At 42.7% G+C, this 144179-nt stretch overlaps 6 protein-coding genes, 1 long non-coding RNA gene and 2 pseudogenes across 10 annotated transcripts; 5 read left to right on the forward strand and 4 right to left on the reverse strand.

The window, feature by feature from the left end:
• The window catches only part of LOC109875104 (transcription factor HES-5-like), a 3126-nt pseudogene extending 929 nt beyond the window's left edge, over window positions 1–2197 (forward strand).
• A 3036-nt stretch (window positions 2198–5233) lies between these two features.
• LOC109875034 (transcription factor HES-5-like) lies at window positions 5234–6931 on the forward strand (annotated as a pseudogene).
• Window positions 6932–14757: 7826 nt separating this feature from the next.
• On the forward strand, window positions 14758–17097 carry LOC116360579 (uncharacterized). Its single transcript, XR_004207026.1, has 2 exons — window positions 14758–14871; window positions 14985–17097. It is a non-coding gene; the product is annotated as an uncharacterized LOC116360579 (long non-coding RNA).
• Window positions 17098–25814: 8717 nt separating this feature from the next.
• On the reverse strand, window positions 25815–27000 carry LOC109906423 (transcription factor HES-5-like). Its single transcript, XM_020504150.2, has 2 exons — window positions 26896–27000; window positions 25815–26782 (listed from the first exon to the last, which is right to left on the reverse strand). Exons 1-2 carry the CDS (start codon window positions 26956–26958, stop codon window positions 26381–26383), a joined length of 465 nt encoding a protein of 154 aa, XP_020359739.1. The 5' UTR covers window positions 26959–27000; the 3' UTR covers window positions 25815–26380.
• An 11402-nt stretch (window positions 27001–38402) lies between these two features.
• Window positions 38403–39490, forward strand: LOC109906340 (transcription factor HES-5). The gene is made up of 2 exons (XM_020504041.2): window positions 38403–38557; window positions 38668–39490. The coding sequence occupies exons 1-2, from the start codon at window positions 38504–38506 to the stop codon at window positions 39100–39102; spliced, it is 489 nt and encodes a 162-aa protein (XP_020359630.1). The 5' UTR covers window positions 38403–38503; the 3' UTR covers window positions 39103–39490.
• A 5123-nt stretch (window positions 39491–44613) lies between these two features.
• Window positions 44614–53887, reverse strand: aldh4a1 (aldehyde dehydrogenase 4 family, member A1). The gene is made up of 15 exons (XM_020490741.2): window positions 53710–53887; window positions 52303–52396; window positions 52064–52156; window positions 51647–51694; window positions 51392–51547; window positions 51090–51239; window positions 50858–50932; window positions 50528–50715; window positions 50327–50400; window positions 48946–49142; window positions 48701–48748; window positions 48438–48590; window positions 45414–45535; window positions 45064–45182; window positions 44614–44862 (listed from the first exon to the last, which is right to left on the reverse strand). The coding sequence occupies exons 1-15, from the start codon at window positions 53748–53750 to the stop codon at window positions 44750–44752; spliced, it is 1671 nt and encodes a 556-aa protein (XP_020346330.1). The 5' UTR covers window positions 53751–53887; the 3' UTR covers window positions 44614–44749.
• A 3404-nt stretch (window positions 53888–57291) lies between these two features.
• On the reverse strand, window positions 57292–101716 carry iffo2b (intermediate filament family orphan 2b). Of its 4 annotated transcripts, none has more exons than XM_020490716.2 (9): window positions 100708–101716; window positions 71085–71145; window positions 65664–65759; window positions 64847–64897; window positions 64171–64341; window positions 63669–63811; window positions 62824–63022; window positions 62435–62533; window positions 57292–62014 (listed from the first exon to the last, which is right to left on the reverse strand). In XM_020490716.2, exons 1-9 carry the CDS (start codon window positions 101208–101210, stop codon window positions 61781–61783), a joined length of 1557 nt encoding a protein of 518 aa, XP_020346305.1. In that variant the 5' UTR covers window positions 101211–101716; the 3' UTR covers window positions 57292–61780. The 4 variants fall into 4 exon arrangements, with proteins under 4 accessions (XP_020346305.1, XP_020346318.1, XP_020346310.1 ...); XM_020490721.2 differs by having other exon boundaries at window positions 57630–62014; window positions 62824–62992; XM_020490729.2 differs by lacking the exon at window positions 64847–64897 and having other exon boundaries at window positions 100708–101714.
• A 7196-nt stretch (window positions 101717–108912) lies between these two features.
• On the forward strand, window positions 108913–112354 carry LOC109896446 (mRNA turnover protein 4 homolog). Its single transcript, XM_020490706.2, has 8 exons — window positions 108913–109033; window positions 109311–109369; window positions 109481–109584; window positions 109725–109806; window positions 109894–109961; window positions 110103–110254; window positions 110457–110533; window positions 110655–112354. Exons 1-8 carry the CDS (start codon window positions 109006–109008, stop codon window positions 110793–110795), a joined length of 711 nt encoding a protein of 236 aa, XP_020346295.1. The 5' UTR covers window positions 108913–109005; the 3' UTR covers window positions 110796–112354.
• On the reverse strand, window positions 111093–115819 carry akr7a3 (aldo-keto reductase family 7, member A3 (aflatoxin aldehyde reductase)). Its single transcript, XM_020490696.2, has 7 exons — window positions 115343–115819; window positions 114836–115023; window positions 114613–114717; window positions 113743–113839; window positions 112130–112229; window positions 111866–111995; window positions 111093–111568 (listed from the first exon to the last, which is right to left on the reverse strand). Exons 1-7 carry the CDS (start codon window positions 115641–115643, stop codon window positions 111407–111409), a joined length of 1083 nt encoding a protein of 360 aa, XP_020346285.1. The 5' UTR covers window positions 115644–115819; the 3' UTR covers window positions 111093–111406.
• Window positions 115820–144179: the final 28360 nt, after the last annotated feature.

Genomic DNA, 144179 nt, shown 5'->3' on the forward strand with positions numbered 1-144179 from the left:
TGCTCTCGAGCGGTTGGATGTTATTTACCATTCGGACAGATTTGCCACCAATGCTCCTTATAGGACACATCACTGCACTCTATACTCCTCTGTAAACTAGTCATCTCTGTATACACGTCACAAGACCCACAGGTTGATGCTTATTTATAAAACCCTCTTAGGCCTCACTCATCCTCCACATACAACACCCGTTCTGCCAGTCACATTCTGTTAAAGGTCCCCAAAGCACACACATCCCTGAGTCACTCGTTTTTTCAGTTCGCTGCAGCTAGCGACTAGAACGAGCTGCAACTAACACTCAAACTGGACAGTTTTATCTCAATCTCTTCATTCTTAGACTTAATCATGGACACTCTTACTGACAGTTGTGGCTGCTTCGCGTGATGTATTGTCTCTACCTTCTTGTCCTTTGTGCTGTTGTCTGTGCCCAATAATGTTTGCATCATGTTTTGTGCTGCTACCATGTTGTGTTGCTACCATGTTGTGCTGCTACCATGTTGTGTTGCTACCATGTTGTGTTGCTACCATGTTGTCACTCTGGGATTAGCAATATTTGATCTATTTTAAGATCATACCTTGGTTGTGAAATGTCATCGCTATTATAATTATGTGTATACTTCATATGAAAGGAAACTGTTCTGTCTTATTGTAAAACCTCTTGTTTATTTTAAACAATATGTTGTCTTTTATCAAGACAGTAATTGTGTGTTATATAGCCTACTACTCTCTTAGAGATATGTCCAAGTTCTTGTTGTGATGTTTAATCACTATTTCTATTGAAATATTTAACTTAAATTAAGGCTTTCAAGGATGTCAATCTGAATAAATACACAAATTATAAAATTACATTTCTCATTTGTTACTCTATTCTACTCTTGACAAAGACATCCTTCCATCACAGTTACATTACTGATTTGTGAAATTCCACATGTAGAACCAAAAAAGCCTACTATGACCCATTACTGTAAACAAGGATATTGAATACAACACTGAATACAAATTCATTTGTACGTCTCTTGGTGCTTCATTCAAAATCTACCACGTAAGATAAAAGTTAAGAGACATTTTTATCGACACAGAATTGTATGATATTCATTGTTTTATTTGACATGTGAAATTGACTATAGAGAGATAATTCATCATAAATGCGAATTCCCCAGGAAGCATGAGAGATTTTTTTTACTGATGCACCTGTATTATTTTTTGGGATAATCAAAATGTATTACAATTGCATATGTGTTTGTTTAGTTTGGTTATCAGTTGGACCCAAACTGCTGCTGTCATCTTAGTTCTCTGAAAATGTAGGGCATCTATGCCACTCAAACTCAAAAGCTAATGTTATGTGTAATAAGACACACTTCTATTGTTCCTCCATTGAAAGCACTGAATGGAGAAAGTGTGGGAAACCCAGGAAAACTCACTCACAGAGCTCCTTTGGGACAATAGACTGGGACTTTCAGAGGTTAGAGGGGGAGACTGGGTCTCTATGGGGAAATCATTGGATCTATTGCTAATGATCCCATAAATGTTCAGTATTTGGGTCTTGGGTATAGGCAGAAGACACCTACAATAAGGCCTAAGTACATAAGTAATGGCATAAAGCCATTTGTATGTGGGACATGGTTGAAATGTGCAATTTTGTTTCTGTACAGTACACAAACACACACTCAACTTGAATTGATTCTCTGTAACAGTGAGTCTGTTTCCTATGATCAATATTTAAATAATGAGCTTTACCCCCAGGGGCTCGACGGGAACTGTTTGTTTAAAGCCTCCTTACGTTTATCACCACCCTGATCAACAAGTCCCTCCTGACCATAGAGGTGCCATCGATCTTCAAAACAGCTGCTGTCACCCCTTTACTGAAGAAAACCAACCTCAACCAGGACATCCTATCCAACTACAGGCCCATCTCCAACCTCCCCTTCCAAATCCTCAGAGATTATAACATCAACTGCTAGGCTACCAATACCCAGGTCTACATTAACACCAAACCTGACACCATCTCTGCCTTAGCAAAGCTCAGCAACTGCCTAGAGGGCGTCAGAAAGAGAACTTCCTCCAGTTGAACAGTAGCAAGTCTGAGGCTATGCTTATTAGGACACCCAAGCAGGTCACCAGTGCTGGAAACATCTGCCCTACAATCAATGGCCAGGCCATCCACCTGTCCCCTGTCATCTCCAACCTAGGAGTCTAGTTTGATCCTTCTCTGTCCTTCTCTGTCCTTCGATGCCCACATAAAACAAATATGTAAAACATAATTCCTGGGTTATACCATCACTCTCCCAGCCAGATGCAGAAAAGCTCATCCACGCCTTCATCTTCTCTTGGATCGACTACAGCAATGTACCATTTGGGGACCTCCTAGCCAAATTACTACAGAGGCGCCAACTTATCCAGAACAGTGCTGCCAGGGTCCTGACCAGGACCAAGAAGTCAGACCACATCACACCTATCCTGGCCTCCACTGGCTACCGAGCAACTACAGGATCGACTTCAAAATTCCCATGCTTTTATTTAAGGCCCTGAATGGATTGAGCCGCACCTACAACAGTGACCTCATCTCAATCAGTGAGCCAACTTGCAGTCTCCGGTCGAGCCACTTCCTACTGCTTCAAGTCACAACTCCGAACTGTAGAGGACAGAGTCTTCTGCTCCCTTGCCCCTCGCCTATGGAATGCTCTCCCTGACTATCTGAGAGCCGCTCTATCACTCAGAACTTTTAAAACCTACTTCTACAGACTGTCTTTTTCATAGTCCTAGGCCCAATCTAAAATATATTTAGCAACTAGCCCACTTTTGCTATTTTACCTGCCTTGATTCTAAATATGTTGTTTATATTGTATATATAGTGAACAATAATATTAACGCAATCCTGATCAACATCCTTATCAATTCCTATAAGGAAATCAGTCAATTGGAATAAATCAATTAAGCTCTAATCTATGGATTTCACATGACTGAGAATACAGATATGCATCTGTTGGTCACAGATACCTTTAAAAAAAAGGTAAGGGTGTGGATCAGAAACCAGTCCCTATCTGGTGTGCAGCGTGACACATCTCCATCACATAGAGTTGATCAGGATGTTGATTGTGGCCTGTGGAATGTTATCCCACTCCTCTTCGATGGCTGTGCGAAGTTACTGAATATTGTCGGGAGCTGGAACATGATGTCATACACATCGAACACGTACACGCATCCCAAACATGCTCAATAGGTCTGGTGAGTATGCAGGCCATGAAAAGAGCTGGAACATTTTCAGCTTCTAGGAATTGTGTACAGATCCTTGTAACATGGGGTAGTGCATTAGGTGATCGCGGAGGATGAATGGCACGACAATAGGGCTCAGGATCTCATCACGTTATCTCTGTGCATTGAATTTGACATTGATAAAATGCGATTGTGTTCATTGTCCATTTGGACACACCTACTCATTCCAAGGTCTTTATTTATTTTTACTATTGTCTACATTGTAGAATAATAGTGAAGACATCAAAACTATGAAATAACACATATGGAATCATGTAGTAACCAAAAAAAGTGTTAAACAAATCTAAATGTATTTTATATTTGAGATTCTTCAAAGCAGGCACCAATTGCCTTTGTTTAACATTTTCTTGGTTATTACATGATTCCATATGTGTTATTTCATAGTTGTAATGTCTTCACTACTATTATATAATGTAGAAAATAGTACAAATAAAGAAAGCCCTCTGAATGAGTAGGTGTTCTAAAACTTTTTACCTGTAGTGTGGGTCAAGGACTAGTTAAAGTGTATATTTACCTGGATTTTTTCCTTATTGTAGGCTACAACTTTAACCAGTTTTAGTCTTGAAATCTTTGGTTGTTTACTACACTACTTATTCTGTTTAGCACATGTCCTGACATGTGAATCCTTAAAGAACTATGCTGAATGGGTGTAGACAAAGAAGAGCTCTCCAGTAGGGGTACCAAAACATTCAAGGAACATTTTCTCAAAAGTGGGGTTACAAGTTTATCAACTTCCAAAGCAGAGTTGCTTTCCCATTGTTCCTCAACTGTAGTGTATGATATACCATTTTCTAGCTCTGAGTCTCGACTTTTATCCAATGTAAAAAACTACATTTCAAATGTTCCTACATAGGACCAAATCCAGGTGGTTAGTCACATTTATGAATGTGTTATTCAATGCTATGGGATATAGGTGTTACAACCAAATGCAATATTTTATCAAATATTTTGTAAATCTTTTTTTAGGGTACCTAAAGAGGTCCTAGAATTCAAAATGAAATAGCTAAATGATCCATGGTATGACCATCTTAAAACAATTCCATATGTTAGCATAGTCCCCCAGACTATGTTTCCCTCCAGAATCTAGATGGTCTGTGACGTCAGGCTCTGTCTACAGTACAACACAGAGCCAATAGCTGTCACTAATTGTCCACTGGGCAGGTTTTGTAGTGCATTGATCACAGCACACAGGAGTCAGTGTGGGAAACTCAGATCAGCTCTCTAGTCACACTGACCAGTAGCTCCAAGACCGAGGACACATCTGCTGCTTCTGGACTCCCAATACAGGAAATATATTCCCTCCCAAAAACGTTATATCCTATTTTGACCTAATATTGTCTAATTGTTTTATTTTTCGGGTTTAAAAGAGGTGAAATACTGAAATCACAAGGAATTACCAAATGGATATTGTTTAGAAATAAAGTAAAATAATGCAAATCATTCATCAAATCAGATTAACAGGTCATAGTTCAAAATCATTTAAAGTGCCTAAACTTGACCAAAACTACACTGTATCAAGGAAATAGTAGGCTGTTCTAAAAAAAAATAACAATCAAAAGGATTTGGGTAGCACCAAGAGTTTTAATGTACAGGATTTGTGTCAGTCGCTAGGATTTGTGTCCGAGTCATTATTTTATAATGTGGTGTTTTAATGAATTTTTGTAAATTGTGATGATGAGCATGTGCACTGTCTGTGTCATTGATCCCAACATCAGGCAGCAGATCTGGGAGTCACCACTTTCCCAGATTCACACAGCGCTCTGTGAGACACTCTCCATCACCCCCCACCTGTTCCCTTGAGATGTGACCATTGTCCCCCAGCAATAAGAACACTGAGCATGTGGCAGCTCCACATTACTCGTTGTCCTCCCAAGCTCACCCATTGGCTACAGTCTGTGAGATTCTCCTACAAGCCCAAGACACACACATTCATATGCAGATTTGGGAGTATATATAGGAGATGAAGCCAGTAGAAATCAGATTCTCTCTACAGAGGCCTCTACAGCACAGACATCCAGCCAAGGCACCTACAATAACTTCAGCTATGATCCTCTGAGGAGCACCTGACTCTGACCAATAAGGTAAATTGAAGATTCAAATTCAAGGAAATTAATTTAATTTGATTGATTGTTTGTGTTTAAATAATGTCATTTCCAGAATAAGGTTATTAACTTGCCTCTTCTCTTCTTGCAGTGAAGAAAGCCATTGGTGGAGAAGCATAGATCGTATCAACAGCAGCCTTTCCTGGGTCCAGAGATCCTCAATCAGCAGCCTGACTCCAAGCTAGAGAAAGCCGACATCCTGGAGATGACAGTTTGCTTCCTGAAACGACAGCAACAGTACCAGCCAGTGAGCTCCTCCTCCTGTTCAGCACCTGTCAATCAGGGTTACTCCAGATGTGTCCAAGAGATTGTGCACTTCCTGTCCAAGGATGAGGTGAAGACACAGTCCCAGAGAAGACTGCTGAGCCACTTCCAGAGCCTGCAGCCATCCTCTGATAAGAACAGAATGGAAAGTGACCTGCCTCAGCTCAGCTCACCAACCCAGCACAGCATGAGCAAAGACTAGAGTCCAATCAACAGCGCCCTCTAGAGGCCCTGGTAGAGTCCTACAGAATGGAGCTCAACTCGCAGACAATCACAATGGACCATGTTGGTCTAAAATGTATGTCATGGACAGTAGTGAGAATAGGAAGGTATATTCCTCATATTCTGTTTATGCATGAGGTTTTAAACATCTTGTGACTAAGAACATTTTAATGAAAATTTAATTGAACAATCCATTTTTGTCGTTTTATTTGAAATAATAACCTTTATGTTTTATGAAACGTGTCATGTTGATCATAAAAAATAATAACTTGAATGGTCCTCCATGAGGATTTTTAACCAAAAATAGGTTTTATATCAACAAACGGTTTGCAATTGTCAATTTGACTCATGTTTTAAGCTCAAACCATATAGGAAAACATTTAGTTACCACTACATTTTTCTCATGATAAGGTAATATTGAAAGGTTATTGAGTATGTATCAGTCTGAGTATTTACCCCAAAATGCTAGAATTTGCTTTATGTCAATGTTATTCTGATAATTTCAGTGAAGATATTGCAGAGAAACGTGTGTTCTCTCAATGTAAAACCTCTTGTTTATTTTAAACAATATCTTGTCTTTCATAAAGACAATAAATGTGTTTCCTGTACTCTGTTGGAGTATCATAAGAACTTGGGACAATTATCCAAGACTTGTTGTGATGTTTAATCACATGTGTCTATTCACCTTGAGGTGATGTCTCATTGAGTCAATTTGAATAATCAAAAAAAAGTTATGAATTGATTGATATCTTGTTCTTCACTTTTTTCCCCAGTCTGTGCTAGTTACTCATCCCCTCATGCAAGAACAAATTGGAATGTGTGAGTGAAACCTACGCGTGTGCTCTTAGAGTTGTCCATGGTGCTAAACTAGAATTGCCCACCACTGAACAATGTAGCACCGGAAGCAGTCTTTCTAACCTAAGCTACTAATGCCATTGCCAGCTCAGGTTGATAAATGTTAGCCTCCCTACATAATTATGTTGAAAGTCATTCCACCATTGACAGTGTGTAACTTGAGTCACTGTGATAACAGTGAATGACATGCTACACGATATTACAAATATAATTAAGAAAATAATCAGGAATGTTTAAGTGGTATCAATGACAACATGTAAAAATAATCATTGCTGAACTTGAAATGAAAAGTAATATCATGCAACAAAACAGAGTATAAAGCCTTCATAAAAAGTTAAATAATTTGAGAAGCTTAATCCCTATAAGAATAAAATTGCTTTGAAGTGTATTCATCATACACTGTAGACAATTTCATGGGTAAATTAAAACAAGATATATTTTTGAATACGTAGTGTTATTGGATTCAGCTATTTCAGCCACACTCGTTGCTGAAAGGTATATTTAAAAAACAAACATTTTAAAGCACACAGCAACGCAATCTCCATTGACAAACACTGAAGAGCTCAATGACCTTCGACATGGCACCATCATAGGATACCACATTTCCAACAAGTCAGTTTGTCAAATTAAAGCATTGCTAGAGCTGCCCCGGTCAACTGTAAGTGCTGTTATTGTGAGGTGGAAAGGTCTATGAGCAACAACGGCTCAGCCGCAAAGTGGTAGGCCACACAAGCTCACAGAACGGGACCGCCAAGTGCTGAAGGGCGTAGTGCATAAAAATCATCTGTCCTCGGTTGCAACACTCACTACCAAGTTCCAAACTGCCTCCGGAAGCAACTTCAGCCAATAACTGTTCTTAGGGAGCTTCATCAAATGGGTTTCCATTGCTGAGCTGAAGAACACAGGCTTAAAATTGCCATGCGCAAAGCCAAGCATCGGCTGAAGTGGTAGAAAGCTTGCTGCTATTGAACTCTGGAGCAGTGAATCATGCTTCACCATCTGGCAGCCTGACGGACGAATCTGGGTTTGGTGGATGCTAGGAAAAAGCTACCGGCTCAAATCCATAGTGCCAACTGTAAAGTTTAGTGAAGGAGGAATAATGGTCTGGGGATGTTTTTCATGGTTCCGAATAGGTCCCTTAGTTCCAGTGACGCTACAGCATACAATGACATTATAGACAATTCTGTGCTTCCAACTTCGTGGCAACAGTTTGGGGAAGACCCTTTCCTGTTTCAGAATGACAATGCCCTTGTGCACAAAGCGAGATCCATACAGAAGTGGTCTGTCGAGATCTGTGTGGAAGTACTTGACTGGCCTGCACAGAGCCCTGACCTCAACCCCATCGCCACAAGCCAGGCCTAATTGCCCAACATTAGTGCCCGACCTCACTAATGCTCATGGCTGAATGGAGGCTGTTATTGCAGCAAAGGGGGAATTAATGTTCATGATTTTGGAATGATGCTTCAACAAGTAGATGTCCACAAACTTTTGGTCAAGTAGTGTATGCGCAAATGTTGCACAACTGGCATAACATAATCATGCCACAAAGATAATATGCATTGGTTGTTAGCCTGAGGTGCAAATCTGATCCAAAATGTTGAGATACTTTCTCCAGTCTTGTGGCCATTGTCAGTATTACCACGGTCTATACAGAGAGCCTTCGGATCGCGGTGATGATCTCGATGTTGACCGCTTGGCAGGGCTTTGCTTGGACGGTGGTGTTCTCTGGAGCACTTAGAACCGTTTGATCTCCCCTCGTTCTGCCGCCTGCAGGGACACGTGAAGGGACAGCTGCCGGAGGGTCTCCTGCAGACACTGGGAGAATCCCTGCGAGTAGTTAGGTGAAACACTCGCAGTGGTTGTCTCCTATAGGAAACTCAATACCATCTCTAAAATATCGGCTTTCTCCAGTTTGGATGCGGGCTGCCGATATTGCTGGCTACACATCTGTCCACTGTGGAAGTGTCCTCAGCTGCTATAGATTAGTCTCTCCGAAAATTCTCCGCAATTACTTTCCGTATCTAAAGGAAGGAAACAGAACAAGATTAGGCTATTACTCATGATAAACTTCGATAAGCACAAACGTTCTGAAATTGAGTATTAGCCTATACTTACCTAATTGTTGGATGAACAGAACGAGTTCAACAGAAGTATTACTTTTAGCAAAAGTAGCCATGGCAGTTACCTGGGAGCTGTAGAGTGGCTGTTCTTTAATGAGCCCTTTCAAAGCGTATCCGCACAGCTCTTCAGCAACCCAACCTAGATAAATCTGTGTTAAGTCTGAGGACTCAGTATTTATACCATGCGCCGCCTACTTAATTGCGTAGACTTTCAACACCTGAGACTTTCCCCCACACTCGACAGGCAACCGTTGAGCCAACGATCTGCAATATTATTTTGGTGACGTATATTTGATTACATCCCCCATCTGCCATGTGAGTCACGCCTTTGGAAAGAACATAAGCGTGTGGGTTAATCACACCTTACAGTACATTGGCGCCTTACTATTGAGAAAAAAAAATATTTCTTGTTTGACTGGTCTTTGTTGTCCACCACATGGTGAAATAGAGGGGAAACATGAGCAGCCAGGCACACTTAACATAAAAAATACATGTTGTATTCATATAACTCAGCTATATCCATGCGTTGTTCCACAGGAGATCGAATGTGTGTTTGCCTTCCACTTTCCGTTCGCCTACCATTGTGTTTCCTGCACCATCTGAGGTAAATCAGTTAAACAGGGAGTCACATTGAGATTAAAAATCTATTTAACAAGAGACCCCCGTTTAAAATATAATTCAGCACACAATAACAAAATAAACATTTAATAAAAGCAATCACATTCAGTTACGTAGAGGTCCTCATCAATATTTTAAACTGACTGAGTGGCACCAGCACATGTAACTGCATTGAACTCTGCAAATTGTTCTGGGCAAAAAAACAAAACGCAGATTTTCCCAAATCTGTGTAGACTGAAGAGATCTCTAGTGTTATCCATTCTTGAGAACGGATTTGGTAATTTATGAGTATTAACTTAATTAATGAAGTTACATATGAAGACATTTTCTGTAAGATTGCTTAGTAAATAATGTGAATGCAGCTGTCACGTTCTGACCTTAGTTCCTTTGTTAGGTATTTTAGTATGATCAGGGCGTGAGTTGGGTGGGTTTGTCTATGTTCCGTTTTGTGTTTTGTGTTTGGCATGCTATGGTTCTCAATCAGAGGCAGGTGTCGTTAGTTGTCTCTGATTGAGAATCATACTTAGGTAGCCTTTTCCCACTTGTGTTTCGTGGGTGTTTATTTTCGGTGTCTGTGTGTTCCACATGGAACTGTTTCGGTTGGTTATTTCACGTGTCGTTTATTGTTTTGTTTCATTGTTCTATTGTTTTAATAAAGAGCATGAACACATACCACGCTGCGCATTGGTCCTCTGATCCTTCCTACGACAGCCGTTACATCAGCTCTCTTCTTACAGAGAGGCCCATCCCACATTTTTATACAGACTACAATGATGAGCGCTAAAATTGTCCCCTGTGATAAAACGTATTGCGGAATGGTAGACTGCGCCCAAGGGTTTTAAAGGTTGCCGCATGCTGGTAAACAATATCACCAAAAATCCAATACAGGGAGAGGCGTTGTTTGAACCATCTCTCTCCTATTTTCAATACTGAGGCATGATTTATTTTGAATATATATTTTTTTTAACTAACTAAGTAAATACCCCACTCCCAGCATATTTCTCTGGAGTATTTATAAATAAGAGGTCAATCAAAGTCAATTTCGTAGGGTCCTTTAAGTTTGGACGAGTAGGCTTTGTAATCAGTTGGGTCAAATTTAGATTAGTACAAAAATCCTTTAAACAGTCAGCATCCTGCGTTCCCCATGCAATATTAAAATCTCCAGCGATTAACACCTCTGGGGCAGTAAAAATGGCAATTAAATCAGTGCGTTTGTTTAGTACACACTTCTTGCCGGAGTGTGGAAGATAGATTCCTATAACTGTTACTTTTGAGATTGAACCCACCTGAAGACTTAAATCCATGTTTAGGACTCGAGGTAGCCTTTAACAGAGACACAGAAAGAAGATTATTTGTGTAGCAACACCACCACCTTTGCCTTTCCTGTTAGCCCTAAACACATTGTAACCATTCATAGCAATATCAGAGTCCAGAGTTTTATCAGTTAACCAGGTTTCAGATAAAACAAAAATAGCAGGGTCTGCCTGAGAGAACCAGATCTTCACATGATCCATTTTAGGTAATAAACTATGAATGTTAAGATGTAAAAATGTCAAACCTTTTCTGAATTTACAATCACATAGAGTACAAGTCAGATTACTTTGAGATTTCAGAACAACAGGAGACTCAAAGATTGGTTTATACCTATTACGGAAAGAAAACAAAGTAGGAATAGCAATTACATTTCTCTGGTTAGCACCATTAGCACCAATTACATTTCTCTGGTTAGCACTTTCAGACAGTGGCAGATTTAGGCATAGGCGACACGGGCAGCCGCCCAGGGCAACATCTTGCCGGGGGCAGCATGGGGCACCCGCACAATTATTATTATTTAAAAAAAAAAATATATATATATATATATAAAACTCAGCAACAAAAAAAACATCCTCTCACTGTCAACTGCATTTATTTTCAGCAAACTTAGCATGTGTAAATATTTGTATGAGACATAAACTGAACAAGTTCCACAGACATGTGACTAACATAAATGGAATAATGTGTCCCTGAACAAAGGGGGGTGGGCCAGAATCAAAAGTAACAGTCAGCATCTGGTGTGGCCACCAGCTGCATTAAGTACTGCTGTGCATCTCCTCCTCATGGACTGCACCAGATTTGCCAGGTCTTGTTGTGAGATGTTACCCCACTCTTCCACCAAGGCACCTGCAAGTTCCCGGACATTTCTGGGGGGAATGGCCCTATCCCTCACCCTCTGATCCAACAGGTCCCAGATGTGCTCAATGGGATTGCGATCCGTCTCTTCGCTGGCCATTCCTGTCTTGCAGGAAATCACGCACAGAACGAGCAGTATGGCTGGTGGCATTGTCATGCTGGAGGGTCATGTCAGGATGAGCCTGCAGGAAGGGTAGCACATGAGGGAGGAGGATGTCTTCCCTTTAACGCACAGCGTTGAGATTACCTTGCAATGACAACAAGCTCAGTCCGATTATGCTGTGACACACCGCCCCAGACCATGACGGACTCTCCACCTACAAATTGAGCCCGCTCCAGAGTACAGGCCTTGGTGTAATGCTCATTCCTTCGATGATAAACGGGAATCCGACCATCACCACTGGTGAGACAAAACCACGACTCGTCAGTGAAGTCCTGTCTGGTCGTGTCTGGTCCAGCGACGGTGCGTTTGTGCCCACAGGTGACGTTGTTGCCGATGATGTCTGGTGAGGACCTGCCTTACAACTACAAGCCCTCAATCATCCACTCTCAGCCTATTGCGGACAGTCTGAGCACTGATGGAGGGATTGTGCGTTCCTGGTGTAACTCGGGCAGTTGTTGTTGCCATCCTGTACCTGTCCCGCAGGTGTGATGTTCGGATGTACCGATCCTGTGCAAGTGTTGTTACATGTGGTCTGCCACTGCGAGGATGATAAGCTGTCCGTCCTGTCTCCCTGTAGCGCTGTCTTAAGCGTCTCACAGTACGGACATTGCAATTTATTGCCTTGGCCACATTTGCAGTCCTCATGCCTCCTTGCAGCATGCCTAAGGCACATTCAAGCAGATGAGCAGGGACCCTGGGCATCTTTCTTATGGTGGTTTTCAGAGTCAGTAGAAAGGCCTCTTTAGTGTTGGAGGTTTTCATAACTGTGACCTTAATTGCCTACCTGTTAGTGTTCAACAGGTGCATGTTCATTAATTGTTTATGGTTCATTGAACAAGCATTGGAAACAGTGATTAAACCCTTTACAATTAAGATCTGTGAAGTTATTTGGATTTTTACTAATTATCTTTGAAAGACAAGGTCCTGAAAAAGGGACGTATCTTTTTTGATGAGTTTATATATATTCTGAATGGTGACATATGTGCGATCGGTTTTCTATCGCTCATTTGCATGTCATGTCAATGATATTATGTCACTGTGTGGGACTGTGGGTCAATTAACCTTGTCTGAGTGGGTGCCCTGATTCAAGTTTGTGAGCAAGGCTGGCAGTGCCTGGGAAGGCCTCCCACTCAGAAGTATGAGATGGGGAGGGGGCGGGTGTAAGGTTGACCTCAATTCTCCCCACTGGAAGCCAGAGGTAGGGGGAGCGAGGGAATCTATCAAATAGCACACGTATAATTGCACAGTACTAATGCAATGCAATTAGTTGTGCAATTCAGTTTGTGTGTTTCTTGTTTGAAGTGCAATAGTGTAATAATCAGGTTCTCTTCTTTATAAGTGTGTTATTCTATGATATAGGATTTGTGCAATTTTGTTTTATTCGTGTGTTTTTTGTTAGCAATAGGGTAATAGTATAATAATTTGATTCTCTTTTTCATTTGTATTTATATACTACAATTTGTTTCTATTTGTCTTTGTTACTTCTTTTTGATATTTATGAGTGTTATTTTTGTATAGTTTTTATATTTATATAATTTTAAATGTTATGATTATTTCTTTGTGTTGTTCCAAATGTCTGAATAAAACGTACAGTTAGTGCAGAATGTGTATTTTTGTGGGTTTTGTCAGGGGGAGGGCTGAAGGGGGGAGGTTCACCCTGTGAGTCATACAAGCTAGAACCGCCACTGCTTTCAGATATAACATGTGGAACTCTCACAGTGACCAAAGAGGAGATGGTAAAAACGGACTTACATGTAATGCTATTATTGTCCTCACATCAATTTAGTTGACCAAGAGCCTTTCCAATGTTTGATGACAACAGCCGGGATCCATTTTCACCCAGGTTAATTGCGCCTTCCACAGAGTAGCCAGGCCTATTCCAGAAGGACTCAAAATTGTTGACGAAGGACACACCCAAGTCCTTGGTCAGAGGCATTAACGACTGGTGAAGAGACCAAAGACGGCTAAAACACTGGGATAACTGGGATGAAGCATTATAGAGATGATGAAACATAATACATGACAGCTATCAGCTATCCAGTTTGTTTATGCGTTCATTTATTTAAAAAATATATATATACAATTTAATTTAAAAGATCATAATCATCTCTGTAGTGTGATTATTCTGTGCATATCTGCCTTGTGAAGTGTGCTGTGTCGTATCTTTTTTTAAATGTATTTGATTTCACCTTTATTTAGGCAGGTAGACTAGTTGAGAACAAGTTCTCATTTACAACTGCGACCTGGCAAAGATAAAGCAAAGCAGTGCAACAACAACAAAAACAACACAGTTAGTGCAGAATGGGATAAACAAAAGTACAGTCAATAACACAATATAAAAATCTATATACAGTGTGTGCAAATGGAGTAAGCAGGTAAGGCAATAAATAGGCCATGGTAGCGAAGTAATTACAATTTAGCAAATTATCACTGGAGTGATAGATGATGATGTGCAAGTAGAAATACTGGTGCTCAAAAAAGTAAATAAAAACAATATGCGGATGAGGTAGGTAGTTGGATGGGCTATTAACAGATGGGCTACGTACAGCTGCAACAATCGGTAAGCTGCTCAGATAGCTGATCCTTAAAGTTAGTCAGGGAGATATAAGTATCCAACTTCAGAAATGTTTGCTATTCGTTCCAATCATTGGCAGCACAGAACTGGAAGGAAAGAAAGGGTCCCTTATCAAGTCTACCATTTTGACCCAGTCCCCATCTGCAGAAGCCTGATCGAGAATGTTCCCAGGTAATACAAGTGTAACGACCTGCTTGTGTTCAGTCTGTGCCTCTGATATCTGCAGTACCATTCCTTTGTTGGCCAGTTAACCATGAGATAACTGATGCCTCTCCCATTGTTGTGTTTGCCTCGCCCACTGGCCTCAGAGTGTGGGAAAGCTAATCCAGCCTGGGACTCATGGTTTTGTAATGATAATGTCCTCCTATAAATAGAGGAGTGGGCTCCTCTCTCAGCTCACAACTCAACTTCCTCAGAGAAGCACACACACTCTCTCTCTTTACCAGAATGGCTCCCACCTACACAAGTGACTCTGCCAACACCATGCTCTCTGCTGAAGACAAGCATAAAGTAAATATTATTTATAACATATGTTTGTGTCATTGTTTACTATTGAATCACTTTCTTAATGATTTGAACTTTAATTACATAGAACTAACCTAATGCTCTCTTCTCTTCATCAGCTAAGGAAACCAGTTGGGGAGAAGATGTGTAGAGACCGCATCAACACCTGCATAGAGGGAGACCCTGCACTTCCTGTCTTCCAGCTCCATGAAGGACATGATGCTTCAGGACCTCCAGAGAGCTGGCCAGGACGTCTGCCCCTCCTCGCCACTCTCCTCCCAACATCAACACCACAGCCAGGGCCCAGTGAAGCAGGCCACCAGTGGTCACAAAACAGTGTGGAGGCCCTGGTAGAGACAAACTATTTAACAAACTGGATGAGTGTTTACCGTCTTTCATGCTGTAAGAACTCTCTATTTCCAATAGTAATATCTACTTAGGTCCTTTATGAAGGATAGCGAACATCATATGACAAGCGTTATAGTTTGTTGTCTCCTTTATGGAGCTGTCTGTAAAAAATAATTTTTCTGTCATGTGGCATATGACTCCTATGGAGTCGACTCAAGTATTGATTTGAGTGTGATTCTGTGATGAATATAGAATCAATAGCATTCAAAATGCTAAATATTTATTGGAGATTCATTCTCATGTTTAAGTGTTCTTAAAGGGAAATCAGATTGTGTTAACTTTTGTAAAGGAACTGATTGCACATAATGCATATTGAAACATTTGTATTTTACATTTTTACAGTGGATGTGCATAGACTTTGTATTTTGACATTGTTGGTGTTTAACCTAAACTTGATGCACAAGTGGATATCAAACCAAAATTAACAATGATATTGACCATGCATATTGGCAGGCTGCTATTGATTATTTTATTGTCTGAAGTCTCTCTCTCTGTCTTTCTCTATCTCTCTGTCTTTCTCTATCTCTCTCTCTTTCTCTCTCTCTTTCTCTCTCTCTCTCTCTCTCTCGATTTCTATCTGTCTTTCGCCATATTTCTCTCTCTGTCTCTGTCACATTCTGACCTTTATTTCCTTCTTGCCTGTCCGGCGTTGCCGGAGTCTCCCTCCTGTCCGGCGCTGCCGGAGTCTCCCTCCTGTCCGGCGCTGCCGGAGTCTCCTTCCTGTCCGGCGCTGCCGGAGTCACCCTCCTGTCCGGCGCTGCCGGAGTCTCCCGTCAGCCCAGAGGCGCCAGAGCCCATCAGCCCAGAGGCGCCAGAGCCCGTCAGCCCAGAGCCCGTCAGCCCAGAGCTGCCAGAGCCCCTGCCCCTCTGTCCCGAGCTGCCAGAGCCCCCGGGTACTGTCACGTTCTGACCTTTATTTCCTTTGTTTTGTATTCATTATTTAGTATGGTCAGGGCGTGAGTTGGGGTGGGCAGTCTGTTTGATTTTCTATGATTTGGGGATTTCTATGTTTCGGCCTAGTATGGTTCTCAATCAGAGGCAGGTGTCATTAGTTGTCTCTGATTGAGAATCATACTTAGGTGGCCTGGGTTGCACTGTTTGTTTGTGGGTGATTGTCTATGTTAGTTGCTTGTGTCAGCACAGTCCTTATGATAGCTTCACAGTCTTTATTTGTTTATTGTTTTTGTATTCAGTGCTCAGTTCTTTCTTTAATTAAACATTCATCATGAACACATACCACACCACATTTTGGTCCTCTGATCCTTCTCGCCTCTCCTCTTCAGATGAAGAGGAGGAAGATCGTGACAGTCTCTCATACTGTGCCACACATAAATCATGTATTCTAAATCTTCTTCAATCTGTCTTCATGGGTGTTTTATTATTTATTAATTTGCATGTGTTGACAATATGTTGACATTGCTGGTATGACACCCCGAATAAGAGAGCATTAAATGCATAATAATATATTGTCGCGACTTCCATCGAAGTCGGTCCCTCTCCTTGTTCGGGTGGCGTTCGGAGGTCAACGTCACCTGCCTTCTAGCCATCACCGATCCACTTTTCATTTTCCATTTGTTTAGTCTTTGTTTTCTACACACCTAGTTTCAATTCCCCTCATTACATGTTCATTATTTAACCCTCTGGTTTCTCCAATGTTTGTGTATGTTTGTTTTATTGTTAGGCTGTGTCTTACGGCTGGTATTATTGTTACCGGGTTTTGTTGTTATGCCTGTTTATTCGTGGTACCGGTATTTTTTCCTGCACCATAGTATTGTGTTTTGTACGGTTGTTTTCTTGAATTAAATACCTTGTCCATGCATCTCAGTTCTCCTGCGCCTGACTCCTTTCACGAGTGACCCACAGCCTTGACATATATGGACGATGCATTCTGAAAGTATTCAGACCCCTTCACTTTTTCCCTCATCAATCTACACACAATACCCCATAATGATAAAGCAAAAACACGTCTTTAGACATTTTTTCAAATGTATCAAGTAAAAAAACGGAAATATAACATTTACATAAGTATTCAGACCTTTTTCTCAGTACTTTGTTGAAGCATCTTTGGCAGCGATTACAGCCTCAAGTCTTCTTGGGTGTGACACTACAAGCTTGGCACACCTGTATTTGGGAACTTTCTCCCATTCTTCTCTGCAGATCCTCTCAAGCTCTGTCAGGTTGGATGAGGAGCATTGCTGCACTCCACAGGGAGTGGCGCTGAACAGCTATGTTCAGGTCTCTCAAGAGATGTTTGATTGGGTTCAAGTCTGGGCTCCTGCGTTGTCTTGGCTGTGTGCTTAGGGCTGCTGTCCTACTGGAAGGTGAACCTTCGCCCCAGTCTGAGGTCTTGAACGCTCTGGAGCAGGTTTTTATCAACCATCTCTCTGTACTTTGGGGCGGCAGGGTAGCCTAGTGGTTAGAGCGTTGGACTAGTAACCGGAAGGTTGCAAGTTCAAACCCCCGAGCTGACAAGGTACAAATCTGTCGTTCTACCCCTGAACAGGAAGTTAACCCACTGTTCGTAGGCCGTCATTGTAAATAAGAATTTGTTCTTAACTGACTTGCCTGGTAAAATAAAGGTAAAATTAAAATTAAAATACTTTGCTCCATTCATCTTTCCCTTGATCCTGACTTGTCTCCCAGTCCCTGCCACTGAAAAACATCCCCACAGCATGATTGCTTCACTGTAGGGATGCTGCCAGGTTTCCTCTGGACGTGACGCTTGGCATTCAGGCCAAAGAGTTCAATCTTGGTTTCATCAGACCAGAGAATCTTGTTTCTCATGGTCTGAGAGTCTTTAGGTGCCTTTTGGAAAACTCCAAGCGGGCTGTCATGTGTTATTTACTGAGGAATGGTTTCCATCTGGCCACTCTACCATAAAGGCCTGATTGGTGGAGTGCTGCAGAGATGGTTGTCCTTCTGGAAGGTTCTCCCATCTCCACAGAGGAACTCTGGAGCTCTGTCAGAGTAACCATCGGGTTCTTGGTCACCTTTCTGACCAAGGCCCTTCTCCCCCGATTGCTCAGGTTGGCCAGGCGGCCAGCTCTAGGAAGAGTCTTAGTGGTTCCAAACTTCTTCCATTTAAGAATGATGGAGGTTACTGTGTTCTTGGGGTCTTTCAATGCTGCAGGAATCTGTTGGTACTCTTCCCCAGATCTGTGCCTCTACAAAATCCTGTCTCGATGCTCTACGGTCAATTCATTCGACCTCATGGCTTGGTTTTGCTCTAACATGCACTGTCAACTGTGGGACCTTATATAGACAGGTGTGTGCCTTTCCAAATCATGTCCAATCAATTGCATTTACCACAGGTGGACTCCAATCAAGTTGTAGAAACATCTCAAGGATGATCAATGGAAACAGGATGCACCTGAGCTCAATTTCGAGTCTCATAGCAAAGGGTCTGAATACTTATGTAAATAAGGTTTTTCTGTTGTTTTTTTGTAATAAATGTGAAAACATAAAAAAAAAAAACATTTTTCGCTTTGTCATTATGGGGTATTGTGTGTAGATTGATGAGAAAAAATATATATTTCATCCGTTTTAGAATAAGACTGTAACGTAACAAAATGTGGAAAAAGTGAAGGGGTCTGAATACGTTCTGAATGCACTGTATATACAAGCATGATTCGAATGAGAAAGTGAGCGTCCGTGCACATGCATGTGTGTGTGTGTGCGTGCGTGTGTGTGTGTGTGTGTGTGTGCGCGCGCGTGTGTGTGTGTGTGCGCGCGTGTGTGTGTGTGTGTGTGTGTGTGTGTGTGTGTCCAACGTGCCTCTCTTGGGGTTTGTATGTTAACCCCTAGGCTAACGTTGGGCAGTCAACTCCGTCAGCTCTGGTTTCATCAAACAGCTGGTGATCCAGGGCGCAGCCTACCTGCCTGCTGGGCTGTGTAACTGTGTGGCACGTCTCTCCTGTGTGGGGCCTACCTCTCCTCGGCTTTCCCACAAACCCGTTTCATTATCCCCTTTCATTGAAGGGACAAAGGAAGTGTGCCGCCCTAAATTATCCTCTCGGCATGAATGTGAGAATCCTGATCCCCCGTCCACTTCCTGCCGCTCCCCTTCAAACCAGCTTATTCATTTAATCATCATGTCCTTCTAAAACATTAAACACAAGTGATTATCGTATTTAAAAAAATATATATTGGCTGTACAAATTTCAAATTTCACAATTCATGAAACTAGCATGCATTTATGTTTCGATTGAATTAATTCATCAATTATATTTAAACTAGTATGAATTTAAACATATATTATATATTTTTTGCTTAATATATTACACCTGCATTTATGAACCTGTTCTGTAATCTATCAGTGTGTATAAAATAAAGTCTGAATTCACATGACTAGAGAATTTATTTTATTTATTTATTTACATAGTGACACAACAGTGCTGTGAAGGGTAAGCCTCGCTTTGAAGACATTGTGAATGTTAGTATGTATATGACAGGATGCGCCTGTGCCTGTAGCCAGGCCTTGCTGTGTTTCTCCGTGGGAAACCTATCTTATCTGCCAACTCAAGCAGGTGTCAGTCTGGAGGGCAAGTCTGCTCCCAGGTGATAGATTAAAGTCTACACACCTTGAGCACACACACACCATCTCTCACCCACACAACTACCACCATTGCACACTCCCTCTTCTAGCCTCACTAACTGCTTCTCCACCCATAGCCCATGCACGGGATCTCTCTCACTCTTTGTCATGCATGTACACGCACACACTCAATCACATTGACACTCACACACTAAGTCATTGATGTTATCTATTGTCCAAATCAGGGCTGTTAATGGTTGAGGAGTGTGGGAAAGCATGGTGAGCTCCAGACCTACACAGTCAGATGCAGACACTGTGGTACACCGAGTAAGCCACTCCCAGGATCATTGACCTCTACAAACTATTCAAGACAAGCAGTTCCATCACCAACAGATACTGTATGTCTCATGACAATAAACACGTTACAAAGCTTTTATATCTTTATTCAGATCTCTTGATTATTCCAATTACTGTACATTACTTCCAATTAATTTAACCTTTGTTTAACTAGGCAAGTCAGTTAAGAACAAATTCTTATTTTCAATGACGGCCTAGGAACAGTTTAGTGGCAGAACAACAGATTTTACCTTGTCAGCTCAGGGATTTGATCTTGCAACCTTTCGGTTACTAGTCTAACACTCTAACCACTAGGCTACCTGCCACCCCAATCATTTTTCTCGAATATGTTCATGTAAAAGTCCAGATAAACTATATGCAAGATTTACAGGTTGGTGTCGAGATGTGGATCACGATATTCTGTCAGGCAGCTATTTTTAACACTTACATTTGAAAATAGGTGCCCCCCACAGCAATGCAGAATTCTCCAAGAGCTTCAATGTAATGGGCTAGATAGGGAATTCCATGACAGTAATTGCGACCATACAACTTAGGTTTAAGGGCATTAAATGGATAATTTAGTGAAAGATTATAATTTACGTTTTTTTTTTACATATGATCCTTCCTTTATTTTTTCACCAATCAGAAGTGAGGCTGTTCTCTGCCCAGGAGTAGATACATTGCACTGATAAACACGATAATACATCCTCATTTATTTTATTTTATTTTATTTTACCTTTATTTAACAAGGTAGGCAAGTTGAGAACAAGTTCTCATTTACAATTGCGACCTGGCCAAGATAAAGCAAAGCAGTTCGACAGATAAAACGACACAGAGTTACACATGGAGTAAAAACAAACATACAGTCAATAATGCAGTATAAACAAGTCTATATACAATGTGAGCAAATGAGGTGAGAAGGGAGGTAAAGGCAAAAAAGGCCATGATGGCAAAGTAAATACAATATAGCAAGTAAAATACTGGAATGGTAGTTTTGCAATGGAAGAATGTGCAAAGTAGAAATAAAAATAATGGGGTTCAAAGGAGCAAAATAAATAAATAAATAAAAATTAAATACAGTTGGGAAAGAGGTAGTTGTTTGGGCTAAATTATAGGTGGGCTATGTACAGGTGCAGTAATCTGTGAGCTGCTCTGACAGTTGGTGCTTAAAGCTAGTGAGGGAGATAAGTGTTTCCAGTTTCAGAGATTTTTGTAGTTCGTTCCAGTCATTGGCAGCAGAGAACTGGAAGGAGAGGCGGCCAAAGAAAGAATTGGTTTTGGGGGTGACTAGAGAGATATACCTGCTGGAGCGTGTGCTACAGGTGGGAGATGCTATGGTGACCAGCGAGCTGAGATAAGGGGGGACTTTACCTAGCAGGGTCTTGTAGATGACATGGAGCCAGCCAACGAGAGCGTACAGGTCGCAATGGTGGGTAGTATATGGGGCTTTGGTGATAAAACGGATTGCACTGTGATAGACTGCATCCAATTTGTTGAGTAGGGTATTGGAGGCTATTTTGTAAATGACATCGCCAAAGTCGAGGATTGGTAGGATGGTCAGTTTTACAAGGGTATGTTTGGCAGCATGAGTGAAGGATGCTTTGTTGCGAAATAGGAAGCCAATTCTAGATTTAATTTTGGATTGGAGATGTTTGATATGGGTCTGGAAGGAGAGTTTACAGTCTAACCAGACACCTAAGTATTTGTAGTTGTCCACGTATTCTAAGTCAGAGCCGTCCAGAGTAGTGATGTTGGACAGGCGGGTAGGTGCAGGTAGCGATCGGTTGAAGAGCATGCATTTAGTTTTACTTGTATTTAAGAGCAATTGGAGGCCACAGAAGGAGAGTTGTATGGCATTGAAGCTTGCCTGGAGGGTTGTTAACACAGTGTCCAAAGAAGGGCCGGAAGTATACAGAATGGTGTCGTCTGCGTAGAGGTGGATCAGGGACTCACCAGCAGCAAGAGCGACCTCATTGATGTATACAGAGAAGAGAGTCGGTCCAAGAATTGAACCCTGTGGCACCCCCATAGAGACTGCCAGAGGTCCGGACAGCAGACCCTCCGATTTGACACACTGAACTCTATCAGAGAAGTAGTTGGTGAACCAGGCGAGGCAATCATTTGAGAAACCAAGGCTGTCGAGTCTGCCGATGAGGATATGGTGATTGACAGAGTCGAAAGCCTTGGCCAGATCAATGAATACGGCTGCACAGTAATGTTTCTTATCGATGGCGGTTAAGATATCGTTTAGGACCTTGAGCGTGGCTGAGGTGCACCCATGACCAGCTCTGAAACCGGATTGCATAGCAGAGAAGGTATGGTGAGATTCGAAATGGTCGGTAATCTGTTTGTTGACTTGGCTTTCGAAGACCTTAGAAAGGCACGGTAGGATAGATATAGGTCTGTAGCAGTTTGGGTCAAGAGTGTCCCCCCCTTTGAAGAGGGGGATGACCGCAGCTGCTTTCCAATCTTTGGGAATCTCAGACGACACGAAAGAGAGGTTGAACAGGCTAGTAATAGGGGTGGCAACAATTTCGGCAGATAATTTTAGAAAGAAAGGGTCCAGATTGTCTAGCCCGGCTGATTTGTAGGGGTCCAGATTTTGCAGCTCTTTCAGAACATCAGCTGAATGGATTTGGGAGAAGGAGAAATGGGGAAGGCTTGGGCGAGTTGCTGTTGGGGGTGCAGTGCTGTTGTCCGGGGTAGGAGTAGCCAGGTGGAAAGCATGGCCAGCCGTAGAAAAATGCTTATTGAAATTCTCAATTATGGTGGATTTATCAGTGGTGACAGTGTTTCCTATCTTCAGTGCAGTGGGCAGCTGGGAGGAGGTGTTCTTATTCTCCATGGACTTTACAGTGTCCCAGAACTTTTTTGAGTTAGTGTTGCAGGAAGCAAATTTCTGCTTGAAAAAGCTAGCCTTGGCTTTTCTAACTGCCTGTGTATAATGATTTCTAGCTTCCCTGAACAGCTGCATATCACGGGGGCTGTTCGATGCTAATGCAGAACGCCATAGGATGTTTTTGTGTTGGTTAAGGGCAGTCAGGTCTGGGGAGAACCAAGGGCTATATCTGTTCCTGGTTCTAAATTTCTTAAATGGGGCATGTTTATTTAAGATGGTTAGGAAGGCATTTTTAAAAATATCCAGGCATCCTCTACTGACGGGATGAGATCAATATCCTTCCAGGATACCCCGGCCAGGTCGATTAGAAAGGCCTGCTCGCAGAAGTGTTTCAGGGAGCGTTTTACAGTGATGAGTGGAGGTCGTTTGACCGCTGACCCATTACGGATGCAGGCAATGAGGCAGTGATCGCTGAGATCTTGGTTGAAGACAGCAGAGGTGTATTTAGAGGGGAAGTTGGTTAGGATGATATCTATGAGGGTGCCCGTGTTTAAGGTTTTGGGGAGGTACCTGGTAGGTTCATTGATTATTTGTGTGAGATTGAGGGCATCAAGTTTAGATTGTAGGATGGCTGGGGTGTTAAGCATGTTCCAGTTTAGGTCGCCTAGCAGCACGAACTCTGAAGATAGATGGGGGGCAATCAGTTCACATATGGTGTCCAGAGCACAGCTGGGGGCAGAGGGTGGTCTATAGCAGGCGGCAACGGTGAGAGACTTGTTTTTAGAGAGGTGGATTTTTAAAAGTAGAAGTTCAAATTGTTTGGGTACAGACCTGGATAGTAGGACAGAACTCTGCAGGCTATCTTTGCAGTAGATTGCAACACCGCCCCCTTTGGCAGTTCTATCTTGTCTGAAAATGTTGTAGTTTGGAATTAAAATGTCTGAGTTTTTGGTGGTCTTCCTAAGCCAGGATTCAGACACAGCTAGAACATCCGGGTTGGCAGAGTGTGCTAAAGCAGTGAATAGAACAAACTTAGGGAGGAGGCTTCTAATGTTAACATGCATGAAACCAAGGCTATTACGGTTACAGAAGTCGTCAAAAGAGAGCGCCTGGGGAATAGGAGTGGAGCTAGGCACTGCAGGGCCTGGATTCACCTCTACATCGCCAGAGGAACATAGGAGGAGTAGAATAAGGGTACGGCTAAAAGCTATGAGAATTGGTCGTCTAGAACGTCTGGAACATAGAGTAAAAGGAGGTTTCTGGGGGCGATAAAATAGCATCAAGGTATAATGTACAGACAAATGTATGGTAGGATGTGAATACAGTGGAGGTAAACCTAGGTATTGAGTGATGAAGAGAGAGATATTGTCTCTAGAAACATCGTTGAAACCAGGAGATGTCATTGCATGTGTGGGTGGTGGAACTAATAGGTTGGATAAGGTATAGTGAGCAGGACTAGAGGCTCTACAGTGAAATAAGCCAATAAACACTAACCAGAACAGAAATGGACAAGACATATTGACATTAAGGAGAGGCATGCTTAGTCGAGTGATCAAAAGGGTCCGGTGAGTGGAGAGGTTGGTTGGTGATTTAGACAGCTAGCCAGGGCATCGGTAGCAAGCTAGCATAGGATGGAGGTCTGTTGTTAGCCACCTCCTGCGCTCCGTCAGTAGATTAGTGGGGTTCCGTGTGGTAGAGGGGATCAATCCAAATCACACAACAACAACAAAAATAAAAACAATAGATATAGTTATAGAGGCCCAAGAAGAAAACATAATAATAATAATAATAAAAAAATTTTTTTTAAAGAAAATTAAAAAAATATTAAAAATTGTCCGATTGTCTATTCAGATAGCAGCCGGTAAGACAGCTAACGGTTAGCAGGCCGCAGATGGGCGTTCAGGTAACGTCGCGACGGAGGAGCCAGCCGAATAACTCCTTCGGGTAGATAACGTCGGCAGTCCAGTTGTGAAGGCCCGGTGGGGCTCCGCGAAGGCAGCAAAACGGGTCCGGATAGGCGACTGCAGCCCAGGTGCGATTGATGGAACTCAGGAGTGATTGACGGAGCTTGCTAGCTCCGGAACAATTGATGTTTGCTCCGGAATCGACGAAGGCCGATAGTCACACGGATAGCAGCTAGCTAGCTGTGAGATCCGGGCATGAATGTCCAGAGAGCAGTCGAAATCCAGGGACATGGAGAGAAAAATTGGTCCGGTATGCTCCGCTCCGAGCCTCGCTGCGCCGTACAGAACTGGCGATAGACTTTCGAGCCAAAGGATAGCCGATGACCACAAACCGTGGTTAGCTGAACACCAACGACTTGCCAGTAAAGGAGTCAACTAGCTTCTGAACTAGCTTCTGGATTAGCTTCTGGCTAGTTTCAGGCCAGCCTCCTGGAGTTTCTGGCTAGCTTCTTGGAGGATTACAGATCTGAGGTAAATAATACTTTTTTATAAATATACATTGGTGAGGCGGGTTGCAGGAGAGTGTTTTGAAGATGAGTTGATGGAAAATAAAAATAAAATGTATGTGAAAAAGTTGTAAATATATATATATACAGGACACGACAAGACGAGGACAAAAGACGTCTGAACTGCTATGCCACCTTGGAGCGAACCATAATCAATGTGCTGATGTGTACAGATACCTGCACTTCTAACTACAGTATTTACCAGTACACTGCCTGTTTGCATTATCTGTCATTTCCTGTTCATTTCCACTTCAGTTAAATTTGTTACATTCCATCTTCCCTCTACATTGATTTTTATACATTATGTCCCATTATCCCCCAGTTAATTACAGCTCCTTTAGAAACACACAAACACAGTATGGTTACTTTCCAAAACATTAATTGGAATACTTTTTGGATGCATGTTCACTTTATCAAGTGAGAATAAAAGACACACAGTGTCAACAATACATTTCACAGCACAACATTGCCTATGGTGGAACCACAATGTCCCAAAAAGCCTTTACAAAAGGCATATCAAAGCATTTGTAAATACCCTTCAATAGGTCAGTACATACAATATGGTTAACGCAAGATTTCAGTTGGCTAAGCAACCATAAATGTAAATATATAACCTTAACAATCCTCTTCAAAGAAAATGAAAGGACTAAAGGACACATTGGTGCATCAAGTGAGCACAAAATGCATACACGTGTAAACATACACATAAAATATTAAACATATTCTTCATTATAAAGTTATACATGTGATACATGTTTTTCAGCTTCTTCTCTGAGAGAGAATAATAATCACATCAGTAGAAATCATTTCATATACAACAAGAAAATAATATCATTTCAATATAACGTTTGGAAATGTATTTCCTACAGCAAGAAAGGTGGTAAACACCCATCCAGTTTGTGAGATAAAGAGTCTCCAAGTAGTGGTTCTACCAGGGTCTCCACACTGTTTTGTGACCACTGGTGGCCTGCTTCACTGGGCCCTGGCTGTGGTGTTGATGTTGGGAGGAGAGTGGCGAGGAGGGGCAGACGTCCTGGCCAGCTCTCTGGAGGTTCTGAAGCATCATGTCCTTCATGGAGCTGGAAGACAGGAAGTGCAGGGTCTCCCTCCAGCACTTGGAGTAGCCCTCACTGTGGGCCCTCTGGGGGACTGGGCTCTGAGGCTGCAGCTTCTGCGTCAGGAACCCGACCGTCATCTCCAGGATGTCAGCCTTCTCCAGCTTGGTGTTGGGGTCCTGTTTGTGGAACTCCCTCTCCAGCAGGGTCTTGAGCTGCTCTATGCAGGTGTTGATGCGGTCTCTACACATCTTCTCCCCAACTGGTTTCCTTAGCTGATGAAGAGAAGAGAGCATTAGGTTAGTTCTATGTCCTTAAAGTTCAAATCATGAAGAAAATAATTCAATAGTAAACAATGACACAAACATATGTTATAAATAATATTTACTTTATGCTTGTCTTCAGCAGAGAGCATGGTGTTGGCAGAGTCACTTGTGTAGGTGGGAGCCATTCTGGTAAAGAGAGAGAGTGTGTGTGCTTCTCTGAGGAAGTTGAGTTGTGAGCTGAGAGAGGAGCCCACTCCCCTATTTATAGGAAGACATTATCATTACAAAACCATGAGTCCCAGGCTGGATTAGCTTTCCCACACTCTGAGGTCAGTGGGCGAGGCAAACACAACAATGGGAGAGGCATCAATTATCTCATGGTTAACTGGCCAACAAAGGAATGGTACTGCAGATATCAGAGGCACAGACTGAACACAAGCAGGGTGTCACGGTCTTATTACCTGGGAACATTCTTTATAAGACCTTTGCAGATGGGGACTGAGTCAGACAGTAGACTTGATAAGGGACCCTCAAGGCATATAAACTCAGCAAAAAAAGAAACGTCCCTTTTTCAGGACCCTGTCTTTCAAAGATAATTTGTAAAAATCCAAATAACTTCACAGATCTTCATTGTAAAAGGTTTAAACACTGTTTCCCATGCTTGTTCAATGAACCATAAACAATTAATGAACATGCACCTGTGGAATGGTCATTAAGACCTTAACAGCTTACAGACGGTAGGCAATTAAGGTCACAGTTATGAAAACTTAGGACACTAAAGAGGCCTTTCTACTGACTCTGAAAAAACCCAAAAGAAAGGTGCCCAGGAGGCATGAGGACTGCAGATGTGGCCAGGGCAATAAATTGCAATGTCCGTACTGTGAGACGCCTAAGACAGCACTACAGGGAGATAGGACAGACAGCTGATCGTCCTCGCAGTGGCAGACCACGTGTAACAACACCTGCACAGGATTGGTACATCCGAACATCACATCTGCGGGACAGGTACAGGATGGCAACAACAACTGCCGGAGTTACACCAGGAACGCATAATCCCTCCATCAGTGCTCAGACTGTCCGCAATAGGCTGAGAGAGGCTGGACTGAGGGCTTGTAGGCCTGTTGTAAGGTAGGTCCTCACCAGACATCACCGACAACAACATCGACTATGGGTACAAACCCACCGTCGCTGGACTAGACAGGACTGGCAAGAAGTGCTCTTCACTGACGAGTCGCGGTTTTGTCTCACTAGGGGTGATGGTCGGATTTGCGTTAATCGTCGAAGGAATGAGCATTACACCGAGGCCTGTACTCTGGACCGGGATCGATTTGGAGGTGGTCATGGTCTGGGGCGGTGTGTCACAGCATAATCGGACTGAGCTTGTTGTCATTGCAGACAATCTCAATGCTGTGAGTTACAGAGAAGACATCCTCCTCCCTCATGTGGTACCCTTCCTGCAGGCTCATCCTGACATGACCCTCCAGCATGACAATGCCACCCTACTGCTCGTTCTGTGAGCGATTTCCTGCAAGACAGGAATGTCAGTGTTCTGCCATGGCCAGTGAAGAGCCCGGACCTATTGGATCAGAGGTTGAGGGTTAGGTTCATTCCCTCCCAGAAATGTCTGGGAACTTGCAGGTGCCTTGGTGGAAGAGTGGGGTAACATCTCACAGCAAGAACTGGCAAGTCTTGTGTATTCCATGAGGAGGAGATGCACTACAGCACTTAATGCAACTGGTGGCCACACCAGATGCTGACTGTTACTTTTGATTTTGACCCCCTTTGTTCAGAGACACATTATTCCGTTTCTGTTAGTCACATGTCTGTGGAACTTGTTCAGTTTATGTCTCAGTTGTTGAATCTTGTTATGTTCATACAAATATTTACACATGCTAAGTTTGCTGAAAATAAATGCAGTTGACAGTGAGAGGATGTTTCTTTTTATGCTGAGTTAAGATATTGCCCACTTCACATTGCAGAAATTAATGTTAACCTATTAAGGAGACAATTACTATATATCAGAACACATAGTGGTAATTGAAATCAACATTAATTCAAATAGATCAAATTGAATGTACTGCAATATTGTGTTAATACTGTAATTGTGCTATATCAATTAAATAATGTATCTCCCCTGACATAACTGATTTACCATTTACATCTTCTCTGTCTTTCACATGTACAAACAGAAAGCATGAGAAAGGTACACCAGAGGGGGGAGAGAGAGAGAGGGAGAGGGAGAGAAACATTCCCATTGTTGATGCCAATTAATACAATTATCCAGCGCCCTCTGGGAAGGCACACTTCTATTGTTGGACACCTCGCCCCCCTGCACTCAGCCCCCACAGAGAATATCTAATAAATGAGAGTGTGGGAAAGCAGGACAGGATCCTACTCACACATCCTCCGATCATTAGAGCACACCCCACTGCTCCTCCATCCACCGCCCCTTCGCCCCCCTCTAGGGACACCCTTTCAACATGCTGCCCAGATCAGAGGCACCACTGAGCCAGGGTGTGCGCGTGTTCCCCTCTTACACCCTCGTTCACATGCCCTGGCCTGTGTGTGTGCACACTTACCTCCCACTGATTACACCTCTCCTCTTTTAATCTCCTCTGGCCTCACATACATAGAACCTGCAGTCAAACATCTTCTCCCACTGAAGCCTCCAAACAGTACAATACAGTGAACATCACGTAGTTTAGCATTTTTCGTCATGGAGGCAGCTCTGCAGTGGTCACTAGCTAGCACAGTCATAAAGTAATACAATCGTAACCTCACTGTTTACCCTAATGCCTAACCCCAACCTAAAATTTATGTTTTTGTTTCCATAAATTTTTACAATATAGACAATGTTGACTTTGCAGCTGGCCTATCTAAGGAGGAATCACTCAGTTCTGCCTTCAGGACAAGATTCATGACAATACAAATCAACCTACAAACATCACACATCATTCAGAGGCCATCATTCAGAGGCTATTACTAAATACTGTTTCTCCTATCGCTACTGAATAGTCAATAGAATTTGTATATGTCTACATACTTCAATAACTTACTAGACACTTGACTCAAATGGTTGTTCTAAAATAAATGGACAAAAAGTTTTAGTTTTTTGTCAATGCTTGATGTGCTTTATAAATAGCCATGCTAATATTTGTGTAAATAGACAGATGGCAAGGGTCTTTTGGAGGGAAATCCTCTCTGGTCCGTCTTTTCCATTTTAAAGATGGGGCGGCAGGTAGCCTAGTGATTAGAGCGTTGGGCCAGTAACTGAAAGGTTGCTGGTCCCTGGTAGGCTGTCATTGTAAAAATAGTTTATTCTTAACTGACTTGCCTAGTTAAATAAAGGTTTAAAAAAAAAACATTTCTAAGTGAGACATGACTATGCAGATGAAAACCCATCATTTGAGTATGAACACATTCCAATGTGTACATTTCATCTCTTTACGAAGAAAAAGTGATGGCTTCATTATGAGCCCCTCCACACACACACACACACACACACACACACACACACACACACACACACACACACACACACACACACACACACACACACACACGCCAAACAGTCTCTATGGCTTTGAATCCAGATGCCTCTGTCTTCAGCCAAAGCCCTCTCCCTCTCCAGTGAGGAATGTGTGAGAGCTCAGACCTGTCCCTCTTTCCCACACTTAAGCCCCCATTCAGGGCTGCGGCCACCACTGATCCATACACCCTCATTATGCCTGGACCTCAATAGACCATCTGGACCTCTGCTGGGGGAGCCCAGGCCTCTCACAAACTCCACACACCTAGAGGAAGTAACAGGTAGATCATACTGGAATAAAAATAATCAGACTTGTGACTGCTATCATGATGTGAAGCCAATGAAATGTTAGCTGTTTGTTATTTGTTAAGTCATATAATGGAATAAACACATGAACATAAAGTAAATACACAATCCAATGATACCTTCAAAATATTGAACCTGTACACTCCAGGTCAAGTTAATGGAAATAACCTTCTGTAGTACATTGCAGAGCTAGAGGATGATGTATTATGTGTGCGTGTGTTAATACCTCTTATAACTGGCCACCAACACACTGCCCCAGTGACAATACTAAAAGAGGCCTTGATTAAGACAGAAGGCGTACATTTGACAATAGCACAATTTCCCACTTCAAGTGGCTTTGTCCGCTGCACGCCTTTACTGTGAATTTCATGTCCATGGAATGCCATAGACCGGCGCACACATCAAGGGGGATTTCTCTGGTATAAAGAGAGGTCAGGCATTTCCCAGGTTCCCTGTGTGGTTCAAGTCACAAGGATACCCCCCTACTTGATGAGGCGCGTGATGCCAAGCACCTGCCCCTCTCTTTGTGAGAGAGCTGTGCCCTCGTAGGGGCACCCAGAGTCAAAGCCTGGTTCAGCAAAACAGCCAGGAATGCATTATGCCCTTTTACATGGCCCAGTTCGGCGGGAGAGAAAGAGGGCTACATCTGGTTAAGACAATCTCACAATCTCCAGTAATCCTGAAGATAGAAAAATACACAGAAACAGGGTGAATAAAAGAAATGGCTGGAGGGCTGTCCATTTAATTTTTATAGAAGATCTAAGAGGATTCAGCGGCACCCAACTATTTTTGAAGTAGACAGGCTATTGATTCAGCATGTTGTTTTCTAGCTACATTATCTTATGCAGTATAGGCATACACACACACTTAAGGCCATGATACATTGGCAATTTTTTTTGCCAATTGTTGCTGCACACTTTTCCCATTGAAAATAAACAAGTCTTTATTATCTGGGGAATTTTGTGGATGTTAACAATACCAATGAAAATTGCATTGAAATTCTAACATTCCACAGTTGTTGCACAACCGGACTGATGCCCTAAGAGCCACTTTAAAGCGAATTTATGCTTGATCCTGTAATGCTCCGGGTGTCGTGGGTGTGGAGTCAAACGCAGGAGACAGAGAGTGCAATGCTGTGCTTCTTTAATAGCACCAACGCACCACAGGGTGCTCACAATAGTAACGGCCCCAAACACAGGTAATGAAAATGTACAACGGAAAAATGCACGACCTGGCACTAACACGTACCTCTACAACAGAGCCGAAGGTTACACTGAATAATCCCGCACAACAACCAGGTGGGCCGGCTGTCTAATAAAGACAAACTAATCATTCATAAACAGGTTGAATCCATCCATGTTGAGGGATTTCTATCGCCTCCACCCGGATCGCCCTGCACCTCGTCCTCTGGGGCGACCTCGAGGCCGGTGTCGGCGCGCTGCGGGAGCCGTGCGTCAGGGGGAGCCGCGCGTCAGGGGGGGGGGTACTGTCACGAGTCCGACTGAGGGTGGTTTCCCTTCCCGGGCGGGTGGCGCTCGGCGGTCGTCGTCACCGGCCTATTAGCTGCCACTGATTGTCTTTCAGGGGAGGAAAGACAATCAGTGGCAGCTAATAGGCCGGTGACGACGACCGCCGAGCGCCACCCGCCCGGGAAGGGAAACCACCCTCAGTCGGACTCGTGACAGTACCCCCCCCCCCCCTGGTACCCAGCACCTCTCCTCCGAGCCGAACCCCTCCCAGTCCACGAGGTACTGCAGGCCCCTCACCCGGCGTCTTGAGTCCAGAATGACCTGGATCGTATACGCCGGGGACCCCTCGATGTCCAGAGGGGGAGGAGGGACCTCCGGCACCTCACTGTCCTGCAGGGGACCAGCTCCCACCGGCCTAAGGAGAGACACATGAAACGAGGGGTTAATACGATAATAGGAAGGGAGTTGTAATCGATAACACACCTCGTTTATTCTCCTCAGGACTTTAAAGGGCCCTACACACTGCGGACCCAGCTTCCGGCAGGGCAAGCGGAGGGGTAGGTTTCAGGTCGAGAGCCAGACCCTGTCCCCCGGTACAAACACGGGGGCCTCACTGCGGTGGCGGTCAGCACTCCTCTTCTGCCGTCCACTAGCTTGTTGTAGAGATTCCTGGACGGCCCTCCAGGTCTCCTTGGAGCGCTGTACCCATTCCTCCACCGCAGGAGCCTCGGTCGATGGAACAGTAGTGGAGAGGGTAGCAAGTTTTAAGTTCCTTGGCATACACATCACAGACAAACTGAATTGGTCCACTCACACAGACAGCATCGTGAAGAAGGCGCAGCAGCGCCTCTTCAACCTCAGGAGGCTGAAGAAATTCGGCTTGTCACCAAAAGCACTCACAAACTTCTACAGATGCACAATCGAGAGCATCCTGGCGGGGTGTATCACCGCCTGGTATGGCAACTGCACCGCCCTCAACCGTAAGGCTATCCAGAGGGTAGTGAGGTCTGCACAACGCATCACCGGGGGCAAACTACCTGCCCTCCAGGACACCTACACCACCCGATGCTACAGGAAGGCCATAAAGATCATCAAGGACATCAACCACCCGAGCCACTGCCTGTTCACCCCGCTGTCATCCAGAAGGCGAGGTCAGTACAGGTGCATCAAAGCTGGGACCGAGAGACTGAAAAACAGCTTCTATCTCAAGGCCATCAGACTGTTAAACAGCCACCACTAACATTGAGTGGCTGCTGCCAACACACTGTCAATGACACTGACTCAACTCCAGCCACTTTAATAATGGGAATTGATGGGAAATTATGTAAATATATCACTAGCCACTTTAAACAATGCTACCTTATATAATGTTACTTACCCTACATTATTCATCTCATATGCATATGTATATACTGTACTCTATATCATCGACTGCATCCTTATGTAATACATGTATCACTAGCCACTTTAACTATGCCACTTTGTTTACATACTCATCTCATATGTTATACTGTACTCGATATCATCTACTGTATCTTGCCTATGCTGCTTTGTACCATCACTCATTCATATATCCTTATGTACATATTCCTTATCCCCTTACACTGTGTATAAGACAGTAGTTTTTTGGGAATTGTTAGTTAGATTACTTGTTCGTTATTACTGCATTGTCGGAACTAGAAGCACAAGCATTTCGCTACACTCGCATTAACATCTGCTAACCATGTGTATGTGACAAATAAAATTGGATTTGATTTGATTTGATTTGGTCTGGCTCGGATGCCATGGTGCCAGGACCGGCTGGTACCCCAACACACACTGAAAAGGGGACACGTGAGTGGCGTAGTGAGTTCTGGGCCATTTCAGCCCAGGGAATGTATCGTGCCCACTCCCCTGGCCGATCCAGGCAATACAACCGCAGGAACCTACCCACCTCCTGGTTCACTCTCTCCACCTGCCCATTACTCTCAGGGTGATAACTGGAGGTCAGGCTGACAGAGACCCCCAAACGTTCCATGAACGCCCTCCATACCCGAGACGTGAATTGGCATCTCTACTCCCAGACGGACCCCCCCAGCACCGATCAGACGTGTGTCCTCTCCGACCACAGTTGGTGCAGGGAAGGCCTCCTCCTCCGGTACCCCTCGGCGCAGCCCCTCCCAACTCCATCGGAATGGGCCTGGAGGGGCTGGGTGGTGGAACGCACAGGACCCTCTCTGAACGCCCGCGGGCAGCCAGCAGATTGTCCAGTCGAATGGACATGTCAATCAGCTGATCCAGTGACAGAGCGGTGTCCCGACACGCTAACTCCCGGCGGACGTCCTCTCGGAGACTACACCTGTAGTGGTCCATAAGGGCCCTGTCGTTCCACCCAGATCCTGCTGCCAAGGTCCGGAACTCCAGCGCGTAATCCTGGGTGCTCCTCCTCTCCTGCCTGAGATGAAATAGTCGTTCTCCCACCGCTCGGCCGTCTAGAGGGTGATCAAACACTGCACGGAAGCGGCGGGAAAACTCTGGGTAGTGCTCCCGCGCTGAGTCTGGGCCATTCCAGACTGCGTTCGCCCACTCCAGAGCACGACCCGTGAGGCAGGAGATGAGGACACTCACCCTCTCCGCTCCTGAGGGAGTGGGTCTGACGGTGGCCAGGTATAGCTCCAGCTGAAGCAAAAACCCCTGGCAACCCGCCGCCGCTCCATCATAAGCCCTCGGTAGCGTCAGACGGAGGGTGCTGGAGTCGGGAGATGGGGAGTCCGGAGCCCGGGGGTGCCGAAGGTGGAGAGAGGAGACCACTCCTCTCCCATCAGTCCATTCTCTCCATCACTTGATCCATCGCGGATCCGATCCGATGGAGGACGGTGGTGTGGTGGAGAACCCGTTCCTCCATCGATGGGAGAGGGTTGGCTGCTGCTCCTGCTGACTCCATTCAATTTGTGGTGCGGGATTCTGTAATGCTCCGGGTGTCGTGGGTGTGGAGTCAAACGCAGGAGACAGAGAGTGCAATGCTGTGCTTCTTCCCGGGAAGGGAAACCACCCTCGGTCGGACTCGTGACAGATCCGAAAATGGCGGAGCCTCCGGAGGCATACAGAAGCCAAAATGACCTCCGTACTGCATCGTTGTGCGCCACCCAAATTTCGTAAAAATAGCTCCACATTGACATGATTGGTTGATGGTAGGTGAGGGCAAGGGGTCCTGTATAAACACAAACTCACTTCCTTGACAACTTCCTTCACAGCAACTCTGCTCAACAGCTCTGTGCTGCTCCTCGAAGTGCAAGAAGTATGAATGCCCTGACTTCTGCAGAGGCCATATCCCTGTAAACGCTGTACGGCTAATTCAGACATCAGATTGACCATGCAGCATCTTTTATGCTTGATCTGAAAATGTGATCAGAGGCTCCGTATGGAGGGTGTGACACAACTGTGGAGGTTCTGGATCCATGCAGAGGCCAAATTGAGCTCTGTACTGCATAGCCGTACGCCTCCTAAATTTTGTAACAGTGCTTGCTGTTTGGGGTTTTAGGCTGGGTTTCTGTATAGCACTTTGTGATATCGGCTGATGATAAAAGGGCTTTATAAATACATTTGATTGATATAGCTCGGCTTAGACATTAATTGGTTGATGGTAGGTGGGGGCGGGAGGTCCTGTATAAACACAAATTCACTTCTTTGACAACTTCCTTCAAAACAGCTCTGCTCAACAGCTCTGAGAAAGAAGTATGAATGCCCTTACGTCAGCAAAGGCTGTACACTACATGACTACAAAAGTATGTGGACACCAGCTCATCGAACCTCATTCCAAAATCATGGGCATTAATTTGGAGTTGATACAACATCCTCCACTCTTCTGGGAAGGCTTTCCACTAGATGTTGGAACAGTGTGTTCTCCTGGCATCCTCCAAACCCAAATTCGTCAGTCGGACTCCCAGATGGTGAAGCGTGATTCATCACTCCAGAGAAGGCATTTCCACTGCTCAAGAGTCCAGAGTTCAATGGCGGCCAGCCGAAGCTTGTCATTGCACATGGTAGTTTTAGACTTGTGTGCAGCTGCACGGCCATGGAACCCCATTTCATGAAGCTGTCGGCGAACAGTTCTTGTGCTGACGTTGCCTCCAGAGGCAGTTTGTAACTGTCCTATTCTGTGAGCTTGTATGGCCTACCACTTCGCGACTGAGCCATTATTGTTCCTAGAAGTTTCCACTTCACAATAACAGCACTTGTTGGAAAGGTGGCATCCTACTGTATGAAGGTGCCACGTTGAATGTCACTGAGCTCTTCAGTAAGGCCATTCTACATCCAGTGTTTGTCTATGGAGATTGCATGGCGGTGTGCTCGATTTTATACACTTATCTGCAATGGATGTGGCTGAAATAGCCAAATCCACTAATTTGAAGGGGTGTCTACATAATTTTGTATTTATTTATTTAATCTTTATTTAACTAGGCAAGACAGTTAAGAACAAATTCTTATTTACAATGACAGCATACCCAGGCCAAACCTTCCCCTAACCTGGATGATGCTGGGCCAATTGTGCACCGCCCTATGGGACTCCCGATCATGGCCGGTTGTGATACAGCCCGGGATCGAACCAGATGCACTACGATGCAGTGCCTTAGATGAAAAAGATGCATATAAATGCATATAAACCCTGGATTGCCATGCTATGTATTGGCCATTGAGAGGCTTTGAAGCCACCTGTCGGCCATATTGACACTCCAGTAGGGGCAGTCCTCCATAGAAATTAATGGAATTTTACAGTGTTTCAACTAAATGTTTCAGGGGCAAAATTAAATGTATTAAAATATCTTTTGTTGTTGTGGGGACAGTAACACAAGTAATTATACTTGAAGGAAAATGTTTATAGACAGACAGACAGACAGACAGACAGACAGACAGACAGACAGACAGACAGACAGACAGACAGACATATAATTTAAAAGTATACATTAAGTTGTCTGTAACATAATACATGTGACAAAAATTAATGTAGACATTAATAAATGCATTTCTATAACTTCCAAAATATTTTTACAATGCTGGGGGAGTGCCAAGATGGCGGCACGGTGGCTTCAACACAGTGCACCCAAATAGTATTCTAGTGGATTTATAAATCATTTGGGGGAAACAGGTCTTGTAAAGTTCACCCGAGCTGACAGAGGTTTCCCGCGCACAGAAGCCAGCTGCTCCTCTCTTCAAAAACTAATCCTGTAGACTGTGTTGTTCCAACTTTCCCACAGCACACTTTCAACAGAGCAACAATGGAAGTGTGCCTTTCTCAATACCGCATTACTCACGGTCCTCAATGAGGCATCTAATTCCCAAGGGGCCATATGGAAAAATATTATGTTGATACATTGTTGACCAATTCCTGAAAAAAAATGAACTAAGAGAAAATAGTAGTTTACAAAGGTTCACATAAGCTATCAGACTGTTTCTGTATATCCTATATCGAAAAAATATATAATTACAGTGACAACATACATATATATAATAATAGTAAAAATAATAACAATTTATTTTAATTTTATTTCACCTTTATTTAACCAGGTAGGCAAGTTGAGAACAAGTTCTCATTTACAATTGCGACCTGGCCAAGATAAAGCAAAGCTGTTCGACACATACAACAACACAGAGTTACACATGGAATAAAACAAACATACAGTCAATAACACAGTATAAACAAGTCTATATACGATCTGGGCAAATGAGGTGAGATAAGGGAGGTAAAGTAAAAAAAAGGCCATGGTGGCGAAGTAAATACAATATAGCAATATAACAACAACAACAATAAGATGAAGAACAATAATAATAATAATAGTTTTAGAATAACATAATTATAAGCCTACATTTATTATAATACTGTTGTAAATATTTTTATTATAATACAATAGTAGGCCTTGTAAGAGTTGCTATTAGAATCCTAATAATATGCGCATTTGAAATATGTTGTAAGGTTGAATGAATTCATCAAAATAACTGATTTATCCCCAAAAATGCGGTAAAAAGCAGTAAGGTCCCTTGATACTGAATAATCTTCTGGGTGACCATTCACTTATTCAGGACTTGTTTTCCCGCCTTTTGGTCTGAGTCTTTCATGAGAATGATGCAACATCTTGGAATGCAGTTGCAAGCAACAGAGTCAACTACTTCTCAGCACTCTTTTATTGCACACTCCACCTGTTCCCTTGGGACACGCTCATTGTCCTGAGGCAATAGACAGTCAATTTAGCATGAAGTAATTGAAGCCTCTTCATTGTACTGTCTGCGTTCCTGATTGGCCAGCAAGTGTGTGAAACTCCTGTCAAACTGAGACCCACACGGGTTTACAGTGTGATGAGTGTATAAATACAGAAGCCCTGTCGAGATGGACAAACCACAGTTCTAACATCCGACGACTATCTACCAAGAACAAACAACTGACCGACAGCAATGGCTCCTGTCAATATTTGCGACATGGTGATGACCACGAAAGATAAAATCAAAGTAAGTACAAATAGGCTACCTCTATCTTCATCAATTTAATACGTTATGTTTGAATTTTAACATGATTTTTAAAATACAATTAAACTAATCAGATCCTTTATTTTCTCCAGCTTAGAAAACCAGTGGTGGAAAAGATGCGCCGAGACCGCATTAACAGCAGCATCGAACAGCTCAAGACACTCCTCAAAACCGAACTTCAAGCACACCAACCCAACTCGAAACTGGAAAAGGCTGACATTCTCGAGACAGCTGTGGTTTACCTGAAAGACAACAGCATGCGCCCTGCTGCTTCATTCAACGTAGCGTCACCTGTCCAAAGCTACGCGGAGGGATTCACCCGCTGCCTGGAGGAGACGCTGCGCTTCCTCTCAGCGAAAAACCAGCCGACTGGCTCACAACAGAAGCTTCTCAATCACTTCCATCGCGCTCAGAAACTCGGTGATAGAGTCGTGCTGAGTCCAAACCGCGCAACGGTCCCTCACAACAGCAGCACTCCGAAACGTGTCACCCCAGGTGGAAGAGGGCCCATGTGGAGACCCTGGTGATGCTCATAGCCTATTTGGAGACTTTCAGTAATTAAACTTTCGATGTCAAAACCAGATAATATTTTGGTCTAGCACGACCCTGTATGCTCTCTTCTTGTTGGAAATTATTCTTCCCTATACAATTTTATCTTTTGTTCGTAAAATATAAAATTATTGTTATTCTTCTGTGTAGAATATCCTCTATTGTGCATGTATTATTAACTTTACAATTGCGAAGTAAAATGTTTTTACATATTGTAAAATATATTATTATAATATATTGGTGTATCTATTTCTGGGAAAATACCTCAGCCCTATGTTGCTGAATTGTAATTTGTCCTGAAAGAAACTGTGATTGGAACATTGTCTATCACATTGATGTGGCAATATTCCCAATAAATAAATGAAATGACAATTTATGTATGAATCTCTAACTATTGTATAGTCTAACCATGCTTTGTAGACACAACACTTAGGCTACAACTCAGCAGAGCACATACAATAAAGTGGCACCTGAGGGTCAGGTATGTGATTTGACGTCATGGAATGAAAAGACAATGTTACACATTACAAAATTATCTACCAATAGGCCTACACAATTATTTAGACCTAGTAATACTTTAGATAATGACTTGGGTAAATGAAGCCATGCCAATCTACAGGTGGTCTTCTCATTTTCTACTGAAAATCCAAATCTTATATTGTGTAAAGCTCATTCTTTTTAAGAGCTGAGGGCATTAATTACTCCCCGGTAATTTCGTGGTTCTTGTTTGCAGTGGTCTATTTTTCTAATATAACCCGACCAGAAGAGCCTCTAAATGTGTTGTCACTCCAGAAGCGGCAGAAGGTTGATTTTGGGCGGGAGAATGAAGGCATGAATGACTCGAGTCTGTTGAGTAAACATTTTCAAATTGAATGGTACAGCTGCTGTTTAGAACACAAAAGCTAGCACAGCCGCCTCCGGAAAGCCCTACCTAACCTGCAACCTGAGCTGCTTTCCCACAGTCGCCCATTCAGAACTCAATTAGAAGTGTGTGTCGAATTTCGCTCCAACATTCTCAATCCCACGCATGGCATTTTATTGCTGGTATGAGGCCATAAGGTAAAAAAAGGAATCTGATAAAAATCTCCATGTGAATATGGCATAAACCTGAAATGTACAACAATACCATAAACAGTTGGATATGACCAGTGAATATTAATAGGCCTACTGATCATTGAAGGGAAGAATGGACATCATATAATTCAAAGGGTGATGGGGATTTATTTGAAGCATCACACATTGAGCTCTCCCAATTGTGCTGCATAACAGACATAATGTTATTCCATAAATCTGCATAACAATGCCTTCCACTGCAGTATGTATCACAAATTAGATCAGCCCCTGGAATACTTGGCGTAATTTTGTAATGACACTATAAAGTACCCAGGATTTGTCCTGAATAATTTTGACATGATTATACTTCAGACTTCTTTCAATATGAATAGTAGGTCAACACTTCATTTGTAGTCCAGTACAGATGGTTTGGAAATGTTCAACTAATGAGTTTCAAATATGCTTGTGAAGAGCTTAAAACATTAGGTTTGTTTAGATGATGGATCCGATCCATTTCTTTCTATTTCCCTCTAGGTAATCAGCACCATTGCCTACGCCTGCACATTGGCTCTGGTTGTCTGATCTCATTACAATTCATAAACAGTGGAATAAGTTGTGATGAGAAAGTTGAGTATAAAAAGAGAGCAGGTTCTGTAGGCCTATACACTGAATGTACAAAACATTAGGAACACCTTACTAATATTGAGTTGCACCCCTCCCCCTTTGCCCTCAGAAAATACCCAATTCATTAGGGCGCGGATGGACTCTACAAGGTGTTGAAAGCATTCCACAGGGATATTGGCCCATGTTGACTCCAATGCTTACCACTGTTGTGTCAAGTTGGCTGGATGTCTTTTGGTTGGTGGACCATTCTTGATACACGTGAAACTGTTGAGTGTGAATAACCCAGCAGTGTTGCAGTTCTTGACATAAACCGGTGCGCTTGGCACCTACCACCATACCCCGTTCAAAGGTACTTAAATATTTTGTTTTCCCCATTCACATTCTGATTGGCACACATAAAGTACACAATCCATGTGTCAAGGCTTAAAGATCCATCTTTAACCTGTCTACTCCCATTCATCTACACTAATTGAAGTGGATTTAAAATGTGACATCAATAAGGGATCATAGTTTTCACCTGGATTCACTTGGTTAGTCTATGTCATGAAAAGAGCAGGTGTCCTTTATGTTTTGGTGTGTCAGGCAGGCAGTTCCCTTTCCCATGTCTACACTTACAGCACTGACGCTTGGCCTTGTGTGTGGAAGTGTCTCTCTAACACTTTGAACAATGGGAGAGCATGCCAGAGGCCCAGTAATGAGGTCTCCTCACATCTGACTTTGATGTGACAGGAGTGTGACACTAAAGACACCACAGTGAGTGTGACAAGGTAGTGTGCTGGGACACACTCCAACAACAGGCAGTAAAAACCTCAGATTTGTACTTTGACACCTCAGTGTGGAACAGTGCGCCCATTTCCCACTGGTCACATTCATTTCAACTCGTCAAATTGGTTAAAGAAACTGAAGGAACACCAACTTAAAAATGTGTCAGTCTCATTAACAATAAGAAATGGTCAAGCAAGCCACATTCAGAAACAAAAAGAAGACATTAAAAACAAGTTTAATATCATTTCTGAAATTATGAAAATGTATAATAATGCTAATTCAATTAAGGTAAATCCCTAATATTGCCAATATAGGCACAATAGACGACAAATAATTTATATTAACATTTAACAGAAAACACATTTATGAAAATATATCCTCATCAACTTTTGTTTTAAAAGCAAGATGACATGAAATTGAGATTTAGACTGAGCAATCATATGCAGTTGAAGCATATATTTTTTTAAATGGACAAACACTCAGTAAAATTTGAAAACAGTTAGTGTGCTGTTGCTGAAATAAACCTGATTAGATGGCAAAGCAGGGTTTAAGTAACAAGGCAATGGCACCCTCAAAGCCAGATACTGTAGGCCAAGCCATAGCTCAAGTGTAACAAGTGCATCACCTTCCTATCAGAGACAGTCAGGGGGTTGAGTATTACAGTGCGATAACACAGCAAACCAAAACACAGTGAGGAAAACCACATTATTGCAGTTTCGATACACACAACCATGTTTACTGAATATAGGTTAAGAAGGATGGTTAGTAAGGACTTTTTTAGCACCAAAAATGGATGGTAGTAAAAGCCATCCTCTTTTTTTACAGTCATAAGGAACAGAAAACCTCAAATGATAAACATTGGGTTTTCATACTTGTACCGTAGCGGTCATGAAATATTATCGAAACGTTGGGTGATTGTTTTTGTCATGGCAGATGGTCAGCTAATACTTACAATATATAGTGAGTTTTGTATAATAGAAATACAGCAGGACATGTGAAACAGTGACAACTTAACAGCCTCAGGACCAGTCAGTACTGAGATTGTCAGAAACGGAGGCTCAGATACAGCAGTCATTTAATTAAAAACAGAAGACTGATTCATCAGAACTAATAGTAAATATCTGTAGAATCTATGGTAGACCAAACAGTTTAACTACAGTACCAGTCAAAAGTTTGGACACAAGTACTCATTCAAGGCTTTTTCTTTATCATCACTTTTCTACATTGTAGAATAACAGAAGACATCATAACTATGAAATAACACATATGGAATCAGGTAGAAACCAAAAGTGTAAAACAAATCAAAATATATTTTTCATCTGGAATTGCATTCCAATTAACAGGTGTGCATTAAAAGTTCATTTGTGGAATTTCTTTCCTTCTTAATGCGTTTGAGCCAATCAGTTGTGTTGTGACAAGGTAGGGGTGTTGTGACAAGGTAGGGGTGTTGTGACAAGGTAGGGGTGTTGTGACAAGGTAGGGGTGGTACACAGAAGATAGCCCTATTTGGTACAAGACCAAGTCCATATTATGGCAAGAACAGCTCAAATAAGCAAAGAGAAACAACAGTCCATTATTACTTCCAGGTCTGTCAATCTGGAAAATTTCAATAACTTTCAAAGTTTCTTCAAGTACAGTCACAATAACCATCAAGCGATATGATGAAACGGGCTCTCATGAGGACTGCCACAGGAAAGGAAGACCCAGAGTTACTTCTGCTGCAGAGGATAAGTTCATTAGAGTTAACAGCCTCAGAAATTGCAGCTCAAATAAATGCTTCACAGAGTTCAGGCATATTTCAACATCAGGCCTTCATGGCCGAATTGCTGCCAAGAAACCACTACTAAAGGAACACCAATACGAAGAAGAGACTTGCTTGGGCCAAGAAACCCAAGCAATGGACATTAGAACAGTGGATCTGTCCTCTGGTCTGATGAGACCAAATTTGAGATTTTTGGTTCTACCCACCTTGTCTTTGTGAGATGCAGAGTAGGTGAACGGATGATCTCCTCATGTGTGGTTCCCACCGTGAAGCATGGAGGTGGTGTGATAGTGCTTTGCTCAGTGATTTATTTAGAATTCAAGGCACACTTAATCAGCATGGCTCCCACAGCATTCTGCAGTGATACGCCATGCTATCTGGTTTGCGAATAGTGGAACTATCATTTGTTTTTTAACCGGACAATGATCCAAAACACACATCCGGGCTGTGTAAGGGATATTTGACCAAGAAGGAGAGTGATGGTGCTGCATCAGATGACTAGGCACCACAATCACCCAACCTCAACCCAATTGAGATGGTTTGGGATGAGTTGGACCGCAGAGTGAAGGAAGAGCAGCCAACAAGTGCTCAGCACATGTTTGAACTCCTTCAAGACTGTTGAAAAATCATTCCTCGTGAAGCTGGTTGAGAGAATGCCAAGAGTGTGTAAAGCTGTCATCAAGCCAAAAGGTGGCTATTTTGAATGACTTTAAATATATTTTACTTTGTTAAACACTTTTTTGCTTACTACATGATTCCATGTGTGTTATTTCATAGTGATGAAGTATTCACTATTATTCTACAATGTAGAAAATAGTTTAAAAAATGAATAAAAACCCTTGAATGAGTAGGTGTGTCCAAACTTTTGACTGGTAAAGTCTGTGGATCCATGGGACGTTTCATAGTGCCATTCTTCTGTACAGCTAGCAGGCCATCTGATCTGGCTCAGCTCCTGCTGATCTCATGAAGTGCCAGAGAGGGGCACCTTTGCTCCCCCTTTTAATTTAGAACGGCTAATAGAGCATTTCCCCAACTCGGTCCTCGGAACCTCAAGGGGTGCATGTTTTGGTTTTTGCCCTAACACTACACAGTTGATTTAAAATAATCCAAGCTTGATTAGTTGATTATTTGAATCAACGGTGTAGTGCTAGGACAAAAACGTGCAGCCCTTGGGGTCCGAGGACCAGGTTGGGGAAACCCTGAGCTAATAATTACATTTGTACTTGTGTCTAGCTTCAGTGCAGGCTTGTAAGGGCTAAAAAGGACTAAAACTTGGACGAGTAAGGAGAGGGGTTCCCCTCTTCATTTCATTGTAAGTCTTGACTGGAGAGAGGGATAGGAGAAAAAGCCAACAGATTCCTCTACAAAGCTAGGATTGGATGAGGGCCACATGGTTGGGGAGGGGGTACAGTACTGTCTTTTTAACCCATGTATGGGTACTTCCATTCTTTGAGCGGGACGTGGGTGGCCTTGACCACCTGTGGGGATGTCCATCGCAGGACGTAGTGAGGACCACCAGGTTTGTCATTGGTACCTATGCAGACAAGAATGTTCACGTTTTAGCTGTCATAAGTGCTTATATTCATCCTATTTCATATGAATGAAAATGATGTTGGCAGAAGGCATTATGTCAGACACAGAGAGCTCATCAGGAGTCATGAAAAGTCCTGCTTCATAGAACTGTTGACAGTCAAATGAATATCAAAGCTTTGGAGTGGTGTGTGGGTCATTTTACCTGAAGCTCTGGCGCCACCAAATGGCTGCTGGGCGACAATCGAGCCGGTGGACTTGTCATTCACGTAGTAATTTCCTGCAGCGTTCCTCAAGGCCTTAGCTGCCTCATCTACAACATTCCTGGAACAAATATGATTAAAGGATTAGGACGTTTTCTTGACAAGTGTCAATTTCTGTGTAAAGTCAAATCTATTAACAATGAGCAGATCATAGTAGGCATGGTTGGCATCCATAATAAATCTGAAAAGTTAAGGGATAACTATATTATGTTCAGTCTTCATGGAGCAAGCAACCCTTTCACAGTAAAATTATGCCACACCATAAAAAAACAGATGGAGTGTTCTAACTTACTTGTCAAGAGCGAAGACCGCTCCTGTCAGGGCGTATGGTGATGTGTTGTCTATAAGGTTAAGAACCTCCTTGTAGTTGTTCTCAGGGTAAACATAGACAGACAGAACTGGGCCAAAGATTTCCTACAGGACGTTCATCGAGAACAGAGTTAAGAAAGTTAGTTATACATTCCTATATTAATTGACCTACCTTAATTATTAATTACCTTAATTAAAAAAGAAAAGCTGAAATTTCTTGAGTCAATAATTATTCAACCTCTTATGGCATACCTAACTATGTTCAGGAGTAAAAATGTGCTTAACTAGTCACATAATACAGCTGAATTCAGAAGTTTACATTACACTTTAGCCAAATACATTTAAAAACTCAGTAGAGAATGATTTCAGCTTTTATTTCTTTCATCATATTCCCAGTGGGTCAGAAGTTTACATACACTCAATTAGTATTTGGTAACATTTCCTTTTAATTGTTTAACTTGGGTAAAAATGTTTCGAGTAGCCTTCCACAAGCTTCCCACTATAAGTTGGGTGAATTTCGGCCCCCAGAGCTGGTAACTGAGTCAGGTATGTAGGCCTCTTTGCTCACACTCGCTTTTTCAGTTCTGCCCACAAATTTTCTGTAGGATTGAGGTCAGGGCTTTGTGATGGCCATTTGCCACAACTTTGGAAGTATGCTTGGGGTCACTGTCAATTTGGAATACCCATTTGCGACCAAGCTTTAAGTTCCTGACTGATTTCTTGAGATGTTGCTTCAATATATCCACATAAATTTAATTCCTCATATTTTGTGAAGTGCACCAGTCCCTCCTGCAGCAAAGCACCCCCACAACATGATGTAACCACCCCCACGCTTCACAGTTGAGATGGTGTTCTTCTGCTTGCAAGCCTCCCCTTTTTCCTCCAAACATAACAAATGGGCATTATGGTCAAACAGTTATATTTTTGACCAGAGGATATTTCTCCAAAAAGTATCATCATTGTCCCCATGTGCAATTGCAAACCATAGTCTGGCTTTTTTCTGGCGGTTTTGGAGCAGTGGCTTCTGCCTTGCTGTGTGGCCTTTCAGGTTATGTCGATATAGGACTCGTTTTACTGTGGATATAGATACTTTAGTATCTGTTTCCTCCAGCATCGTCACAAAGTCCTTTGCTCTGGGATTGATTTGCACTTTTCTCACCAAAGTACTTACCTCTAGATGACGGAACGCGTCTCCTTCCTGAGCGGTATGAAGGCTTCTTGGTCCCATGGTGTTTATACTTGTGTACTATTGTTTGTACAGATGAACGTGGTACCTTCTGGCATTTGGAAATTGCTCCCAAGGATGAACCAGACATGTGGAGGTATACAATTTTTTTCTGAGGCCTTGGCTGAATTCTTTTGATTCTCCCGTGATGTCAAGCAAAGAGGCACTAAGTTTGAAGGTAAGCATTGAAATGCATCCAATTGACTCAAATTATGTCAATTAGCCTATGACATCATTTCCTGGAATTTTCCAAGCTGTTTAAAGGCACAGTCAACTTAGTGTATGTAAACTTCTAACCCACTGGAATTGTGATACAGTGAATTATAAGTGAAATAGTCTTAAACAATTGTTGGAAAAAATGACTTGTGTCCTGCACAAAGTAGATGTCCTAACTGACTTGCCGAAACTATAGTTTATTAACAAGAAATTTGTGGAGTGGTTGAAAAATTAGTTTTGACTACCTCATCTCTGTACCCCACACATACAGATAATTGTAAGGTTCCTCAGTCGAGCAGTGAATTTCAAACAGATTCAACCACAAAGACCATGGAGGTTGTTCTTATGCCTCGCAAAGAAGGGCACCTATTGGTAGATAGGTAAAAATGATTGAATATCCCTTTGAGCATGCTGACGTTATTAATTAAATGGGCAAATGTTGCACAATCCAGGTGTGGAAAGCTCTTAGAGACTTACCCAGAAAGACTCACAGCTGTAATCACTGTCAAAGTTGCTTCTACAAAGTATTGACTTAGGTGTGCAAATACTTCTGTCAATTAGATATTCCTGTATTTCAATTGGCAACATTCGTTATAAATAATCACTTTTTCATTATGGGGTATTGTGTCTAGATGGGTGAGAGAAAAAAACTATTTCATCAATTTTGAATTCAGGCTGTACCAACAAAATGTGGAAAAGGTCAAGGGGTATGAATACCTTCTGAAGGCATTGTACATGTATATAAATTAATCCAAGCACTTAGCCCTCAGCCTGACTGCTGGCCTCAGTTAAAATTGATAAAATAATCCTGCTCCTTTTCTCCATAAGACAGCAATATCTATTAGACAAGGATAAATGAACAAGTCAGTCATTTTCAGCAATTCAAACCAAACGGAGTCTGTCAAGTAATTCTGACATGTTCGGTATGTATGTCTGGTATAACTCTGGTAGGTTGGTTCAAAGAAGTGAGAACACATGGTTCTCAGATGAGATCTTTCAACTGGAAATGTTATGTAGTAGGTATGTGTGGTAGGCCAGTTAGTCAGCACACAGTCAGGCCACAGTTACACATCCCACCCCTTGGGGAAAGTGGCACTCTGGGCCATTCAACGAAGCTCAGGTATGCATAAGAAGTCTTTGGTGTGTGCACAGGTGGGGGGATTACCAAGCTAATCAGCTAAACGAGGTTTATCTACTGACCAACAGAGCTTTTGGATCTTCTGTTTGACATGCCCTTTTGGAGTTTTTAAATCACCAACCTTACATCAACGACCCCCTTGTGCTGGCCCGACCAGTCACGCTGGAACTGTCCACCCAGATCCCCAGTAAGCAAACACTCTGTTCCCAGGCACAACCACACCCAACCCGGACCGCACATTCATACTTTCACAGTAATGCACCTGCCTAGTCAGGTTACAGAACAATTAGGCAAGCGTAGGGCCCCTACACACAACAAGTATAGTATCACAGTAGGTTGTCTAATCGGGTCCATAACAGAGTCACATTATGAAGTTCTATAGGCTAACAGTGATGGGGAAAGAAGTGATCTACAATATCAAGTCTTACCTCGGCCATGATGGCTTCCTGTGGGTCTGTGCTCTCAATGATGGTCGGCTCCACAAAGTAACCCTTCTTGTCATCACAGTGGCCCCCAGCAATTATGTTCAACTTAGGGGATGACTTGGCATGGTCCAACCACTTCTTAATACGAGCAAAGGACTAAAAGAAGAAGAAATCATTTTGAAAATATAAACATTAATCTTGTTCAGAAGTAATAAAGCTGGTTCTAATCAAGCATACAGTGTGGTGAAAATGTCACAGTACTGTACCTTGTCATCAATCACAGCAGAGAAGAATGTACTCCAGTCCTCCACAGGCTAGACAGGGGAGACAGAAAGACACTTAACAACAACCTGACATCGAATGAACACTTACAGTACAAACTTCAACGGTTTTAAAGAACCGCTACAGCAGAACAACTCAACTGGCTGTATCTATTCCCACCAAAATAACCCTAGTGCCAGTCACTGATGAAACTGACAGTCCTCAGAGCTAAGGTCAGTTGCCCACTCACGTCTCCAACTTTGAGCTGCTTGTGGATGTCCAGGAGCCCCTGTTTGATCTGGGGCCACAGGGAGTCTGGTACATACATCCTGGAGCAGGCTGAGCACTTCTGCCCTCCGTACTCAAACGCAGAGCGGATGGTCCCAGTCACCACACTCCGCACATCCGCAGACTTGTGCACAAAGTGGAAGTTCTTACCGCCGCATTCTGAAAGACATGACAGATGAGAACGTCAGTGAAGCAATGTGTAAAGAGTGATATAGGTTAGGGATGTGACAAATGGACAATTTAAACAGCTAATAAAACCATAATTATAGTGGCGCAGAGGTCTAAGGCACTGCATCGCAGTGGTCTAAGGCACTGCATCGCAGTGGTCTAAGGCACTGCATCGCAGTGGTCTAAGGCACTGCATCGCAGTGGTCTAAGGCACTGCATCGCAGTGTTGCGGCGTCACTACAGCCTGGTGTTCGATCCTAGTTTGTGTCACAAACGACCATGACCGGGAGTCCCATAGGGCGGCGCACTATTGGCCGGGGGGGCTTTACTTCGCTCATCGCGCTCTAGTGACTCCTTGTGGCAGGCCGGGCACCTGCAGGTTGACTTTGGTTGTCAGTTGAACAGTGTTTCCTCCGACACATTGGTGCAGCTGGCTTCTGGGTTAAGCGAGCTGGTGTTAAGTGTGGCTTGGCAGGTCATGTTTCGGACAACACATGACTCGACCTTCGCCTCCTAAGGTTCAGAATTTTTTAAACGGAGGAGAGTGATTAGTTGCCGTAGTTCCGAGAACACAAACACTTGCATCTTTCATAGCGAGCTAGCGAGGGATGAAGAGAAAGAGGACAGGCACAGTATAGGCAGCTCGACTACCAGGCAAACGGAGTCAGAATCGTGCACTTGGCCTAACTATTGGCAATCAAAAGCTGTATCTCACAATGGAATGTTGTATCGCAATATCAAGGCTTGAAATGTCTCTGAAATTAAGTAAAGCAGGGCCTATCATCAATGAATATGCTAAGAACAAAAAGCATTTAACAATCCCAATTTTGTTGAAGTGTTTTAACATTCACACCACAACATAGGCATAAGAATAAAGATGATATTCCCATGTAATGTTCAATGGACAGCTAATTAAACAGCTAGTGTGTTGCGGTGTATGGGCTGTACAGCTAGCGCCTGGCGGTGTACAGCTAGCGCCTGGCGGTGTACAGCTAGCGCCTGGCGGTGTACAGCTAGCGCCTGGCGGTGTACAGCTAGCGCCTGGCGGTGTACAGCTAGCGCCTGGCGGTGTACGTGCTGTACAGCTAGTGCCTGGCGGTGTACGGGCTGTACAGCTAGTGCCTGGCGGTGTACGGGCTGTACAGCTAGTGTGTGGCGGTGTTGCTCCAACCCACCTCCTCCCACCCGAGGGAAGTTCTTGTAGATATCCAGGTTCTGGGCCACTTGTTTCCACAGGCGCTTGAAGGTACTGAAAAAGATGAATGGGTTGTTAAGAAAATACAGGGGTTATCACACATTATGTGAAACTGGTCTAAATGAAAAGTGGCAGACAGTTTCAGGTTAATATACATAAACGTATACAGACAAACACATACGGGACACTGCCGGTAAAGTTGATGCCAGCCAGATGTTCAGAGGAAGTGATGGTGTCTCCAAACACTGGTCCGTCGGCTGGCACAAACTGGATGATGTTGGGGGGTAACCCTGACTCCCGCAGAACATTGTATACGGCGTAGCTAGCTGACATGGCTGTGTCGCTAGGCTTCCACAGAACTACATTACCCTGACAAACACAGAGCCAGGGCAAACAAAGAAAGTCCAGTTCAATTCAGACTATAACCAACAAAACACACAAGGAACTTAATGTCAAGTAAATTACAACTATAAGGAAATGTTTGTATTGTTGTTAGTAGGAGGGGACTTACCATGAGAGCAGGTGTACCTGCTAGGTTTCCACCAATTGCAGTGAAGTTAAATGGGGCGACAGCAGCTACAAAACCCTATAGTTAAAGGGGAAATAAAAGTGTTGACATAAAAAGTCCTGGAATATAAGAGTTACAGAAATCAATCCTAACATATCCCCAAGTATACAGGTTTTTGTCTGTGACTGACTATTATTAAATTGAACAGATAATGCTAGGACCAGTGAGTGCTCACCTCCAGCCCACGGTAGAGCATGGTGTTGGTGCTACCATCACTGTCCAGGGGCTGCTGGCTCTCCAGTTCAACAGCGTGCTTCGCATTGAAACGGAAGAAGTCTATTAGCTCTGCAGCCGCATCAATCTCTGCCTGCACCACTGTTTTGCCCTAGAAAAAAAGGAAAAAATATGAAATAGAAAGCAGAGGGGATGAATATCACTCAATTTAAACACAGGAGATCCCCTTGGTGATATTCAACAATACCACAAATATACAGTAAGACTATGAAAACCCCATGGAGGCTAAATAGTTCACTGTACCTGGCCTATCATGGTCTTGGCCAGAATCTCAGCTCTCTTAGGTCCACTGATGATGTCAGCAGCCTTAAAGAGGACCTGGGCTCGGTCCTGGATGGGTTTCAGGTCCCATTCTCTCCTCGCCGCCACAGAGGCTAAGATAGCTTTGTTGAGCAGGTCCTGTATCAATCATACCGAGGTAACACCATCCAGTCATGTCATGTAAATCTTGGAAAATGTCTGACACATAAAAACAGAAGAATTGTACTCTTAGTTTACCTTGTCAGCATAGCAAAACTTGGCCAGTTTGTGTGAGTGGTTGAAGGGCTTTGAAAATAAAATTACAATCGGTTATAATACCTTCAGGAAATAAAATGTTAAAAAAAGTGTGGTACTGGTCTTTATCAAAAGGTAGAAATAACAGGCAGGCCTCCAGCAAAGTAGTATGTTAGTTTATGATAGCCAATGGATCTTATCAGAAACAGAAGAAAACACACAGCTGATAACCCAACGGTTTTACAGTCATTTACAGTTTGACAGGCCTTGAATGCTTCGGTTTGGATTAGACAGTATGCTGTGTATCTGAGCAGCAGTGTGAGTGAAAAGTGAGAGATTCAGTCTCCAGGCTCCCATATTTGCAGGCAGCATGGAGCAATAGTTTGCTCAGATTAGGGACATGCTGTTGACTCTACTCACTGATAGCTGGTATCTGATGTCTTTGGTCCACACATGTTCATCTCCAACCACACAGGGAATCTCCTCTGTCTTCCCCTTCAGGTCATCCAGGGCCTATCACACACACACACACACACACACACAATTATTGTGCCCCACCTTTTAGAGAGATGACCTTGTTGTAGGTCACAAAGGGCATATACTGAATGGTGCAGGTGGATGTTGCTTGAGAGTGTGTGCATGTATGATTGTGTGTGTACCTTCTGCAGCTCGGCTCTCTCTGGACTGCCCTCGTTGAATCCCAGGATGGGCTCATTCTTCACCTCAACAGCTGCACAGGGGAAGGTCCTGAAACTGCACACAAGCAGACACACATGCTAGGACCAATGCACACCAAGTGAAGACAGACATATGCATGCAGTAGATATTTCCACATAGTATCAGATTTCTGGATGGAATGTGTCTCATCCTGAAAAATGTGTTCCTCAATGTGTTATATTCCTATACCTGAGGTAGCCTACTGGCCATTCATTCTCTTAACCCTTTATACAGCTATGTTTTAATATGTTGATGGATAGGAATGAATGCCATTTAAGTTTATTTTGAGGCAAGTCCAAATCCTCACATTGTATAAATCAGGCACAATGCTTTGGACCCGAATAAGGTTTTACTGGCCATGTAGATTGTGGTCATGGTACAATGTTGAACTCAGTCTAATGAGTATACCGGTGGTCTCCATGCTGATTCCATCCTGCCTCTTCACTGCTACATGTTGGCAAGCTGCCGTCTTGTGTCAGCTGGAATAAGTCATTTACTAGAGGTAATTTCACATGAGTTATTCTGGCCGAGACTCCCTATAGCAGCAAGCAAACAATTGCAATAAGGCTTTTTTTCTTATTACACTCCTCTCTGTGAGTCAGGGTGAAGTGTCTATTTAAAAGTTATTTGTGGAAAAGTTACAACACCGCCAAACTAAACAGTCAGTGAAGGTCAGAGTTTCAAACCGGGGAGACAGGGGCTGGTATTCAAATATTTAAAATGGGTGATCTGGTGTACAAAAGACAACCTTATTAAATGTTTATTGATCTTCACCACCATAGACCTCTAAAGAGACTCAAAATTCCTATAATGTTTTAATTGGGGTTACTGCATAAACAAACATGAGTAGAAATTCAGGCAGCTGGCTTGCCCATATCAAGGTGTCTTGAGTCCATTTCTTGCAGAACACCAGTCCCACTTCAGGCTTTTAACTAACCAATTTTTTTTTAGCTCAAGTCATGTCACAATGCTGCTTGTTGAATGAATGTGCACTTCCGCGAACTGTTACCTTCACGCACGCGCCTTGGAATGTTAACCAGAAGAAACAAAATCATGAAGAACTTATTTAAACTCATTTAGCTCGCGTTGAAAGGGTCTGGTGGCTGGCAAGGAAAGAAATTCTTAAATCATTACATAACACATTCAGCATTATTGCCTTTAATTTGAAGTTTATTTGTAATTGTCCTAATTGGCAAATTGTACAGTGTGGAAAAAAACGTTCTGGTTAAGCAACAATCATAAGTCAGAAATCGACTATCAACTACCGAAATAATGCAAATGACATTAGGCTACGAAAAGTCAAAGCTAAGGTAAGTTGGTATCGTGTATGTTAATGTGAAATTACATACCCCCTCCAAGAATGACACAATGCCGATCTCACACGCAGCATGTTTCAATGGAAAATATGTAGAGAGAAAGGGCAATCTAATAATAACACACTACTGCCAGCGATATAATGTATCAAGAACTGATAAGATACATCGAAACTGTCTGATATCTTGAGAATGTAGCCTACTGGTTACATGTATCGCGAGTTTAGAGGATTCAGGCTGTACCAATATCCGATAGGGAGCCCACCATCGTTATTACCATCATTGCATCTAAATTGTCACAGTATGTGATAGTGTTGCATCAGAAGAATAAATTACATCATTTACTCTTAAGATTTAGACTGTGAAGCTGTTTTAAAATCGTACTTGTTCATATTTCAAAGAAATAAGTATTGTAAACACACCTTTAATTTCCAGAATGAAACTTACTGGAGGCAAGGAGGGGCGAGTCTGTGAATAGCCATTTAGCGCTAAGGAGAAGACATCCCTAGCCAATCAGAGTAGCGCTGTCATGTCAGAATCGAGAAATTCTATTTCTGACTGATCAAATGTGTAGTGTACATCGTTTCTCTTGGAAGGTTATGTCCTTCGTCTTTTGCACAATTACGGATTTTCCCACTTAACCTGAATGTTTTTAATTGTGACAAATGTAGAGGATGTGTAGTCTACTGTTCCCCTACCTGTTTAGCTAAAACATTTTTTTTACTGCAAGTGTTGCAAAGCAATCCATATTTTGCTTCCCCTGCTATTCGGTGGAGGGTGTGTGCTTCAAGTCAGGGTATAAGGGTATAAGGGTCTCTTTTTCTAGTTTAAATGGATAAACATTCACAGGCAACACCATGGGCCAGAAAAGGTTTGAATACATTCGCCATGCTATCAATACAGCATAATTTCTGCTGTGTTCAAAACAACTTGGAAATCTCAGACTTCAGTGAGTTAATTAAAGACAAGTGGGAATACGTTTTGAACGGTCATCCAACTCGGGAGCTCGTGCCTCTTTCTAGACCTGAAGATCACCGACATGTTTCAATCTTGTTTTTTCCGGGTTCCCTGTTGTTTTGAAAGCACTATAAATCCAGAGAATGCCAGACTTTGATGAAAAGGTTCATGACAAAATGTGCCCACAAGAAGGACCACCTTCCTGTTCAAGTGAGCACAGCACAACGAGTCCAAAAATGTCTTATATGCTGCTGCATTAATTATGTAATATGCCAGGGAGGTATGTACAGTTGAAGTCGGGAAGTTTATACACCTTAGCCAAATACAGTTTCAAAAATTCTTGAGTCAATAATTATTCAACCACTGTTATGGCATACCTAAATTTGTCCAGGAGTACAAATGGACTTAACTAGTCACATAATACAGTTTAAAAACATAAATACATTTAAAAACTCAGTTTTTTTTACATTTAATCCTGGTAAAAAATCCCTGTTTTAGGTCAGTTAGGACCACTTTATTTTAAGAATGTGAAATGTCAGAAGAGTGATTTATTTCAGCAGAATTTGACATACACTCAATTAGTATGTGATAGCATTGCTTTTAAAATTGTTTAACTTGGGTCAAACGTTTTGGGTAGCCTTCCACAAGCTTCGCACAATAAATTGGGTGAATAATTTTCTATGGGATTGAGGTCAGGGCTTTGTAATGGTCACTCCAATACCTTAATTGTTTTCCTTAAGCCATTTTGCCACAACTTCGGAAGTATGCTTGGGGTCATTGTCCATTTGGAAGACCCATTTGCGACCAAGCTTTGACTTACTGATGTCTTGAGATGTTTCTTCAATATATCCACATACATTTCTTTCCTCATGATGACATCTATTTTGTGAAGTGCACCAGTCCCTCTTGCAGCAAAGCACCCCCACAACATGATGTAACCACCCCTGTGCTTCACGGTTGGGATGGTGTTCTTCTGCTTGCAAGCCTCCCCCTTTTTCCTCCAAACATAACGACAGTCATTATGGCCAAACAGTTCTGTTTTTGTTTCATCAGACCAGAGGACATTTCTCCAAAAAGTACAATCTTTGTCCCCATGTGCAGTTGCAAACCGTAGTCTGGCTTTTTTATGGCGGTTTTGGAGCAGTGGCTTCTTCCTTGCTGTGGGGCCTTTCAGCTTATGTCGATATAGGACTCGTTGTTACAGTGGATATAGATACTTTTGTACCCGTTTCCTCCAGCATCTTCACAAAGTCCTTTGCTGTTGTTCTGGGATTGATTTGCACTTTTCACACCGGAGTACGTTCATCTCTAGGAGACAGAACACATCTCCTTCCTGAGCGGTATGATGGCTGTGTGGTCCCATGGTGTTTATAGTTGCATACTATTGTTTGTACAGATGAAAATGGTACCTTCAGGCATTTGGAAATTGCTTCCAAGGATGAACCAGACATGTGGTCTACCATTTTTTTTCCTGAGGTCTTGGCTGATTTCTTTTGATTTTCCCATGATGTCAAGCGAAGAGGCACTGAGTTTGAAGGTAGGCCTTGAAATACATCCACAGGTACACCTCCAATTGAGGTTAGCCTATCAGAATCTTCTAAAGCCATCATCTTCTGGAATTTTCCAAGCTGTTTAAAAGCACAGTCAACTTAGTGTATGTGAACTTCTGAACCACTGGAATTGTGATACAGTTAATAAGTGAAATAATCTGTCTGTAAACAATTTTTTGAAAAATTATTTGTGTCATGCACAAAGTATATGTCCTAACCGACTTGCCAAAGCTATAGTTTGTTAACAAGAAATTTGTGGAGTGGTTGAAAAATGAGTTTTAATGACTCCAACCTAAGTGTATGTGAACTTCCGACTTCAACTGTTATACTGTAGCTAAGAAAGAAATACTAAGTGTGTGTTGTGTAGTAAGGTGTTAGTAGCCCATGTGCCTCACCCTAATAATTTGGTCCCTTTCCCCCTCATAACTTAGGCTGCTGTTCTGACTTGGTGGTGCACATGTAGCCTATACTAGCCTGTTTTAGAGAAATCATAATTGAATATTGTACGAGATTTCATTTACTGCTTATATGCCCCCTTTATTCATCCTACAGTTCTGACTTGGTATACAGAGAAAATAGTGGAAAAACAGCCTATGTTCTGAATTCTGTCACTCTACATTTAAAAAATGCTAAACAAAAGTTTTAGCTCTCTCATTGTCTTAATCAAAATTACAGATGGCCTTTTATCCACTCATCATTCCCTTATGCCATAGTTTGTGCATCTCAATTGTCATTAGAAACCACATTTATTTAAGCAGGTCAGCCATATCAGCTGTGTTTTAAAAAAAGGCAGTAAATGATGCTGAATGAACTGTTTTGCTGCCAGACAAGGATCTGCTGATTAGCCAAATGTAGCAGTTTGAAGGATTCACTCCATGGTGCTGAGAAGAAAGCACTCCTGTTGAAACAGCTTTATGTAGGCCCTAACCGCTTGTGGGCACCATTTGTCACCATTATAGTGCAATTAATGTATTGTTTAGTGTTTAGTGTCTAAAAAATGCATGCCAGCATGGGTGCATGACGTGGGTGCAATTACATACATATTACAATGTTTGATGTGCATAATTAAACATGACAGGCTACATCTCCAAAGGAGAACAAAGACTCAAGCTAAAGGCAATCCCCCATTTTATTTTATTTTCCCCCCAACACCAATAACAGTGTACATTCTTTTTTTTTAACAACAGTATATCCTAAATCCCCATGAATGCAAAGTTTTACTGATAGATGACATAAAACCAACATTGTACTTTACAATGCACAGAGGTATGCATTGAAATAAGATGCAGGGACAGAAATGTGAGTTAGAAACAGCAGGCTTGAAATAGCATCATCATAATGTGATGTGTCGAAAAAAAATACACTGACATCAATGGTCATAGTAAAGACAGTACTTTCCTCAATGGCTACTTTGACTGGGGATTCTGACCTACTGCTATCTCTACAATACTCTATAACCACCCACTACAGGCAAGCTCTGTATGTTATGGTGACAAAGCAATATAAAATACATATCAGCAATGGCTAATGTAACACTTTAGACCCTTGCACTACATTAATAAAACCCACTCATATAAAACACCCATGAAACATTTAAACCCAACCATTGCAGGTTCCCATATAGGCTCAATGAGCCAGACTTTCTAGATGATCGTAGTCCTGTAAGGGTAGGCTACATACAAGTTCAATTAAACATTTACAATTTGTGTTTGCTTGCTGGACAGAGAACAATGTGTCAGGTCCAGGTCTCACGGCATGAGATTTTTTTTGCACCAGTTCTGATAGTTAGGTTGGACTGTACTCAGAAGACTGCCCCTGGATAATGACCACACATTTATCAAAGAAAGGGAGATACCTAGTCAGTTGTACAACAATGCATTCAACTGAAATCTGTCTTCCGCATCTAACACAACCCGTCTGAATCAGAGAGGTGCGGGTGGCTGCCATAATCAACATGTCTACAATCTGTTCAATGGGAAATACCCTACATGGCTAGAAGTATGTGGACACCTGCTTGTCGAACATCTCATTCCAAAAATCATGGACATTAATATGGAGTTGATCCCCCCTTTGCTGCTATAACAGCCTCCACTTCTGGGAAGGCTTTCCACTAGATGTTGGAACATTGCTGCGGGGACTTGCTTCCATTCAGCCAGAAGGGCATTAGTGTGGCCAGACACTGATGTTGGGCAATCAGGCCTGGCTTGCAGTCGGCGTTCCAGTGCATCCCAAAGTTGGGATTGAGGTCAGGGCTCTGTGCATACCGGTCAAGTTCTTCCCCACCAATCTCGACAAACCATTTCTGTAAGGTTCTCGCTTTTCCACGGGGGCATTGTCATGCTGAAACAGGAAAGGGCCTTCCCCAAATTGTTTCCACAAAGTTGTAAGCACAGAATCATCTAGAACACTATGCTATAGTGTTAAGATTTCTCTTCACTGGAACTAAGGGGCCTATCCCGAACCATTAAAAACAACCCCAGACCATTATTCATCCTCCACCAAACTTTACAGTTGGCACTATGCATTGGGGTAGGTAGTGCTCTCCTGGCATCCGCAAAACTCAGATTTGTTGGTCGGACTGCCAGACAGTGAAGCGTGATTCATCACTCCAGAGAACACGTTTCCACTGCTCCAGAGTCCAATGGCGGCAAGCTTAAACCACTCTAGCCGACGCTTGGCATTGCGCATGGTGATCTTAGGCTTCCATGCGGCTGCTCAGCTATGGAAACCCATTTCATGAAGCTCCCGACAAACAGTTATTGTGCTGACATTGCTTCCAGAGGCAGTTTGGAACTTGTTAGTAAGTGTTGCAACCAAGGATGGACCATTTTTACACGCAGTCCCGATCTGTGAGCTTGTGTGGCCGACCGCTTCGCGACTGAGACGTTGTTGCTCCTAGACATTTCCACTTCACAATAACAGCACTTAAAGTTCACCGGTGCAGCTCTAGCAGGGAAGAAATTTGACAAAGTGACTTGTTGGAAAGGTGCCACCCTATGACAGTGCCATGTTGAAATTCACTGAGCTCTTCAGTAAGGCCATTCTACTGCCAATGTTTGTCTATGGAGATTGAATGGCTGTGTGTTAGATTGTATACACCTGTCAACAACAGGTGTGCATGAAATAGCCCGAATCTACTTATTGGAAGGGGTGTCCACATACTTTTGTGTATGTAGCGTATGTTATCTGATTTGTTCTCTTTGTAGAAATGACATCCTGAGACATCATGAGAAATAAGGGCATAGGCCTAATGGTTACCAGCCTACACTGTATGGTGCAACAAAGGACGAGCAAAAACATGGCTTACGTCATGCTGGTTTTAAATCTTATACAATGTATTTTGATGGTTAGCTGGGAATAAGGCCTCTCCCTGAATGTTATGTGTCTGAATATTTTACTATGGTTTAGGAAATAATATACACTAGACTGATTGGGCCAACCTTTTTGTGTCAGATGAAATAGTTAAGTGTCCTGACCATTTTGACCATCCATGATGTTAACGGAATATGATACATATGTTAACAGAATATGATAGAGAATATTTCATTTCTGCCTCAACACTCACAATTCAATCTGTAGAATGCAATTTCATGGGCTATAGGCCCATTTAAAGCTACAGGAATTGATTTCGAGAATTGCAACACTATTGTACTGCAACTATGATGTGCCTCTAGTTCAAATGTAAAACAATTCAGAGAAACAACCAAATGCAATAGCCCCTCTTCCCCACAGAGACAATGCAATGACAAATGTAATTATTAAAACCCTCATCATACAAATAGCACTTTTGTCCTTGATTCTGCAAACTAACAACATTTCATAAACCAATTGAAAAATAACTTGCAGAAAACTTCTCAATCCTTGTGCGTTCATCAATTTTGTTAATTGATTAGTTCAATGAAAATCATTAGACTGAATGTAATACAACAAAATGAATTAGGTATAGCGCATTATGAACAGAAAGGCATCTAGGGTATACGATCACATGCCAACAGCCCTCTTATCACAGGAGGCTGCTGAGGGGAGAACGGCTCATTGAATGGCATCAAACACCTGGAAATCATGTGTTTGATGAATTTTCCCATTCCATCTATTCCACTCCAGTCATTACAATGAGCCAGTTCTCCCCAATTAAGGTGCCACCAACCTCCTGTGTCTCTTATGTATGTACAAACTATTCTAAGCCCAATCCAGGGCACATGACAATGGGACAACGGAATATGATAGGCTGGACAGAAGGGAGGGGAGTTTTTGTGAGATGCCATTTGAGGTTAGTCGCCCAGATTGGCAAAAATATTACCTAAATATGGCATTGTACAGTGTATAAGTTAGGAATTGTATTAGCAACCAATGTACATGGTGTTGCCAGTTTCCGTGATTGTTTTGTGTAATACATCTTCCATACCCTCTCTCTGAGAGGACAAACAGATTACCAATAACTCTCAACAGACCTTTGGACTTACCAAAGAGTAGCCCAAGGGACAATCAAGAACTTAGTTCTACCAATCATAACATATACATTTTAGGGGGAATTACACAATTTGGCTGAAGCTTAGTATGATAGTGATCAGCAAAAGGCAATACAAATCAAAAACAGCATATTTGCTGGCGCCTTGTTCCATATTATTTTCGATCATCTTTTCCATGTTTACAGACATTAAATTAACATGGGTAGGGAGGGAAGGGGTATGACTTTGACAAAGACAACTAGGGGTCACTGTTCCAACATTTCCCTTTTTTGAGACAATTCTGCACCTTCTACTTCGGAGAACACACATGAGCACTCTGAATGACAACTAGAAAACACCTGCCCAGCTTAAAAAGGCTAATCATAAGGGAAAAGAAGGGTAGGGAAGGTCATCCTGAAATAAGGCTAGCTAAATTGCATAGAGCTTGAACAAAGCATTATGCAGCAAAGGGCTGTGCTCCGTTCCCCAGTAAACACTGGTAACCATGGAGAGTCCAGTCAGGCTGTTTTGTGTTGACTCTGGTGAGAACATTTCAATACCCAATTGTACATGTGCATGTACTGTATGTGAATGATCCATCTGCATCCATGGGGCACATGCAAGTAGAAAATTGTGTGATTGCTCTTGATTTGTGATTATTAAAAGAACTCAGGCATATATTCTCACTGGTGAATATTGTTGTATATGTTGTTCCCTGTTGACCAAATGGACTGTCCACCTCAGTCCAACAGATTGACGATGGTGACAGTGCAACTGTTTCGAATATGCTAATAGTGAGCCAGTACGACTGGTTTGATAAGGTTGACTGTTTTGCTGGATGTTCTTGTGGAGCTCTGATTAGGTTGAAGAAACCAGCAAGGCAGCACTGAGGAAGAGAGCACAGCTGACACTGTATTGTATGTGCCACCTCTGCCTTATAATACTTGTGAAGCAAAGGAACACCGTCCCCCTCCATCCCTATGAGAACAGAGACAATAAGCACCAGTTGGGAGAGTGGGACAGACCCTTAGGACCATCAGGACCCCCAGCCAACAGTGCCAAACGGGCCAACCCCCAAGCAGGGTGGAGCTCTGTGAGCAGCTATACGTCAGTGAGTGGAGGAGTGAGGGGCGGTGCCAGGCAGGACAGCCATCAGCTGATTGGCACCTCAGCCTCTCCGTCCTTGTCCAATAGTTCTTCCTGGATCTCGTCAGTATTCCCTGAGTCGCTGCTGGCCACCGAGCTGACAGAGGGAGAGTTTCTGCCCCCTTTGATCATCCTCCTGCACGTCTCCATCTGCACATCCAGGCCACGCTTCATGCTACACATCTCCATGTACTCATGCAGGTGTCTGTTCATGTCACTCTTCGCTGTGGCTAGCTCCATCTGAGTGAGGGAGAGATGATAGAGAGAGGAGAAGGAATCCAGAGAAATAGAAGGGGAAAGAGTAAGGAGGACAGAAGAGAGAGGGTAGGGAGGAGAGAGAGAGAGAGAGACATCAGTGACATTGAGCTGGGACAGGTGCCAGCCCTGCCAGGCACTGAGTCACTCTGGCCAGATGAATGGTCACCGGAGTCACAAATCAAAACCAAACAGCATGAGGGACAAAACAACCACCAAATCAAAAGGCAGTCGTTGTCCTCCCATGTCCTGTTACTTGACAGGTGTTTCTGTTGGATACAATAGATCTCTAACAGGCAGATACATCTCAGGGGATTTCATTCTCCTCTATTTGTGTTACTGTACCTCTGTTTCTGTCACATTCTCACTCTCAGACACACACGCAGGCACACACAGCCTGTTCACCTCAATCGCGCCAATGGTCTCCTGGTACTCCTGCTCTCTGGTCTTGAATAGTGATTCTGTCTCATCTATGAGGCTGCCCAGGCTTCCATCCTGAGAGACCTGAGAAGAAGCAAAGAGGATTAGCTGAAACACTCTCATTCACCGTTTGGAGCATAACAATGGGCAGAATTTGACCTCCAAGTCAAAATGAAAAAACGTTATTTTCCTGAAAACATTTTTGTTTGCCGAATATGAATGGATGGAACGTATGGGAGGTAACCGACTCCTCAATGCCCTCCTGTACCCTTGACCATTAGTATATCAGTAGGTAGTGGTAATTTAACTGTTTTAGATTTTTCCTGTACATAAGTATCCTTGACATTTGCTGTGTGGTGTCTAATCCGACTCACAGGCTCCTCTGTGTTGCTGTTGGCTGCGCTGGTGGCTGTGCAGTTTGATGCGGTGATGGCACTGGGTTGTATGTTATAGTTGGTGAAGTCCTCCCATAGCAACAGGGTCTCGTCATTCTCTTCCCACGTCAGGCTGTCACAGTCGTCATCAATGTCAAACGTCTCCCTCCTGGCAACACAATTATCATCTGAACAATGTCTATGTGGCACAGAGACAGGAAGGAAAAGAGGGAAGAAAGGAGGAGAAACAACAGGCAACACATTTACAAGAGGTTCAAACACAGGAGGAGAAGGAAAGATCCATAGAGAAGACATGCAGGAAAACAGAATGCATACAGTGTTTGAGAAAGACTTGAGACAGTGACAGAAGTTTTAGTGGAACACAAATTATACTTTTATTATTGACACTGATATTCAAAACTACATTTTAGGCATACATTTACACAATGAAGACATTCTGTAATGTAATGTCCTCATCTAGCTTTTGGTGGCCCTACTGAAAACAAAATGAATGTCGCACTCTGCATTAACACTAGATGGGAGTAAAGGACAACATTATATAAATACAATGCATCACTGGGGTGTGTGTGTCACAGGAGGTTGGTTGCACCTTAATTGGGGAGAGCGGGCTCATGGTAATGACTGGAGCAGAATCAGTGGAATGGTATCATATGTCAAACACATGGCTTACACAAATTCCATATGCTCCGTTCCAGCCATTACTAAGAGCCGTTCTCCACTCAGCAGCCTCCTGTGATGTGTGTGCACGTGTGGAGGGGGTCATAACGAAGCCAGCTCGTCTTTCTGGATGGCTGTAATGAGTGTGCGTGTGAAGGCTGACTCACAGTTGGTTGAGCATTCGTTTCATTTCATCAGTGATGTTAAGAGGGACCTCCTCCTCCTCTGAGGTGCTGGGGTCTGCATCCATCTCAGAGCTGTCCTCATCAGACACAGGCCTGCGCTCCTTCCTGCAGCACGCTGTGGCGCCCTGGAACACACACACCCCCAACCAGGTTACTCACGCAGTGCATCAATGCAGAACAGAATTTGGGGCAATTTGTCTATTCTGATATTAATAATTTAGGCAGTACCATACACCACCTAAAAAGCCTCTGGTCTGATTCTGGCTGGATTAATATTTTGGCTTTGGCCAGCAATGTCGGCGCAATGGAAAGTCAAAGCTTCAGTTCACCACTGAGCAGCGACTGTGTGTGTATTTGGTATGGTGGAAGGGTCAGTGAGCATTGTGTTTGTGGCTGTGTGTGTCTGCCTATGTAGAAGAGAGTGTAGCAGCAGTACACTGTTAGCTACTGCAGACTGAGGCCTAACGTACAGATAGATACACACCCTCTCTGGGAGTGACCTGGCCGGGCTGACATTGAACATCTTGGACATGTCCTCTGAGTTGCGCTGCTGAGCCACGTCACACAGTTTGGCGGTGATGTCGATGCGCCGGCAGATGTCCATGTCCACCCGCATGGCTTTCTCTTGGATCTTAGAGTCCAGGTCAGACATTTGCTGGAAGGGAAGGAGAGGTGTCTGTTGTTGGCTGTGAAACATTGAAACCTCCACTTACTGTACTCAACAAATGTCTAAAAGGCATTTCAAAGCCATCAGACTAATATGAATAACATAAGTCACATGCTGAGTTCATATCTGTGTGACTGACCATTTGCAGCAGTATTAAAGTCAATTGAATACACTGTGGTTAAGATTGCAGACCCAGCAGAAACCCACATCCAGTCAGTCTGGGTCAATAACACATCATGCAACATCTCTGTGAAGGTCCAAAGGAAACATCCTACACTCCAAGGTTAATTTCATCACTGCTACATCTCATGCTTCTTTTTGTCACTCAATAACTTGCAATTACTCTAAAATGCTAGTTATGACCAAACAATTCTATACTTTACCGTCTACAATACTCACAACACTGTTTCACAGTAGTGTAGTAAGGGAAAAGCTAGTATTTTGATTCTAGGGTGAAGGGAAGTGGGGAGGCAGGAATAGAGGTATCTCTTACTTTCATATCCAGATCCCTCCTGACATATTGGGAACTCAGACGTCGACCGCCCTTAATAGTGAGCAACGACAAAGTACACCTATTCAAAGGACACGTCCCAAATCACAGTGTTTATTCACTACCCTGGAGGTCTATCAGGTCACACTGTGTGTTACCTCATATGTACTGCATATATCCTTCTCTGACTACAGATATGTGTCATGAGGAGGCAGCTGCTATTACCCACAATGCCACTAACTGACATGGCCAGTTAAACACAGAAGTAAATAAGAGAGGGAGCCAAGCTAGAATGGTTTCAACCGAAATCCAAACAACTCCTTGCTAATTTTGTTTATTCATTCCTGACCAAACAAAAGCTAAGGCTTGGCCAGCTGCAACATATTACAGCCGTTACACTAGAGGCAAGCTCCATGGGAAAAAATACGGTCCTGCTTATCTACTGTGTGTTTATGAACACTTGTTATCGGAGCATTCAATGAATACCTGTCTGAAAGGCCCTCTTGCAATTGCGGCAGAATATGTTTGGACTGCGGGGTAAAAATCCAAAAAAGGAGGGGTGTGAATCTGCTAGCCTGTCCTGGAGCCCAGTCTCAGAGAGTGTTCAGTATGATGAATGAAGCCCTAAGGACCTCTACAGTATGACTGACAACATCTATCATCACCTATAAAGAACAATACTACTGTCAATACAACCAATGCGGTTGTATTGTTGAGAATATAATTGGCATCATTTGAACAGGAGTATGACTGTGGTATCTGTCAGTCTGTGACAGTGCTGCAGTGGAGTGTGAAGGGAAGGTGTGTATGTTATACTTACATCGCTCATGAGACTCTTAAAGACCACCAGCTCAGCCTTCAGCCTGTCCACCTTCTCCTTCAGTTCATCCTGGATCTCCTCTGACTCCTGAGCACTCTGAACACACCACACACACAAACAGTTGAAGTCAAAAGTTTACATACACCTTAGCCAAATACATTTAAACTCAGTTTTTCACAATTCATGACATTTAATCCAAGTAAAAATTCCCTGTCCTAGGTCAGTTAGGATCACCACTTTATTTTAAGAATGTGAAATGTCAGAATAATAGCAGAGAGAATGATTTATTTCAGCTTTTATTTCTTTCATAACATTCCCAGTGGGTCAGAAGTTTACATACACTCAATTAGTATTTGGTAACATTGCCTTTAAATTGTTTAACTTGGGTAAAATGGTTCGAGTAGCTCAGGTTTGTAGGCCTCCTTGCTTGCACACACTTTCAGTTCTGCCCACAAATTTTCTATAGGATTGAGGTCAGGGCTTTGTGATGGCCACTCCAATACCCTGACTTTGTTGCCCTTAAGCCATTTTGCCACAACTTTGGAATTATGCTTGGGGTCATTGTCCATTTGGAAGACACATTTGCGACCAAGCTTTAACTTCCTGACTGATGTCTTGATGTTGCTTCAATATATCCACATAAATGTATTTATTTTGTACCACATTATGCCACCCACTTGCTTCACGATTGGAATGGTGTTCTTCGGCTTGCAGGCATCCTCCTTTTTCCCTTTTTCCTCCAAACATAACGATGGTCATTATGGCCAAACAGTTCCAAATTTGTTTCATCAGACCAGAGGACATTTCTCCAAAAAGTACGATCTTTGTCCCCCGTGTGCAGTTGCAAACCGTAGTCTGACTATTATATGGCAGTTTTGGAGCAGTGGCTTCCTCCTTGTTGAGGGCCTTTCAGCTTATGTTGATATAGGACTCGTACCTGTTTCCTCCAGCATCTTCACAAGGTCCTTTGCTGTTGTTCTGGGATTGATTTGCACTTTTCGCACCAAAGTACGTTCATCTCTAGGAGACAGAACGTGTCTCCTTCCTTAGCGATATGACAGCTGCGTGGTCTCATAGTGTTCATACGTGCGTACTATTGTTTGTTCAGATGAAAGTGGTACCTTCATGCATTTGGAAATTGCTCCCAAGGATGAACCAGACTTATGGAGGTCTACACATTTTTTTCTGAGGTCTTGGCTGATTCCTTTTGATTTTCCCATGATGTCAAGCAAAGAGGAACTGAGTTTGAAGGTAGGCCTTGAAATACATCCACAGGTACACCTCCAATTGACTCAAATGATGTCAATTAGCGTATGAGAAGCTTCTAAAGCCATGACATTTTCTGGAATATTCCAAGCTGTTTAAAGGCAGTCAATTTAGTGTATGTCAACTTCTGACCCACTGGAATTGTGATACAGTGAAATAATCTGCCTGTAAACAATTGTTGGAAAAATTGTAGATGTCCTAACTGACTTGCCAAAACTATAGTTTGTTTACAAGAAATTTGTGGAGTGTTTTCAAGTTTTAATGACTCCAACCTAACTGTATGTAAACTTCCGACTTCAACTGTATTTACACAATTCCAGCACATACAAATCAAACACATGCAGCAAAAACTAACACACATTCTTATTTACCATATTCGAGACAGCATGATATTGAATATGGACCCAATCTATTTTTGTACATTATTCAGTGGAATAACTTTAAGTGATAAAGATGGATTAAGGACATTACTGTAGATGACAAGGGGGACTACATACAGAGTTAATCCCACTACATGATCAACTGATATCCTTTATCAAATGACTATCAGAGAGCAGATTTCCTGTTTCACTTCCATGCTCAACAACATCTGCCTGTGCGAGCTCAGAGAGGTAAGAGCCCCCCAGGGAATTATTTTCACTTCCAGGATTCTGCTGAGCCATAATCCAACACAAACACAGATGCTGCCGTTGATCGATGTGTCCTCGATGGTTGTGCAGAAAGATGGGGTTGCTACTATACTAGCACCTGCAGAGCTGTTTGATGTGGCATAGGGAGCATAGTGCCTGCCTTGGGCCATGATACTATAAACTCAAATCAAATTGTATTAGTCACATGCACCGAATACAACAGGTGTAGACCTTACAGTGAAATGCTTACTTACGAGCCCCGAACCAACAATGCAGTTGAAACTTTTATTTCTTATTCTTACTCAAAAAAAATTAACAAGTAAATAAAGAGCAGCAGTAAAATAACAATAGTGAGACTATACACAGGGGGGTACCGGTACAGAGTCAATGTGAGGGGGCACCGGTTAGTTAAGGTAACATGTCAAAGGAAGGCCCTAAGAATTGTCAAAGATTCCAGCCACCCTAGTCATAGACGGTTCCCTCTGCTACCCCCCTTTTTCACCGCTGCTAGGTAGAGTTAATAAAGTGCCTATGCATAGATGACAACAACAGAGTAGCAGCGGCGTAACAGGGGGGTAGCAGAGGGAACAGTCTATGACTAGGGTGGCTGGAATCTTTGACAATTCCTCTGACACCACCTGGTGCAGAGGTTCTGGATGGCAGGAAGCTTGGCCCCGGTGATGTACTGGGCCATTCGCACTACCCTCTGTAGTGTCTTGCGGTTGGAGGCCGACCAGTTGCCATACCAGGTAGTGATGCAACCATGCTCTCGATGGTGCAGCTGTAGAACATTTTGAGGATCTGAGGACCCATGCCACATCTTTACAGTCTTCTGAGGGGGAATAGTTGTCGTGCCCTCTTCACGACTGTCTTGGTGTGCTTGGACTATGTTAGTTTGTTGGGGATGTGGACACCAAGGAACTTGAAGCTCTCAACCTGCTCCACTACAGCCCTGTCGATGGGAATGGGGGCGTGCTCGGTCTTCTTTTTCCTGTAGTCCACAATCATCTCCTTAGTCTTGATCACGTTGAGGGAGAGGTGGTTGTCCTGGCACCACACGGCCAGGTCTATGACCTCCTCCCTATAGGCTGTCTCGTCGTTGTCGGTGATCAGGCCTACCACTGTTGTGTCAGGCCTACCACTGTTGTGCGAGGGCACTACGGTATGGAACGCTGAGCTGTAGTCAATGAATAACATTCTCATATAGGTGTTCCATTTGTCCAGGTGTGAAAGGGCAGTGTGGAGTGCAATAGAGATTGCATCATCTGTGGATCTGTTAGAGTGGTATGCAAATTGGAGTGGGTCTAGAGTTTCTGGGATAATGGCGTTGATGTGAGCCATGACCAGCCTTTCAAAGCACTTCATGGCTACAGACGTGAGTGCTACAGGTCAGTAGTCATTTAGGCAGGTTACCTTAGTCCCTGTGCCCAAGAAAACTATGGTGGTCTGCTCAAAACATGTTGGTATTACAGACTCTGACAGGGAGAGGTTGAAAATATCAGTGAAGACACTTGCCAGTTGGTCAAAGCATGCTCACACGTCTTGGAAATCCGGCTGGCCCTGCGGCCTTGTGAATGTTGACCTGTTTAAAGGTCTTACTCACATCGGCTGTGGAGAGCATGATCACACAGTCTTCCGGAACAGCTGGTGATTTCATGCATGTTTCAGTGTTATTTGCCTCGAAGTGAGCATAGAAGTAGTTTAGCTCGTCTGGTAGGCTTGTGCACTGGGCCGCTCTCGGCTGTGTTTCCCTTTGTAGTCTGTAATGGTTTGCAAGCCCTTCCACATCCGACGAGAGTCAGAGCCAGTGTAGTACGATTCGATCTTAGTCCTGTATTGACGCTTTACTGTTTTATGGTTTGTTGGAGGGCATAGCGTGATTTCTTATGAGCTTCCGGGTTAGAGTCCAGCTCCTTGAAAGAGGCAGCTCTAGCCTTTAGCTCAGTGCAGATGATGCCTGTAATCCATGGCTTCTGGTTGGGGTATGTATGGAGACTGTGGGGACGACGTCATCGATGCACTTATTGATGAAGCCAATGACTGATGTGGTGTACTCCTCAATGCCATCGGATGAATCCCAGAACATATTCCAGTTTGTGCTAGCAAAACAGTCCTGTAGTTTAGCATCTGCTTCATCTGACCACTTTTTTATTGATCGAGTCACTGGTGCTTCCAGCTTTAATTTTTGCTTGTAAGCAGGAATCAGGAGGATAGAATTATGGTCAGATTTGCCAAATGGAGGGCGAGGGAGAGCTTTGTATGCGGCTCTGTGTGTGGAGTATAGGTCGTCCAGAGTGTTTTCCCCCCTCTGGTTGCACATTTAACATGCTGATAGAAATTTGGAAGACGGATTTAAGTTTCACTGTGTTAAAGTCCCCGGCTACTAGGACCTTGTCATGAGATACTCTACCTCAGGTGAGCAAAACCTTGAGCCTTCCTTAGATATCGTGCACCAGCTGTTATTTACAAAAACACAGTCGCCGCCCCTTGTTTTACCAGACGCCGTTGTTCTGTCCTGCCGATACAGCGTATAACCAACCAGCTGTATATTGATAATGTCATTGTTCAGCCACGACTCTGTGAAGCATAAGATATTACAGTTTTGAATATCCCGTTGGTAGTTTAATCTTCCGCGTAGGTCATTATTTTATTTTCCAAAGATTGCATGTTTGCTAACAGAATGGAAGGAAGTGGGGGTTTATTCGATCGCCTATGAATTCTCAGAAGGCAGCCTGCCCTCTGGCCCCTTTTTCTCTGCCTTCTCTTCACTCAAATGACGGGGAACTGGGCCTGTTCACGGGAAAGCAGTATATCATTCACATCGGGCTCGTCGGACTCGTTAAAGGAAAAAAAAGGATTCTGCCAGTCTGTTGTGAGTAATCGCTATTCTGATGCCCAGAAGTAATTTTTGGTCTTAATAGACGGTAGCAGCAACATTAAGTACAAAACAAGTTTAAAAAATGTTACAAACACAAAGAAACAACAAAAAAAAGACCCACAATGGGTTAGGAATACATAAAACGTCAGCCTTGTTCTCCGGCGCCATGTTAGCCGCTGATGTAACGATGGGGACTAATGCGTTTTATCTACAGAGACACAGGGAATAGTGGTGAGACACTGACATTCAGGTCTGCTATGTAAGCCATCTAGGCTGTTGGTAGGTTTTATTTTCTGACATCTCCCTAGCTAGCTAACTGTCTCTGGCCCAATTCAGTTGACAGACACCTGCTCAAGGACATTATGGGTAAAAAGACCATAAGAAAGGAAGGATGGGGACAGGTAAGCAATTCAGCAGGAAATATATATTTTCAAGCACCTATGGGCTTCATGTCTGTCTCTATGTCTTCTTTACGACAATGACCCCTTGAGAGGCACTATACTGTAGCTAGGAATAAAGTAGAATTGGATGTTGAGATTAGAGTGAATACATTTAATAGTGAAGGTGAATTGACCAAATGGTAAGTTGATGTAATGGTGGTGAATTGTTGTAATGGTGAAAGTGAATTGATGGTTAATGTCTACTCACCTCCTGCATGGATTCCACCATGGACTCCATATGCTCTCGTCTGTTCAGCTCCTCTTCCCATCTACAACACAGAACACACGGATGGTCAGTTACCTGCATTTACATGGCTATGCTTATACATGAGTATTGTAATATATACCCCTTATAGACCTTTGAGGTATATTTTAGTTCTATTAGTGTGACATACACTATATATACAAAAGTATGTGGACACCCCTTTAAATTAATGGATTCAGCCATTTCTGCCACACCCGTTGCTGATAGGTGTATTAAATCCAGCACACAGCCATGCAATCTCCATAGACAAACATTGGCAGTAGAGCTCAGTGACTTTCAACATGGTACCTTCATACGATACCATATTTCCAACGAGTCAGTTTGTCAAATTTCTGCCCTGCTAGAGCTGCCCCGGTCAACTGTACGTGGAAACGTCTAGGAGCAACAACGGCTCAGCCGCAAAGTGGTAGGCCACACAAGCTCACAAAAAGGGACCATCCATCTGTCCTCGGCTGCAACACTTACTACAGAGTAGTCAGTCAGGAAAGCTAAGGCCAGCTTCTTCAGGCAGAAGTTTGCATCCTGTAGCTCCAACTCCAAAAAGTTCTGGGACACTGAAGTCCATGGAGAACAAGAGCACCTCCTCCCAGCTGCCCACTGCACTGAGGCTAGGTAACACGGTCACCACCGATAAATCCATGATTATCGAAAACTTCAATAAGCATTTCTCAACGGCTGGCCATGCCTTCCGCCTGGCTACTCCAACCTCGGCCAACAGCTCCGCCCCCCCCCCGCAGCTCCTCGACCAAGCCTCTCCAGGTTCTCCTTTACCCAAATCCAGATAGCAGATGTTCTGAAAGAGCTGCAAAACCTGGACCCGTACAAATCAGCTGGGCTTGACAATCTGGACCCTCTATTTCTGAAACTATCCGCCGCCATTGTCGCAACCCCTATTACCAGCCTGTTCAACCTCTCTTTCATATCGTCTGAGATCCCCAAGGATTGGGAAGCTGCCGCAGTCATCCCCCTCTTCAAAGGGGGAGACACCCTGGACCCAAACTGTTACAGACCTATATCCATCCTGCCCTGCCTATCTAAGGTCTTCGAAAGCCAAGTCAACAAACAGGTCACTGACCATCTCGAATCCCACCGTACCTTCTCCGCTGTGCAATCTGGTTTCCGAGCCGGTCACGGGTGCACCTCAGCTACACTCAAGGTACTAAACGATATCATAACCGCCATCGATAAAAGACAGTACTGTGCAGCAGTCTTCATCGACCTTGCCAAGGATTTCGACTCTGTCAATCACCATATTCTTATCGGCAGACTCAGTAGCCTCGGTTTTTCGGATGACTGCCTTGCCTGGTTCACAAATTACTTTGCAGACAGAGTTCAGTGTGTCAAATCGGAGGGCATGCTGTCCGGTCCTCTGGCAGTCTCTATGGGGGTGCCACAGGGTTCAATTCTCGGGCCGACTCTTTTCTCTGTATATATCAATGATGTTGCTCTTGCTGCGGGCGATTCCCTGATCCACCTCTACGCAGACGACACCATTCTATATACTTTCGGCCCGTCATTGGACACTGTGCTATCTAACCTCCAAACGAGCTTCAATGCCATACAACACTCCTTCCGTGGCCTCCAACTGCTCTTAAACGCTAGTAAAACCAAATGCATGCTTTTCAACCGATCGCTGCCTGCACCCGCATGCCCGACTAGCATCACCACCCTGGATGGTTCCGACCTTGAATATGTGGACATCTATAAGTACCTAGGTGTCTGGCTAGACTGCAAACTCTCCTTCCAGACTCATATCAAACATCTCCAATCGAAAATCAAATCAAGAGTCGGCTTTCTATTCCGCAACAAAGCCTCCTTCACTCACGCCGCCAAGCTTACCCTAGTAAAACTGACTATCCTACCGATCCTCGACTTCGGCGATGTCATCTACAAAATGGCTTCCAACACTCTACTCAGCAAACTGGATGCAGTCTATCACAGTGCCATCCGTTTTGTCACTAAAGCACCTTATACCACCCACCACTGCGACTTGTATGCTCTAGTCGGCTGGCCCTCGCTACATATTCGTCGCCAGACCCACTGGCTCCAGGTCATCTACAAGTCCATGCTAGGTAAAGCTCCGCCTTATCTCAGTTCACTGGTCACGATGGCAACACCCATCCGTAACACGCACTCCAGCAGGTGTATCTCACTGATCATCCCTAAAGCCAACACCTCATTTGGCCACCTTTCGTTCCAGTACTCTGCTGCCTGTGACTGGAACGAATTGCAAAAATCGCTGAAGTTGGAGACTTTTATCTCCCTCACCAACTTCAAACATCTGCTATCTGAGCAGCTAACCGATCGCTGCAGCTGTACATAGTCTATTGGTAAATAGCCCACCCATTTTCACCTTCCTCATCCCCATACTGTTTTTATTCATTTACTTTTCTGCTCTTTTGCACACCAATATCTCTACCTGTACATGACCATCTGATCCTTTATCACTCCAGTGTTAATCTGCAAAATTGTAATTATTCGCCTACCTCCTCATGCCTTTTGCACACATTGTATATAGACTCCCCCTTTTTTTCTACTGTGTTATTGACTTGTTAATTGTTTACTCCATGTGTAACTCTGTGTTGTCTGTTCACACTGCTATGCTTTATCTTGGCCAGGTCGCAGTTGTAAATGAGAACTTGTTCTCAACTAGCCTACCTGGTTAAATAAAGGTGAAATAAAAAAATAAAAAAAATAAAAAGAGTTCCAAACTACCTCTGGAAGCAACATCAGCACAAGAACTGCCGCACACAAGCCTAAGATCACCATGCGCAATGCCAAGGGATGGCTGGGGTGGTGTAAAGCTCGCCACCATTGGACTCTGGAGGAGTGGAAACACGTTCTCTGCAGTGATGAATCACATGTCACCACCTGGAAGTCCGGTGGATGAATCCGGATGAATCTGGGTTTCGCGGATGCCAGGAGAACGCTACCTGCCAGAATGCATAGTGCCAACTGTAAAGTTTGGTGAAGGAGGAATAATGGTCTGGGGCTGTTTTTAATGGTTTGGGATAGGCCCCTTAGTTCCAGTGAAGGGAAATCTTAATGCTATAGCATCAAATGACATTCTTGACGATTCTGTGCTTCCAACTTTGTGGCAACAGTTTGGGGAAGGTCCTTTCCTGTTTCAGCAAGACATTAAATAGTTTGTTGAGATCAGTGTGGAAGAACTTGAGTGGCCTGCATAGAGCCCTGACCTCAACCCCACCGAACACCTTTGGGATGAATTAGAACACCAACTGCGAGCCAGGCCTAATTGTCCAACATCAGCGCCGACCTCACTAATACTCATGGCTGAATGGAAGTAAGTCCTTGCAGCAATGGTCCAACATCATATTAATGCCCATGATTTTGGAATGAAATGTTTGATGAGCAGGTGTCCACATACTTTTGGTCATGCAGTTTATTTGTACCACGTCTCACTCACTCAAATGCGAGGGGCTGAAGCTCATTGACTAGAACTGTAGGTAAAATAGCGCTTTTTATACTAGAGATTGAGGCAGGCTAATTGAGGTCAATGATTATGCATATGCAATGCATTTGGAAAGTATTCAGATGCCTAGACTTTTTCAAAAAAAAATTACATTACAGCCTTTTTGTAAAATGGATGAAAGTTGTTTTATTTACTTCAATCTACACACAATGCCCCAAAATGACAATACAAAAACAGGTTTTTGGAAATGTATAAAAAATATATATAAAACTGAAATATCACATTTGCATAAGTATTCAGACCCTTTACTCAGTACTTTGTTGAAGCACCTTTGGCAGCAATTACAGCCTTGAGTCTTCTTGGGTATGATGCCACAAGCTTGGCACACCTATATATGGGGAGTTTCTCCCATTCTTCTCTGCAGATCCTCTCACGCTCTGTCAGGTTGGATGAGGAGCATTGCTGCACAGCTATTTTCAGGTCTCTTCAGAGATGTTTGATCGGGTTCAAGTTCGGGCTCTGGCTGGGCCACTCAAGGATATTCAGAGACTTGTCCCGAAGTCACTCCTGCGTTGTCTTAGCTGTGTGCTTAGGGTCATTGTCCTGTTGGAAGGTGAACCTCTCCCTCCAGTCTGATGTCCTGGGCGCTCTGGAGCAGGTTTTCATCAAGGATCTCTCTGTACTTTGCTCCGTTCATCGTTCCCTTTATCCTGACTAGTCTCCCAGTCCCTGTCGCTGAAAAACATCCCCTCCAGACATGACGCTTGGCATTCAGGCCAAGATAATCTTATTTATAATGGTCTGAGAGTCCTTTAGGTGCCATCTGGCAAACTCAAAGTGGGGTGTCATGTGCCTTTTACTGAGTGGCTTCTGTCTGTCCACTACCATAAAGGTAGCACTGGTGGCACTGGTGGAGTGCTGCAGAGATGGTTGTCCTTCTGGAAGGTTCTCCCATCTCCACAGAAGAACTCTGGAGCTCTGTCTGAGTGACCATCGGGTTCTTTGTCACCTCCCTGATTCTTGATTCTTCTCCCCCGATTACTCAGTTTGGCCAGGCAGCCAACTCTAGGAAGTGGTTCCAAACTTCTTCCATTTAAGAATGATGGAGGCCACTGTGCTCTTGGGGAACTTCAATGCTGCAAAAAATTTTGTTACCCTTCAAGATCTGTGCCTCAATACAATTGTCTTGGAGCTCTACGGACAATTCCCTCAACCTCATGGCTTGGTTTTTGCTCTGACATGCACTGTCAACTATGGGACCTTATATAGACAGGTGTGTTACTTTTGAAATGTATTTATTTAACTAGGCAAGTCAGTTAAGAACAAATTCCTATTTACAATGACGTCCTACCCCGGCCAAACCCAAACCCGGATGACGCTGGGCCAATTGTGCGCCTCCCTATGGGACTCCCAATCAAGGCCGGGTGTGATACAGCCTGGAATCGAACCAGGGTCTGTAGTGACTCCTCTTGCACTGAGATGCAATGCCTTAGACCGCTGCGCCACTCTGAAAATCATATCCAATCAATTGAATTTACCACAGGTGGACTACAATCAAGTTGTAGAAACATCTCAAGGATGATCAATGTTAACAGGATGCACCGGAACTCAATTTCCAGTCTCATAGCAAAGGGTCTGAATACTTATGTAAATAAGGTATTATGGTTTTTTATTTTTACTACATTTGCAAAAAAAATCTAAAAACCTGTTTTCGCTTTGTCATTATGGGGTATTGTGTATAGATTGATTGATGAGGGGGAAAGTAATTTAATCCATTTTAAAAGGCTGTAATGTAACAAAATGTGGAAAAAGTGAAGGGGTCTGAAGACACTGTATGAACTACACATAGACACGTCCAGCCCAAAGCGGGAGGTTTAAAAAAATACTTTCTTAGTCGACAAAGCACCCGGCACATGTCTTTAAAAAAGGCATCTACCAGAGCCTCATCATTACATGGAATTCATTGGCTAACATCAACGGAATAAACATTCCTTCCATCCACATAACTAAGCACATGCTACAGCTTGGGCAAGAACCTGGAAATTAATGTCAACGTATGTTATCTCTAAAGAGATTATCATTGGAATAAGTATTTAAAAATATTTAACAGCCAGAAAAGGAATGTTGTTACTCAAGAAAACCTTCAGAGTTATTATTTGTATAAACCAGGGATGTGCCACTTTGATGGGGGTGGGGCCCACAACAAATCTGAACTAGGGGGCTGCAGTGGCTCGCGAGTGGCTCGCGGGTCCACACATGCAGTTAAAGACAAGGGTTGGCTCTTGGGGGGCCCCCCAATTTAAATTTTGTTGCAGTTTTACAGCTAATTTCCTGCAATTCTACACATTTTGCCAGATAGCTTGACTTGCTAGAAAGTTCTAGAAACAAGTTGAGGAAAAACTAAACAAAACATGTTTTCTTATCAACTGAAACATGTTTCCCTGTCTTGAATGAAAAGCTCACATTTTGCAATCTCCCAAAATAAATGTGTTTTCTGACAAGAGACTAGGCTCTCCTCCATCTCCAAACTATCCTATGCTCTCCATCCAGTAGCGGAACGTGATTGCATGAAGTTGACATCCGGCGTAATCAAATACGTCACGATTTAAAATGGGGCATAACAGGTTGAAATTGCCATTGAACGTGCATTTGACACTTGTGCTGCCTTAACGGCAGCCAAAAATAGAGACTCCAATGTGACTCTAAACCACTTTATGGGCTATCTAACCAATGGGGGTGGGGGATGTGAACAAAACACCACAGAAATGCTGGCACCTTTTTTTCGGGCCATGCCCTCAACATAGCAACAGGACCAGAAACAAAAATACTCAAGTAACAATCACTCCACCACGGAGTTGAAGACATCTTTCAGAGCTCATCTTTTGCTCTAAAAAGCCATTTTTCTCAAATTCACCATTGAATGTAGCATAAACAAAATATGTCACTAGAGCGTAGGCCTACTTCTATCGAACAAACCTAGATTTGTTGATTTTCAGGAGCCACTGAATGTTGTCGACACGGTCTAATTAGCTTGAGAGAAGTATCCCTGGCTGGGCGGTCTCCAGCTCACACTGTGATTGAAGTGTTGTTCTTAAAACGCTGCCACTGCTACTTCACTGTGTCCAAACACCCTGCCTGCCGCGGTAGGACTCCAAAGGTCATTGGAGTTCACAACTGCAACACATCCTCCCGCGGCAGATAGAGGAAAACAGTCTGTCACAGCATCTGCATGTGCTCTGCGTCACTTACAATTTAGGTACAGGTGTGTGCCACTTCCCGAATGGGCACCATGTCATTTCCTTCACACTGTGTGGGAAACTGGAGTCTCCAACATAAATCTGTGTTCTCCATTCAGATTCATTCCATCTCTGCCAAGCAACAGAGGAAATGGTCCTGTGGCAGAGTTGCTCCATCACTTCCAGGTTATGGAAAGATTCTCTGAATCACATCATTAGATCTGTACTGAGTGGAAACTAAGGCATCCAAATAAACATTCTACCATAACTCTTCCAAACAGAGAGGACAGACACTACAACATGGGAGAGGTATTCTGTCTTCTGCCATAACCCCGCTCCAAAAGGACTGTTGGATGAGTTTTGCCTTTAGCTGGAGTCTGTGAAACGACCTGGAGTCTCCTTACAAGGACAAAGACAGCAGGAGACTATTATCCTGACTGTGTCATCCCATAGACATCTGTCTGTGTAAGACCAGATGCCTGTCCTCCAGTCAGGCTGCTGTAACACAACCAGAGTACAGTCTGGACTCATACGTTGATATCGACAGACATGATTTATGAATATGTATTCCTACTCACATCTGATGTATAACAATGTAAAGGCTACAAACTATTTCATTTGAATAACCAAAAATAAAAAAATCCCCTAAAAAATGTCTGACACTGTAGAATGTTTCTAAACAAGCCTAAAATAATGCAGCTCAGGGCAGACCGAGCTGGAGATTCTCCTATCATTTTTCTCTGCAGAACAATAGAATTCCAGCAAGACCAGACCTGCCAACGTGCACTCCCTCCCAGTGTGGTGTGCCTAGGCAGCTTCATTAGCACGCGAGCTGTCTAAACCTTTATTCATCACTCTGCCTGAGGACACATGGAATCATAACCATTATCCAGCAAGCACGGTTTCTCCATCTGATGATATATTCTTGTTTTTAGTGTTTTTTAAATTATTATTTAAAAATTACATTTTTAGGGCGCATAGAAGTTGTTGTCGTTAAGTCTAGACATGTTCAATTTTCAGGTATTGGAGTAACAAAGTTACATGGTCAGATCTATGATGGCCGCTCTGCATTGATGAAGGAAAAATGCCCAAGGGATAAGGTGCTCTTTGCCAACTCATTCATTCCCCAAGTAACATCTTTATAAGGCCAGATCCAAGTAACTGATCATCCTTTTTCCAGGAAAGCTCTGGCCTCTCATCATCACTGAGAACAGTACACAGGCACTCTGGAATTCAGAGGGACAGACCATTCATGTGTCTGTTCTCAGTGAATCACCTCTACGCCCTGTAAACCACAATTATGTGGTTAACCATTCACTCTGAGAAATCAGTCTTCCACATCCACAAGGACTCTGTTTTCATGTGCATACAGTTCTGGGATAACAGCACATTCCATGTGTCCTCTATCATGAATGTCATGTAAAACATAGTACTTTTTTTTTGCTGATGCAGGGACATTGGCTGGCTGTCCTTTCCTCCGGGTTCTCAAAGGACATGGTGTTGGAATGGTTGGGGGACAATGGTAGAAACTACAGAATCAATTACAATTCCAAAATCAACACAAAACCATTTTTCTATATATATGATATTGTGAAAATCTGATAAACTGTGCATTGTTTTATAATTTGTCATTATTGACCACTGTTAGAAATAGATCATCATAATTATCATCAATACTGCCCATATGAGAAGTGCTAGTGTTGAAGGATCAATGTCTGTACCGTCAAGGAATAACATGCCTATCATCACCCTCCCTGACACAGACAGGACGAACCTGGTGACAACACAGATAAATCACACCAGCCACCAAGGCCAGAACACACACGTACTGTGTGTGATTAATCCTATGGAGCTCCATCCATGTCTCTATACAGTATATCGCCCGCTCCGTGACATCATCCCACATCCTCTCCATGCAATTATATCTATCGCATTGAGGGGACTTCAGCCATAATTTACCTCCAGCATAGATTAATATCAACAAAAGGAGCGGGCAGAGAGCTCGCAGGGAGGGCAGAAGGTGGGGTGCAGAGGGGTTTGACACAGGGGTTAAGATGGAAAATCCTGAAAAAAGGTGAGTTGGTTGTTTGAGTCAGAGGCTGTCTGTTGGGAGATGAAGATATATCTGAGGGGGTCATTGATTGTATGTCATCGGGCTGGCCCTGTGATCTATCATTTTCACAGAGTCAGGGACATATGTAGGGTACTAATGAGCAGTGGTGGTGTGGGTAGAGCAGCAGGCATATGGTTGGTTGTTCGGTCGGCAGAGTCTCCCCCTAGAGGCTGCAGGCTGGGTGGAGGGTGGGGGTCTGCTGGGTGGAGGTCTGCTTGTGCTGAATAGCCAACAACCCCTCAAGGTCAGAACTCATTCGATTTGCCCTGATCTCATTCCCTACTCCCTGCCTGACTCCATCCCCCTCCTCCCCTCCCATCACCCTTCTCCCCGTAGCCTTCTCGTGTCCAGGGAGACCATGCCACTGCCTCCATACATCTGATACACAGAACTACTGTACCATCATGCCTTATGCCACCATGTAGTGTACACTGTAGCCTATAAACAGCTGGTGGGGTCGTCATTCAATAAATGCTGGTGACCTGTTCCACACTCAGTCTTAAATATAGCACTCCTCTCTCAGACAGGCCACAGTCACAGCCAAAACTAAAAACATGAGGGTTGCTATGTGATGGTATTTGTCCCCAGGGCACCATTTCATTGGCCTGCTGGGAGTAACAGGATGTATTATTCTGAATGAGAAACTAACATAACTATTGTGATAAAAGAGAGGAGCACTCACTGTATTGATTTCTCCTCAACTATGTTTTATTCAACCTGACATTTCCAGTCCATAAACTACTCCATAATTATAGAGAGCATCAGCTCAGATACAATAATACATATTGCAATAAAATAACTGAAAAAAACTATCAGATCTATACTGATTGTGATTTGGTGCAGTATTGTATATTGTGAATGAATATTGATCCCCATTGGAAAACTGGGTTAGATATGTACATGGTTCAATACTGGTCGAGTGAGAAGTGGTTGAGTTCTGAATGGCACCGTGAGTACTATATGACTCAGCAGATTCCTCTGCTGCCGACCCTTACTGGGGAGGAAGACCACAGCCATAAATACTACACTTCAAATAGATCATGCTGAACCAGCTTGAACCTCCAATGTTCACTACACACATATCAATGACATTGAAAAGGACAAGCGGCTATCAGGGTGAAGCCTGACATGACTCTAGAGTAACCTTATGTACACATTTTCTGTATTTCTAAGATGCTAAAAACTGTAGAGCAACATGCCGTGTGTGTGTGTGTGTGTGTGTGTCCATCATGCCTGTCTTATGCTTTGTATGTTAAGCCCCAGGCTAATGTTGTGGAGGCGTGCGTGTTCGTCCGTGCATGCCTGTGTAGATGTAAAAGCCACAGACAGTATAGTGCTTATTTATGCAACTTTAGAGGGGACTGGATTAGATAGGTTTAACATTGAAGGGAGGAGGTTAAACATATTGGAAAATCTAAGCTGTGAGTTTGATTAATGTATTGTCTTTACACGTAGGGTATTATTGCTCCTTAAAATGGGGACGGGCAACAACTGTAGCTAGTTACTTGTAGCTGAGGAGTCAGTTGCATGTAGTTACCGGCTTGAAACTAGAGGTCGACAGACTATGATTTTTCAACGCCGATACCAATACTGATTATTGGAGGACCAAAAAAAGCCGATGCCGATTCAAATCGAAAGTGTTGGAGAAGAAAGTAAAAGTGCAATATGTGCCATGTTAAAAAAGCTAACGTTTAAGTTCCTTGCTCAGAACATCAAGAACATATGAAAGCTGGTGGTTAATTTTAACATGAGTCTTCAATATTCCCAGGTAAGAAGTAGGTTGAAGTTATTATAGTAATTATAGGACTATTTCTCTCTATACCATTTTTATTTCATATACCTTTTGAATATTGGATGTTCTTATAGGCACTATAGTATTGCCAGCTGAATCTCGGGAGTTGATAGGCTGGAAGTCAAAAACAGCACAATGCTTGAAGCACAGCGAAGATCTGCTGACAAATGCAGGAAAGTGCTGTTTGAATGAATGCTTATGAGCCTGCTGCTGCCTACCACCGCTCAGACTGCTCTATCAAATCATATAATATAATAACACACAGATATGAGCCTTTGGTCATTATGGTCAAATCCAGAAACTATCAATTCGAAAACAATCAGTGAAAATAGGAACCGTTCTGTATTTTATCTAACGGGTAGCATCCCTAAGTCTAAATATTACGGTTACATTGCACAACCTTCAATGTTATGTCATAACTATGTACAATTCTGGCAAATTAATTACGGTCTTTGTTAGGAAGAAATGGTCTTCACACAGTTTGCAATGAGCCAGGCAGCCCAAACTGCTGCATATACCCTGACTCTGCTTGCACAGAACGCAAGAGTAGTGACACAATTTCCCTAGTTGAAAGAAATTAATGTTAGCAGGCAATATTAACTAAATATGCAGGATTAAAAATATACTCTTGTGTATTGATTTTAAAAGAATGGCATTGATGTTTATGGTTAGGTAGACATTGGTGCAACGACAGTGCTTTTTTCGCGAATACGCTTGTTAAATCATCACCCGTTTGGCGAAGTAGGCTGTGATTCGATGCTAAATTAACAGGTACCACATCGATTATATGCAACGCAGGACAAGCTAGATAAACTAGTAATATCATCAACCATGTGTAGTTAACAGGTGATTATGTTAATTAAGATTGATTGTTTTTTATAAAGATACGTTTAATGCTAGCTAGCAACTTACCTTGGCTCCTTGCTGCACTCGCGTAACAGGTAGTCAAGCCTGCCACGCAGTCTCCGTGGAGTGCAATGTAATCGGCCATAATCGGTGTCCGAAAATGCAGATTACCGACTGTTATGACAACTTGAAATCGGCCCTAATTAATCGGCCATTCCAATTAATCGGCTGACCTCTACTTGAAACCAGATCAAACACACAGGGCTTAAAGGAATAGAACTTTCAAAATACAGATAGTGTCACAGTATAATGAGTTTTGCAAAACGATTCACACTGCAACACTTTCTGTAATTTGAAAGTGCTATATCTTGAAAGCTTGATTGCTGACATGCAAAACATTTTGGGACTGTATCAACAGTGGATTAATGAAACAAATACCAAAATATACTTTGTGAGTGGTATTTTCCTTTAAGCAATGCCAGGAGATCATCATTAAGAAAAACCAGGGACGCTGATCTATGTATTCTAAATCGTAGTATATTGAAACTCCCTTTTCCATGCATCCCAGCAGTAAGAAACCATTAAAAAGGCAGGTTTTGACAACACACAACAGGCTCTGGGTACACTTAGGATACAGAGAAGGGTCTTGGTAGTCTGTGGTAAATAGTGAACTTACATAATTCACGATTCAAATCAAATTGCATTTGTCACATGCGCTGAATACAACAGGTGTAGACTTTACAGTGAAATGCTTACTTACAAGCCCTTAACTAACAATGCTTTAAAAAAGTGTTAAGTAAAAAATGTAAGATAAAAATAAATAATTAAAGAGCAGCAGTAAAATAACAATAGAGAGACTATATACAGGGAGTATCGGTACAGAGTCAATGTGCAGGGGCACCGGTTATTTGAGGTAATATGCACATGTAGGTAGAGTTAAAGTGACTATGCATAGATAATAAACAGAGAGTAGCAGCAGAGTAAAAGAGGGGTCTGGGTAGCCCTTTGATTAGCTGTTCAGGACTCTTATGGCTTAAGGGTAGAAGCTGTTAAGAAGCCTTTTGGACCTAGACTTGGCGCTCCGGTACCGCTTGCCCGTGCGGTAGCAGAGAACAGTCCATGACTAGGGTGGCTGGAGTCTGACAATTTTTAGGGCCTTCCTCTGATTCCGTCAGCTATTTGCTGATGAACCCACAAAGTGTAACTTTGAATTCATCAAAGTCTAGCTCAACAAAATACATTGTATAGACACCATAGAACATACCCTGGAGAGGGTGTAGTGCCGGATGGGTTGGAGCCACATTGTAACAGTCCTAATCCCATGGCCTTTTCTGGCCAACACCATGCATCGCCACACACCACTCAACTATCCACACAATAGCAGTGTGTGCTAGGCTTGTCTACAGTTTCTGCACTGTGTCAACGCATTATCACTAAGCCACACAGCCAGCAATGACAGCCCTTCTTTACCCCCAAGGGTGTATACTGTCTGTCTATTGGCTCTTCCACTGGGGGGGACACCCAGTGAGAAGACTGGCAGTGCTCTGGTTCACTTCCTCATGTGCCTGCCAGACAGGTAATCTCACATACAATACAGGGCACTGGCGTGACAGGTGTGAACAAAGAACAGCCTCAGAGGAAAAACACATAATTACTCTATAGGGCACAGGTAATCGTTTTTAATTAACAGTAACAATTTTAGGCTGCTGACATTTTATGTAACCAGGTAAAGACGTTAAATATGGGTGTGCAGGGACTTGTCACATTGGCACTGGCTGCCATTTTGAAAACACCATAAACTGATACAAGATGCAGGAGACAATGTTACAAAGTATCCACACCTAATGCTTTGTTTTTCTCCTGAGTCTGCAGATTCTAAGGCTGGGCCACAAGGTTGAGACCCACTGCTATAATGCTAACTCACAGAGAGACGCTGAATAATAGACTTCTACAAGGCACACAGAATAGATGATTGTTTTTCTCTTCTACAATCCATAAGGAACATATGGTTTTCTACAACTGGTTTAGCAGTTTTGTGTGATGTCTCTGTCTCTCCCTAACAGTCACAGGCTGGCCATTTCATTGTATCGTACACCAAAGATTATGTGTAATTTCATTCATCCAAAAAAGACAAGTTAAATGTTACTTTCATCCCAGGAAAGGACATCAACATTTCCAGCACGTTGATGCAATGTGTTATTTATGAGGGGCTTGAGGGTGTGGTGACAGAAAATCTTTTTATTTTTTTACTGAGGTCTGCAAAACCAACTCACCCTGCAGCCCACCCAACCAACCTCAGTTGAGTACAATTGAGCACACTCCTGCTCTGTACTGATGTTTCCACGATATAGATCTCACTTCCTGCATGGCCACCTTGGAGCCCAACATATTGGCTGTCCTCTCCTGGCTATTGACTCAGGAGATATAGAGGGCCATTAAACTGCATGAAAGCAAGAGCTGGGAAAAAGTCAAACATAGTTCATGGTGGAAAATTAGCACGTCCTTTTGAAATTCTGTCTTAATTTAATAATGGTGCATTTCAATGGGATTTTCCATTTAACAAACGAGGGGGAATTTGGGGAGTATTATGAAATATACTTTTAGGCCATCATTGTAAATAAGAATTTGTTCTTAACTTACTTGCCTAGTTAAAATAAAAGTTAAATAAAATAAACAAATAAAAATAAAAAATATATATATGTTATGTCATCACTGAGACACACACCCATGGCATGCTCAGGCCTGGTTTGGGTGGAGCTGTGGGTGGATAGACTCATTAGAGAAGACCTTTGGCACAAATCCTCCTTAAACCAGGGTGTGTACAGTATAAACCACGGGAAAGCCATGTATCTGCATTCCATTAACCCTGTGTAAATACCCCAAGGCACATCCCTTTTATCATCCAAGTACACACACCTGTAGAAAGTGTAGAATAAATCAGAACTCCCATGAAAGCATGACAGCTGTATTTACAGGAAGTCAGCTTCCCCCCCATTATCATCCCGCTTTCAATTCCCCTCACTCTCATCATGATCCATCATGGTTGTTTATCCCCTGGCTTAAAGGTACAGTAGGTCAAAACCGACAGCATCCTAATTCAATATACAGTAGGTTACAAAGATCACTTAGTGATAATACGATGAAAGACTGACAATAAATTGAATGGTAGTCTAGAATGGTTCGTGGCACCGCAGTGCCCAAACAACTTACAGCAAACTATATCTGAATGATTACTAAAGATCAAGGCACCAATAATAAACATATAGATACTCATTGCGCTACAGAAAGCATGTCTACATCACCATGATGACCAGCCCTTGCATGGTGAGCCACTTAAATAGACATAATGAAAACGCTGCCACTGAAGGTTCAGGTGCCCTCCATCCCACTGCATTAAGTGTATCTTAAGTGTTACTGTGTCTCTAAGACAGATACGTCTAGCCTGGGCTAATGTAACGGTATATGTAAGAGATAGCTCTAATATCCCTGTCTGAGCTCACTCACCCATAAAGACACAAAATACGCTGACCCATATCGATCCCTAATCGCCAGCACACCATCACAAAAAGGCTATTCTACCCCAAGCCCAGGGTGTGTAAGTGATTGAGCCTGTCTCTTTGTGTACTAAGTCTTGTAGCTCCTTAGCTGTCAAGCAAGAGACTGTTTCTTCTGTGTTAATAAGATCTTGAAATACAGCAGAGATAGACTGTGTCTGTATACAGTGTCTGTTTCACTAACATGCACAGATAGATACCCAAGTCCTCTGTACATCCATTGTACAGCAGTAGAATGCCCCTCCTGATGTGTGTCTACCACTGAATGTCCTTATCCGCTAGACTAGTCCATAGCCTCCTGCTATAGCGGTTAACAGTGGCTAGAAAAGACAGGTGCATTCCTGCACTTTCTTTCATGGCAGTGTGCCACCGCGCTCAGCTACATCGATGCCCATGAATAATCAGGAACATGGTGCACTCACTGAAAAAGCAGACTCACAGAGGCAAATGAGGAAGAACGATTCCATCACGTGACTACCCACCCAGAGGTTCCCCCAGAATCAATATGGAGAGACACCACAGTTCCTTGTCTCCTTCACACCAATGCACTCTTATCATTGACCTTACTGTTAGCCTGCAGCCTCATGAAATGAAGCAGCTTAACATCAACTGTACTGAGGATAACAGAGCTTCTAATGACATACAGTAGATACCTGTGACAACATCCTGACCTTGATAAGTCTGATATCACTATGTTGACCTCCACAAGAGAGAGAGACAGAGAGACAGAGAGAGACAGAGAGAGACAGAGAATCACCAGGAGCTGTGTGCTCTCAGAAATGAGTTCCCTCTGCCTGTGTATCAGCAGGGGGTAGAAAGAGGGGCTATCAGCAGGGGCTGAGTGCCAGGAAGCAGTGCATTCTGGGACAGATTGACTGCTGTGTACAGGGAAAGTTCTAGCTGAACAGCAGATCTAGATTACATATTGCAGACCACAACAGTGGGAAAAGGTGTGCATACATACAGCAGAAATATGTTTATATTTGGGGAATCATCATGTATCATTAGAAACTGGATATAGACAAGAGAAATGGTTATACAGTTCCAACCTGCAACCTGAGGTCATTGTGCTCTGTAATTACCCATATTAGGTTGTTCACGTGGGCAGGTCTTTATCCTCCTGTTGGGGAGGCAGCTAAATCCGACCCAACAAGCCCAATTAGTCCTTTCATCTTCTGAGCAGCAGCAGAGAGATCAAAGCACAGAGAAAGTGTCTCCTCAGGATTCTCATCTCATTGATCCACACTCGGCGATGCAGCTAAATTCAGCTGCCTTCAATTATTAATGCTGGAAGAAACTGTCCCGAGGAGCTATGCTGCATGCCTGCACTGCATGGGGTTTGGTTTGGAACAGGTCCTTTTCAAAGGGCATCCGGGAAGGCAGTGGATCGTCTCCAGTGGCATGGCCAAACAGTTAGGAAGAGCGGACCGAGGATCACTGGTTCAAATCCCAACTGAGGCATAGTTTACTGTTGATGTGTCTGAGGGCTACGCTGTGTCTGAACTGCTGAAGTAAGAAGGGTGTAACAGAGGTGATTCAGTGAACTATGGTCACATGATGAGTAACCTTGCCTGAGAATGGAAGACTTGTGTTAGCTCGCAAAGCTTATGCCTACTGGAAGGATTAGCTCACAGGCCTAACACGACATTGAGTTGGTCAGATGTTACAGGTTTGAAACCTGGGTAGTCATAATTTCAGTTATTGCAAATAGAAATTGTGTAACATCCCACTGCTTTGAGACTGAATCAGTTTATTGCCCATTTACAACTATACTCCATCTTTTTATTCTCTCTTTCACGTTTGGTTTGAAGTTACCACACACACACAGCCCGTGTGAAGCCTGCACGCCATTCAACAAAAAACTCAAACAATGTCGTATTGTGTCACCACCACACTAGAAGGATAATACATTACAGCAAACAAAATGCATACTTCCGCAGCAGACACACACTAGCAAGCACGCACACACACACACACACACACTTTATTGCCACAATAAACTGTCAATAAAAAGAAGGGACAAGGAGGACATTGCTTTTCTCCTTCTCTCTCGTGTGAGTGATTGGGATGGAGCTCAAATACCATTTTCATGATAGAAAGAACTACATCTCTAAGTCTGTGTCTCTCATACTCAACCATCGCTTTGGTATTAAGTATGGATGACTTTCACCTTGGTTTACATGATCATTAAATCAGCCAACATGGTAAAATGATAGTGTCATATGAATTCTATGACTACAGTAATGGAGAGAAATAAACACATACTGTATGGGGGTGAAGGAAAGGTTACCAAGCGGTCTTCAGCCACACTGCTTTGATTAGTTTTTATTGTGAAGTTTATCCTGAATAAGTCCTTGAGAAAAACCACCACCACACACACACAACTGTCCTGAAAACCGTCTGATCTTTATCACAGTGATATACAGCACGACTCCTGCTGAATCTCAAGGAGAGACAATCTGAACTGGGGCACTGGCAATGACCCTGGTCGCCCATCTTTCTATTGTCATTTGTCAACATGAAAGACATGTAACCTTCTTGTCCACATATTCCCCAGCATGAGGATATCTCACTGACTTACTGAACCTATCACCCATCCATGACACCATGTTGTGTGTGTATGTACGGGCGTGCCTGCATGGTTAGAGCATTGGACTAGTAACCGAAAGGTTAAGATCGAATCCCCGAGCTGACAAGGTAAAAATCTGTCGTGCTGCCCCTGAACTAGGCAGTTAACCCACTGTTCCTAGGCCATCATTGTAAATAAGAATTTGTTCTTAACTGACTTGCCTAGTTAAATAAAGGTAAATAAAATATAAAAAATGTGTGTCTACATCCCCAAAATAATTATTGCTTGTAAATCTGTTATGTCAGAATCAGATAACAGGTAACCCAAATCTGGCATTAAACTTTGTGACCAAGAAATAACAGAGACTGTTGCACAACTGCAAAACAATAAATATTGTGCAACTGAGCAATAAGAAATGTACTGTTCCCTGGGGGGAACCATATGTAAACATGTAATAACAAATCATGACATGTTTAGCATATTTAATTCATTACTTCTTGCCATGTCTCTAGATACTGTATCAGATACTTCCATCTAAAGTTTTCCAAATCTGGTTGACAAAAACAAATTCTGGTCCAAACATCTCATGGTGTGTCTACACATATAAAGCTTTAAGAAATCAGCACACTGGGTTGAAGGTCTGTGGTAGCAGTTCAGCTGAACCTTGGGTATAGCAGGAAGCTTGTATACTGCATTTCTACACAATTTTAAAACTCTAAAATACTATTTGGAGAACAGCAAAAACAAACAAAAATGACCCCAGCCATTAATTATCACCGTAATATTATAGTGAATAAAAAAATACACGCAATGCTCCTCATGGTCCTAAAGCCAGCCATTTAATAGGCTAAACAGCCGTTGCACAGAGCTCGTAAACTTGTAGTCCTAAACCCGGAAATGAGTTACCTCTGGTTTGTTCTGCTATTCCTATGGGGAAAATTAATGGGGAAAGAATAGGGTTTTGGGATAAACACCAAACATAAGGTTTGAGGTTAACACAGGCTGAGGAGATCTTGTTTGTTTTGTTCTATGAGATAATATCAGTCAGTTAACATGACCTTTATGAATTATGAAGCCTTTGTGCTTTATCTGCTTTTTTTTGCTTTTACATAAATGCTTCAAAATGCATATCTCATAGAACACAACTTAAGATCTCCTAAGCCTGTGTTTACTACAGACCTTATTTTCTGCATTTATCCAAATACCCTACAAAACCTCCATTCATTTTCCCATAGACTTTGTTCAATGAACCATGGCGGAGTTAGACACCATTAATTACTATTGCTCCCTATTTTAAACAGGATTGCGCTCTATTTAAAATAGAAAATTGCCTACTTAAAATGTTTGGTCTTGAGCCAGGGTAGAGTGAATGTTTGGTCTTGAGCCAGGGTAGAGTGAATGTTTGGTCTTGAGCCAGGGTAGAGTGAATGTTTGGTCTTGAGCCAGGGTAGAGTGAATGTTTGGTCTTGAGCTAGGGTAGAGTGAATGTTTGGTCTTGAGCTAGGGTAGAGTGAATGTTTGGTCTTGAGCTAGGGTAGAGTGAATGTTTGGTCTTGAGCTAGGGTAGAGTGAATGTTTGGTCTTGAGCTAGGGTAGAGTGAATGTTTGGTCTTGAGCTAGGGTAGAGTGAATGTTTGGTCTTGAGCTAGGGTAGAGTGAATGTTTGGTCTTGAGCTAGGGTAGAGTGAATGTTTGGTCTTGAGCTAGGGTAGAGTGAATGTTTGGTCTTGAGCTAGGGTAGAGTGAATGTTTGGTCTTGAGCTAGGGTAGAGTGAATGTTTGGTCTTGAGCTAGGGTAGAGTGAATGTTTGGTCTTGAGCTAGGGTAGAGTGAATGTTTGGTCTTGAGCTAGGGTAGAGTGAATGTTTGGTCTTGAGCTAGGGTAGAGTGAATGTGTGTGCGTTTTTTATTTCCTCACAGTCCCCGTTGTTCCATGGGTTGTTTTTTAATACATTTTTTAAAAGGTTATTTTGCTGTTTGCTTGAGTAAATGAAGATGGCAGGGTTCTATGCGATCATAGCTCTGTATAAAACTATGCGTTGCCGTGAATTTGTTTTGGACTTGGGGACTGTGAAGAGACCCCTGGTGGCATGTCGTGTGGGGTATGTATGAATGTCTGAAGAGACCCCTGGTGGCATGTGTTGTGGGGTATGTATGGATGTGTTGTGGGGTATGTATGGATGTCTGAAGAGACCCCTGGTGGCATGTGTTGTGGGGTATGTATGGATGTGTTGTGGGGTATGTATGGATGTCTGAAGAGACCCCTGGTGGCATGTGTTGTGGGGTATGTATGGATGTGTTGTGGGGTATGTATGGATGTCTGAAGAGACCCCTGGTGGCATGTGTTGTGGGGTATGTATGGATGTGTTGTGGGGTATGTATGGATGTCTGAAGAGACCCCTGGTGGCATGTCGTGTGGGGTATGTATGGATGTCTGAAGAGACCCCTGGTGGCATGTGTTGTGGGGTATGTATGGATGTCTGAGCTGAATGTTATTTGATTATGCAGACAATCTGGAATTTTTGTCACAGTATATATATATATATATATATAGTATATTAACTGCTTCTCTACAGTATAGTAACCAGGAAAGTCTGTCATGCATGTAGTCACTGCCCCATGAAATGACATTACCAATGTCTGGTTTTCTGCATGAGATTTTCCAGTTGAGAATGTAAGTCTTATTTACAAGTTATAACAGGGTTATAACAGTTAGTAAGCTGTAGGCCAGTCTTTTGACAGACTATCCTACTCAGTTGAGTTGTTATCATGCCTGAATATTCCGTCCATTCAATAAGGAACAGCAGGAAATGCAATCTTGCCTTTCAGAATGAATTGCTATTTTATTTGAGGGCTATTAGCTGAAGTGCATTTATGAATATCAATAGTGTCTGAAGCCTAGCAGTTAAATGTATGACTCTACGAGTGGTTTTGACAGGGGTATATCTGGCCCCTCAACTGACAGCTACTGACTCCCTGATTTAGCAATGGAAGCATTAGGCATGGCCTTTTTTAACCTTAACTGCAGAAATGTCTAAAGTACAAGGAGCTGGTATTTCCAAATCATAATGTGAGCAGGGCTTTGCAAGATTGTTCCATGCCTTGTCGGTTATTTGCAGCAGAGTTTCAAATGGGCTACTTTACTATTTAAATCACCATCCAAAGTAAGATTGCTAAACACAGTTCATGACTTCATCAGTTTGAGTCCGTATGGGGGCATGGAAGCGAGTCTGTCCCATAGCCAAACTCTTGGGTCAGTTAGGGTCTTACGGAATTCTTCCCTGGTTGAATCATGGGGCAACAGAGGTGGTTGACAGTGACCTGAGCCAGGGATGCTGCAGGGAATCCTCTGGGACAGTGGTGACCAACCTTTTGAGGCGAGATCTACCGCTCAGATAAAAACATTTAAACAACTTAAATGTAAAACATTATAACCTAATAAAAACAGTTCTATAGGAATGGGGTTTGTGCAGTAGGCAGGCAGAATGCATTATTACAGCATATTGGATATTATGGATAGCATATTATATTTCAAAACTCAAGCTTGGATAACAAAATAGATCAGTTCAGGGCCTGAAACTAATTTGTTGGTCCACCAGCCAATGTGAAATCTACCAGCCACTCAGATTTTTTACCAGCCAAAATATTTTTACATCATAATTACACCAAAAAATGGATGACCATGCTTTGTAATGTTTCTAAAACAATACATCTATTACTAGTAAGAAGTGATGTGATATACTCAGGGGCGCAACTTTCACAACTTTCACTGGGGATGGGGACAATGGTGACGGGGACAACCCCCCCCCCCCTCCCCATTCTGAAATTGCATTTTTGATCCCCCCCAGTTTTATCATTGCACTGTGATACAAAACACGGCACCGGTGTGCTTTAGGACCATGCCGGCTGGATTTAGGATGGCACACACACCACAGAGCATGCAGACAGGCTGTGTGAAGGCAAAGCTGCTGAAAGGCTGGTGTATAGGACCAGCACAGGAGAGATGAACAGAGGCAGCTGCTGTCTGTGTTGCACATTTTCTATGAGTTGTAAAGCAAGCAGAGCAGAAACTGGCTACTCTTTACCTGACTGATCTCAATGGCAAGTTAACTGCTGTTTGACAGAAGAAAAAAAAAATATATATATATATATATATATATATATATATATATATATATTCCCAGTGCTGAGCTAATAGTGTAACTGACATGTTATGTTAGGTAATGTTTCATCCCCTCTCAAAAGAAGTGAATGAACTACTACCAGCTAGTTAGCTAGCTAGTAGCTAGCACAGCCAGTTCAGTGTTAGCTAGCTATCTGTCAGGTTGTGTATATGGAAATGTTTTGTAGCCTTCGATTTGTCCCGTTTCAACAGAAGTAAATTTTATGATGTACCATTAGTTAGAGCTAGCCAAAAGTTGGCTAACGTTAACCATTTAGCTCACTAACTTCTGCTATTATTTTTTGCCTCAATCACGCTAGACCTGAATCAACCGATGAAACCAGCGGCCAAGCGATTGAAGACTGATATTCTGATGTTTTTTCAGGGCGATACAAGTTTTATTAGTCAAGAAAACAATGTAACGTTATTGATCTGTCAGTTTCCCCATCTTATTTTCTACTTTTCACACTGACACGGTATAAACAGCTCTACAGGCTTCACTGTCATGGTGCACAGTCAGTACACAACACTATGCTCATCATGTCTTGGAATGTCACCATCTGATCCTGCTATCTTGAGTCGATGGGTAGGCTAAAGTCTGGGATCTGGGCATAATTTTTATTTAATTTACTGAACCATTGATTTTATTCTTGGATAATATAACGCATAAATGTACACCAAGGTAATTCTTTGTTATGCCTCATTTGAGCAGGATCAGATGGTGACCTGGGTCTCATCAGGGTTAGGCAGCCAGAGAAGACCAGTGTATTGGTACAGATGTGAACTTACACAGATACAACACTTTATTCTCTCAGTGCAGCAAACACTGGACAAGCAAGAAGCTTCAAAGATCAAACTATTTTAAGGCAGTCTGACAACCTTCTAAAGTTGATTTCCAAACAGTATCAAGGGTTAAGAGGCTTTACCCAATGACACAAAAAAATGCCAAACTAAATTGATGAATGGATTCAGATATGTTAGAATTCCCAGTCATGTTCATATAAGCACAGACATAAATTACTGCAGTTTAAAACCATGCATAGAACTTACACTATATGCCAGTGAAAAAATATATAATGCACCCAGAAATGGTATTATTCTGCTGGAGGTGTAAAACACAAATTTGCATATGTTATGGTCTTGTGAAGGCTGGCTGAATTAAGGCAACAAGTATGTTCTTTTATCTCAGCATGACTGCAGATTCTCCCTTCTCCCCGTAAAAAAATTTAATGCTGATCCTGGAGACTTATCAAGTTAAAGCTCTACAGTACTATTAGGCCTATGATATGAATTATATGGAGGACGTACAGTTTCTGTGTATTAATGTGTAGGAGTATGTGTTTTTATGAAACTTTTGCTTTCCAAACCTTTCCCATGAGAAATGTAAAAAAATATTTGAAGGAAGTTGTGTTGGGGAGAGTGTTGAGTTATTGACTAGACTGGTGGGTCGGACATGCAGACTGCACGGACTGGCTAGGCAGACAGGCTGAAATTTGATATTGAGGATGTCTTAATAAAGTCAATCAAAAGTTAAGTTTTTGTATTTTATTTGTCAGAGTTGTTCATTTGTTAGGTTATTGGTTAAAGTTGCAACACAATATAGATGATTGAATTATCATTGATTTAGTTCAGTCTTATTAATTAAGCATATTTAATAATGATTTCTTACCTAGCTTGATGACTGTGGGCATTTTTGCTTACTTTTTGTTGTTCTAAATAGAGACAGCTAGAAGGGCCATGCCTCCCCACCCCCCACTTCTAAAACCAGTTGCGCCCCCTGGGTATATTGCTCAATTGAATTTCATTTTTGTGACAACTGTTCAGCAGCCCCTTTAAGGGCAGGAGGTTACCGTGGCAACAAGGGCACTGGAGCCGCTGGAGACGTCAGTTAGCCTACAGTGTGACTGTCTGTGAGATATGATAATCTGACCAGCAGCCGATGTCTTGGCTGAAGCATACGCTCAAACATTTAAAAACAACCTTCCACCTGATGACGAAACTCGAGGACCACCACATCTGCCTCAAGCACAAATTCATGTTCCTATGACCAGAGAAAGTGAAATATTCCTCGATATTAAAATATACACAACGAGCTGCTAATAATACATTTGACTACTCATTCATTTCAACGCAAGTGGAAGTAGGGAGTAGACGTTATGTTTTTTAATCGTGTTGAATAAAAATTGTTGATAGTGCTGAATATTTTTTTTTATACATTAACTCAACTCTGCTGTATTCTTTGACAGTCTCTCTCTCGTCATTGTTTTAAAAGTTATGAAATCTCTCGTAGGCTAGCATCAAACTTGTAGACACTGATTTGAGCTCTCCGATTGGCCAGCGCAGTAGGCGCACTCGATTTAGCCACAGGTCTCCTGGTCCGCTGGGTAGGCGGATTTTGTCCTTTCTGACAAAATAAATGGTTCAAAATTGGAACACTTTGCCTACCCGCTGCGCAGGGCTTCTGAATCAAGTGCACCTACCGCCAACAGCGCAACACGAATAATAAAAAAAGGGGCGCAAGTCTTTATCATTTGCTTTTCTACAGAAATGTTTGATGATCTACTAGGAATGCCTTAAAGATCGACCAGTTGATCGCGATCAACCAGTTGATGACCAAAGCTCTGGGAAATGAAACCGGTATGAGCAAAAAGGAAGCTTGGGTTGGATGGGAGACCCACACTATGAACCATTCTACTGTGGTTGTCTCCATTAAGACTAGAGGTCGACCGATTAATCGGAATGGCCGATAATCGGAAATCTGTATTTTTGGCCGCCGATTTAAAAAAAAAAGTGTTTTATTTTTTTACACCTTTATTTAATCTTTATTAAACTAGGCAAGTCAGTTAAGAACACATTCTTATTTTCAATGACGGCCTAGGAACGAGGCAGAACGACAGATTTTTACCTTGTCAGCTCGGGGGATCCAATCTTGCAACCTTACAGTTAACTAGTCCATGCTCTAACCAACTGCCTCACGAGGAGCCTGCCTGTTACGCGAATGCAGTATGCCAAGGTAAGTTGCTGGATAGCATTAATCTTCTAAAAAAACTATCAACGACTGTCGTTGCTCCAATGTGTACTTAACCATAAACATCAATGCCTTTCATAAAATCAATATACAAGTATAGATTTTTAAACCTGCATATTTAGCTAAAAGAAATCCAGGTTAGCAGGCAATTTAACCAGGTGAAATTGTGTCACTTCTCTTGTGTTCATTGCACGCAGAGTCAGGGTATATGCAACAGTTTGGGCCACCTGGCTCTTTGCGAACTAATTTGCCAGAATTTTACGTAATTATGACATAACATTGAAGATTCTGCAATGTAACAGGAATATTTAGACTCATGGATGCCACCCGTTAGATAAATACGGAACGGAATAAACATTTTGTTTTCGAGGTGAAAGTTTCCGGATTTGACCTAAGGCTCGTATTTCTGTGTGTTTATAGTTAAGTCTATGATAGAGCAGTCTGACTGAGGGGTGGTAGGCAGCAGCAGGCTCGTAATAGTCAAAGGTATATGGTTTAGAGAGAAATAGTCGATGCGTTATAATTCCTGTAATAACTTGCGGCTGAACTTGAAAGGGGTTCCTTCGTTATTTTACCGTTCATGTCTTCCATAGAGAATGTCTTGATCTACTTCCAGTAAGGTCTGTGTTTCGTGCAGGCTTAAACCGCCTCGGCACTTTGATACCCGTGTAAATCTCACTAGGATAAGGTAACGTTTGTCAAAATATTTTCATAAATCCACCCTACAATTTTTTTTTATCTTCACTTATATTTAGCCAATATTGATCAGAGTTACCTTGTCCTATGGATATCTACAGTTATAAAATTGGCAAGGTGGTGTACGCCTACACGAAACAGACCTTATTTTAAGTGAATCTAAAAATATCCTATGGAGTAAATGAATGAAGGAACCACTTTTCAGATTTTGCTAGGTGTCATGGGAAGTATGACTCGCACTTTGGTAGTCAATTCTTACCATGTCCATTATTAAAATAGAATTTCCTGCATATAGAAATTATAGTTTTTGTTTTCAACATTCATCACAGGTAACTTAAACTCTATTTTTATTCAAACAGTTGAGAGTATTTGTCTCCTAAGCAGACTCTTCAGTATCATTGTCACTTCAGAGCTGTGTGTGTGTTTTACAGATGGCAGAGAAAAGCAGAGCACCAGTGTGGGACTATTACATGGAATTGGCACCAGGGAAAGCAAGGTGTCTTATTTGTGATAAAAATTTAAGCATGGGGTCAGCAACGGCTAAATAAAAAAATACCACCAACCTGTGGAATCACCTTAAGAACACCCATCCAAAAGCCCATATGTATTATATTAAGTAAAAATAAAAGTGTTCATTGATATATATATTACACACACACACATTTCAAAAAACGTCCGATTAAGCGGTATCGACTTTTTTTGTGCTCCAATAATCTGTATCGGCGTTGAAAAATCATAATCGGTCGACCACTAATTAAGACAGTGTATTCAGGTTTGAAATTGCAATGTGAAATTCAAATGCAGTACAAAGTTGAAGAAAATGCTACCAAAGTTCTACCAACACATTGAATGTAGTACTCGCTCTGGAAAAACATTGGACCTCTGCTACTCAACTTTTCAAAAAACCTACAAGGCCCTGCCCCACCTTCCCTTTAGCAAATCTGACCACGACTCCATTTTGCTTCTCCCTTCCTATAGACAGAAACTCAAACAGGAAGTACCCGTGCTAAGGTCTATGCAACGCTGGTCTGACCAATCGGAATCCATGCTTCAAGATTATTTTGATCATGCGGACTGAGATATGTTCCAGGTAGCCTCTGAGAATAACATTTACGAATACACGGATACGGTGACTGAGTTCATCAGGAAGTGTATAGGAGATGTTGTGCCCACTGTGACTATTAAAACATACCCAAACCAGAAACAGTAGATAGATGCCAGCATTCACGCAAAACTGAATGTGCAAACCACCACATATAACCATGGCAAGGTGACTGGGAATATGGCCTAATACAAACAGTGCAGTTATTCCCTCCGAAAGGCAATCAGACAGGCAAAATGTATGTCAGTACAGAGACAAAGTGGAGTCACAATTCAATGGCTCAGACACGAAGCATATGTTTTAAAAATATTTTTTCTATTTAACTAGGCAACAAATTCTTATTTATGTGGTAGGTTCTACAGACAATCACAGACTACAAAGAGAAAACCAGCCACGTTGTGGACACCGGCATCTTGCTTCGGGACAAGCTAAACACCTTCTTTGTCCGTTTTGAGGAGAACACAATACCACCGACACGGCCCGCTACCAAGGACTGTGGGCTCTCCTTCTCCATGGCCGACATGAGTAATACATTTAAGCGTGCTAACCCTCACAAGGCTGCCGGCCCAGACGGCATCCCTAGCCGCGTCCTCAGAGCATGCACAGACCAGCTGGCTGGAGTGTTTACGGACATATTCAATCTCTCCCTACTCCAGTCTGCTGTCCCCACTTACTTCAAGATGTCCACCATTGTTCCAATACCCAAGAAAGCAAAGGTAACTGAAGTAAATAGCAATAGTCCAGTAGCACTCACTTCTGTCATCATGAAGTGCTTGAAAGTTTAGTTAAGGATCATATCACCTCTACCTTACCTGACACCCTAGACTCACTTCAATTTGCTTACAACCCCAATAGATCCACAGACGATGCAATCGCTGTATGCCCTATCCCATCTGGACAAGAGGAATACTTGTATGTAAGAATGCTGTTCATTGACTATAGCTCAGCATTCAACACCATAGTACCCTCCAAGCACCCTCCAAGCTCATCATTAAGCTTGGGGCCCTGGGTCTGATCCCCACCCTGTGCAACTGGGTCCTAGACTTCATGATGGGCCACCCCCAAGTGGTGACGGTAAGAAACAACACCTCCACTTTGCTAATCCACAACACAGGAGCCCCACAAGGGTACATGCTCAGTCCCCTCCTACACTCCCTGTTCACCCATGACTGCGTGGCCATGCACACCTCCAACTCAATCATCAAGTTTGCAGACGACACAACAGTAGGCCTGATTACCAACAATGACGAGACAGCCTAGAGGGAGGAGGTGAGGGCCCTGGGAGAGTGGTGCCAGGAAAATAACCTCTCACTCAACATCAACAAAACAAAGAAGGTGATCGTGGACTTCAGGAAACAGCAGAGGGAGCACGCCCCTATCCACATCGACAGGACATCAGTGGAGAAGGTGGACAGCTTCAAGGTCCTTGGTGTACACATCACTGACAATCTGAAATGGTCCACCCACACAGACAGTGTGGTGAAGAAGGCGCAACAGCGCCTCTTCAATCTTAGGAGGCTGAGGAAATTTGGCTTGGCTCCTAAAACCCTCACAAACTTTTACAAATGCACAATTGAGAGCACCCTGTCGGGCTATATCACCACCTGGTACGGCAACTGCACTGCCCGCAACCGCAGGGCTCTCCGGAGGGTGGTGTGGTCTGGCCAAACTACCTTGCCCTCCAGGACGGTCAAAAAGATCATCAAGGACATCAACCACCAGAGCCACGGCCTGTTCACCCGCTATCATCCAGAAGGCGAGGTCAGTACAGGTGCATCAAAGCTGGGACCGAGAGACTGAAAAACAGCTGCTATCTCAAGGTCATCAGACTGTTAAATAGCCATCACTAGCCGGCTTCCACCAATTTACACAACCCTGCACCATAGAGGCTGCTGCCCTATATACATCGACTTGGAATCACTGGCCACTTGAATAATGTTTACGTTCTGCTTTACTCATCTCATATGTATATACTGTATTCTATTCTACTGTATTTTAGTCAATGCTACACCGACATTGCTCAATCTAATATTTATATATTTCTTAATTCCATTATTTTACATTTGTGTGTGTATTGTCATGTATTGTTATATACTACTGCACTGTTGGAGCTAGGAACACATGCATTTCGCTACATCCGCAATAACATCTGCTAAATATGTGTATGCGACCAATAAAATTGGATTTTTCCCACCATTTTCCATCGGACATACCCTCTAGTTTCAGCATCCTCGCTACATGTATTACTGTACCAACGTGAGACACTGCAAACAACCTGTATTGTATAATCTCTGGCGGCTTTTAGCTATATTCTTTCTTATTTCTATCATCCCACCATGATAACAACACCTTCGGGCCTAGAAGCCACATAACTGCTCATTGGTCACTGGTCAGTGAAGGTTTCAAACAATGGTTCATCTCTACTATTCCATAAGATTGAATGTAACCAGCCTATACTTGACACAGTGTCAAACAACAAAACACCCAGCAGGAACAGATGAATGACGGCTCTCGGGTACCTAACTTTGGTCCCAGGGAGGTACAGAGTGCAAGGTTTTGTTCCAGCCCAGCAGTAACAAACCTGATTCAGCCAATCATGGAGGATGATTAGTTCATTATTTCAAACGGGTGTGTTAGTACTGGGTTGGGGAAAACGCCTGCCGACCTAGTAGAGTGAAAATTAAACAATTATGTAAAAAGTTAACAAATCTGACTGGAGTTAAAACTAAACTTAAGTCTAGAGGGTATCGCGCAATCGCATGGTTTTGGCAAGCGTTACAATAGCCTTGCTGCCTGGCTACCAAAATATGCAATGAATCAGAGTTGCAGTTTATTTGTATTAAGCTACCAATGACGCATTTCATTCATTCCTATCTGGTGACAAATAATCAGCATATATTATTACCATCCAATTAGAATGAAATGCAGCAATAAAGTGTAGACTGATGCTGCTGCTCCAGTCAGGCCTAAAACTGCTGCAATGGGAAATGCGCACTGATGTCACTGTTTGAATGCAGTAGTTTGTAGGTACTTACCTTCTCCTGTATTCGTCTCTCTCTCGCTTGACTTTAGCCAAAACATTATACAGAGCTCTTATTTCTGGTGTGATGGTATCGATTTGGACCCCAACACCGTCCGGGTGATTCCAGGACACACCGGGCCCCTGGAGAGTCTCATAGCGCTCGCCGTGTCTCCTCACGTGCGTGAAACTCCAAATGGTACCAGGTAGTCGGGATTCGGTAGAGTCGGTTTGGACAGCTACTTCACGTGTGTATACTTGGTATCGTTGTTGCTCCAAGGCTTGCTGCAGTTGGTTCTCTAATAATTTGTTTCTCCGCTCTAGTTCATGAACCTTAGCAAGAAAACAGCGAAACCGCAGGTTCAGAGTCTTCAGTACATGGATATTGGACCCCAAATCATTTCGCAGAGCACTGGTTACCGCGCCCGACCCAGAAGTGGACATACGACTGACAGGAACTGTATCGATCATAGCAGCAGGCGAAGTATCAAAAAAAGAGTTCATCATACTGGTATACATAAAACTGATAACCGCTGGTTTTAATGCTTGGTTTGCTAAAATAATTTAACAACCAAGCCGATCCTATTTCTGCATATCCTCCAAAAGGCCAGTTCCCCACGGAGTTTCTTATGATGTCGCTCTTTGAAATGAGATTGACAGCGCAGTTGAAGGTGATGCAACCATCGCTTTCCTCAAACCTCCAGAAAACACATGTTCCTATTGGTGCGAAGAAAAACACAATGGTATCCACAAACAGATCATCTTATCCGCTCAACCGGCAACGCTCCATCCTCCTCTGCTATACGCAGGAATATGAGACACCGTGCCTTTGATTTGTCAGATGCTGAATGCTCCCAGTTACTCCCTTTCCCATTCTCTCTACACTACTCTTTCTCTTCGCTCCTATTCAGGTATCTCTCCGAACTCTGGTACCGCGGTGTGATAACACTATGCTTCTAGTCTATAGCCCTGCCTCGTCGAGGCGCCGCTGGATCATGTTTCAAGCTGCTCAACTGGGCAACGTATGCATCGCCCCTCCCATTCTCTGTCACGCCCCCTCACGAGCAAAAACAAACTCACGCGCTTACAGTACAAAAATAAACCATAAAGCCCGAAGTGCAGAAAATTTGGGAAAATACAGTTCCCTAAAATGTAATGATGGACAAATTATCAATAGAATTAGACTAGGCTACCGTTTTTGTTCAAGGTAGCCTAGTCTAATTCTAGGGATAATTTGTTCTTCGTTACATTTTGGGGAACTGTATTTTCCCTCATATTTCTGTATTTGGGGCTTCAGAGCTCCCAGTCAACCTCTGCACAAAACACAAATTGTTCAACCTTAAAATGAAGAAAAACAATATCACTTTAAAAAAAGATGACAGCGTGATAGATGGCCATCAAATGATCAAATCCATAAAGTTTTGTGTATTTGAGAGCACTAGCTGTTCCGGATGACTGTGTGATCTGCTTTCCATAGACAATGTGAGTAAGACCTTTAATTAAACAGGTTAATATTCGCAGACCGTAAACCAGGACTCTAATATTTGCAGACAGAGTACCAGGAAGTGTACTCAGAGCATGCACTGGCAAGCTGGCAAGTGTCTTCACTGACATTTTCAACCTATCCCTGACCTGGTCTGTAATATCAACTTTTTTCAAGTAGACCACCATAGTCTCCATGCCCAAGAATGCCAAGGTAACCTTCCTAAATGACTATCGCCCCATAGCACTCACATCAATAGCAATGAAATGCTTTGAAAGGCTGGTCATGGCTCAGATCAACACAATCATCCTAGACACCCTAGATCCACTCCAATTCGCATACCACCGCAACAGATCCACAGATCTCTAATGCACTCCACACTGCCCTCACCCACCTGGACAATAAGAATACCTATGTAAGAATTCTGTTGATTGACTGTAGCTCAGCATTCAACACCATAGTCCCCTCCAAGCTTATCACCAAACTCAGGACCCTGTGACTGAACACCTCCCTCTGCAACTGGATTTTATTTTATTTATTTTATTTTACCTTTATTTAACCAGGTAGGCAAGTTGAGAACAAGTTCTCATTTACAATTGCGACCTGGCCAAGATAAAGCAAAGCAGTTCGACAGATAAAACGACACAGAGTTACACATGGAGTAAAAACAAACATACAGTCAATAATGCAGTATAAACAAGTCTATATACAATGTGAGCAAATGAGGTGAGAAGGGAGGTAAAGGCAAAAAAGGCCATGATGGCAAAGTAAATACAATATAGCAAGTAAAATACTGGAATGGTAGTTTTGCAATGGAAGAATGTGCAAAGTAGAAATAAAAAATAATGGGGTGCAAAGGAGCAAAATAAATAAATAAATTAAAATTAAATACAGTTGGGAAAGAGGTAGTTGTTTGGGCTAAATTATAGGTGGGCTATGTACAGGTGCAGTAATCTGTGAGCTGCTCTGACAGTTGGTGCTTAAAGCTAGTGAGGGAGATAAGTGTTTCCAGTTTCAGAGATTTTTGTAGTTCGTTCCAGTCATTGGCAGCAGAGAACTGGAAGGAGAGGCGGCCAAAGAAAGAATTGGTTTTGGGGGTGACTAGAGAGATATACCTGCTGGAGCGTGTGCTACAGGTGGGAGATGCTATGGTGACCAGCGAGCTGAGATAAGGGGGGACTTTACCTAGCAGGGTCTTGTAGATGACATGGAGCCAGTGGGTTTGGCGACGAGTATGAAGCGAGGGCCAGCCAACGAGAGCGTACAGGTCGCAATGGTGGGTAGTATATGGGGCTTTGGTGATAAAACGGATTGCACTGTGATAGACTGCATCCAATTTGTTGAGTAGGGTATTGGAGGCTATTTTGTAAATGACATCGCCAAAGTCGAGGATTGGTAGGATGGTCAGTTTTACAAGGGTATGTTTGGCAGCATGAGTGAAGGATGCTTTGTTGCGAAATAGGAAGCCAATTCTAGATTTAACTTTGGATTGGAGATGTTTGATATGGGTCTGGAAGGAGAGTTTACAGTCTAACCAGACACCTAAGTATTTGATCTTGGATGCCCTGACGGGCCACCGCCAGGTGTAGAGTGTGGGCAACAAAACATCCTCCACGCTGACCATCAACATGGGGGCACCTCATGGGTGTGTGCTTACTCCCCTCCTGTACTCCCTGTTTACCCATGACTGCGTGGCCATGCACAACTCCAACACATCAAGTTTTCTGACGACATGACAGTGGTAGGACTGATCACTGACAACGATGAGGCAGCCTATAGGGAGGAGGTCAGAGACCTGGCAGTGTGGTGCCAGGACAACAACCTCTCTCTCAACACCAGCAAGACAAAGGAGCTGATTGTGGACTAAAGATTTGGCATGGGCCCTCAGATCCTCAAAAAGTTATACTGCTGCACCATTAACTTGACTGGCTGCATTACTGCTTGGTACAGCAACTGCATTCCACCTGACCGTAAGGCGCTAGTACATCACTGGGGTCGAGCTCCTTGCCGTCCAGGACCTCTATACCAGGTGGTCAGAGGAAGGCCCCAAAATTTTCAAAGACTCCAACCACCCAAGCCATAGACTGTTCTCTCTGCAACCCCATGGCAAGCGATACCAGTGCACCAAGTCTGGACCCAACAGGACTGAACAGCTTCTACCCTCAAGCCATAAGACTGCTATGCAAGGCTGCTAAATACAATGAGCTCCAAAAGTATTGGGACAGTGACCATTTTTGTTGTTGTTTTGGCTCTGTACTCCAGCACTTTGGATTTGAAGTGGTACAATGATTATGAGGTTAAAGTGCAGACTGTCAGCTTTAATTTGAGGCTATTTTCATCCATATTGGGTGAACCGTTTAAAGTGTACAACATTTTTATACATAGCCCCCCATTTTAGTGGACCAAAATTATTGGGACAAATTCACTGGTAGTGTTTCAGATAATTTGGTGGCCAAAAGAAATTGCTCTTAAACGCTAGTAAAACCAAATGCATGCTTTTCAACCGTTCGCTGCCTGCACCCGCACGCCTGACTAGCATCACCACCCTGGATGGTTCCGACCTTGAATATGTGGACATCTATAAGTACCTAGGTGTCTGGCTAGACTGTAAACTCTCCTTCCAGACTCATATCAAACATCTCCAATCGAAAATCAAATCTAGAGTCGGCTTTCTATTCCGCAACAAAGCCTCCTTCACTCACGCCGCCAAACTTACCCTAGTAAAACTGACTATCCTACCGATCCTCGACTTCGGCGATGTCATCTAAAAAATAGCTTCTAACTCTCTACTCAGCAAACTGGATGCAGTTTATCACAGTGCCATCCGTTTTGTCACTAAAGCACCTTATACCACCCACCACTGCGACCTGCATGCTCTAGTCGGCTGGCCCTCGCTACATATTCGTCGCCAGACCCACTGGCTCCAGGTCATCTACAAGTCCATGCTAGGTAAAGCTCCGCCTTATCTCAGTTCACTGGTCACGATGGCAACACCCACCCGTAGCACGCGCTCCAGCAGGTGTATCTCACTGATCATCCCTAAAGCCAACACCTCATTTGGCCGCCTTTCGTTCCAGTTCTCTGCTGCCTGTGACTGGAACAAATTGCAAAAATCGCTGAAGTTGGAGACTTTTATCTCCCTCACCAACTTCAAACATCTGCTATCTGAGCAGCTAACCGATCGCTGCAGCTGTACATAGTCTATCGGTAAATAGCCCACCCATTTTTACCTACCTCATCCCCATACTGTTTTTATTTATTTACTTTTCTGCTCTTTTGCACACCAATATCTCTACCTGTACATGACCATCTGATCCTTTATCACTCCAGTGTTAATCTGCAAAATTGTAATTATTCGCCTACCTCCTCATGCCTTTTGCACACTGTATATAGACTCTCTTTTTTTCTACTGTGTTATTGACTTGTTAATTGTTTACTCCATGTGTAACTCTGTGTTGTCTGTTCACACTGCTATGCTTTATCTTGGCAAGGTCGCAGTTGCAAAGGAGAACTTGTTCTCAACTAGCCTACCTGGTTAAATAAAGGTGAAATAAAAAGTAAAAAAATAAATAAAAATGTATCGTTTTTTATAGTCATTTTTATTGTCAATAAGAAATTAATGTTTCTAATTAATGTGGATGCTATCATGATTATGGATTGTGCTGAATGAATCATGAATAATGATGAGTGAGAAAGTTACAGATGCATAAATATCATAACCCAAATATCATACCCCCACTTGGCCTTAAATTGTACCAATTTGTTTTTCTCAGTTGCCCATGCTATTTCCTTTTAAATAATAAATAATTGAATTTATCGTTTGTGTTAATCATGGCAAATTGATTGATTTCCAAGTTTTTGGTATACGTTTTTTCAAGATGAGTGATGAGAAGAGAACCGTCAAGCCCATTGGGTATATCACTACACCCCAAATGCCAGGTCTTGGATATGCAGACACACACACTCACACACACACTTTAACACTCACCACATGTGCTGCTACTGCTCCACATGCTGCTGCTACAGCTGTTTATCATCTATACTGTATACCATTATGGGCGGCAGGTAGACTAGTGGTTAGAGTGTTAGACGGTTAGAGCGTTGGGCGGTTAAAGTGTTGGACTAGTAACCGAAAGGTTGCAAGATTGAATCCCCCAAGCTGACAAGTTAAAAATGTGTCATTCTGCCCCTGAACAAGGCAGTTAACCCACTGTTCCTAGGCCATCATTGAAAATAAGAATTTGTTCTTAACTGACTTGCCTAGTTAAATAAAGGTAAAATAAATAAAAAAAATCACTTTACCCCTAGCTATATGCACATAGCTACCTTAATTACCTCGTAACCCTGCATATCGACTCGGTACTACTGTAGTACTCCCTGTTTATAACCATTTTATTCTTACTCGTTATTGTTATTCGTTATTCACTGTGGATTTCTTCCTAGTGTCACTATTTATATTTTATATTTTGTATCTTTATCTTTAACTCTGCATTGTTGGAAAAGGACCCGTAAGTAAGCATTTCACTGTTAGTCTACCCCTGTTGTTTTACGAAGCGTGACAAATACCATTTTATTTTATTTAGATTTTACATGTATTTTAATATAGAAGGAATCTATAACTTACTACACCCATCATATACTATTTCCCCTTGTGTGAAAGAACAATACATGACGGAGAGGGAATGCATTGTGATATTTTAAAGCTTCCCTTGAACATGATTCCCATCTATAGAGGGTCAAAGTCTGCCAAATATATGTGAGACAAAGACAGCAGCCTTTATTAATCTTTTCACAGTATAATGATGATTACAACTGAACATTGAATAATGAGTAATGAGTAAAACAGAAAGCTGACATCTGGATCTTCTAAAAACATTTAATCTTTTGTCTGAACTGGTAGCCTACTCAAGCACCAAAACGTTATTATAAGACATAAAAGTAAAAAAATTAAGGGATATTTCACTCAAATTACAAAATTACCAATTTGATTTCCTTACCCTTTAAGCAGTCTATGCACAAGGTATGACAGCAATCCACGCTGGCACTGTTTTCACATGCTAATGTTTTAGTATTTGTGGCACATATCCCATTCAAATCATGGGACTGAGAACAACATTTTTCGCACATCATGCTCAAAACATCTATAAGTGACTTTTCTGATCTTCACAATCAATTTAGATACTTTCAGATGATTTTGACATGATGCACAAAAAATTATAATATCGGTCCCATAACTTGAATGTGATTTGTACCACAAATGCTAATACATTATTATCAAATCTATTTTTATTTGCCACATGCTTCGTAGCCAACAAGTGTAGACTAACAGTGATATGCTTCCCAACAACGCAGAGAGAAAAATAGAAAAATAATAGAAAGATAATAACACAAGGAATAAATACACAATGAGTAACAATAACTTGAGTATATACACAGGGTACCAGTACCGAGTCGATGCGCAGGGGTACGAGATAATTGAGGTAGATATGTGCATACAGTAAGGGGTAAAATGACAACAGGATACAGTAGATAATAAACAGTAGCAGCAGCGTATGTGATGAGTCACACAGCCCATCGATGTGGATGGGGGTTTGCTCGGCTCTCTGTAGTCCACGATCAGCTTCTTTGTCTTGCTGACGTTAAGGGTGAGGTTGTTGTCTTGGCACCACACTACCAGGTCACTGACCCCTTCCCTATAGACTGTGTCATCGTCGCCGGTGATCAGGCCTATCACCATCATGTCATCAGCAAACTTAATGATTGTGTTGGAGTCGTGAGCAGTGAACAGTCATGGGTGAACAGGGAGAACAGGAGGGAACTAAGCACGCTCCTCTGAGGGGCCCCTGTGTTGAGGTCAGCATGGCGGATGTGTTGTTGCCTACCCTCACCAACTGGGGGCGGCCCGTCAGGATGTCCAATATGCAATTGCAGAGGGAGGTTTTCAGTTCCAGAGTTGTGAGCTTGGTGATAAGCTTGGAGGGGACTGTGCTGTTGCATGCTGAGCTATAGTAAATGAACAACATTCGCACTTAGGTGTAATATAGGATCTGTCCATATATTCATATTCATTATGATCTAAAAGTGAAAAACTGGTCCTGACCTGGATCAGCACTCCTACCCTGAGACGCTTTGTGGATATGGCTGTAATTTGTCTATGTGGGATTTCACCTCTTGCTACTGCATTTCTCACTTCAGGTTCATAGATAACGTAACACATAAACTCATCTGGCATAGAGAATTATTACACAAACCGGGCAGGCAACACCCACATAGATGGTTCTATCACTGTATCCATTTTTTTGTTAAAGCAGTAGACTTTGATTAACTATCCTACATTGAATCACATTTCAGAGATGCACATGCCACAGACATCTCACTCAAGGGACACTGCTGTCAATTTTGCTGTTATTGCAGCACGTTAATTATGCAAAGATGTAGCTACATGATTGACACTCAACAGAAAACTCCATAGAATAAAGAAGGAAATAATTATTTCTGTCACACAATACTGTTCTAATGGCTTTATTATGATTGCCTTGTTAATACACTTATTTGTGCACTCTTATGTTTGCAGGGTTCCATCTGCTGGGGGAAATGAGACATGTCTGTAAAGCACATTTTCCTACACGTTTAATACAGATTATTAAATAATGTATTCCTATTATCAAACTCAATATCTCATTTAAATTCAATGATGCGAAAGAAAATGATCTCATAAAATGCAAGTGAATCGTGAATTATTGTCAGGCATATTTTGGACAGCTATATTCAGTAGACAGAAACACGTGGAGTTCTTTTCCTCCCTAGGTCTTGTTCTACAACGTGATAACCATGCCAAAGTCAAAGAGGGACAAGAAAAGTAGGTTTTTATGTCAGATTCATCCAGTAGATGAAGAGTATATTAAGTATAGTTTGGATTAATGCATTACTTGAGGTAGCAGTTCACTACTATAGCATTTGCAGGGGATTGCATCAAGAGGTGAAAGAGGAGCCCGCTAGCTAGCTAACTACATACTCTAACCATCTAGCACCATAAGCTAATAGCAAGCAGGTTATGTTTGCAAATATAGCTATTGCTGAATTTTTTTTTGTTCTGTAGGTATTAACCCTTATTGTGTGCCTTTTTCACTTCTCAGTTTCACTAACAAAAACAGCCAAGAAGGGTCTGGAAACAAAACAGAACTTAATAGAAGAGGTAACTATTTCTGACCGTTCAATCCTAGTTAGCTTGTTTCCTGTCTGACAATGATATCCAGCTAAAACTCTTTGACTAATAGTCTGTATCTGTATGTCTGTGGCCTTATAGTTGCGGAAATGTGTGGATATGTACAAGCACCTGTTCATCTTCTCTGTGGCAAACATGAGGAACAACAAATTGAAAGACATCAGGACAGCCTGGAAACACAGTCGGTAAGAACACTCAACACACTAGTCTATGCAGCCTGGTTCTCATTATTAAGACAAATCAAATGGTCAGACACCTACGTGTTACGTGTATAAATACATGTAGCTGACTAGCCAGTTTGACTAAGGTTTTTCTTCACTTTCAGATTCTTTTTTGGAAAAAACAAAGTGATGATGATCGCTATAGGTAAAGGATCAACAAGCGAGTACAAAGACAATTTGCACAAGGTATGTCAAATCTGTGATAAAGTGAGGGTCAAATTGCACAATGACACTGCAAGGGGTTCAATTAATGTCGGCCTGCTTATTTTGTAGGTCAGCAGGTTTCTGAGAGGAGAAGTGGGTGTGTTATTCACAAATAAAACCAAAGAAGAGGTACAAGAGTAAGTAGATCAATATTTTGCATTTCCATTAAAGATGTACAGTCATTAGCTTGAGTCCTTTTTTGCAACGATCCATTGCTGAGGCTGATTCCTTGTCCTCTGGTAGTTTCATACGTTTTTCTCTTGATAAATGTTCTTCAGGTATTTCAGCCAGTTCAAAGAGATGGATTTTGCACGAGCAGGAAACAAGGCAGGAATGACCTTAACACTTGATGAAGGACCCCTGGAACAGTTCCCTCACTCCATGGAGCCACAGCTGAGACAGTTGGGACTACCCACAGCACTCAAGAAAGGTGAGAACGCTTTCCTAAGTCTGTAATGAAAGGATGTCCCTAACCTCCATCTAGTGACCTGTTTTGTTTGTTTCAAATGAATTTTTTATGCTTCTGATACAAACTTCTGATCTAAACCGAGGTTTTCTTTTGATTCATTCCCAAGGAGAAGGAATACATGTTGCAATAGTTGGCTTAACCTAGTTGGCTTGTTTTGTCGTAGGAGTGGTGACGCTACTGAAAGACCATGAAGTGTGCAAAGAGGGAGACACACTAACCCCTGAACAGGCCCGTATTCTGGTGAGTTCTAAAGCGTCCCCCAGTCTACACCTGATAGGCCTGAGACATTTTGCAAGTCCAGTTGCTAGATGGTCCCATAAATGTCTTATCTAATCAAATTAACTTATTTTCCATAACATAGAAACTCTTTGGGATTGAGATGGCTGAATTCAGAGTGCAGATCCAGTGCATGTGGAACTCTGAAACGAGCGACTTTGAGAAGCTAGCTGAGGAAGAGGCCATGCAGGAGAACGATGAGGAAGAAGGGAATGAATCTGGATAGAGCAATGGACTTCTCAGACTTGTTTTTAATACTGTGCCTTTTTTTGTAGGTCAAAACAAACTACTTTAAAGTGTTTCCTAATTGCAATGTTACCCATGGAATTGTGTATATACATTTTTGTGCTTTATAAAAAAAAAAATGGTCCACTCAAATACAACAGTACAAACTTACAGTATGCTGGGTTGTGTCCTATAAAACATCCCACAAAAGAAAGTTGGAATTGTTAATGCGAAGTATATCTTTAAGCTAGGCTGTAAAATCGCAACGCCGTGGCAGATATCAGTAAGGGAAAAAAAATACCGTCCCAATTGCTCCACAGTTTATTAAAGTCAAGACAGCCACCAGAAAAAGTTTCCTGAACACAACTACCCTCAATTAATTGAATTTACATTAAGTGATATAATAGGACCAAAATCATAATCTGCACTTTTTTTGTAATTTCACTAAAGCATCAATGTGATAACCAAACGGACTTATTTATAAAAACCTACATCTCACTGTACATGTTAATTAGCTAACTGTATACGGCACATTTGGTAAAAAGGCAACAGTCAGTGGATATAGTCAATCAGATGTGGGCTCTAGACTAGCCAGGGTTGTTGAGGAGCCATCTAGCGGAAGTAATTGGGGCACTCGTGGGCCACCAGGTCCCAGGCATGTTTGAATGCCTCCACCACACGCTCATCCAGAGGCCCATCCTCAGAGGCAGAAAGGTTTTGATCTAGCTGCTCCATACTGGACATCCCAATGATTACACCATCTCCCAAATCACCCTGGAACAGTGGAGACAAAGTCCAGGTATAAGAGGACCCACCAATTAACACTACATACACCACTTTTTCATTCAACTTATGACAATTGTTTAAATAGTACTGCTGTCATTGAGTGAAATGTTCCTTTTCACATTGTAAAGAAGAAGAAAAAGATTTGTAATCATTGACTTATTACAGGCAGCCCTATTCTGGCAAAAGAGCTGATCTGATTAGTGGAATTAGTAGTCAATTACTGGAAAAGGGTCTGAATAGCTGATAGTGAGTTGTCCCTGTTAATTATTGAATGTGGTCAGTTACCTTGAGGTGGGAGTGGTGGTACATCCAGCGTAGAGCAGCAGATGTCATGGAGGGTTTGTTTGAGCCATACGCTGTCTCCATGGCCTTCTGAACAAGGTCTATCGCCTGGAAGTGGCTCTCCTTCCAGTACCTGACACACAACACAAATCATCTAAATGTAATGTTTAATTGTATCTAGTGTAAAGCTAATCTGGACAAATCATGTTTTTAATGTAACTACTGTGACCATACTAGTTTATTAATACCATTTTATTCTGTTCTCACCTGTCTCTGTAAGCACCAGCCCAGTTGTTACCAAAGAAACGTCCTGAAGGCTGAGAACCTTCTTTGTCCTGATAATGGTACTTCCCTGTGAGAAGGCCCCCTGGTTGCATAGAAGAACAGAGTGAATGTTAAACCATGTTCTCACACTAGACATTGAGATGTTTTATGATCCTCAAAATCTTGTCATTTTAGAGGCGTTATAAACTCAGCAAAAAAAGAAACGTCCTCACACTGTCAACTGCGTTTATTTTCAGCAAACTTAACGTGTAAATATTTGTATGAACATAAGATTCAACAACAGACATAAATTGAACAAGTTCCACAGAAATGGAATAATGTGAATAATTGAATAATGTGTCCCTGAACAAATGGGGGGTCAAAAGTAACAGTCAGTATCTGGTGTGGCCACCAGCTACATTAAGTACTGCTGTGCATCTCATGGACTGCACCAGATTTGCCAGTTCTTGCTGTGAGATGTTACCCCACTCTTCCACCAAGGCACCTGCAAGTTCCCGGGCATTTCTGGGGGGAATGGCCCTAGCACTCACCCTCCGATCCAACAGGTCCCAGATGTGCTCAATGGGATTGAGATCCGGGCTCTTCGCTGGCCATGGCAGAACACTGACATTCCTGTCTTGCAGGAAATCACACACAGAATGAGCAGTATGGCTGGTGGCATTGTCATGCTGGGGGGTCATGTCAGGATGAGCCTGCAGGAAGGGTACCACATGAGGGAGGAGGATGTCTTCCCTGTAACGCACAGCATTGAGATTGCATGCAATGACAACAAGCTCAGTTCAATGATGCTGTGACACACCGCCCCAGACCATGACAGACCCTCCACCGCCAATCCACCGCTTCAGAGTACAGGCCTCGGTGTAACGCTCATTCCTTCAACGATAAACGCAAATCCGACCATCACCCCTGGTGAGACAAAACCGTGACTCGTCAGTGAAGAGCACTTTTCGCCAGTCTCTGGTCCAGCAATGTTGGGTTTGTGCCCATAGGTGACGGTGTTGCCGGTGAGGACCTGCCTTACAACAGGTCTACAAGCCCTCAGTTCAGCCTCTCAGCCTATTGTGGACAGTCTGAGCACTGATGGAGGGATTGTGCGTTCCTGGTGTAACTCGGGCAGTTGCTGCCATCCTGTACCTGTCCCGCAGATGTGATGTTCGGCTGTACCTTTCCTGTGCAGGTGTTGTTACACCTTGTCTGCCACTGCGACGACGATCAACGGTCCGTCCTGTAGCCCTGTCTTAGGCATCTCACAGTATGGACATTGCAATTTATTGCCATGGCCACATCTGCAGTCCTCATGCCTCCTTGCAGCATGCCTAAGGCACATTCAAGCAGATGAGCAGGGACCCTGGGCATCTTTCTTTTGTTTTTTTTCAGAGTCAGTAGAAAGGCCTCTTTTTAGTGTTCTAAGTTTTCATAAGTGTGACCTTAATTGCCTACAGTCTGTAAGCTGTTAGTGTCTTCCACAGGTGCATGTTCATTCATTGTTTATGGTTCATAGAACAAGCATGGGAAACAGTGTTTAAACCCTTTACAATGAGTCCTGAAAAGGGGACGTTTCTTTTTCGTTGTTGCTGAGTTTAGAATCACAGTACCTGCTAGAGGGTTGTATGCATAGAATCTGATGCTGTAGTATCTCAGACATGGTAGCAGTTCTGTCTCCACCTGTCGTGTGGTGGCATTGTACATTCCCTACAGAAAGGCACAGTTATTTGGTATTTTATTAAGATCCACATTAGCTGTTGCAAAATCAGCAGCTACTCTTCCTGGTGTCCACATGAAACATGACATAATTCAGAACATTAATAGACAAGAACAGCTCAAGGATAGAACAATTTTTTTTAAGGCACACGTAGCCTACATATCAATACATACAAACCATCTAGGTCCAATAGGGGAGAGGTGTTGCTTTATCTGTTTTTTGAAACCAGGTTTGCTGTTTATTTGAGCAATATGAGATGGAATGAAGTTCCATGCAATAATGGCTCTACAATACTATGCTTTTTTGAATTTGTTCTGGATTTGGGGACTGTGAAAAGACCCCTGGTGGTGTGTCTGGTGGGGTAAGTGTGTGTGTCAGAGCTGTGTGTAAGTTGACTATGCAAACAATTTGGGATTTTCAACACAACATTTCTTATGAAAAGAAGTCATGCAGTCAGTCTCCTAGACTCTTAGCCAAGAGAGACTGGTATGCATAGTATATATATATCATCCCTCTGATTACAATGACGAGCAAGACGTGCCACTCTGTTAGGGCTGGCTGCAGCTTAACTAGGTATTTTCTTACAGCACTGGAGCACACGACTAGACAATAATTATGATTATACAAAACTTGCTTTTTGGAGTGTGGTGTCAAAAAAGAAAAGGATAAACAGCATTTAGAAGTTAGTTACTATTTAATAATATGATGTATTTTGAATGAAGGCAGTGTGGTATGTGACAGATGCAGACTTCCTGTGTGTTACCTGATAAACAGTGGGAAGAATCCAGTTGTTGTGTCGGCAGATGGTAAAGATTTCAGCCACTTCCCATGCAGCATAGTTTGATAAGCCAAGCTCCTTAAATTTCCCCTGAAAACCAACATAGCAATAAATTCCATGTCTACAAAAGAGCCAGGTGGTGTGAAATATGCTTCAGGTGCCTGTATTACGGGGTGGGTGTGAGGAGAGTTCCCCTCCGGATCAGTACCTCTTTGTAGAGCTCATGGCAGGCCTGCAGTGTGTCCTGGATGGGGTTCTGATGGTCTGGAGCATGGAGGTAGAAGAGGTCCACACACTGTGTACGCAGTCTCTTCAGAGAAGTGTCCAGCTGAGAACGCACACTCTCTGGTTTCAGGGTCTTTCCTTCCCAGGGGTTGGCCTTGGTGGCAATGTTCACTGTAGATACAGGCAATAAACACACACATGGCTGATAAGATCCAATCGGGTCATAGAACATGTGTAAGAAGTCATACTGGTAATGTAGCAGTGGTTTGTTACATTGCAGTTTGTTATCTGGGCACACTTTATGCACCAGTATGATTGAACTGTTAATGCACTCACCGATGTAACTACAGTTACTACTAGTATGCATGGAATCTGGTGAAATAAAAACACTTGCAGCAGTGGTACAACATAGCATACTCAGATTATAATGTTACTTTTGTTTACAATGTTAGTATACTAGACAGTAGGCTATTAAAGCTGTGTTTGTTACCCGTTTTGGGTAGATTCATTCCCCCAATGATAGTTTCTGCCTGTCCGTCTGTGTACATGAAGGCAGTGTCCAAATCATTGTGGCCGCGCTCCAAGTAGGCTTTCACCATGTTTGTGCTTGTCTCCGCGTCAGCACGCTCCCCAAACGCCATCGATCCCAGTAGTGAAATCGGGCGTTTCAATTGTGTTGATCCGGTCGAAGACATGTTGCGATGATGATAAACAATCGGCAGTAAATACTTGGATCCTGAAGCGAGTCTTTGGTGAAATACACACAAGCCTACTCTTGCTCCCAAAAGCATAATAAACCGCGTTGTGTCAGCTGAGCACAGGGCAAATGACGCGCAAGCTGACAGTAGGGGAGTGTGTTAAAGTTGCAAAACGCTTCGTGTACGTAAAATGGGAACCCGACTGTCACAAACAGTCGGGTTCCCATTGGAGCAGGAAGTACAGTGAAGAGTTCAGTTACCTCCGTTCGACAATGATTTGCAGGTTCGGAGTCTTTCTATCAATAATTTGAATTCATACACTAGGAACAGCGTGGTCCCTAGTGCAGTTCTCATTTCAACCAGATGATGTCAGCAAAAAACAACAGATTCCACTGAAGTATAATTCAGAACTCCATCAATGACTTGAATAGATTTTTCCCTAAATACTTTAACCCAACACCTAGCAACCTCGTCAAGCGGTTCGGACCTCTTGGCGAAAGGTGATGGACAGTCGCTGGATCCGGGTCGTGTCCCGGGCAGGGCTACCCCTTAAATTCGCTACACTGGTGTCAGAAGTGGGATGGGTCCAGTGACTGTCAAGCGAACACCTTAACCGTTACGTCAGGAGGTCCGAACCTCTTGACAAGATTGCTAGGTGTTGCGATAAGGTCGCTACATTACCCCCCTCCTTCAGAGAGGAGTGTACACGTGAGGGACTTGTTATAGAGAAGAGTGGGGACACGCTTTGCAGAAGGAAGGGGGTAATGATCCGCCCCTTTTCCCCAAAATATGTATCCTAAAATGACATACCCAAAGCTATACTACCTGTTGCTCAGGACCTGAAGCAAGTATATGCATATTCTTGATACCATTTGAAAGGAAACACTTTGAAGAAGTTTGTGGAAATGTCAAAGGAGGAATGTAGGAGAATATAACACATTAGATCTGGTAAAAGATAGTACAAAGAAAAAAACAACTGTTAAAAAAAATGTTTACCGTCATATTTGAAATGCAAGAGAAAGGCCATAATGTATTCTTCCAACCCAGGCACAATTTCGATTTTGGCCACTAGATGGCAGCAGTGCGTGTGCAAAGTTTTAGACTGATCCAATGAACCATTGCATTTCGGTTCAAAATTTTGTTTCAAGACTACCCAAATGTGCCTAATTGGTTTATTAATAACTTTTCAAGTTCAAAACTGTGCACTCTCCTCAAACAATAGCATGGTATTCTTTCACTGTAATAGCTATTGTAAATTGGACTGTGCAGCTAGATTGACAAGAATTTAAGCTGTCTGACAATATCAGATATGTCTATGTCCTGGGAAATTGTCTTGTCACTTACAACCTCATGCTAATCGCATTAGCCTACGTTAGCTCATCGGGACACCGATCCTGAAGAACCAACACCTAGCAACCTTGTCAAGAGGTTTGGACCTCTTGGCTTAATGGTTAAGGTGTTAGTTTGACAGTAGCTGGACCTGGGTTTGAGTCCCGGTCAGAGCTACCCCCCCCCCAAATTTGCTACAATACCAACATAGCTTATATAACATAGGCAACAAGGCTACATGGCAAGCACCAATTTCAGCCAATGTGTTACTGTTTAACAGATTTTAATACTATCTATAAACTAATCATTAAACCCGTATAAACTACTTATAGGCCTACCCTTAATAAATATTTTATAAAGTAGGCCTATAACTATCCTGTGTTACAGCTTTGCCTTTATTAGGGAAACACATCTTGTACCCCTCACATACTTTCCCACATTCATCTCATGAGCCTTCGCGCCTAGCTTATAAACCTGTCATTTGAATGGGCTACACTGTTTACTAAATACATCACATAGTCCTCTAATGTTGATGTCAATGTGAGGACTTCAGCATGTTTGCAGAGTCATGGCCTATGCCTATGGAATACTCTGTGCCATTGTGTCACTTCCTTGTCAACAGAAGTCAGCACTAACAGTACGTAACTATTCGGCCTATAAGAGCACCGTATCAAGACGAGGGATAATCCCACATATACACATTTATTTTCTCCAAGCTCTCACTGAGACAGATGGAAACACAATGACTAAAACAGTAAGTTCTAATAATCTTATTATATTCATATTTCATTTGGTAGGCTATTTCAAATTAAAATACCCCTGCAAAAATGCCAATTATGTCTGTAGAAAGTCTTCAAATTATGTGTAGGCCTAACTATTGCAGAACAATCCATGGTCCCTGTGTGTGTAACCATTTCTCCCATTGCAGTGGTAATTAGACCATGGCTGGTATTGACCCTCTGGGCCTTTGGTCATTAGATTAGATGGAGAGCAGCAGTAACTTTGACCCATCTGACCACAGGCAGCATCAGCTGTGCCCTGCACACTGACCTGTGCAGCTTGACCACCCACAGTCTTCCTCCATAACTCACATAAGTGGCATATCTTCCCCTTCTCTCTCTGCTCTATTGCAACTATAGGTTCCTCTTTGGGTAGCATTAGGCAGCAGTGGATACCAATAACACATTGCCCCTGAATTGAAAACTGCTCTGTTCTGATATGTCATTAAGATGTGTGTGAAGTGTGATGTTGTATGTCTGAAATTACTTGTTGATCTACCTGCTGCCAAATATAGGCATACAATATAGGCATAATTGTATTGTAGCCTAAGGGGCCCTCACATCAATTCACAAGGCTTTCGACTCTGTCAATCACTGTATTCTTATCGGCAGACTCAACAGCCTTGGTTTCTCTAATGACTGCCTCGCCTGGTTCACTAAATACTTCTCAGATAGAGTTCAGTGTGTCAAATCGGAGGGCCTGTTGTCCGGACCTCTGGCAGTCTCTATGGGGGTGCCACAGGGTTCAATTCGCGGGCCGACTCTTTTCTCTGTATATATCATTGATGTCGCTCTTGCTGCGGGTGATTCTTTGATCCACCTTTATGCAGACGACACCATTCTGTATACATCTGGTCCTTCTTTGGACACTGTGTTAACAAACCTCCATACAGGCTTCAAAGCCATACAACACTCCTTCTGATGCCTCCAACTGCTCTTAAATGCTAGTCAAATGAAATGCATGCTCTTCAACAAATCGCTGCCTGCACCCGCCCGCCCGACCAGCATCACTACTCTGGACGGTTCTGACTTAGAATATGTGGACAACTATAAATACCTAGGTGTCTGGCTAGACTGTAAACTATCCTTCCAGACTCACATTAAGCATCTCCAATCCAAAGTTAAATCTAGAATCGGCTTTCTATTTCGCAACAAAGCATCCTTCACTCATGCTGCCAAATTTATCCTCATAAAACTGACTATCCTACCGATCCTTGACTTCAGCGATGTCATTTACAAATTAGCCTCCAATGCTCTACTCAGCAAATTGGATGCAGTCTATCACAGTGCCGTCCGTTTTGTCACCAAAGCCCCATATACTACCCACCACTGCGACCTGTATGCTCATGTTGGCTGGTCCACGCTATGTATTCGACGCCAAACCCACTGGCTCTATGTCATCTATAAGTCTTTGCTAGGTATAGCTCCACCTTATCTCAGCTCACTGGTCACCATAGCAGCACCCATCAGCAGGTATATTTCACTGGTCATCTCCAAAGCCAACACCTACTTTGGTCACCTTTCTTTCCAGTTCTCTGCTGCCAATGACTGGAACGAATTGCAAAAATCACGGAAGTTGGAGACGGAGTTGGAGATCTCCCTCACTAACTTTAAGCGTCAGCTGTTAGAGCAGTTTACCCGATCGCTGCAGTTGTACACAGCCCATCTGTATGTAGCCCATCCAACCAACTACCTACCTCATCCCCATATTTGTTTTTGTTTTTCTGCCCTTTTGCACACCAGTATTTCTACTTGCACATTCTCATCTTCACATATATCACTCCAGTGTAAATTGCTAAAGTGTAATTACTTTGCCGCTATTGGCCTATTAATTGCCTTACCTTTCCTTTGCACACACTGTATACAGATTTTTCTATTGTGTTATTTACTTACGTTTGTTTATCCGATGTGTAACTCTGTGTTGTTGTTTTTGTCACACTGCTTTGCTTTATCTTGGCCAGGTCGCAGTTGTAAATGAGAACTTGTTCTCAACTAGCTTACCTGGTTAAATAAAGGTGAGAAAAAGAAAAAAAAACATGAATATCTGAAGAAAATAATACAGTTTTAACTTGCAACATGTTACAACACCAGGACATTTGGGGGGAAAAAGGTAACATCTCTGTTATTGTCCCAATCCATTCCATTGAAATGATCCATAATCTCTTCAAACAATCTGGACTCAGGTGTAGACATAACACAGTAAATGTAAATCCGGGACACTCCAATTAGTATAATATGTTACGAAATACAATTAGTATGATAAGTTACGAATTCCAATTTGTTGTTAGCTAGGTGGGTAACGCTAATGCTAGCTAGGCTAGTTTAGCTTGGTTAGTGTTAGGAGGTAGGCTAGGGGAAGGGTTAGCTAAAATTTGAAGTAGTTGCAAAGTAGCTGAAAAGTAGTAAGTAGCTAATTAGCTAAAATGCTGAAATTGTCCATGAGGATATCCTCCCATCTACCCACCCCGACCAAATACCATACTTTCGTTTTAGCTTTAAGTAACCTTCTGTACTATGTAACCATACCAAACATAACCATAATAATTTGATTGTTGTAGGTTTACTTTGACTATTTTACGTCTAGTCTATGAGACCAGACTGCTTCGATTTACTCTTATAAACCATTGCGCGCGCATGTGCGTTCAACATCTGCATGTTGTAAACCAGTTAGGAACGACCTCCAAGCACCACTCTGTACGGGATGTATGACTGCATCACTTTTGGAATTAGAAGGTGTTGTACTGACACTTCTCACTCTCTGGTAGATTTTTTTTAGTGTAACAGTGAAGCCTCCTTCCAATATTTTTTCAGTAATTCGGCTACGGATTTTTTTGTGCATTCTGTCTTTTTTCACTAAAACGTGTCAATACCACTACATTTCTGCGCTTTAATGCATATATATTGATACATCCAACACAACTTGGAAATGAATTGTATCTTCGTTTTAATAGTTTTTCAATACTTACTTATCGATGGGATATACGCAGTGTCCAGCTATGGAATTCTCCTACCATACATGTAAGTATTTTTTACAAGCTGTCATTTTTACTTGATAATACATATTTTAGTCACAGTAACCTACATGATAAAACATTTCTGGTAAGAGTCATGTCACTTGCTACTGCTATTAATTTGAGTTTATAACCATATAACCAGAATCCAATATCTGTTGACATATCAAACTACCGGTTAATAGGATTATTTTAAAACTTTCACAAGTTGAAATATGATATTTGTTTATCAATTAATTAATTTCATGTTTCAATGTTTTACTCAAAAGGTGTTTGCATTGAAAGAAGAACAATGCGTTCTATACCTGGGCTTGTATAAACCTGTAGTTAAAACGACACAGGCAACAATCACTGTTAACTCTTCAGGCTGTATTTTGTACATTTCACAGAAAGGTTTGCACCTGGAGCTATGATGCACCTGGAGCTATTCATAAGAATACTCTACTGTCTTTCTCAAAATGCACTGTAATGTTATTACATAATTACACATGATCTCGGTGTGGATTAATGATGCAGGAAGCATTCCTGAGATGTTCCTAAGTTTTCCATATAATGGGGAGCATTCCAAAGTAACAGGTGAGATAGGTCCGAGATGAGGTGCTTCTGATAAGTCTGACTTCATTATAAGTCTCTGTTCAGTTGTAATGGCCGTGTCAATGTCAGATAGTGAAAAATAATGGGAATTTTCTCAGAGGGACCATTGCCAGTCTTGGAAAAATAGATACAGTATCAGCATCACAAACTGAAGGTGATCACAGACCTATCAGACATACACACTATCCCAGAGATGAGACAAGCTTGGACATGGAATGAATGAGCTACTCGTAAAGGATGAGACTTCTCTCAGACGTACTGCAGTTTCTGCTACTGGAGAGTTACCAAAACACTGCTTAATGTTAGAGGGATAGTATGGCAGCTTGAGATGGTCTTAGAGACTAAAATGCAGGGAATATGGTACGATGGGATCTATGACACTCATGGCACCTGGCTTATGGCACCTGGCTTATAAAACTCAATAACAAGAGGTCCAAATCAGTTTGTATAATCTTGTTATTCTGCTCTCCTTTGGTCAATGTTTTGTATACTGTAGTATCAGGTAAAGTCTTAGTGAATGTTTGTTTGATGTCTTGCTGCAGGCAGTGCCTTGTGCTGCTCTGCTTAGGGGTCAAACAGTAATGCATGGAGAATTCCCCTTAAGTCTTAGCAGACAGCACAGGCAGCACAACACAGTATTAACCCCGATGGAATCCTTGTCCATTTATCTTTACTGGTTCATCCTTCATAACACCCTCTTACTGTAAACCAAAAAAATGACAGAATATTGATTTGTTCAATGTTTTTTGCCACTGGCCTCTTTCAGGCCCAACGTGTGTGTGGAGCGGGATGTGACGCTGGTTGCCCAAAGGCAGCCGTGTGTGCAGGCCTTCACGCGCATGGTCAAGGTCTGGAAGCAAGGCTGCCTAGGACAGAACTGGTGCATGGGATACGAGAGAAGGTGAGTCCTACTTTTCATTCAGCCATCTCTTCATCCATCCATCCATCCATCAATCAATCCATTCTTCTATCCATGTATTCCTCCATCCATTCTGAAAGCAACACTAATTATTCACCTGTCCAGTTTTCTATCCTTCTCTTCTGTACCCATCAGCTCTGTCAGCCTTTCACATACTCATGACTCCTATGTTTGTTCTGAGGAATTTTTCAGGAATGCTATTCTGTAGATAGTCATTATGTTCTATATTGCATGTATTGCCTATGGATTCTGTGTTGTGCAGTTGTTGCTGACTCAGTCTTAACAGTAATCAAATCAGTCAAAGCTGTTTAAGAGTGCCATCCTCATCCCCCTAAATCTCAGTCAACATCTCTCTCTTCTTTTCTGTCTCCTATCCTTTTCCCTCTCTTTTGTTCTTTAATCAGGGTCTTGTAGGCCTCTCATATAGCACTAAGTGCAAGGTATAGCCACAGCTCTCCTGGAGGGCTAGCTAACCTATCTATTTAGCCGAGGCATCTCCAAAGGTCAGGTACATACCTGTGAGGAAGAGTCCTGCGGCTTACCCCTGACTCACTCTCTGGGGAGTTTCTCAATGTGCTATTGAGGCGCGCTTTCTCCATATATTTACCACAATACAAAGACGCAGGCAGCTTTGAAGGTCGCCAAACCCGTAATTACACGGTGTAAACAAACTGACGCATAATGACTAGTAGCCGTGAGAGGGCTTCTAAACTACAGGGATAGACACCGTACTCTGAAGTATAGTCTACCAGTCTTGCACATTGAAATGGACGACTTAAAAGACTGGGAAAATGTTTCCTGATTATTATACTGTATGTGACTTAAAAGAGTGGGAAATGTTCTGTGATTATCGTAGTGGATCTGACGTTTTTTTTTCTTACTCATTGAACCTCATCAGCAACCTAGCCCTCCCACTCTCAGGAAGGCAAACCCAACCCCTAAGAACAGACTACCCTCTCCACCCTCCCTAAGAAGAGACAGAACAACCATGACATTGTGCCATACATCTGAACCTCTAATTATTGTATAGACGTGTTTTATATAGTGTAGCTTTATATTATCTAGTTTGTATCCTTTGATAATGTTATGTCTCCTTGATAACAGGACGGCATACTACACAGCATATAAACAAATGTACAGACAAGACTTCCAGACTGTGTATAAGTGCTGTCCTGGATGGTCTCAACTCAACGGAGAGGCTGGCTGCTTGTATCGTAAGTCTTTTCCCTTTTCTTCTATTGCTTCATATTACTGAGGTTTCTGTTGTTAAAGTATCACAACCACCTAGTGATACAGACAGTGTACAGTCGTGGCCAAAAGTGTTTAGAATGACACAAATATGAATTTCCACAAAGTTTGCTGCTTCAGTGTCTTTAGATATTTTTGTCAGATGTTACTATGGAATACTGAATTATTATTACAAGCATTTCATAAGTGTCAAAGGCTTTTATTGACAATTACATAAAGTTGATGCAAGACCTCTGCAATCTGCCCTGGCATGCTGTCAATTAACTTCTGGGTCACATTCTGACTGATGGCAGCCCATTCTTGCATAATCAATGCTTGGAGTTTGTCAGAATTTGTGGATTTTTGTTTGTCCACCCGCCTCTTGAGGATTGACCACAAGTTCTCAATGGGATTAAGGTCTTGGGAGTTTCCTGGCCATGGACCCAAAATATCGATGTTTTGTTCCCCAAGCCACTTAGTTATCACTTTTGCATTGTTCATCACCAAACTGTTGCTGGATGGTTGGGAGAAGTTGCTCTTGGAGGATGTGTTGGTACCATTCTTTATGCATGGCTGTGTTCTTAGGCAAAATTGTGAGTGAGCCCACTCCCTTGGCTGAGAAGCAACCCCACACATGAATGGTCTCAGGATGCTTTACTGTTGGCATGACACAGGACTGATGGTAGTGCTCACCTTGTCTTTCCCGGACAAGCTTTTTTTCCGGATGCCCCAAACAATCGGAAAGGGGATTCATCAGAGAAAATGACTTTACCCCAGTCCTCAGCAGTCCAATCCCTGTACCTTTTGCAGAATATCAGTCTGTCCCTGATGTTTTTCCTGGAGAGAAGTGGCTTCCTCCAAACGTCTTCGCCTCACTGTGCGTGCAGATGCACTCACACCTGCCTGCTGCCATTCCTGAGCAAGCTCTGTACTGGTGGTGCCCCGATCCCGCAGCTGAATCAACTTTAGGAGACGGTCCTTGCGCTTGCTGAAATTTCTTGGGCGCCCTGAAGTCTTCTTCACAACAATTGAACCGCTCTCCTTGAAGTTCTTGATGATCCGATAAATGGTTGATTTAGGTGCAATCTTACTGGCAGCAATATCCTTGCCTGTGAAGCCCTTTTTGTGCAAAGCAATGATGACGGCACATGTTTCCTTGCAGGTAACCATGTTTAACAGAGGAAGAACAATGATTCCAAGCACCACCATCCTTTTGAAGCTTCCAGTCTGTTATTCGAACTCTATCAGCATGACAGAGTGATCTCCAGCCTTGTCCTCGTCAACACTTACACCTATGTTAACGAGAGAATCACTGACATGATGTCAGCTGGTCCTGTTGTGGCAGGGCTGAAATGCAGTGGAAATGTTTTTGGGGGATTCAGTTCATTTGCATGGCAAAGAGGGACTTTGCAATTCATTTCAATTAATCTGATCACTCTTCATAACATTCTGGAGTATTTGCAAATTTCCATCATACAAACTGAGGCAGCAGACTTTGTGAAAATTAATATTTGTGTCATTCTCAAAACTTTTGGCCACGACTGTATGTTTATTAGTGTAAATCAATCTTTACGGGATTGACGCTTACATGTGAGTGGAGGTGATACTCCATAGGCTAGTGAGAGGAAGGAAGGGTACGTCAAACCCATCGCCCTGGGTCGGGAGCCGAGGGTGGTTGGGAGAGCATTCAGGAAGAAGTCATAATGTCAAGAGGTACTTGGAGGTATCTCTACCCGATTAATAGTTGTAGCAGTCTTGAAAGTATACTTTATCTACTTTTGAAGAACTACTAAAACAGTGATTTCATCAGACAGCTCTGCAGCATGGGCATCTGTGGCAACTTAATGCTCACGGGGTACCCTTTTCGCTAACAAGGGGTACTTGGCTCATTGGGGAGCACATAGGTAATGTTAGATGGTTGGCTGGCTGCTACTGCCTGAGCAGCGATGAGATGATGACTTAAAAAATGAAATAATAAAGTTGTCCACCCCAAAAAATTATATACACAATTCAAATATTTTATTTAAGTAAGGTAATGTGAATAAATTAGTGTTAATAAGTGTTAAGCAGTAATGAGCAGTCAGTAATATCATGGGGCTCTTATTCATTTATTTGTTCTGTGTTGTTAGAGACCATGGAATGTTTTCAATGTTTTGGCAATTGAATGTCATCAATATTTGGCTTTGTAATTTCAATTAAGAAGCTCTAAAATCATTTCAAGGTCATATTTCATAATGCATTTAATGTTAACAAATAATAATCTAAATAAAAAACCATAAAGAGCACTAATCACTTATCACTATCAGTGCAACAGTTACTGTGACGTTCACAACCGACCAGACACTGGGTGAAAGCGCCAATATGTAAAGTCATTTTGAAAGCTCATAAATTACTGTTGACATTTTTTTTGTATTGCAATGTCTTGTTTTAAATTCTGACAAAGATGATAGTGGACTTACAGACATGTTAAAGTGTTGACTGACCACCAGACCTAATCACCTTTGCTTCTGGCTCAGCTACACTTGGCACTGCAGGGTTCCTTGTGTCCTGAGATGGTGGGTGTGTCTGCCAGCCAAAAAAGTGAGGGTTTGGCTGGACAGGTAATCCTCTTTGTTCAGTTGGGTGGCCAATTCCAATGTGCTGACTGGTTCCCAGTTTTGTTGGAGCTCCACAGTTAAATCTCGGCTCACACTCATAGTCATGCTACCATATTCCCAATCAGCAGACTCAGAGGAGTGGTAGTAACTGGTGGTACAGGTCAGAGGCTTGCACCATGGACTTTGGCAAAGACTGATTCTTCCAACCCTATCCCAGAGGAGAGAGACCACCTGCAAATGAACAGAAAAGAGTCAAGAAGAAAACTATACAATGAGTCAAAACAGAATCTCCCCCACTCTAATCCTCTGCTTTGGTAATGGAGAGACGTGTTGTAGGGATCTGCTGGGCTGAGGTGCCACGGTAACAGTAGAGTACAGTTTCTCTGGACTGGGCTGGGGCTGAGGCTGGAGATGGGGATGGGCCTGAGGCTGGGGCTGACACTGGGGATGGGACTGAGGTTGGGCCTGGGACTGAAGCTGGGGCTGAGGCTGGAGTCAGGACTGGGACTGAGACTGGGGTGGGCTGGGGCTGAGTCTCCTGCTGAGGCTGGAGTCAGTACTGGTCCATAAGGCTGGGTTTGAGTCTGCTATTGGACCTTGAACTGCTCAACTCTGTGTGGACAGGCTTAGTCCCACGCAAGTGAGACCTGGCAGGGCCCTTTGATGGGATTTTACGGCCGTTGATCCGCATTGCATAGCCTGCATACCTTAGACATCACCCCTGACAAAGCCCCTAGTAAACAGCCCAGACATCACTTTCATTCCCCACCACCGCCCAGAGGAACTCTCCCACCTCCACCTACCCATCCCCTGTGTCCAGGCCCCAGCACTATCCTGTGTGGTGTGCCTCACCTCCCCTCATGCCTGTGGAGAAGGCTACTGTCTGTGCCAGGGGGTGGTGGGAAGAGGCTGGGATGGGACAGGGGTGAGAGATGATCCCCTGGATGTGCCTTTCAGCAGGGTCTCCTTATGGTCTCATGCTTTCCTCAAAGCCCTCTTTGTCTCTTGTTAAAAGGTTACAGTATTAAATTATCCAGGGAAGCATTAGGCTGTCTGCTCAACCCCTGAGCTCTGGTTTGTTTTAAAACACCACAGAAGGAAACGTCCTAACAGGCATTCCCCAGTGCTGCCCAGTGTCTCCCTCACTAAGTTGCAGGGTTTTGTTTTTCTTCTGCATGACAATGTCGTCTCTCTTCGACACACGGCTGGGCTTTTATGTCCGTAACTTAAGACGTGGCAGCACTTTGAGACGGGACAAACTAATCACCCTTTACTCTGAGCCATTGAACCAGGATAAAAGGATCCTCACACCACAATCCACCCTCTCTCACTCTCCCACTCTCTCTTGCACACTTAGACCTATGTTTTCTCCGGTGTTCTTCAATGCAATTCAATCTATAGGACTGTTTTGAACAGTGCATACGACATCCAAGAAGACAGATCAGCTCTATAGCAGAGACCGCAAAAGGTACAGCTTTAGTAAATCCTTCGAAAACCCCAGAGATTGAAATGAGAATGTTGTGCATTAAAATAGGGATTTAGTGTCTGGCACATGTGAGGTCTCTGTGGAGGTGGTGTGTGTGTGGTGTGACTGCGCTAATAAAAAGTGAGTGTTAGCTAATTAGGCTAATGTTGTTATTGTGAGGCAGTTGAGCGGAATGAAGTGTCACATCATGCTGTAGAGAAACAGCCCTGTACATTGATGAGCAGCCATGCTAACAGCCCCCTTTCCAACCCTCTCCCTCTATCCCTCTCCCTCGCTCTCCTCCGTTTGGTTCTCTTCTATCGTCCTTCTTGTCACCCCATCTCTCGGTATATCTACAGTCCAGCTATTCACTTTCGCTGTGGGCATTTTCCGACTTACTGGCTCCTCTTGTCGAGTTCTCCCTCATCCTCTACTAAGATATACTCTTATTTGGTCATATGTAAGGCTTGAGAATGGTAAAACATTTGAAATATGTCTGGTTATTGTCACGGCTCCCTCCTTCTGCCCTGTCCCTCCCCCTCCTCCCCATTTCTTGTCTTTCTATTCCCTGCCTTCTAATCCTGATTTAAGATAGTGTGGGGCAAGCTTTACTTGCAAAGCATCCCAGTGACATGGCATAGCTGGGATTCTTAGACTGTAGTAGACATCCTTTTTGTCCAGCACATGCCATAAAACCCAACATTTTGGTTGCAAAGGCCTGATTTGACTGAGAATCCTGGGGCAGTGCACGCAATAGGAACCTTTTCCACAAGGAGGTCATCTGTGCACACTGACATGTGTTCTAACTGGCCTGAATTCCATTTGCCACTGTTCATGTGCATGTGGAAGTGCATGCAAATGCATCATTTGGTTCAAAACTAAAGTGTTGCTTAGGTTACCCATTGAAATATATTTGTTTTTGTGTGTTTTGAGAAGCACCAATTGACTTGATGACTATCTGACTTTCCTGAGGGTAAGAGTCCTTGACTTGCTGATGGTGCTTCTCGAGACTTCCTTCCACTTCTCCTCCATTCTAAGGTCCATTCAATGAGCTAAGAGTTCATCCCCAGCGAGTTGGCTGGAGAATGGCCCGGGACAGTCAAGAGTGGAAGCGGGCAGTTATGTTGATTGATGGCAACAATGAGCTTTGTGACAGGGAGTGAGGAGCAGGGACAATGGCTCCACCAGTTTGTCGCCCTCGTTAACTGCTGAATGGGAACTGGCCCCCTTTTGTGGCGGGAGGGACCAGGCTGGCGGATGTACACGTGTACCGGGCCAGAGGGACGAGGAGACTGTGGCTGTCCATGGGTGGTCTTTGTGTGTGTGAAGAAACACTGCATCCCAGGGATAAATAAAATAAAATAAAATCTAAGTTTATTTGTCACATGCACCAAATACAACCTTACAGTGAAATGCAAATAGTCCGGGTAGCCATTTGATTACCTGTTCAGGAGTCTTATGGCTTGGGGGGGTAAAAACTGTTGAGAAGCCTTTTTGTCCTAGACTTGGCACTCCAGTACCGCTTGCCATGCGGTAGTAAAGAGAACAGTCTATGACTGGGGTGGCTGGGGTCTTTGACAATTTTTAGGGCCTTCCTCTGACACCGCCTGGTGTATAGGTCCTGGATGGCAGGCAACTTAGCCCCAGTGATCTACTGGGCTGTACGCACTACCCTCTGTAGTGCCTTGCTGTTAGAGGCCGAGCAATGCCGTACCAGGCAGTGATGTAACCGGTCAGGATCCTCTCGATGTTGCAGCTGTGGAACCTTTTGAAGATCTCAGGACCCATGCCAAGTATTTTTATTTTCCTGAGGGGGGATAGGCTTTGTCGTGCCCTCTTCACGACTGTCTTGGTGTGTTTGGACCATTCTAGTTTGTTGTTGATGTGGACACCAAGGAACTTGAAGCTCTCAACCTGCTCCACTACAGCCCCGTCGATGAGAATGGGGGCGTGCTCGATCCTCCTTTTCCTGTAGTCCACAATCATCTCCTTAGTCTTGGTTACGTTGAGGGATAGGTTGTTATTTTGGCACCACCTGGCCAGGTCTCTTTTCACAGACACGCACATACAAAAACAGACTGGCATGGCGTGGTGTCTCCGAGTCATAGAGGCCAAGCTCATTGTCTTGGGATGTTTTCATTTAATTTTATAATGTCCATGATAAACACTGTGTATGATAAGCAGGAAAGTGTAAAATGTACCACAAATATCCTCTTCCTATTGTCCTCCACCCATGTATCTACTACTTGTTATCTTATCTGTGCCCAACACTGCCAGACAGGGAGACATTTTGAGTAATTCAGTTTAGCCACGAGGTTCCCACCCACATCCTCCCACTGCACATGGAAATCTGTGTATCCTACCTTCAGGGATATCCCCATTCAGATACATCCATCAACATTACATACTAAGACACGTGATTTAGGAGACAGGCTTGAAATATACATTTTTGGAATGTCCCTGGAACCATTCTTCAGGGGTATTTAAAGTTGTTCTGATGACGAGGACCTTCTGACAGTGCTGCCCTTGGCCTATCCTGGCTACTGTGAGAACCCTTTGATTTGATACAATCCTCTGCAGAGCAAAACATGATTTGCTGCCTCAAACTATAGTGCTGCTCTCCGTGTGTACCAATTACTAACACAAACAGAGATGGCAGGGTGGCGCTTTTATGAGGCAGGTAGCCTAGTTGTTAGAGCGTTGGGCCAGTAAACGCAAGGTTGTTGGATCGAATCCCTGAGCTGACAAGGTAAAAATCTGTGATTGTGCCCCTGAACAAGGCAGTTAACCCACTGTTCCCTGGTATGCCATCATTGTAAATAAGAATTTGTTCTTAACTGATTTGCCTAGTTAAATAAAGATTCAATATTGGTTTATATATAATTAAAATGCCTACCTATTCCTGTAAATCTGCTCCCTCTGTCTCTCAATCTGGGGTTAAACATATGGACACAACCTAAACAAACAGACCCTCATCATTGACTATAAAGATACACTGCTTCTGTTAGGATGTGGAGGCCATGTCAGAGGCTGAGCTGGTGACACCTGCTCCTTGGACTCCAGTGTCTGTCCGGTGGCAGTGCGACTCATTGACCTATCTCTGTTTCTCTGTGGAAGCAGCTAATCCCCTCAGACAAGGTGTCTTTGTAACAGAGTGGAGGCAATCACAGAGAAAGATGAGAGTGAGTGGTACGCCGTTTGCCGTGCTGCACGGCAAGTTAAGGAATTATTTCAAGGGAGATTAAGCAGTGTAAGGGTGGAGAGCGGGCGGCGGGAAAATGCTCTCCATGGTTAGCTGGCAAGAAGTTCATTTCTCACATTTCTTGGAGGGGGAAAAGGGACAAGCGTCTTGTTTGTCACTTGTGACATATTGAAAACTTCAGGATGGTTTGACTCCTCGCTTCCTTGCCAGTGGTTTTTAATTGCATTGGAAAATGGCTACTTCTGATGATCTTTCACAGCTGTTAATAATGTTGTTGTTCTGATGAATTTGCATCAGTTGATCAGCTGTATTTGGGAACACAAAGCTGTATACAGTGCATTCGCAAAGTATTCAGACCCCTTAACCTTTTTTGTTAGGTTATAGCCTTATTCTAAAATCCTCATCAATCTATGCACAACCCCATAATGACAAAGCGAAAACAGGTTTTTTGCAAATGTATCAAAAATAAAAGGCAGAAATACCTCATTTACATAAGTATTCAGACCCTTTACTATGAGACTCGAAATTGAGCTCAGGTGCATCCCGTTTCCATTGATCATCCTTGAGATGTTTCTACAACTTGATTGGAGTCCACATGTGGTAAATGATTGGAAAGGCACACACCTGTCTATATAAGGTCCCACAGTTGACAGTGCATGTCAGAGCAAAAACCAAGCCATGAGGCGAAGGAATTGTCCATGGAGCGCCGAGACAGGATTGTGTCAAGGCACAGATCTGGGGAAGGGTACCAAAACATTTCTGCAGCATTGAAGGTCCCCAAGAGCACAGTGGCCTCCATCATTCTTAAATTGAAGACGTTTGGAACCACCAAGATTCTTCTTAGGGTTGGTCATCAGGCCAAAACGAGGAATTGGGGGAAAAGGGAATTGGTCAGGGAGGTGACCAAGAACCCGATGGTCACTCTGACAGAGCTCCACCAATCAGACCTTTATGGTAGAGTGGCCATACGGAAGCCACTCCTCAGTAAAAGGCACTTGGAGTTTGCCAAAAGGCACATAAAGGACTCCCAGACCATGAGAAACAAGATTCTCTGGTTTGATAAAAACCAAGATGGGACTCTTTGGCCTGAATGCCAAGTGTCACGTCTGGAGGAAACCTGGCATCATCCCTACGGTGAAGCATGGTTGTGATACTGTCATGCTGTGGGGATGTTTTTCAGCAGCAGGGAGACTAGTCAGGATTGAGGGTAAGGTGAACTGAGAAAAGTACAGTGAGATCCTTGATGAAAATCAGCTCCAGAGTGGTCAGGACCTCAGACTGGAACAAAGGTTCACCTTCCAACAGGACAACAACCCTAAGCACACAGCCAACACAAAGCAGGAGTGGCTTCGGGACAAGTCTCTGAATTTCCTTGAGTGGCCCAGCCAGAGCCCGGAATTGAACCCGATCGAACATCTCTGGAGAGACCTGAAAATAGCTCCCTATCCAATCTGAAAGGCTTGAGAGGATCTGCAGAGAAGAATGGAAAATACAGGTGTGCCCTAGTTTGTAGTGTCATACCCAAGAAGACTCGAGGCTGTAATCGCTGCCAAAGGTGCTTCAAAAAAGCACTGAGTAAAGAGTGTGAATACTTATGAAAATGTGATATTTTAGTTTTTACTTTTATTACACTACCGGGCAAAAGTTTTAGAACACCTACTAATTCAAGGGTTTTTCTTTATTTTGACTATTTTCTACATTGTAGAATAATAGCGATGACATCGAGACTATGAAATAACACATATAGAATCATGTAGTAAAAAAAGAAGTTTTAAACAAATCAAAATATATTTTATATTTGAGATTCTTCAACTAGCCACCCTTTTCCTTGATGACAGCTTTGCACACTCTTGATAATCTCTCAACCAGCTTCACCTGGATTGTTTTTACAACAGTCATGAAGGAGTTCCCACATGTGCTGTGCACTTGTTGGCTGCTTCCCCTTCACTCTGTGGTCCAACTCATCATTGTGCTGGCCAGGTCATCTGATGCAGCACTCCATCACTCTCCTTCTTGGTCAAATAGCCCTTACACAGCCTGGAGATGTGTTGGGTCATTATCCTGTTGAAAAACAAATGATAGTCCCACTAAGCCCAAAGCAGATGTAGTTTTGTATCGCTGCAGAATGCTGTGATACACCTCCTCCTTTTATTTTATTTGTTTTATTTCACCTTTATTTAACCAGGTAGGCTAGTTGAGAACACCTTTATTTAACCAGGTAGGCTAGTTGAAAACAAGTTCTCATTTGCAACTCCGACCTGGCCAAGATAAAGCAAAGCATTTCGACACTTACAACAACACAGAGTTACATGGAATAAACAAACATACAGTAGAACAAGTGCAAATGTGCAAATGAGGTAGGATAAGGGAGGTAAGGCAATAAATAGGCCATGGTGGCGAAGTATTTACAATGTAGCAAAATAAAGCCTCCCTGCTTTTCGGTGGGAAATACAAATGTGGAGATCATCCGTTCACCAACACCGCATCTCACAAAGACACGGCGGTTAGAACCAAAAATCTCCAATATGGACTCCAGACCAAATGACAAATTTCCACTGGTCTAATGTCGATTGCTTGTGTTTCTTGGCCCAAGCAAGTCTCTTCTTCTTATTGGTGTCCTTTAGTTGTGGTTTCTTTGCATCAATTCGACCATGAAGGCCTGACTCCTCTAAACAGTTGATGTTGCGATGTGTCTGTTACTTGAACTCTGTGAAGCATTTATTTGGGCTGCAATTTCTGAGGCTGGTAACTCAGATAATAATAAACGTATCCTCTGCAGCAAAGGTAACTCTGGGTCTCCCATTCCTGTTGTGGTCTTCATAAGAGCCAGTTTAATCAGAGCGCTTGATGGTTTTTGCGACTGCACTTGAAGAAACTTTCAAAGTTCTTGAAATGTTCCTTATTGACTGACCTTCATGTCTTAAAGTAATGATGGACTGTCATTTCTCTTTGCTTATTTGAGCTGTTCTTGCCATAATATGCTTGGTATTTTATCAAAAAGGGCTGTTTTCTGTATTACCCCCCTGCCTTGTCTCAACACAACTGATTGGCTCAAACGCATTAAGAAGGAAAGAAATTCCACAAATGTACTTTTAAGAAGGCACACCTGTTCATTGAAATGCATTCCAGGTGATTACCTCATGAAGCTGGTTGAGAGAATGCCAAGAGTGTGCAAAGTTGTCATCAAGGCAAAGGGTGGCTATTTGAACAATCTCAAATATAAAATATATTTGGATTTTTTAAACACTTTTTTGGTTACCTCATGATTCCCTATGTGTTATTTCATAGTTATGTTAGTTACAATGTAGAATAAAGTAAAAATAAAGAAAAACCTTTGAATATGGAGGTGTTCTGAAACTTTTGACCGGTAGTGTACATTTGCAAAAAATGTTGCTTTGTTATAATGGGGTATTGTGTGTAGATTGATGTGGGGGAAAAAGTATTTAATCCATTTTAGAATAAGGCTATAATGTAACAAAATGTCCAGGGGTCTGAATACTTTCCAAACGCACTGATGTTAGGTATTTGTTGAGTGAGGGTGGAGTGTGAAATGGACCATTTTAATGTTCTGCTAAGCATTCAAAATGTAATGAGTACTTTTGGGTGTCAGGGAAAATGTATGGAGTAAAAATAACATCATTTTCTTTAGGAAAGTAATGAAGTAAAAGTAAAAGTTGTTAAAAATATAAATAAAGTCAAGTACAGATACCCCCCAAAAACTACTTAGTTGATTGAGGGCGGAGGGGGTTGTGTTGGAACTGTGTTGGGTATTGTTAAGTGATTTCTGAGGGGACTTGTGGACTGCTGCTCCCAGACACAGAGCTGACCAGGTGTCTGAGCACAGGGCCAGGAGGACGTCAAGATGTTTAGACTTCACCTCACACTCCAGGGATTCTTCTGGAGCTGTTGAGAGAGAGGACTGAAATGATTCTGGCCCCCCCCCACTTTTTTGATTACTGCATGATTCAATATGTGTTATTTCATAGTTTGATGTCTTCACTATTATTCTACAATGTAGAAAATAGTCAAAATAAAGAAAAACCCTTGAATGAGTAGGCGTGTCCAAACTTTTGACTTGTACTGTCTTTGATGGTGTTTGCATCTTACAAAGGACAAATAATGTCCCTTTTGTAACACTGATAAGTAACTAGCATAAAAATGAGATATGCTTAGTCTGATTGGGGAGGCCTGGCTCCCAGGGGCAGGGGCCTGGGTCATGCCTATGCACCTGATAGGCACTTCTGTTAGTTTGAGAATATAAAAGAACATATGGTCAATGTAAATGGGTCCAATGTAACATCATGATTTGTGAAAAGTAACAACTCAGCTGCCAGGTGGAAAATCAAAACAACTCAATTGGCTAGTTCAGCCATCTGGCAAGAAATGGGCGGGTTGTAAATTGATCCTACTGCTATGATTTGATAGAGCGAGGCCGTAACTCTGATCCCTTTCACATCTCTCTCTATTGCTCATATCATTTGTTGCTGTTTACTTCTACTATGATAACTATATCAATGGCGATGACATTTGCTACCAATCCATAAATGTACATAATATCTAACAAGGAGAGCGAGGGTAGGAAAGAACATTGAAACAATGATGCACATTCTGTCTGACTCAAATCTGCCCATAGTTTTAGAAGTGAGAACACACACACGCTGATCTACAGCTTTCTTGGTCCATAAACATGCAGGTAGATTCTTAGGTAGCTTTACCTATTGTCAACCTTTATTTAGTTATTTTTAACACTTCCTTCTTTCCCTATTACGATAATCATCTACTCTGATGTCGCCACAAGCCTTATTATTAGTGAATTAAACTAATATTTGCAATGGAGGTTAGATTTTGGTCACTGTGTCAGTTGACTCGTTTCTCAATACAGCACATTTCTGTTGTAGAATGAGCTGCAGTATCTTACTGCTTGCTGATGATTTTCCCAGGTAGACATTCCTCGACATTATGCAGTGCTCAGCCGGTGAGTGGCGGCTGGGGGAGCAGATGTTTTGCTATGTAGAGGGACTATGGGCAAAGCCGATAAAGAAGGACCGGTAGACTATAACAGAACATTATCGGTCATTCTCTAGTTTTCTTTATATCAATGGCTCTATTTTCCAATCTCCCCATCTCTGTCTCCTCTCATGCTGATGTAACCCACCTGTGAGATGAATAGCTGTTCATTATGAAGCTGTCTAGCATTGAGTGGAGCTGCTGTTACCATGACAGATGACACATATAGCTAGAGAAAAAACACCTGTCGAGATCATGAGTAACACAGACATATTGGTCATTTCCTTAGGCAGAATGTTGAAAGGAAGGCATTTACAGACTGCCCAACTATTTTCTCCTTTTGCTGTAGTTTAAAAAAGTACACTGATTTGTCGGTAGTATATCTTGTCACTCATTTTTATTACCCATGTTGAACTGCACACCACCTTAGATCTTTGGTTGGCATGTCGTTATTAATAATAACAGGCACATATGTGGCCCATATATGGCCCCAAAAAGGACTGGGAGTGGGAATTGGTCATGCAGCTGCCGATCGGATTAGATTAGCAGAAATATGCAGATCTGGCAGAAGCTACATCTTTTGAGAGGTTCCTGTCTAATCGCCTTGGAGAAGAGCGGGCATTCCTGCCATGATTAGGTGTTCCGTACATCTCCTCTCCCTGAGCCTTAGTACTGCTAGTGCCAACATGGGTGTGTGCAAACACAAGCGTCAATCCTCTGGTACTCTGTAGCCGTCACACTGTAGACTGCACCCTTCTTAATGGAGCGAAACATGAGGCTTGGCTTGCTCTCCTGTACCTTGCTGTGCAGTGTACAGAGATCCTACACACACACACACACACACACTAGCTTGGAGGTGAAGGCGAGAGAGGATGTGAGTTAAATGAGTGTGTAGAATGCGATGCCTACACCTATGTGCTGGATTCATGTGGCGTAGGCTACCTCGTGGTTTGAGGTGTTTGTTTATTCCAATTTCACGGATTTCACACGTCTAAACAAGACAAGTTGTTAGACTCTGGGAATTTAGCCAGATAGGGCCGTCTCTCTCCTAGATTTATGTCCCACACACTGTGACTCTCTGCCTCAACTCATTCTAATAGTACTGGATGCATGATCTTTGTCTGTGTGGAGACATGGGCCATATAATTCAGTTTCAGAGCAGATTTCTATGTGACCATGGGGGTGGGGGGTTGACTATGTCCTTAGCAGAGATGCAGCCTATTTCTTTCACTAAGGGTTAAACTATCCCAGCTGATTCATTTTCTCCCAAAAACATTACGACATAACTTTTTTTTCATCTGGTAATGTACCTGAAAGCCACTCTCCTCCTTGAAGAGAGCCAACTGGAGGAGGGAGCCCTGTTAGCGTGGTTAATGTAACAGCAGGAACATCAAGGTCCCTCTCAATCAGATGTTAACAGGGAACTGAAGAGGCCCTGATAGGTCAAACCGTCCCACTGCAGATGTTGACATTCTGTGACAGCAGCCAGGTGCTTCTGCTCCTCTTATCTCTTCTCCTCTTTCTTTCTCTCCGTCTCCTACCCCATCCATCCCGTCCCGGTGCCATCCTCCAGCTGTGTGTAGCTACGGCGTGTGCTTCAATGGGGGCCAGTGTCGGGAGGGCTCCCGCTCCAGCTCCCAGCTTTGTGACTGTCCTGCTGGCTTCAATGGGCCCAGTTGTCAGTATGGTGAGTACAACACTCTCTGTTTAATGTACTGTAGTTCCAACAGTATGTCCTGCTGTTCCTGTCCGTGTCTGTGTCCGTATGAGGGTCGTTCCACCAATTTGATGCCTTTTTGAGATGTGTAACTCTGTGATTTAACATTCTGCCATAAAGAACAAATGTTCAACTTAATAAAAAACAAATGTTCCCATAAAAAAAAAATGCTATAGGAAGTTCCTATTAAGTGCCAAATATAGCAACAGGGTTGACTGTAACAGGGTTGACCGTAACAGGGTTGACGATAACAGGGTTGACAGTTTAATCTTAAATCAGCCATAAATCTCTGTGACAGAAGAAATTGGAATCTTATTGTGTGCAACAGGGAGGGGCAATTGAATGCAAGCTTCACAAAAAATAGCCTGTCTATCTATGAGTTACAACAGGGTTGACGTGTTATGCTTCACTCACTCAGTTTTCCACCTCAAAACACCAGAAAGTTACCAAGAATAGTACAAACAGCTCACCTGCTTTTACACGACAATTTGTCTATAGATGCTCAATGTTTCTTGAAAAAGATTGGAGAAGAAAAAAGGAATTGTTTTACGGTATTAAAACTACAATTCAGATAATAAGATGGCGCCGGAGCAGAAGGCAGACGTTTTACGTGCCCCCAACCAATTGTTTTTCGTTTGTTTGTTTATCTGCGTTGTTTGTAACTTGTTTAAAAAAACAACCTAATTTAGTACATAATGTTGCCACTACTGTCTCTTATGACCGAAAATAACTTCTAGACATCAGGACTGAGATTACTCACCACGGACTAGCAGAATCCTTTTTCTTCTTTCACGACTCTGACGAGCCCGAGGCAAAGGATATACGGCTCCCTCGGGAACAGGCCTCAACCCCAGTGATCTGCGTGAAGAGGAGGTGGAGAAAGAGAGGCTGGAGAGCGGGCTGCCTTCTGAGGAGTAGGAGGCGATAAAATAAACCCCCACTTCCCTCAATTCTGCTAGCAAACATGCAATCTTTGGACAATAAAATCGACGAGTTACAGGGAAGATTAAACTACCAATGGGACATTCAAAACTGTAACATCTTATGCTTCACGGAGTCGTGGCTGAACAACGGCAATATCAACATACAGCTGGCTGGCTATATGATGTCCGGCAGGATAGAACAGCGGCGCCTGGTAAGATGGACTATGTATTTTTGTAAATAACAGCTGGTGCACTATATCTAAGGAAGTCTCGAGCTATTGCTCACCTAAGGTTGAGTATATAATGATAAGCTGTAGACCACACTACCTACGAGAGAGTTTTCATCTCTATTCTTCATAGCTGTTTACATATCACCTCAGTCAGAGGTTGACACTAAGACAGCATTGAATGAGCTGTATTCCATCTTAACCTATTGCGACGAGCAATTAATATAACAAGGTTTGCAAAGCTACTGTTAGTTTACCAAAGTTACCGGAATCTACAGTAATTTTGGTAGTTAACAGAAAATCAATGGCAATCTATTGTAACTTTAGTCATATTTACTTGTATAACTATTTAAAAAACATAGTCATACATTTTTTATGTCGGTCTTCATATTTCCCATAGGTTTCTAGCAGATTAACCATATGGTTTAAGAGAAAATAGCCTAATTTAAAGAAAAAAGCATCTAATCAACAATGGCATTATTTCCAATTAACTCTGCAATTCTTCCAAATATTGACTTTTTTCACAGCTGCCAACAGTTTGAAGCCAAAACATTGACAACAAATACATACTGACATAATCAAATAGATAAGTGTGTAAAAATATATAAAGGTGGTATTCACTAAGTTGATGGTTTATACACTGAACAAAAATGTAAATGTAACATGCAAAAATGTAAAAGATTGTACTGTTCATATTAAGTTCATATAAGGAAAACATTAAATTAATATAAATTCATTAGGCCCTAATTTAGGGTTTTCACATGACTGGGAATACAGATATGCATCTGTTGGTTACAGATACCATTAAAAAAAAGGTAGGAGCGTAGATCAGAAAACCAGTCAGTATCTGGTGTGAACACCATTTGCCTCATGCAGCACCACACATCTCCTTTGCGAAGAGTTGATCAGGCTGTTGATTGTGTACAGATTCTTTAAACTGTCATTATGTGATAAGAGTCACTGACTCAAAGCCACAAGATGGTAGAACATATTTCAAACGTTGCTTGTTAGGGAGAGGTATGTCGTGTCTTTACTATCATTAAATTGAAGACTTATAGTTTTTATCAAAGATTCTCTGTAATTAGTATTACGCGATCAACTGATTAATCATGTAACTGTAATTAACTAGGAAGTCGGGGCACCAAGGAAAATTTTTCAGATTACAAAGTTATCATTTCCTAAAATAACTTTTCAGATATTTTATCTGATCAATTAGTCTTCAAATTGATTAATTATTTACTTTACCTCACGTTAGTCTCATTCCAAACGTCGTAAATTGTTGGTTATCTGCACGAACCCAGTCTTCACTATGAGTCATCCATACATCAATTGTCTTAAATTATTTATTTATTACTAACTAAGTAATTCACAGAAATGCATAAATAAACAGTAAAAATGGATACAAGAAATGATAGAAGAATGTGCCCTAGTGGGCTAAAGCTGCATGGCGGCTTGTTAGACAAAAGGGGATGTGGGGGTCGACTAAGAAGTCACTACAGAGTGATAATTATAACAATTGAAAGGCTAATCCTTTGCACATCAACGCTCAGTGTGTCGTCTTGATCGCTGGTGAAAAGTTTCTGTTGGAGAGTTTAGTCCACTCTCTCTCTCTCTTTCTCTGTCTTGGTTAGAGGGGATAGTTCAGAGTGATTTTCATTAATTTGCTATAGAATGGATGTTTCGGCAGTTGTCGTTCTTCACGTTCAATGATACCGAAATCCTAGCTGCAGACTAGTAATTAATATCAAAGACTTGTTCTTATTCTGTCGGTATCGATAGTCTAAGATTTAACCATGTGGCATGGTTAAAAGATTCAGTAATGGTCTACAACCTCTGTCCTCTCCTAATGGAGAAAAACATGGTCTGGTGATAATTTCTCAAAGTTGGGTTTTATTCGGAATTGCAGAAAAGGGGCTGTCCCAAGATGTCTGACCCTAACTGGGCTCAGGGGTGGTCCTCTGATTTAGTTCAAATCAAAAGGGAATTGTATTTTCCTTCATTAAACAGTCCAAAATCATATTACACAATTTTACAAACAGTGTCATACTCACTCATTCACCTTATACAACAATTAGATGTAAACCTCATATCTGAGGCTATTATATAAACAGCGTTATGGTAATGTGGCCACACGTCTCCCATGAGCTTCCCCAAGTTGTAACAAATGGACCAGTTCGTAGCTGGATTCTTCACCGATCTTTTATACTTTCTCCGGAACATGAAATTTGTTCGGACCTCGAGTTCTGTGAGGTGGGAGAAATTCCTTTGTTCTCTATCAAAATTTACTCTCTCTATCCTCGTCTCTCTGACCACAGCAGCCTAGTTGAAGGAGGAAAGGGGGAGGCAGGGAGAGGGGGATGGGGGATGGGGCTTGCTATACCCAAAGAGGGCAACGTCATGACAGGTAGTTGCAGAAATGTTGGAATGGTTTAGTCGACCGTACTCAAAAGTGAAGTTTAACTCCACCATCTCTACATCTACAGTAGAACGGTGAATACGGAAGCACTTAAAGGTTGCGTACATTCACCGATACTGTACACACGTTACACAAACGATTGTCAAGCCTCTGACGCAGCCCACACATTTTCTATTAATATGCAGTTGACACCGCTGTTGTTGGTTTCCTCCACCCATTAACATTCTATATTTGTGCACAATTTCTTCTCAAAATATCCAATGGATTCAAAAGGCACTCATTTTGTGGAACAATCCATGTATCTCTGGCCCCCTCCATGTACTTACATTGTACAAGCCCTGTTAAACTTCTTCTACCTTATCACTTGCAGACATCATGTACAGTATCACATTGTGCTATAATAACACTATCTCACACTGTGAATGAATAGGCAGTAGAGTAGACAGCTTATGAACAGGGAAACCAAAAACACTTCAATGTTGATGAATCAATTGAAACGGATAGCAGTTTGTCAGTTGATTAAAAACACATTTCTGGCTATTTTACCTCAGATAATGTCTCTATTATATCAACCCAATCTCTTCGCATTCTCACTGAACTCAACTTTAGTGATCACATTTCCCTACGAATGAATGTGAATCTCCTCACATCAACAGTTGCCATGAGCCCAAGAATGTTATCAGCAGTCGTTGTGGAAGTCAAGCCGGGTGAAGCAGTGCGTTAGAGTGGAGGATGTCGTTGTTTTTTTGATAACTACACACGACAGGAAATTCCTCCAAGTGTTTGCCTTTCACCAGAGTCGCCTGTCTCTCATACAGTCAAGGTCTTCTCAGACAGCATAGACTGGTAACCGACATCGGCGCTCCATTAAGTTAAAAGGTACAGGAACAATAGATGTCCCCTTTATGAAGTTACAAGACCCAGCTCAGTCTGTCTGATCTCCCAGCTTTTTCACAAGATGTTAAACACAGGGCTTTCCTCTGTAGGGGCAGGTCCATTACTGATAGAGATGGGTTAACTAACAACGTCACAAAAACGATGTGCATGGGGCAGAAGTCAGTGTGTTATTTTGATTCTGGATGAAGATGGGATGAAGTGTGGATTCGAGGACCTAGCCCTCCTCCGGCCCTGCTCCCTTCATCCCAGGGCTCTCACTCCACAGCCACCTGACAGAGAAAGGGGAGCCTGCTGCTGAAGAAAATGACCCTGGATAAGGCAATCCAAATCCCATCTTTCAACCAACTCAGTCTCTTTGTTTGATCAAGCTACTCTGAGCTAAGCCATGTTCTGTGATCTCACTGGAATACACCCATTGCTTCGTGTCTCTCCTGTGGTGGCCAGACCTTTCTTTACTCTTCAGCTCTGAGAACAAGCTTGCAAACTGTCAGAGGCCCTCAGAAGACCAGAGAGTGTGTACTTTGTGTGTTGGATGTATGAGTAAATGTCTAGCCTGATGGAAAGCAGCATGTTGCTAGCCTTGCCCATGCTGAGCCATATTTTGAAGGACAGAGTGAGGTTAACCGTCAGGAAATGATCAACTTCTGCCATTCACAGAGACTCACTGAGGTCCCCTGCTGCTCTCTGTCTTTGTGTCTGTTAGCCTGTCTGTTTAATGTCAGAGAAGACCCCAGCAGCTAGCTATCCCTCCTCCCCTTCACACATAAAGACCCGGCACCTTCTCCCTATTGTCAGGCTATTATCCTATGAATGGTGTGGCAGTTATAGTGTCATGTGATTGACAATGATTGGCCACTGGTCTAGGGTGTGGGCAGGTATTGGTTCTGGCTGACTTGAAGCAACCCCTCCAGTGCCTGGAGTTATACATGGACACTGATAACCTCTGAGCTGGCCTTTGTAGTTCACCACTGTTTTTTTACAGGTTCTAATGACAGCTACAGGCCTAGAGGACAAAGACAGTGTGATCCATTCTAGAGCAGATGCCTCTGTTTAATAATGGCTGATCTCTCTTTGTACTTCGCTCATGAAGAGTCCACCACCTACAGTTCTGGAACTTGTTTTTTAAAGTAACTCTGACACATTCCAGGACGGGCATCCACTACAAAACAGAAAGAGGCGCCATGGCGCTTGTGTGGATCCTGTCCTGTGTCGTGTTTGTAGACTGTTATTATGATTCCAGTTTCTGTTGTGGTCATCATGCCTTCTCAGAACTGTCAGACTGGTGCGCTCTCTGTCATGTCGTCACATGTTCACAAATAAGCTGAGGAGACTGTGTAGCTGGATACGAGTGCTGTGCTTCCTCATGCATACCCCTCATTGTTTAATTACTCTGGTCTGTTCCTCTCAGCTGTCTCCCTGTGCATTCCTTCCTTTGGCAAGCGATGGTGTGCGGTGGGATGTGATTCTGCTGTGTTTGTGGATAAATATCAGTGTTGTGTTCATAATTAGTAGTGTTCCACTCTCAGTACAAGTGTGCTGTAACAGATGTGTGTGTTTTTCTATTCACTTCTATTGTCCTTCAGTGTAACTTTGCCTCAGGGATTCTTTTTTAATATAAGACATTTAAGCACATAATAAATTGCCATTTGCCAGTGGCATTCATCATAGTAATTTTCACACTAAACATGTACATTAAGCACATATCTTTATTTATACATACCACATAAAGCTAACATAAACATTACCTGTCATAACCATTTATGTTAGTTTACACCACTTGTTGACCTGCCAGCTATATGGACTTAAGTCTTGTAGTGAAACCACCATTTGTCTCTTTAATCAAGAATTGACCTTGTTTTCTCATACTTAGACCATTGGCCATGAACAGACATTAAAAGTTCTCAGCTGAAAATATTTAGAGATAGGAGTGCTATCTAACTCTTCAGTCAGTCAGATTATGCCCCACCCTTAACCCTATATCCTCTGTGGGATTGTGTCAGTTGGTGCAGTATGTGTGCCCACTGTACCACAAGACTATATATACACTAACTCACACATACAGTATGCTGACTCTCACACAAACACTACATACTATAAGCACACACTGTTTACTTTACCTTTATTTAACTAGGCAAGTCAGTTAAGAACAAATTCTTATTTACAATGACAGCCTAGCCCAACTAAACCCTAACTCAGACGACGCTGGGCCAATTGTGCACCGCCCTATGGGACTCCGAATCACATCCGGTTGTGATACAGCCTGGAATCGAACCAGGGTCTGTAATGTCACCTCCAGCACCGAGATGCAGGGCCTTAGAC

This window comes from Oncorhynchus kisutch, linkage group LG1, assembly GCF_002021735.2.
Source record: "Oncorhynchus kisutch isolate 150728-3 linkage group LG1, Okis_V2, whole genome shotgun sequence".
NCBI lineage: Eukaryota > Metazoa > Chordata > Actinopteri > Salmoniformes > Salmonidae > Oncorhynchus > Oncorhynchus kisutch.

Coding starts and splice junctions, on each gene's coding strand:
- LOC109906423 (XM_020504150.2), bottom strand. CDS start 26,958: ATGGCTCCCACCTACACAAGTGACTCTGCCAACACCATGCTCTCTGCT. Junction 26,783..26,895: donor CTGCTGAAGACAAGCATAAA/GTAAATATTATT, acceptor TCTCTTCATCAG/CTAAGGAAACCAGTTGGGGA.
- iffo2b (XM_020490716.2), bottom strand. CDS start 101,210: ATGTATACCAGTATGATGAACTCTTTTTTTGATACTTCGCCTGCTGCT. Junction 71,146..100,707: donor AGAGACGAATACAGGAGAAG/GTAAGTACCTAC, acceptor TCTGTGTTGTAG/ATGGGAAGAGGAGCTGAACA. Junction 63,812..64,170: donor CCAGGTCACTCCCAGAGAGG/GTGTGTATCTAT, acceptor TGTGTGTTCCAG/GGCGCCACAGCGTGCTGCAG.
- LOC109896446 (XM_020490706.2), top strand. CDS start 109,006: ATGCCAAAGTCAAAGAGGGACAAGAAAA. Junction 109,370..109,480: donor AACAGAACTTAATAGAAGAG/GTAACTATTTCT, acceptor GTGGCCTTATAG/TTGCGGAAATGTGTGGATAT. Junction 110,534..110,654: donor CTGAACAGGCCCGTATTCTG/GTGAGTTCTAAA, acceptor TCCATAACATAG/AAACTCTTTGGGATTGAGAT.
- LOC109906340 (XM_020504041.2), top strand. CDS start 38,504: ATGGCTCCTGTCAATATTTGCGACATGGTGATGACCACGAAAGATAAA. Junction 38,558..38,667: donor CCACGAAAGATAAAATCAAA/GTAAGTACAAAT, acceptor TATTTTCTCCAG/CTTAGAAAACCAGTGGTGGA.
- aldh4a1 (XM_020490741.2), bottom strand. CDS start 53,750: ATGCTGCGTGTGAGATCGGCATTGTGTCATTCTTGGAGGGG. Junction 52,397..53,709: donor TTGTGTCATTCTTGGAGGGG/GTATGTAATTTC, acceptor GCTTGTGTGCAG/TTTCAGGACCTTCCCCTGTG. Junction 45,183..45,413: donor GCGGTCTTCGCTCTTGACAA/GTAAGTTAGAAC, acceptor TATTTGTTCCAG/GAATGTTGTAGATGAGGCAG.
- akr7a3 (XM_020490696.2), bottom strand. CDS start 115,643: ATGCTTTTGGGAGCAAGAGTAGGCTTGTGTGTATTTCACCAAAGACTC. Junction 113,840..114,612: donor TTCTTCCCACTGTTTATCAG/GTAACACACAGG, acceptor GCCTTTCTGTAG/GGAATGTACAATGCCACCAC. Junction 111,996..112,129: donor GCTGGTGCTTACAGAGACAG/GTGAGAACAGAA, acceptor GTTGTGTGTCAG/GTACTGGAAGGAGAGCCACT.